Source organism: Schistocerca americana, chromosome 4 (genome assembly GCF_021461395.2).
Source record: "Schistocerca americana isolate TAMUIC-IGC-003095 chromosome 4, iqSchAmer2.1, whole genome shotgun sequence".
NCBI lineage: Eukaryota > Metazoa > Arthropoda > Insecta > Orthoptera > Acrididae > Schistocerca > Schistocerca americana.
The window spans coordinates 720,148,372-720,292,550 of NC_060122.1; positions in this window are offsets into that span (position 1 = coordinate 720,148,372).

Consider the following 144,179-nt stretch of genomic DNA (forward strand, 5'->3'; position numbering starts at 1 on the left):
AATCACTATGTCTCGAGACCGCAACGAGAGCCAAGTTACAATGGATTTCAAACTGTTGTAAAGAAACTTATTGGAATTGCTAAGGTATGAGGAGCGACAGTATGCAAATCTCTGAGTTCACGCAGGCCAGTATCGCTAAGCAACAGGGCAGTGCGCGACCCATTTTGTACGCATAGGTAAGCTTTGCTCCTCATAGTTTAAGGGAGAGCTCAGTCTGCACCACATGTATTTTGTTTTTTAGTGGTTAACGTTAAGTAGTAAGTTATTAGCGTAAAATGTAGAAAGTGATACGAAAAGCGTCAGATAAAACCAAATCGGCTCGTAGTCGTACGAAGCCATCCTGTTACCTGTTCGCTTTCATGTAGTGGAACCAAAAGCTGCTCACTAATGAAAAATCGATTGACGAAGTGAATCATGGACAAAGACCTCTGTGTGGAGCCAAGTTCTAGTGAAGTCAGAAAGAAAATCTAACTAGTGCAAAGGGCCAAGTGACATCATGTGTGAAGGTGGAAATGTGAAATGTAAATGTAAATTAACTAGTATCTGCGTTTCGGCAAAATCTGGGAAGGGGAGATGAAGGGTGACCTTGAATATAACTCGTGCAATTGTCTTATCTGTAACCTGACACAAGTGACCTTCAACATAACAAGCACAATTGCAGCAACTGTTGCCTGATACAGGACGTGCCGTCTCTGCCATTTGGGCACTTATGGCCATTGCCGTCGTACTACCCTGTATAGATCAGTCGGTAGCGCACTCGCTAGCCAAAACTCTCGTTTCTTCAAACTGTATTTTATGCCCGTTTTGTAGGCAGTGTTCAACCACGACCGAATTCCCAAGTTCCTTTTGTTTGATACGTCGAGAATGCTTCACACAACGATCGGTAACAGTGCGAATGGTTTGACCTATGAGAAAACAACAGTTTTGGCTCAAACACCATTATACCGGGATTCTGTTATCAAAGAAGCGGTCGAAATGACAATGGACAGGAAGAATTTTAGCAGAGACCAGGGGTACAGACTTAGTAGGGGATGGGAGCGGGCTTTGGACATTGAGCGAAAGCAAAGACGTAGGTACGCGGGAGTGGCAGTTTCAAAGGTGGCCCCACCGGTTCGCGCCATATGACGTCACTCTGTCCCATGGCGGAATAGAGCCGCTAGGAGCTGTCCAACTTGCCTTCGGTGCATGAGCCTCTCCGGCACTCTCTGAAAGGTTCCAGACGCCTACATTGCATCTATATAAGCAGAAAACCATGTCAGCCTCGGCATCAGTGATTTCAACTCCTGATGACGATGGTAAACAGAGAAAATTTTATTGAAGGATGATATATAATGTAAATTCACTGAGGCATTGTTCTTTGGAGTAAGGACGCTGGACAAAAAACTTGGTCATGCTCGAGTAACATCACGCTACTACCGCGTAACACCAAGCTTGACAATGGCCTCAGTTGGGCTGGGAAAAAATGCCGTAAGTTTCTTCCTGTATGCCATGTCTAGATGGAGCCACCCACCGATTTTTAGGTCCCGTAAAACTAATAGAATGAGGGGATTTGACTGGTGTGTTTCATGTGTTTCATCCGCTTCCATGTAGTTCCAGACAGTTTATATGGGACTAACGAAACTCGGTAGACGTAGTCCTGCCTGTGTAAATTTATTTATCTCTGCATATTTAAAAAAAAAGATCTGTATGTAACTAGAATCCATAATTCGTTATATAAAAATGAAAAATAGTTCATACTTATGAGATTCCATTATTTTTATAGGTATAAATTCATGATGAAATATGTACAGTGAGGTGACAAAGTCATCGGGTAGCGATATGCACATGTTGAATCGCGGTAGCATTGCGTGCACAAGGTATAAAAGAACAGCTCATTGGCGTGTCTATAATTTGTACTCAGGTGATTCACGCGAAAAGCTTCTGATGTGATTGTGGCTGCACGACGGAAATTAACAGCCTTTGAACGAGGAATGGTAGTTGTAGCTAAACGCAGGGGAGATTCCATTTCGGAAATCGTTAGCGAATTCAATATACCGAGACTCACATTGTCAAGAATGTGCCGAGAATACCAAATTTCAGTCATTAGCTCTCACCAGAGGCAACACAGTGGCCGACGGCCTTCACTTAACGACCGAGAGCAGCGACGTTTACGTAGACTTGTCAGTGCTAAGACACAAGTACTACTGCGTGAAATAGCCACAGAAATCAATGTGAAAAGTGCAACAAATGTATCCATTAGGACAGTGCGGTGAAATCTGGCTATGATAGCATACGACTGACTCGAGTGCGTATGTTAACAGCACGACATCGCCTGCAGCGCTTGTCCTGAGCTCATGACCATATCCTAGACGGACTGGAAAACGATGTCCTGGCCAGACGAGTCTCTGTTTCAGTTGGTAAGAGCTGAAGGCAGGATTCGAGTGTGGCGCAGGCCCCACCAAGCGATGGACCCAAGTTGTCAACAAGGAGCTGTGCAAGCTGGGCGTGGCTCCATAATGGTGTGTGCGGTGTTAACATGAAACGGACTGGGTCGTCTGTTCCGAATGAACCGATCATTGACTGGAAATGGTTGTGTTCGGGAACTTGGAGACCCTTTGCAACTATTCATGGACTTCATGTTCCCAAAAAAAGCGATGGATTATTTATGGATGACAATGCGCGAAGTCAATGAGTCACAATTGTTCGCGATTGGTTTGAAGAACATTCTGGACAGTTGGAGCCAATTGTTTGGTCACCCAGATCGCCCGACATGAATGCCGTCGAGTATTTATCGAACATAATCAAGAGCTTAGTTGGTGCACGAAGTCCTGCATTTTCGCAATTGTGGACGGCTATAAGGGCAGCTTCACTGAATAAAGCAATGTTAGCGTTTATTATAGCATGATAGGCTACAACTATATTTTTGGTTTTCTGATTTGGTGTATGGATGTAGAGTTTTTGGGCGGCATTTTAGATAATTTCTAGTGCTTAATGTTTAATGACAGATGAGACGTCCAAAAATAGTTTAATCGTGTGTGACACAAATTTCTTTCGCCTGTAAAGAAAAATCAAAAGAAGAATGGGGCGTTGTTTGGCTACAGACAAAAGTAGAGTAGTTGATCGTATATACACTCCTGGAAATGGAAAAAAGAACACATTGACACCGGTGTGTCAGACCCACCATACTTGCTCCGGACACTGCGAGAGGGCTGTACAAGCAATGATCACACGCACGGCACAGCGGACACACCAGGAACCGCGGTGTTGGCCGTCGAATGGCGCTAGCTGCGCAGCATTTGTGCACCGCCGCCGTCAGTGTCAGCCAGTTTGCCGTGGCATACGGAGCTCCATCGCAGTCTTTAACACTGGTAGCATGCCGCGATAGCGTGGACGTGAACCGTATGTGCAGTTGACGGACTTTGAGCGAGGGCGTATAGTGGGCATGCGGGAGGCCGGGTGGACGTACCGCCGAATTGCTCAACACGTGGGGCGTGAGGTCTCCACAGTACATCGATGTTGTCGCCAGTGGTCGGCGGAAGGTGCACGTGCCCGTCGACCTGGGACCGGACCGCAGCGACGCACGGATGCACGCCAAGACCGTAGGATCCTACGCAGTGCCGTAGGGGACCGCACCGCCACTTCCCAGCAAATTAGGGACACTGTTGCTCCTGGGGTATCGGCGAGGACCATTCGCAACCGTCTCCATGAAGCTGGGCTACGGTCCCGCACACCGTTAGGCCGTCTTCCGCTCACGCCCCAACATCGTGCAGCCCGCCTCCAGTGGTGTCGCGACAGGCGTGAATGGAGGGACGAATGGAGACGTGTCGTCTTCAGCGATGAGAGTCGCTTCTACCTTGGTGCCAATGATGGTCGTATGCGTGTTTGGCGCCGTGCAGGTGAGCGCCACTATCAGGACTGCATACGACCGAGGCACACAGGGCCAACACCCGGCATCATGGTGTGGGGAGCGATCTCCTACACTGGCCGTACACCACTGGTGATCGTCGAGGGGACACTGAATAGTGCACGGTACATCCAAACCGTCATCGAACCCATCGTTCTACCATTCCTAGACCGGCAAGGGAACTTGCTGTTCCAACAGGACAATGCACGTCCGCATGTATCCCGTGCCACCCAACGTGCTCTAGAAGGTGTAAGTCAACTACCCTGGCCAGCAAGATCTCCGGATCTGTCCCCCATTGAGCAGGTTCGGGACTGGATGAAGCGTCGTCTCACGCGGTCTGCACGTCCAGCACGAACGCTGGTCCAACTGAGGCGCCAGGTGGAAATGGCATGGCAAGCCGTTCCACAGGACTACATCCGGCATCTCTACGATCGTCTCCATGGGAGAATAGCAGCCTGCATTGCTGCGAAAGGTGGATATACACTGTACTAGTGCCGACACTGTGCATGCTCTGTTGCCTGTGTCTATGTGCCTGTGGTTCTGTCAGTGTGATCATGTGATGTATCTGACCCCAGGAATGTGTCAATAAAGTTTCCCCTTCCTGGGACAATGAATTCACGGTGTTCTTATTTCAATTTCCAGGAGTGTACGTCCAGCTCTCACCAAAATAAAAATGGTATTTCATTTCACACTCATTCACATATTAGCAATCATAGTCACAATCACTATTTGTTACTATTGAGGACTGAAGCGTCGATATGATTTTGCAGTCGACAGAACGTTATAGAAGTCGATAGGTTGCAGCGCCATCAAGTGGGTATCGTGAAAATATTTTGCATGAAAAAATAATTTAACGTGCCAAGTTTCGCACAGATTGGTCGAACGGCGTCGAACTCTTAATCTCAAACAGATATTAATCTCAAACAGATATGCCAACAAGTATTTTTTTATAAGTAGATTAAGATCGGCTGATATGCCGGGCAAGTCTGGGTGCGATAGGTACATCAAGTGATCATCAAACGAGAAATCTATTCGGGTAGACCTGTGACCACAGTAGTTGTCCCCTTGAAAGACGATAGAATCCACAGTACACTCATCATGAAGATGCAGAAGGAAGGGTAACAATCGGCCACTCAGAATGTTCGAATGTGGGGGCCCAAGTCATGATACGAAAAACACCCCAAAAGAACAGCCTCCAGCCAGAAATACACCCTACACTGCTGGGTAAACTTGTAATGACTCTTCGGTTCACTTGACGTTTTGCAACATTTGAAGAGAAGCCAAATCGTGATTCGTTGGGGGTCACTACATACCTGCACACAGCAACCGTTCAGCTTCTGTATTGTTCGACCTATTGAAGACTTACAGCTTTGTGTGTTGCTGTGATCGATGGTCTTTTCCGAGGTACCCGACTCCAAACGCCAATTGCATGCCGTTCCTTTCTAAATGCTCGTTCGGAAACTGATTGAGATGAGTTGTGTCACCTGATAGTCGTTTGCACCGCACACCAGCTAGGCATTGCGGACAGCCTAACTGCCAGGAGGACATACTTAAACGGCTTTCACAAACACGAGGAAATTTTTCTCGTTTGGCCTGGGCAATTTGCCTCAGAGTTACACGTCGTCTCCACAGCATTTGCGGGAGTCAACCTCGTCACAGCAGAGAGCGCTAACAGCAGGCCACTATTTTGCTATGCCAGATCACGTGCCGTCGTAGCTCCACGAGAATATCCATCCGCTACCGACTATTTAGGCCACCGCCGGACAGTAAGAAGTCAGTTACGCCCTGCGCCTCAAGTCGGCTGTACCAGGAGTTCCGTCCAGGCGCATCAACAGCTCAGCCCCTGCGCTACCCTACGCTACAAGTTGGCAGTACCAACAGCTCCATCTCAGCGCTCCGTGGCAGCAGACCCTGCCCAGGTCGTAGTGGTCTTCACCAGCAGTACCTCAGCTCTCACACGCCGGCAACAACGGCTCAGCAATGTCCCAGGTCTTCACGCCGCCGCCTATCATTAGTCTATAGTTCGTCGATGTAGGCAGATTACAAACAACGTCACAGGAGAGTTATTTTTGTTGTATGTAGTTGTGTAGATATGCATCCAAGGATACTATAATCTAGTTTTGCTTTTGTTAATAAAAAGTTATTTTTTCAAAATGTCTTCGATCACTCCTCAGTACGAGGATAAATAAAGCAGTTGCTATCGGCTGACGGTCGAGTGTGTCCCCTGTCGGTTAGGTTCTTTTTACGACCGCAGTTCTTACACAATGTTACAGGCTGTGTGTGGTGCAGTATCCACTGTACACATATTGGATACCCCGTGTTGATATGCCAACAGCTCGGGGAACTTCATTCACTTTGTGGACGTGGGACCGTCCAAACACAATAGCTTCTTTCTGCCATTCTACCATGCCTCCACGTCGACCCTGTTACGGCATCGATTCCATAAATCGATTTTAACATACTCATTTGCCTGGCAGAGGGTTTATCGAACCACCTTCACAATTCTCTATTATTCCAATCCCGTATAGCGAGCGGAAAGAATGAACACTTATATCTTTCCGTACGAGTTCTGATTTCCCTTATTTTATCGTGGTGATGGTTCCTCCCTATGTAGGTCGGTGTCAACAAAATATTTTTGCATTCGGAGGAGAAAGATGGTGATTGGAATTTCGTGAGAAGACTCCGTCGCAACGAAAAACGCCTTTTTTTTAGTGATTCCCAGCCCAGATCTTGTATCATTTCTGTGAAATTCTCTCCCATATTTCGCGATACTACAAAAAGTGTTTTCTGGGATGTCTACTTTATTGCAGTGTTCATTCCAAGTTCGCCAGAAACTCCGTTATCGAGCTACAAGGCGATTTGTGAAAAACATGTCTCAGAAAACTATTCAGAGCAAAAAAAAAAAAAAAAAAGTCGCTATCCGCGGCAGTGTGGCAGCATGTAATTTCAACGACGACCTAAAGGGCATTGTGGAAATTATGAACGTGCTCCAACTTGAGATAGGACCCGCCTGGTACTTCTACACAAAAGCGGAGGAAAGACTTATGAGCAACCAGAGTAGCGGACGACAGAAGCTGCCAAAGAACACCCTAGGACTACCATGACCACGAAGAAGATGGAGGAAGGCGTCTCTCTCGATCTGGAAGGATTGCTTTATGGCACGGGGATCGATGAAAAAAGGTATGTTTAACTTAAATTTAAAAAAAATTAGCCCCAAAGTTTAAACGCATTTTTATCGAAACCGTATTTTTCAAATTGGCGTGAAACATAACCTGAGAACGGTACGATTTTGATCGTAATTTGATGCCGGCATTCTAAATTGAATTCTCCGTCAGCGTACGTAGCCGTTTAGTGATATCTTCAAAAGTATGTTTTCGGTGCCTACTTTCGTCTCGATGTTTTTGGCGAAGAAAATGACATTTGTTTCAACACGTCGCCTTTTTTAAAAACTTAATATCTTTCTATAATCCTATGCATGGTGACAGAAAACACATTGAAATTGATTCATACAATTTATTTCCCTACCGGGCCAATAGGGGCGATTCGTGAATTCCCACCCATGTCCAATGTTCCGGCCGAAAGAGGTCCTTCCACCTGGTGCAACCTCGATGATTCCTTTCGTTTTGCTTGTCGACTGTAGATCGGAACATAGCGCATCATCTACAGTCAACGTCAGTCTACAGGGTGGTCCATCGTGGCCGGGTCAAATATCTCACGAAATAAGCGCCAAACGAAAAACTTACAAAGAACGAAACTTGTCTAGCTTGAAGGGGGACACCAGATGGCGCTATGGTTGGCCCGCTAGATGGCGCTGCCATAGGTCAAACGGATATGAACTGTATTTTTTAAAATAGGAGTCCCCATTTTTTATTACATAATCGTGTAGTACGTAAAGAAATATGAATGTTTTAGTCGGACCACTTTTTTCGCTTTGTGATAGATGGCACTGTAATAGTCACAAACATATGGCTCACAATTTTAGACAACAGTTGGTAACAGGTAGGTTCAAAATGGTTCAAATGGCTCTGAGCACTATGGGACTTAACAGCTGTGGTCATCAGTCCCCTAGAACTTAGAACTACTTAAACCTAACTAACCTAAGGACATCACACACATCCATGCCCGAGGCAGGATTCGAACCTGCGACCGTGGTAACAGGTAGGATTTTTGAATTAAAATACAGAACGTAGGTACGTTTGAACATTTTATTTTGGTTGTTCCAATGTGATATATGTACCTTTGTGAACTTATCATTTCTGAGAAAGCATGCTGTTACGGCGTGATTACCTGTAAATACCACATTAATGCAATAAATGCTCGAAATGATGTCCGTCATCCTCAAAGCATTTGGCAATACGTGTAACGACATTCCTCTCAACAGCGAGTAGTTCGCCTTCCGTAATGTTCGCACATGCATTGACAATGCGCTGACGAATGTTGTCAGGCGTTGTCGGTGGATCACTATGGCAAATATCCTTCAACTTTCCCCACAGAAAGAAATCCGGGGACGTCAGATCCTGTGCTATCGCGCAGAGAAGGTATTGATCGTTTATTGCCGCTAACATACTTCACATACGACCAGAATCTCTTTGGATTTTCTGCCACTTTCGTTGTGGACACTGTTATAAGCATCTCGCATTGAAGTCCGCACTAAATTTCGAGCTTCTGAAAAAGATCGCCAATCTTGGGGATTTTGCGTCTGTTTAAATGTGACATGTTTGTTTCGTTGTTTCTGCAACAGTGTTCTAACCCGTTTTCTGTACCAAGGAGGATCAGCTCCGTCATATGTTAATTTATTTGGTACAAATCTCTCAATTGCTGTCGATACTATTTCTTTGAATTGAAGCCACATCTGGTCTACACTTATATTATTAATTTGGAATGAGTGGAGATTGACCCTCAGGAAGGCGTCAAGTGAATTTTTATCTGCATTTTTGAATAGGCATATGTTTCGCTTATTTTTCGAGGATTTGGGGACTACAATATTCAATCTTGCTACGACAGCCCTGTGTTCACTAATTCCTGAATCGGTTTTGATGCTCGTTATTAACTCAGGATTATTTGTTGCTAAGAGGTCAAGAACTCGCTTCTGTTGCAAACAATGTGATAAGAATCGAGTCGTTGCGGCAATGGCGTAGGTTGTAAACAGAAATGACCCCACGTCGAGAGTCGCACACGCGTTGGTCGCTTGTGATAACGGCTGGTGCACGGGGAAACAACTGGCGCCGTTACACGCTGGGGAACAAGGTCTGACCGGAATATAAGCTAACTCAGCATCACGGGCCACGGCTGTAACCTACTGCAGCAGTGAGGGGCCAGTGTGGCGCGGCGGAATACGGCGCTCGCAAGACCAAATTCCAATTCCGGGCGGAAATTTATGGTTTACTACCCAGCGGGCTTACGGCCCTAATCCGATTATGAGCTCCGTTAAGTCAATAAAGCGGCTGGTGCAGAGCGTCTGCAGCAAGGCTTGTCTGGATCGCCACCGCGCGGTTCTGTAGCCAACCCGACTGCGGCAGGCGCTGGGCAAAGTCTGCCTGTCAGCGGCCGAGTCTTGCCTGCCCGATACGCGTTCGCCGGCTCTTGTAATTGCTGACACAGACAAAAATGACAAAAAAAGGTCAGCTTTAAGCTTTATTGAACTAGTTACTGATCGGCTGAGTGTGGAGTTTACATGCCTTAACCATTATGGATACCTACACTACTGGCCATTAAAATTGCTACACCACGAAGATGACGTGCTACAGACGTGAAATTTAACCGACAGGAAGAAGATGCTGTATATGCAATTTATTAGCTTTTCAGAGCATTCACACCTACAACCTGCTGACATGAGGAAAGTTTCCAACCGAGTTCTCATACACAAACAGCAGTTGACCGGCGTTGCCTGGTGAAACGTTGTTGTGATGCCTCGTGTAAGGAGGAGAAATGCGTACCATCACGTTCCGACTTTGATTGTAGCCTATCGCGATTTCGGTTTATCGTATCGCGACACTGCTGCTCGCGGTGGTCGAGATCCAATGACTGTTAGTAGAGTATGGAGTCGGTGGGTTCAGGAGGGTATTACGGAACGCCGTGCTGGATCCCAATAGCCTCGTATCACTAGCAGTCGAGATGACAGGCATCTTATCCGCATGGCTGTAACGGATTGTGCAGCTACGTCTCGATCCCTGAGTCAACAGATGGGGACGTTTCCAAGACAACAACCATCTGCACGAACAGTTCGACAATGTTTGCAGCAGAATGGACTATCAGCTCGGAGACCGTGGCTGCGGTTACCCTTGACGCTGCATCACAGACATGAGCGCCTGCGATGGTGTACTCAACGACGAACCTGGGTGCACGAATGGCAAAACGTCATTTTTTCGGATGAATCCAGGTTCTGTTTACAGCATCATGATGGTCGCATCCGTGTTTGGCGACATCGCTGTGAACGCACATTGGAAGCGTGTATTCGTCATCCCCATACTGGCGTATCACACGGCGTGATGGTATGGGGTGCCATTGGTTACACGTCTCGGTCGCCTGTTGTTCGCATTGACGCACTTTGAACAGTGGACGTTACATTTCAGATGTGTTACGACCCGTGGCTCTACACTTCATTTGATCCCTGCGAAACCCTACATTTCAGCAGGATAATGCACGACCGCATGTTGCAGATCCCGTACGGGCCTCTCTTGATACAGAAAATGTTCGACTGCTGCCCTGGCCAGCACATTCTCCAGATCGCTCACCAATTGAAAACGTCTGGTCAATGGTGGCCGAGCAACTGGCTCGTCACAATAGGCCAGTCTCTACTCTTGATGAACTGTGGTATCGTGTTGAAGCTGCATGGGCAGCTGTACCTGTACACGCCATCCAAGATCTGTTTGACTCAATGCCCAGGCGTATCAAGGCCGTTATTACGGCCAGAGGTGGTTGTTGTGGGTACCGATTTCTCAGGATGTATGCACCCAAATTGCGTGAAAATGTAATCACATGTCAGTTATAGTATAATATATTTGTCCAATGAATACCCGTTTATCTTCTTCATATCTTCTTGGTGTAGAAATTTTAATGGGCAGTAGTGTATATAGCCTTAATCCAAACCATCTTCACCCACGGTACAGTGTAACGGATCGCCTATGACGACTGTCAGAACGAAATTTTAATCCCAGTGTACATAATGAAGACAGGAGAGTTTCGATTAATATTGCTGAGCGACTAAGTGAAATTACAAGTGCGCCTGTCCTGCCAATTTTCACTGCGAATTTACTATCAATGTATACGGGCTATGCTGCCAATTTGCCAGTTTTTCCTGCCAATTTAATAGCCTATCCTACCAATTTATGGCCACGTTTTATGACATATCGCACCAGTTTGCCAATGTTATAGTCTATTCTGCCAATCGGCCAATTTTACGGTCTACTAATTTCCTGATTTGTGGTCATCCGACGTTAGTATACTATGTTAAGACCCAGTAACAACTAACTGCTAACGGAGAACGACATCATAGTTCTCGCGAAACTCTGCTGGATATTTTGTTATGGAACATACGTTTGAGGTAGCTTCTGCTATAATTATATCCACTTCTACGATAATACAACCTGCTACTGATTTCAGGCTGGCGACCAATTACTGTAGCGTCATCTGTTTTTAGGTAACTTACCACGAAAAACGCATATGAAAATGCGAATCATTTCCAAATACGTGTTTTGCAACTGATAGATACATGTAGATTAGATCGATCAGGACGGGTAATGTTAGGTACTCTCACGACGGAATACTGACTTTGGCGTAGTGTGGTGGAACTGCAACACATTTCCACATGTACTGTTATCTGTGCTTAGCGCTGGAGCGCCGGCCGAGTGGCCGAGCGGTTAAAGGCGCTACAGTCTGGAACCGCACGAGCGCTACGGTCGCAGGTTCGAATCCTGCCTCGGGCATGGATGTGTGTGATGTCCTTAGGTTAGTTAGGTTTAAGTAGTTCTAAGTTCTAGGGGACTTATGACCACAGCAGTTGAGTCCCATAGTGCTCAGAGCCATTTGAACCATTTTTTAGCGCTGGAGCAATAGGCTAGCAGCACCTACTACACACGTCGAAAACATCACAAACCAGCCAATCAGGTAACGCGATTTTTATCAGCAGTGTCAACACACCTCCCAAAACCCCATTAAATGAACTTAATTTTACAGTAGGCAGATGCACATTGTACCTCGTGTGAACTATACACGACATGTGTTTGTCTTTTAGCATTGTACTGAAGTGATGGTATGTAACTCCTATTGTTGTTATACTGACATAATGCCTTACACTGTGTGACTGAACTGTACCTGAGCAATTGAGCTGCATCATCAAGTGATTGTTTATTGCTTTCAGCCTATTAGTCAATATGTAATAGTGATACTTGCGGATACTGTGCAGCAGTGTAACCCATGTTCCAACTAAGGATGGACATATATCATATTAATGCTTTTGATCGGGTAGAGTCTGTGCCATAATGTGATATTAAACATCAGCTGCTAAACCTTAAAACTGTATTGCACCCCCCCCCCCCCCCCCCGCCCCCTCGCAAATTTCCCCTGCTGATCTGTCTCGATTTCCACGTTAAGTAATTAGAACTATAGAAAGAAAGTTAACTGCCTGCTTTAGAGCCTATAAAATAAATAAAATAAATAAATTATTGTATATGTATGATAGTGATTGGTTGTAATTAATATTTGCTTATCTGGAACGTGGACGTTTAATTATTTGGTATCAGACGCTTGACAATGGCTTTTTCGTAAATGCAATGCTATTCGTAGTTGACCGTGAAATGTGATTCAGATAATCGGACTTCGTATTTAAATCGTTTCCAAAGACTGCTGCGGTAGGTGCGGACTGAAAATCTAAATCTCAATATCAGAATAATTTGCCAGCCATGTCAATACGTCGTACAGAGGTGACTGTCTACTGAACATAAAAAAGTTTACACAGTTAGTTAAATCAGATATATTCAACGAATAAGCCTACAGTTAAATAATTCTACTTACTTTCATAAATATAAATTCTCTACAGAATCGAGTGCCTAGTAAGATTGCAACTCGCAGTGTTCTTATATAACTTCAAATATGGCGGTGTGCCAGTTAATAAAATATACGTGCTTCCCGCACCAGTTGTTCTGCAAGACCTCCCCTTCTTAATGAAACATAAGAGTGTCCTAATTGTATTTTGTTTTATCAGCGACATAACGCTGCAGTTCTGTGCCATAGGCTTTATTTATTTGTCAGAGATTAATTATTTAATTAAGATTTCGCGTTTCCGAGGAAACTCACGCACGGCATGCAAATGTGCCTTTATAAGCCCTACTCGTCAAATACAACTTAGCCATATGTAATAACTGTATTTCAGCCCATGGAGCCCAAAATATTTCACCAACTTTCTTAATAATAGTAGTAACATAGTACTTGTGGGTAATCCATGTATCATCAATTCGAAGCTGTTACATTATTCCATTACAACACTCAATTCAATGTCGACTAGTTCGACTATTTGCAAGAGTGTATTTATTTATTTGAAAAAAAAAAAATGCATGACACCACAAGACGCAGACAAGCACTCACTGGGTACCAGGTGGATATAGTGCTGCTGGGTGAAGGCATCCGTGATCTTCCACGCAGCGACGCGATGTGAACGGTATTCGTGCAGTCCACAGCTTGTGATGTCTCTGACGAAGTGCTAATGCGAGCAAGAGAGTGTTTGTTGTTAAATAAAGCATCACGGAAATTGTTTAACAGAGGATATCAGTTAATTTTTGTCAACGTAATCAGGTACTGTAGTTGTTTAACATGGGATAATATATATATATATATATATATATATATATATATATATATATATATATATTGGAAACATAAAACAAAGACATTAATTTGAAGAATACTCCACGCCACATTGCATTAAAATACTTGCATTGGAAGACAGTATCAGCTCACAGGAGTGTCAAGTAGCATATATGATTTACTTCTGACAGTGTAACATGGTCACAAAATAATTTGAAAAAAAAAAACCATACTCCCGGCTCTGCAGTACGGCTAACAGACGTCCATACACCGAAAACACCTAGAAATTAACGTATACGGTAGTCAAAGGACGAGTTTTCTTTTCTGGTACCGGTACATTATGCAAAATGTTTACTGTGCGGGAGACCTTTTCTAGTACGCCGATTGTTAATAACACGTCATTACCGGAAATATAATCGCTATTTGGAGCGATGTGTAGTAAAAATATTTCTAGATCACATGCACACTGTGTACTCAGCTGGCTGCTCTGACAAGTTGAAACCCGATAGCATTAGGCTGCTTCCTGTCAGGTGGCACTTGCAAGGTGTGTGTGTGTGTGTGTGTGCGTGTGTGTGTGTATGTGTGTGTGTGTGAGAGAGAGAGAGAGAGCCTCTCTTTAATCTGTGGCGCGGATGCAAGTTTAACAGACAGACCTCGCTGACGTGGTGCCTACGTATTGGGCCCTGACTGCTACTGAGGTAGTTGTTCTAACTGCGACGAGGTAATGTCCACTCGGTCTGCGTGTCTTGAAGCCATTTATTTTTGGATTAATGATAGTATTTCCTATGTGAAAAGCAATAGGATGTGTTCATACATTGATTTGTTTAAGTTGTTGTTTTTAGTAACGCATGGCAAAATTATTCATAGCAGTAGTTTCAATTACTGTAGTGTGCTAGCTGTTCAGCCTGACTTTTGTACATGCATCTTTAGATATTATGTGGAAAACAAATAGGTCAAAATATCTTAAACATCGATGTGTTGTGGAAAGACATATTTGGATTATTAATCGTTTCTTATTATTTATGAGTATACTAGGGCACTTATAGCGACACGCACTAGTAATGCGGGGATAATGTGGACCTGATAAATCTTTGTTGTTAAATAATGCACTGCGAAATTTGTTAAACATTCAAACATCTCATGTTTCTGTAGAGTACTTGTTTTACAATAGTCGTGTTTATTCAGACAACACCATTGCGTAATTAAATTACAATAATTGTGTCAATAGAACAATGTGCCCATTTTGACACACATTATGGAATCAAAGAAACACACACACACACACACACACACACACACACACACACACACACACAACCACTAACAATAATATAATAATGTAGGGGCGACGTAGATAGGGACTTGACACAGTATTTCCGGTCATGACAACAGTCTCTCGTCCGACGTCCAAGATACCGGTAAAAAGTAATGGAGAGATGTGATCATTTGTCAGTGTCCCTGCAGAAGGTATAAACAGGGATGTATTTGTTGTTACATTTTTTCCGATATGCCTATTACTAGTAGAGTATTTTGACGTGTAGGGGAATATGGCATTTTTGTCTAGAATCGTATAGCATCACTCTTACCCACGTTCGAAGGAAACTGCTGGAGGTTTCCTCTAGGCTAACCTCACCAAAGTGCAACGTGAAACAACCCCAAAAAATTAAGGATACATGTTCCCCTGTAGCATTAGCTTATTTGTTGTGCAGTATCATACCTAGAGTGGCTGTTTGTGGAGTGCTTACAGGAAAAAATGATTAATACTTTGCTGTTGATAGTGTTAATTAAGATACAAAACATGAAGGTGGCCATTTTGGCCATTAATTACGATAATATTAGCTACCATTTTAAGTAGGAGAGCATCCGGTCATAAACGATTCGCCTTATGGACTAACATTTTCCGCCATGTTGTGGCAGCTCAAAAGCGAGCCAGCCACTGCAGTGGACATGTCGTGTGGTGCGCGTGCAATAACCTTACAGCAATTTTGCAGAATATGTTATGATTTCATCAGTTTATACACACACACACACACTGTAATGCCAAAGTATCTTACATCATAAATTATGGTAATATTTGCCGTCATTTTTAAGTGGGATAACTCTGCTTCTGATATTCTTACTACAACATATAGACTTCGAATTTGGAAACTCGCGTAATTGAAATAATAATAAATTCATTAATTCATTTCGTATAGGCCATCTTTGGACAACGTTAATTCTACGGTCTTGCTTTGCGTGTTCTGATGTCAGCCCATTGGTCCCGCATTCGTTCTCGGTGTTGCTCCTTCATCTCCTGGGTCCAAGCCTTTCCTGTTTTTAGTTTCGGCTTTTCTGGGGAACACTGCCAAGAAATTTCTCCTTGATTGGGACACGCTCCAAGATGTCATCCTAGGTGATCCCCACTTTTTTAAAGATCTTTCTCCATCTCTGTGAACCAGGCCCATTTTGTTTCCTTCTCCAGAAAGTAGGTGATCATACGATTGGTGAGTCTTCCAGGGCTCATTCGGGTCATATGTCCATAAAACTTAGTCCTTCCTTTCCGGATGGTATCGGTTATCTTCTCTATGTGGGAATACAGTTCATTAAACTTCCTGGCAGATTAAAACCGTGTGCCGGACCGAGACTCGAACTTGGGACCTTTGACTTCCGCGGGCAAGTGCTCTACCAACTGAGCTACCAGAGCACGACTCAGGCCCCGTTGTCACAGCTTTATTTCTGCCAGTACCTCTTCTCCTACCTACCTAACTTCACAGAAGCTCTCCCGCGAAAGGCAAAGGTCCCGAGTTCGAATCTCGGTCCGGCCCACTGTTTTACTCTGTCAGAAAGTTTCATATCAGTTCACACTCCACTGCAGAGTGAAAATTTCATTCTGAACACAGTTCATGATTATGACGGTTTCTATATTCCCCATACTCTTTGATGGGACCTAAGATCTTTCTCAAAATCTTCCTTTCCTTGGCCTCCAGATTTTCTATTAGCTCTTGTTGTTCATTACTAGGCATTCAGAAGCGTACCAGACCTCTGGACGTATAACACTGCAGTAATGCCTTAACTTTGCATTGAACGATACTGATCTTATGTTGTAGATGTTTTTGGTTACATGGAATGCCATTTCCATTTTGTTCATACGTGATATGAAGGCTTCTTTCTCTGATAAGGTGGCTGTTATCCATTCTCCAAGATATTTAAACTTTTGATCTCGCTTAATTTTGCCTTGACGCACTACAAGCTCCCTTGGTGGTGAATTTATGCTCGTTATAAACTCGGTTTTCTCAAATGAAATTTGGAGGCCAGTCTTCTGTCCTACTACGTTAAGCTCATTAATCTGTCTCTCAGATGTTTCCATGGAATCGGAAAAGAATTGCAAGATCATCTGCAAAAGCGAGACAATCGATTTCAAGATTTTGTTTCTTGTAACCCAGCCTGACATTTTCATTCCTTGGATTTCCAGTTCTTTGCGCCACTCACGAATCACCTTCTCGAGGGCACAGTTGAAGACCAGAGGTGAGAGCCCATCTTCTTGCCTCACTCAAGTCTTTATTTCAAAAGCTTCTGATGTTTCTCCTCTAAATTTCACGTCTGAGGTTCTGTTGGTTAGTGTTTGGTGAATTATAGCTTTGGGCTTCTTGTCTAGGCCAAGTTCTTCTAGAATTCTTATCAGGGATTTACGATCAATCGAGTCGTATGCCTTTTTGAACTCCACAAAGGTCACAACAAAATTTTTATTCCTGAGCTTCAGGTACGAAAGGATGGATCTGAGGTTCATTATCTGTTCGACGCATGATCGCCCCTTCCTGAAATCTCCTTCATACTCTTCCAGCTGTGGTTTTAGCTGTTCTTCTGTCCTAGTTTGCAGATCTTTCGACATAATGTTATAGGTTGTTGATATGAGTGAGATACCATGATAGTTATTTACATATGTTCTGTCGCCTTTATTATGAAGAGGATGAATTAGAGCAGAATTCCTTCTGTCGCCTTTCTTATGAAGAGGATGAATTAGAGCAGAATTCCAGCCATGTGTGAGTCTTTCAGTTTCCCAAATCTGGCTGTTAATTTCTGTTAGTTTATCTACTGCCTTATACCCTGCATACTTCCAAAGCTCAGCTGGTGCTTTGTTGTTTCTAAGCGAGTGAATAATTAGTTTGATTTCGTCTTTCGTGGGTGGTGATGAATTTGGGTGTACTTCTACATAGTCGATAAAGGAAAATGTGGAATTTGGAGCCGGTGAGTGTGGCCGAGTGGTTCTAGGCGCTTCAGTCTGGAACCGCGAGACCGCTACGGTCGCAGGTTCGAATCCTGCCTCGGGCATGGATGTGAGTAGTGTCCTTAGGTTAGTTAGGTTTAAGTAGTTCTAAGTTCTAGGGGACTGATGTTAAGTCCCATAGTGCTCAGAGCTATTTTGGAATTTGGAGGTTCACAGTTCAGAAAAGCTGTAAAGTAATTCGCCAATATCTGGCAGTTGTCTTTATCATTGTGAGCTAGCTTCCCATTTGGAGCTTTGAAGTGTAGGCTTGGAGGGTTTTACTTGGTGAGATTGGCCTTAAAAGTTCTACAGAAGTTTCGCGTATTTGTCTTCTGGAAGTCTTGTTCAATTTGTGACAACTGCATTTTCTCAAATGTTTGTTTCACTCCCCTTATGAACTTTGCAGTGTGTTTTCTAGCATCGAGGAAGATAGTTTTGTTAGCTTCATTTTTTTGGCATTCCATCTCTGCCACGCATGCTGTCTTTGCTTCACTGCTGCCTCACAATCACAGTTCCACCAAGCATGCTTCTTCGGTTTCAGAAGCGGAACAGTTCCCTTTGCTGTTCTGGCCAGGGCTTGTTGCAGTTCTTCCCAGCACTCTGGATATAAAGATTCAAGTTTACGAGTGAATTCTCGATTGGACATCAGCTTTTCCGTGTCAAATCTGTCTTTTATGTAAGGCAATTCGCCTATCCTCAAAGTACAATGGAAGGTCGAGTACTTACAGAAAAATGCTAATAATTTGCTGCTAGTTGTATTGACATGGTACTTGAAAGGCACCAGTTTGCACGATTCATTATGATAATATTAGATATCATTTTAAAGTGTGATACCACCAGTCTCATGCAGTTCACACAGAAGACTAACATTTTCCGCCATTTTGTAGAATTTGAAATGAATAACATCTAATACCTCGCAAGAAGCAAGATTAGAAACAGTTTCATGCTTTATTTACAGAGCAAACTGATCCATTCACCATAGAGTACAAATGACTAGACTGATACAACTGCTCAAAAGCGAGCTATAAAGCATTTAAATGGTAGGATAGGGATGGATGAAACAAGCACAATTTTGTAGGAAATATTTTTGCTTGTATAATACACTGTCACAAAGTTCTACACTGATTGTGTTGTGCAATATTTTGTGAACATTTATCTTCTACATTCCTTAAAATCGGCCTGTATAGCATTCAAACCTATCGGTACAACTACATATATTGGCATATCATCCATGAATTCTGCTTCTACGAACTTTACGATTATAGGTCCTACACTTGTACACTTTGGTACGGGATAAATACAAGCCTGTTCTAAATGCTTCATACTTACACTATTCTCGCAAAAATACTCTATAAAGTCATAGAACGCCCCGCTAACATATGGACGCAAGCAGTTTTTGGAAAGTTGGAAATTTGTGGTAAGGTCTTATGGGGCCAAACTGCTGAGGTCGTCGGTCGCTAAGCCTACACACTACTTAATCTAACTTTAACTTACGCTACGGATAACACACACTCCCATGCCCGAGGCAGGACTCGAACCTCCGACGTGGGGAGCCGCACGGACCGTGACAAGGCGCGAAAGACCGCGCGGCTACCCTGCGTGGCACAAATAATTCAGTCTGACTCTAGTATCATTAACACACAGTATCGATCATTCAGATTCACAACACTCGAATGTTTTATGTTAATATGCGTGGCCCCTGAAGTTAACTGAAGCACCGCTTCTCCATATATATCAACTACTGAAATCTCCCTCCTAAACATACTGTGGTCATCGGTCGCTAAGCCTACACACATGTGCATGGAATGGGTAGTACTCTCTTCATTTTTCTATGTGCTCCTTCAAGCTGCACAGGTAGACCCATTCATATCAGAAATACTGCACTCTAACCCAACATGATGAACGTTTTCTACTTCGTTAACTACATCAAAGGTGCTGTCTGGTGCTAGACCTACATTCATGCGTTTAGGCCCACTTGCAGTCAAATTATATGTAGTGACAAACTGTAGAACACTTGGTTCACTTAACTGTGGCTTGATGATAGGCAATGGAGCTGGAAACATCTGTGTGTCCTGACCTGAAATATCTGGTGACTCATACGCACGTTGTTGCAGCTGTGGTGGTGTTGAGAAGTAGAATGATAGAGCCAATAAATCCGGAAAACCGTCTGGGGCCTGCTGCTGTTGTGGTGGTGTAGACAATAGTATGTTCTGGTCCTGCAGTTCTGCCAGTAATGGAGCTGGGGCATGTTGTACTGCTGGAATAAAACCTAAGTATGAATAAATATATCAGTAATGAATAAATAACAATATTAATAATAATAATATTATTAAAAATTGCTGGGTAGATACTTACTTTCAAATCTAACAGTTTCCATCTCCATTTTATTCTGTCCTGAGGTGGTGGCTACTCTCTGCTGATAGCCAACTTCACTGTGATCCTTTAACTATGACGTGCAAATTTTGAATCGGAGGCAACTGGATTTTTATGGTAAAAAAAGGGGGTGGAGAACTAGATTTCCAATGGCTGAGAGCAAATTGCCTGAGAGCTGTGCCTACCCCCCCCCCCCCCCCCCTCTCACCAGCGATTGTCTGAGAGTAACATGATGTCGATGTAAGATTGGCTGAGAGCGAAGTGGGGGAAGTCGTGGAGGAGGATGGGTGGGTGGGTGGGGGGGTTGAGAATATGTGGGGGGTAGAAACGAAGAGGAGAAAGGAAGGGTATCTTGAATATAACACATCTAACCTTATCCATTCAGTTAACATAGAGGAAGGCATCAGTGATCATAAAGCTGTGAAAGCAACTATGGATATGGGTATTATAACGAATATTAAGAAAAGTAGATAAATGTTTTTGCTTAGCAAGTGTGGCAGGATGAAAGTTGCAGAGCAAGTAGTCAACATCAAATATTCAGTGCAGAGGACGAAGGTGTCGAGCACAAATGGACAAAAATTCAAAAGTATCGTTCAGTATGACTTAGACAAGTACAACCTGACCAAGGACTTACTTGATTGGAAAGACCCGGTAGCCATGTTACAAGAATGTTATATAAACATAGAAAGCATCACAGATTCAAGAGAAATCAAAACCTAGCTAACAAACAAAAGATGAACGAAGCGAAAATGATTGTAAGGAGAGCAATGAGAGAGGTGATTTTGACAGTAAAATTTTTACAACCAATCTGGACAAAAACCCTAAGTGGTTTTGGTCCTATGAAAAATCACTAAACGGTTCTAAATCAGCTGTTCAGTCACTCAGTGACAATACTGACAACGAAACGGAAAATAACAGAGAGGTCAAAATACTGAATTTGGTCTTCGAAATTCCAGCATAGGGATCAGACAACCAACCGGTTGCAAATAACTGTTTGGTACATTGTCTTCATCAGAATGAAATTTTAAGAAAGCCTATAAAATGATACATAGAAAATTAAGTTACACGCAAACATTAACCGACACGACAATAGTCATGACATACAAAGTTTTCTAACGTAAAGTTGCATTGCGAGAAGGCAATGGTCAAAGTTTAGAGCAGATACGCTCAAGTAAAAAATTAAAATTAAACACTTTCCAACCTTTGGCACATATGGCTTGCTAGAAACATCAGCCTAATCGGCCCAGTGGCTTACATCGCTGACACGAAAACAATACAAGTTGCGCCGCCTATCGGGCGCGGAAAGTGACATGTGCCCATTGTAACAGAAATAAGTGAATCAAACAACAGTTCAATTTTTTGGTCCTGTCCTCCTCAGTTGCGCGTAATACTACGGTATGTTGATGATTTTCACTTATGGACCGTCTGACAGCAACTGAATAAAACACAATTTTAGTGCCATATTGGCGCTCATAGGAAGAAGAACAAGACCAAAAATGCAACAGGAGCGTAATATGTAAGAAACTGTCTACGCAACCTGTAAGTACAGTTCAAAATATTACTGCTTAATAGGGAATACCAACCACCAGAACTGTTTATAACCTATAGGCACAGTGACAAAAAATGTAAATAAAATAGCTAACATATGTACATATTACAGGCCACTGATGATGCCTTGCAGAAAATAAAGGCGAAACGCGTATGGCACTAAAATTGTGTTTTATTCAGTTGCTGTCAGACGGTCCATAAGTGAAAATCATCAACATACCGTAGTATTACGCGCAACTGAGGAGGACAGGACCAAAAAATTGAAGATGTCAATACAGCTATGTCAAGCATTCCCTGTCAACGTGTACAACAGGTTCAAGAAAATACATCTGAGACTCCATAAGACGATACAGCATATAAAATTCAACAGAACATGCAAAAAGAACGATTTAATTCCAAGCTACATTAATGTAAAGGTTAAAAACAGTTCTACAGTGGCACAAAAGTCGAAATCATTTGCAGAACGATATTGGTTACTACATGAAATTAAGATGCTCTATTCGAAAAAACAGCACCTAAACATGATGCTCTATGAGACTCATCTAGAATTGGCAAAAAACGTAGGAAACGCCGCAGTTTTCATGGCACTAGTAGAAAAAACTGAGCACAACACATACATAGCAATGAAACATTTACAAAACAAACATAAACACAAGATAATGAAACTAACAGTAAAAAAGACGCAAAAATACATTTACAGTTTAAATGTGAAACCACATGAACACCAACACTCATTCCATCCACGCTTAGTTAACCTAACAGAGACAGAACTACACGAAAACGAAAAAATGCTCTTGGAAAAAGGTTTGAAACACTGCACCAATAGCAAGGTGAACAATCAATACATAGAAAATCTCATAGTAGAAACCGAACACATCCTTACACGTGAAGAACAACAAAATAATTGCGAAATAAACATAGGACTGACAAGAGAACTAGTAAAAGAAGAAATAAAAGGCATAATAAAACAAACACAGCAGACACACAATAAGAGCAACCAAACAGAAGCAGCTACTATGAAAAGGTTAAAACAAAAGTTAACAAACAACAACGTATTAATAACAAGAGCAGACAAGGGCAATGTAACAGTACTCATGGATAAAGAGCAATACATCACAAAAACCAAGGAATACATAAACACCAACGCAATACAAAAACTGAAGTCAGATCCAACTACACGATTCCAGGCAAATGTGAAACGAACACTGAAAAACATTGAACACACACTCACAGACAAACAAAAATACTACTTAACACAGAAAAACCCACAAGCACCAACACTCCGCAGTCAACCGAAAGTACATAAAGACGGAATGCCAATGAGACCTGTTATCAACTTCAAGAAAGCCCCAACATACCGCATAGCCAAACACCTCCAAAAGTTAGTTACAAAACACTATAAAGTAGAAAACAACAGAACAGTGATAAACACAGGAAACCTAATAGAAAATATACAGAACATACAGGTACCACACACAGCATCACTGATTTCATTCGATATAGAAAATATGTATACCTCCATCCCTATCACAGAAACAATAGAAATCATAGAACAAAATCTCTCATCCCACAGCAACCTCACCACAGACGCAATAAAAGAAATAACAGATATGCTCAGACTGACAACTGAACAAAACTACTTTCAGTTTGAGGAAGAATATTATCTACAAACTGATGGACTGCCCATGGGATCCCCAATATCAGGAACACTAGCAAACATTTTCATCAGTCACCTTGAAAATCTGATATTTGATAAGATAACCACAAATGAAAGTTTCAAAATCATATATTGGTACAGATACGTGGATGACATTATTTGTTTGGTAGACGAGCCAAGTGAAAAAATAGATGAACTCCATTCAGAAATAAACAAAGCTCATAAGAACATAAAATTCACACTTGAAAAAGAAAAAGAAAATCAAATAAATTTTCTTGACATTACAATTAAAAAAGAAAATGGAAAACATACATTTAACATCTTTAGAAAACCAACAGCCACGGACACAATAATACATTCCACATCCAACCACCCCCAAAGCCAGAAATTTGCAGCACTAAGGCACATGTTACATAGATTAAACAGAATCCCACTCAGTAAGAGAAACTATGAACAAGAAATGAACATGATCATACAAATAGCTAGGAACAACGGGTATGACACACATGTGGTACACAGGCTCAATAAAAAAATAAAAACACAAATAAAAAACAAACACAACATTTCCACAATACAAAAGAACTCACAAGCTGAAAACTTACAAACACACTCAACAAACACACACAATGACAACACCACACAGAAAAGAACCAGATGGTACACCATGACCTACACACATAAACTAACACACAGAGTTGCAAACAACCTAAAGAGACAGGGCTTCAAAATAGCATATAAGCCTGGGCAAACCCTTCAATCACACCTAAGCCAGCCAGCTACCAAGAGGGACAAATTCCAACAATCAGGAATATATAAACTTGAATGTCAAAGTTGTGATGCAGTATACATAGGCATGACATGCAGGAATTTTGAAACAAGATACAAAGAACATATCAGATGTTGGAAGTATGAAACAAACCATTCCACATTTGCAGAGCATTTAAAACACTACAACCATCATCCTACAAACATGGAACAAGAAATGAAAATAATGAGAATAAGCAACCATGACAAACATCTTATACAAATGCAAGAGAACTTCCACATCCAGAAAGCCATAGCAGAAAACAAACATGTGATAAATGAACAAACACACATCAGCACAGGCTCCTTACTATACTTAATAAAGGAAATGATAACATAAAAAAAGTATATAACACCAAAATACACACACACACACACACACACACACACACACACACACACACACCCTCCCAAAAAAAAAAAAAAAAAAAAATTGCATAACACCAAAATACAGACAGACACACATACACAGCACAAATATATATATATATATATATATATATATATATATATATATATATATATCACACCAAAACACACACACACATACACAGGACATAAACAAAAATAAATAATTAAATACAATAAAATAAAATAAAATAATATGACACCAAAACACACACACACACACACACACACACACACACACACACACACACACACACACAAGCGCACACACAAATGCATACACGAACAGACCACTGATACTTCGATAGTTACACTCATAAGTTTGGCAGTAATATTCGATCTTTGGCAAAAACATTTGACAGTCGGCAACAGAAACCAAAACATTGCATTAAAAAAAGCGTTCAGTGCATAGTGCTGTGGAATGCAGAAAAAACAGCAAATTGGCGCTCATAGGAAGAAGAACAAGACCAAAAATGCAACAGGAGCGTAATATGTAAGAAACTGTCTACGCAACCTGTAAGTACAGTTCAAAACATTACTACTTAATAGGAAATACCAACCACCAGAACTGTTTATAACCTATAGGCACAGTGACAAAAAATGTAAATAAAATAGTTAACATATGTACATATTACAGGCCACTGATGATGCCTTGCAGAAAATAAAGGCGAAACGCGTATGGCACTAAAATTGTGTTTTATTCAGTTGCTGTCAGACGGTCCATAAGTGAAAATCATCAACATACCGTAGCAAACAACAGTTAATTATAAAAAAATACAAAGGAATAGAGCTTACTGTACTTCTGAAAATACAAAGAAGTCCAGTAAATGAAGTATAACAGACCTATCTATTTGACTATACAGAAATTACCATTACGTAAAACACAGGATATTAAAGAATATTTATACAAACAGCTGTCCAATCCAAAAAGTATCGCGTCTACGAGATTCGAAGAAAGAGATGTTTCGGAACTAGAAGCAGGAAAACATAGTAAAACATAAAGGAATGAAAATTCCACGAGTAGTGGATTGAAGCCATTGAAAATATTTTTGTTACGTAATTGTAACTGTTCATTGAGGATGAAGCCATCGTTCCTAGAAATGTGCATGAAAATCTCCAGCTCATCGAGTACGTCAAGGCTATGACTCTTCTTTTCCTTACGCAAAATGGAAATTTCTTCAACACTTTTCGATTTATGAGCGGAAATTAATAGATGATCAGTGGAATTGTATACATTAAAGCTTCTTATACTCGGGTACTGAGAGACAGCCATGTTTAAAACTCTAAGTCTTCGAAACTGTTTGATCGCAGACGATCATAATAGAGCCCCTCCTTTCAATCGTTGTACGAATGTCTAAGTCGGAAACACTGAAATAACTGCTTGCAAAACAGAAAGCTGCTACAATTGCTTAGTGGTGGAAAGGCGTCAGCAGCAGATGAGATACCTGTAAGATTCTACAAAGATTATGCAAAAGAACTTGTTCACCATATAACGGTAGTTTATCATAATTTTCTGAAGCAACAAAGGGAACCTAGCGACTAGAAAAAAGCGCAGGCCATTCTAGTTTTCAAGAAGGGTCGTAGGACAGATGAATCTAGCTATAAGCCTACTAGCTCTTTCCTTCGGCTTCGCCCTCATTTGCATTCAACGCATTTACTGAACACACCATCCCCTCACCCTCTCTTGCTCCCACCTCTGTCTATCTTCTCCCCACTCCCTATGTCTTTTCATCTCCTCCTCCCACTCTTTCTCCATTTCCTCTCTCTCTGATCATATCCTCCTCCGCTCTCCCTCTGAACATATCCTCTTCCACCTCTCTGTTTCCAACTCTACCTCCTTCTATTCCTGTTCTACCTGCCCAATACTACTCAGAACCCTCTATCTGCCTCATACATTTCCCCCTGTTCCCCTCTCTCCATTCACTTCCTCCTCTCCTTCGTTCTGTCCATCCCCTCCTCCATTTATCTTAACCTATTCCCAGCCATGCTCAATGGCACACGTAACCCTGCAATATAGTTCAATAAAGCAGGCCGATACTACTCGCACATCACGCCTGTTATGCAAGGCAGGCTACATATTGGGGCCTGGAAAATCATTTCTTTCCCCTGACATGTAAACTGCCCTGCAAAGCAGGTTGATTTGGCTTGATTGTCATGCAGGGCAGCCTACACATTGTGGACTGTAAAAACACGTCTTCGCCCGTACCTCCACTTCTACTGGAGCTGGGACGTTATAAATACCTCACGCTGATACCTAAAACACCTGCTGTTTCTGTGCAAAAATTTGGTTGAAATCGATTCAGAGTTTGAGAAGAGATCCAGGACATACACACATTCATACACCCTGCTTTATATACAGGAAGTGTGATATGGCCTTTGCTATTTACGTTGTGTATAAATTATCAAGTAGAAAGCGTTAGAGGCTCTTTAAGACTGTTCAGGATGATGTGGCTGTCTATAACAAAGTGGTGACGCCAGAAGACAGTATCGATTTACAGAATGACCTACACAGGTTTGATGAATGATGCAGGCTCTGGTAGTTGATTCTAGATGTCAGTAAATGTAACATATCATACATACATAGAACAATCAATCCACTACTGTACAACTACACTATGGACAACAAATTGTTCGAAACAGAATCCACTGTAAAATACCTTGGAGTAAATGTCCAGATACAACCTTAAGTGGAATGACCGTATAAAGCAGAGAGTAGGGAAAATAAATGCCAGACTGAGATTCGTAGGAAGAATCTTAAGGAAATGCAACTCACCCATGAAAGAAGTGGCTTAAGAGGGACTTGTTCGATTGATTCTTCAGCACTGTTCATAAATCTGGGATTCTTATCTGTTAGAGCTGATGGTTAAAGAAGATTCAGCAAAGAACGCCGCATTTTGTCAGAGATTGTGCTATCGGCTCGAGAGAGAGTTACAGAGATGCTTAACAAATTCCAATGTCAGACTCTGCAAGAGAGGTGTTAAGGATCATGGAGAGGTTTACTATTGAAATGTAGAGAGAATACTTTTCGGGTAGTGTTGAATAACATATTAATTACTCCCACACACATCTTGTGAAATGACCGTGATAAGAAAATTCGAAAAATTAGAGCTAATACAGAGGCTTATCGACAATCATTCTTCCCACGCAGCATTCGCGAGTGGAACAGGGAAGGGAGGATCGGTTAGTGGTACCGGAAGTAACCTTCGCTACACACCGTCAGGGGCTTGAAGAGTACTGATGTTGACGTAGATAACTCTTACAATTGCATAAGCTGTAAACTGACATCGGATGTGCTGACTCAGCGATTTGGGCTCGAAAGTCCGCTGCCCTCCTGCAGTGGGTGTCCTGGGAAGAACATTCAATATTCTGGGATACGACAGGAATGATCATTCGAAGCAAAGAAGTATAGAATGACATGGGCTCTAAACGGCGTACATTAAGAGCTATGAGCACTTCTTCATTTTCAAAACTGTGAAGCAAATCTCTTCTGCGGAAAGCTCTTTAATTTCCTTATTTTGAGAGGTGGCAGTACGGACCAAAGAGCACTGTGGAACACCTGTCTTCTACTGAACAATGTTTTCCTGTTTTGGTCCATAGAACCTTTTCACAAAATATTGAAAACAAAGAGCTTTCAGCAGAAGGGGTTTGTTCGACAGTATCGAAGATGAAGAGGTGCTTATAGCTTTTTAGATATGCGTTTTAGAGCCATGCTTACTAGGCTCTTTTGCTTCATTCCTGTCATATCACTAAATTTGACCATTCCTCGTTGGACACCATGTAGAGCTGTGAGGGCGGGTCGTTTGTCGTGCTTGGATGCAACGTCATTGAAAATCAAACGTCCAACGAGAGCCTGGCAGCATATCTGGCCAGTAGTGCATACGCCACTACTGTCAACGGCAGCGCAATTGACGTGATTTACCCTCATTAACAGTAAAATTGTCAGACGGAACCGGTTGAACGCCATTCATATTGTTGATTCTTCCCTTTGCGTAACCTGTGGATTGTTGGACACGGAAGAACATGACTTGGTATGCGTTTGCATGCAAATATTGGCCTTTCTTCGGAGCTCAACCGATACAGAGATCACATCAGACACACTTTTTTTGCCGGACACGACGATCTTCCCAAACATAAGACGTATGCGGTCAACTGGGTCGCTGGACACGTATTGTCTGTGGTGGATTGTTGGATATACGTATAAGAACAACATGAGCCCATACATTGTAATACGAAATGCACAACTTACTATTCCAACTTTAAAGATGATAATATACACGGTTTATGCATTTTGGCATATTGCGCATTGAGAGGCCGAATGGCCCCCCTCCTGTTGACGCCAGATGTGACTGGATTCAAAAATGGCTCTGAGCACTATGGGACTTAACATCTGTGGTCATCAGTCCCCTAGAATTTAGAACTACTTAAACCTAACTAAACTAAGGACATCACACACATCCACGCCTGAGGCAGGATTCGAACCTGCGACCGTAGCAGTCGCGCGGTTCCGGACCGCGCGCCTAGAACCGCTAGACCACCGCGGCCGGCTGTGACTGGATTACCTACTAACTGTGGTAAACGGCTACAACGTCTCACATAATGTTCTGAAAAATGATCATCACTTATAACGGGGACACCGCCCCAATGGCGGTGATTATTAAATTTATCCGGCTGGACGCAAGATTTGTGATGCAATACCACGTGCTGTTTGGAATGTGATGCAGACGATTGCTTTCTTTTGGTTCCCGCCCGCGACAAGGGTTGTTACTTGTCTTTCCTTTTCCTTTGAAAAATTAAAATAAAAGAAACAATGTATATATGAACAGAAACAACCACTTAATCTTCCTTCCTTTTTATTGATATTGAAATATTTGAATTTATTCTTTTTTCATGAATGTGTGATGTTTTAAAAGAAATTCTTTATTATGTATGAGCATTTTCATTATTCTAAATCTGAAAAAAGTAGACTGCTGGAAATAAAAATCGGTAGAGCTCTTGATACGAAAGGCTAAGGTCCCAAATTCGAGTCCCGGTCCGGCAGACAGTTTTAATCTGCCAGGAAGTTTCTAGTCTCCGCACTCTCCGCTGCAATTTGAAGATTTATTCTGAAAACGATCCCCCATGCTGTGGCTAAGCAATGTCTCGGCAATATCTTTTGTTCTATGAGTACTAGTCTAACAAGTTATGCAAGAGAACTGGGAGGTTGGAGATGTACTGGCAGAAATAGAGCTGTGAGGGATGGTTTTGCATCGTGCTTAGATAGCACAGTCGTAGTGTCTCAAGACCTGCAGACTTGCACACGGGGAGCGCGTGGAGGATGTGAGTTGAATGAAATAACATTGCGCAATCAGCATCGGTTGAAAACTGCCGGTAGAACACTTGCACGCGAAAGACAAAGATCACAGGCTGAAGTCTCAATACGGCACACATTATTAATCTGCCAGTGAGGATTAGCTACGGCATGCTTCAGATGATATCTTTGCTTCTTACCCAATTACGTGTGACTTCGTTTCTTGAGAAGTATTCGAAAATAGCGTGTAAAAGGTACTTTGCATTGTGTATTGCACTGTTTTTACTGCTTCATTCACGGACAGAGAAGAAATTTTGCTTATATACTTCTATGGGAACTCTTATCAGTGTAATTTTAACTTCACGGTCTGCATGTCGGAGAATAAACACGGACTGTTGTCTATAAAGATATGCAAAGGCCATTCGAAGGTCGTGCTACGAAATTCAGTTAATAGGAAGTACTAACTATGTTTTAGCCCCGTGTTAAGTGTCTTTCATTTAGTGTCTGCAGGTCGATATGTTTCAACAGTCTCTTAGATCCTTTCATAAGTAAACAAGCTTGTGAAAATACGCGTTGCGCTTATTTGTCTACGCTCGTTATCCTCTTTTAGTTCGCTCTGTTGTGTCTCCCAGTTATTTCAGTATGGACGGGAGAATTGTATCGTGAGGAATTTGTAGTCTAACTGAAATTTGCCATTCTTGTTGCTGTTGTGGACTTCGGGCCAAAGACTGGTTTCATACAACTCTCCATGCTGGTGTTTCCTGGGACACTTCATCTCTGCATTACTATGGCAGCCTACATCCACTGAACCTTTATGATTTTTCTTCCTCCACAATTTTTCCCGCAAAATTTCACTCCCTTCCTTGATGCTTTCTTTTAGTCAGATTGGGTCATAATTTATTGTTCCCTAATTAGATTCAGTACCTCCTCACTAGTTATTCGATCTGTTCATCTTATCTTCAACATCGTTCTGCAGACCACATTTCAAAAGCTTCTGTTCTCTTCTTGTCTTTATCGTCGACGTTCCACCTCCATACAAGGCTACACTGCAGACAAATACCTTCCAAAAAGAGTCCCTAACATTTAAATTTACATTAAATATTAACTTTTTTTTTTTCAGGGATTATTTATTTGTCAACCTGCCTTTTATATCCTCTCTTTCTCGAGCATCATCAGTTATTTCGAAGCCACGTATTAAAACTTATTTACTTCTTCCATTCTTAAGCGAGTTTTTTTTGTGTGCTAATGACTCACGAAGAGAAACGTTGCGTAATGTTTATTACCATTCACCAAAAAAATTGGTAACTACAAAAAGGTGTAATCAGTGTTGCCATCATACTGTTTGTCGCAACCGAACCATCTGAGACAGTTGCTGCCGTCATTCTGCTGCCAGCTGGCCTAACTCACTGGACACTCTCCACAAATCCCTACAACTGCCCAACTGAGGCTGGGGCAGCTCCTTTTACTAATGTGGCTTGTGACTTCATTCTTATTGTGACCAAGCCTTTCGTCGGAATTACAAACTGTCGTACGAATCAAATGATCCTTAGTACAACTGAAGAGTGTAACCCAAACCTGTTACGTGCCATTTTTTAAATAAAATAGTTTTTTCATCACAACCCATATTGTAAAATTGCCAATGCACCCAAGACTTGGTTTTGTTCCACAGTGGCTTGTCTAGTTCATACGTTCGTCACAAGATGGAAGCTTACTATGTTGTTCACCTGTTTACCCAGAAGTCTGTTAAATGAAAACAGCTGATTTGAAAAATGGAGGACAACGATTCGGATGCTTTGCATGCAGATAATGTTGAAATTGGGAAGAAAAGAAGTAATAAAAGTACTGGATGTAAGCAGGATGCGCAGAAGAAACTGAGAATTAATGGCAAAGCATACAATGCATCTACGAATGAGCACAAACCAGATAAAAGCCGCCGCGTCCAGAAGTAAGGTACATAACTCGAAATCCGAACGCAACTGTGTCAAACAAATGTGATTTTCATACTATCTTACACTTTTGAAGATCTGTAGAAGCTCTGTTCTTTTTTACGTATCGGTTGTCTGCAAATGTCGAAACAAATACAGTAATTTGTCACCTCGAGATAATGAAAATTTATTTATTATGTTTTATACATGTGATTATACTAGCCTGAACAACTACCTGGTGGGGTTTATGGAAATTGTACCAGTCCAGCGGCGAAGACGTGGTATGTACATGATGCAAATGGTTCAAATAGCTCTGAGCACTATGGGACTAAACATCTGAGGTTATCGGTCCCCTAGAAAATAGAACTACTTAAACCTAACTAACCTAAGGACATCACACACATCCATGACCGAGGCAGGATTCGATCCTGCGACCGTAGCGGTCGCGCGGTTCCAGTCTGATTCGCCTAGAAGAGAGGGTCGAGGGTGGGGTTAAAATTCAAGGTGAAAGGATGTCAATGAAATTCGCTGATGACATTGTTATCCTCAGCAAAACTGAAGAAGATCTAAGTGATCTGCTGGACCACTGTTGCTGACCTAACTAACGAACTCCTTCTCGATCGCGTGGTTACGTGGTATGCATTTAGCGGGCTTCTGAGCACACAAACCAGCCTGATTTAATCGCCGCAACATGGTTCTGGCTGAGGCATGTGTACCAGTGGCGGTTGCAAGGTCTGCAGCGATATGTCTTGGAGTGAGAAGCCTGTTGCTTTTCGCCACTAGGGTTATCCATCCTCTTGCGGTGTGGTGGTCCATCTACGACAGCCTCCGCTTTCACATAGAATTTCCACCTTCACTGGCCTAGTTTAATCGCGAGATGACAGTATTGACACACCAATTACTGTGCGACAGTAGTGATGCTTTGACGAGCTTCGAGCCGTCCAACAGCTCGTCTGCGATCGTAAACATTTCAATGATACCTTGCAGTCATGTTGCCATACCACACAGAGTGTCACTCTAATTGGTTCCGAAACAACCTTCGTCAAATACCATACTGCGTGAACTACCGATTGCATCCTTTTTCATGTGAAAAGGGTCACAGGTGAACCGACTCTTGTAATGTTCAGGAATGATGTTCAACCTGCTGTATGATGACTGCTGTTGATGAAAATGTCGTCCATATACATTACTGTACAACTAGAATCTTTGTGCTAATAATTGTGTAGCACGCTCAGAACTATCAGCTGTTTTACGGATAATGGCTTTAGCTTCAGCAAATGTGCAGCCAGCTCTTCTGGAGTGTCTTTTGGTGTCTCGCACACCAAACTCTTCATCTTCCGTCACAAAGAAAACCATGACAGTGAAGTCTGGAAAACTGTCATGTAAGCACAACGTAACATAAACGATAATAATGTAATTGTTTATCCAAGGATGTGGACCCTGGTAGCAGCAAAGAAAATTTTCCCTTCCTAGCAGCAGGACGCGTTGCAAATCTGATTCCAATGTCACCGTGTTGCATACGAAGCAGTTGGAAGGAAGGCCTAAGGGACGTGCAGCAGCAAACCCTTCAAGGACTCCTAGATCTCTCGCAACGTGCGACCTATTAACCCTAAAGAAAAAAAATGAACAGGACCTATTTGTATTAAATTGAAGGTAGTTAAATTTTGCACTGGGATGTGTTTCCGCTGGAGGCCACGGTTTTCGAGTTATTCGAGAAAAATACATTAGAAGGTCATTTTTATACGTTTTTCTTGAATAATTCAAAAACTACGGCTTCTAGCGAAACGCTCCCCTGTAGAAAATTTAACTACATTAAGTTTCCTACAAAAAGGCGCCGTTCACTTTTTATGTACGACTAATAGTTTGTCTAAAATCAGGGAGAGGGTATGAAAGTCTGGCCGGCCGGAGTGGCCGAGCGCTTCTAGGCGCTTCAGTCTGGAACCACACGACCGCTACGGTCGCAGGTTCGAATCCTGCCTCGGGCATGGATGTGTGTGATGACCTTAGGTTAGTTAGGTTTAAGTAGTTCTAAGTTCTAGGGGACTGATGACCTAAGCTGTTAAGTCCTATAGTGCTCAGAGCCATTTGAACCATTTTGAATATGAGTCTTGGACGTGGTATTTGAAGGCATTGTGGGCTGAACAAAACTCAGCGGTAGAGGCAGCTGGGTCACCCTGTATATGAATTGATCGTAGATTAGAAATCTGGATTTGTATTATCTAGGGCAAAGAATCTCGTAAATTTATCGACGTTTTAATTAATTGAAACATCGCATTTACGACGAAACAAATTACTTTTAGCGAGGTATATAGAAATTGTGCATCGACTATGACACTTAAATTGCTTCAAAATGCTTCTCGAAGACAATGTCAAGAAGCAGGTAATGCAGAGCTCCAATACCAGGATTCGCAGGATAACCTCATGGAAACTGTCGACCAGAAAACCTGTGAACAGGAAGTGATGATGATGATGATTATGTGTTTAAAGGAACTAAACTACTGGATCATCAGTTCCATGAACAAAAGGGGGTTCCAAATTACAATATACAGAATATTGCACGAGTCATGTAAAACACTTCTCAAGGTTGTAGAGATGACTTAGTAGATCAAGCTTTACATAGGAAACATGCCCGGAGACTTCATCCAACGACGTTACAGAGCGTCAAAGTTATAGGTGCTGGCGCGAGTAAATGTATGTGTATATACAGGATGATTGCGTCATGGAGTTACAATTCTAAGATGATGGAAAAGGATAATTGTATGTACACTGAAGTGCCAAAGAAACTATAGGCATGCATATTCAAATACAGAGATATGTAAACAGATAGAATATGGAGCTGCAATCGGCAACGCCTATATAAGACAACAAGTGTCTGGTGCAGTTGTTAGAGCGGTTACTGCTGCCACAATGGCAGGTTATCAAGGTTTAAATGAGTTTGGATGTGGTGTAGCCGGCGCACGAGCGATGGGCTACAGCAGTCCGAGGTAGCGATGAAGTGGGGATTTTCCGGTACGACCATTTCGCGAGTGTACCGGGAATATCAGGAATCTGGCAAAGCATCAAATCACTGACATCTCTGTGCCTAGAAAAATATCCTGTAAGAACTGGGCCAACGACGACTGAAGAGAATCGTTCAGCGTGACGGAAGTGTAACCCTTCCGCAGATTTCTGTAGATTTCAATGCTGGCCCATCAACAAGTGTCAGCCTGCAAACCATTCAACGAAACATCATCGATATGGGCTTTCGTAGCCGAGGGCCTACTCGTGTGCCCTTGATGACTACACGACACAAAGCTTAACGCCTCCCCTGGACCCGTCAGCACCGACATTGGACTGCTGAAGACTGGAAACAAGTTGCGTGGTTGGACGAGTCTCGTTTCAAATTGCATCGAGCGGATGGACGTGTACGGTTAGGGGGACAATCTCATGAATCCATGTACATTGCATTTCAGCAGGGGACTGTTGAAAATGGTGGAGGATCTGCAGTGGTGTGGGGCGTTTGCAGTTGGAATGATATGGGACCCCTGATACGTCTAGATACAACTGTGAGAGGTGACACGCACATAAGCATCCAGTCTGATCACCTGCATCCGTTCATAGCCATTGTGCATTCCGACTGACTTGGGCAATTCCAGCAGGACAATGCTACACCCTACTCATCCAGAATCACTACAGAGTGGCTCCAGGAACACTCTTCTGCATTTAAACACTTCCGTGGCCACCAAGCCCGCCAAACATGAACATTATCTGGGATGCTGTTCAGAAGAGATCTCCAACCCCTTGTACTCTTACCTACAGGATTTATGGTGTCAGTTCCCACCAGCACTACTTCAGAGAGTAGTTGAGTCCATGTCACATCGTGTTGCGACACTTTTGCGTGCTCGCAGGGGCCCTCTACGATCTTAGGCAGGTGTACCAGTTTCATTGGCTTTTCAGCGTATTTGAGGTGAGGGTCCATGTACCAGTAACGAACAAGTGTGAAGTTATAAGCGAAAACAGGTTTGACACCTCTGACAAGGACGTAGCTAGGATTTTGCCAAAGAGTGGGGGGGGGGGGGGGATCTCATTTTTAAAGACTTTAATGTTTTAATTTTATTATGAAATGTATTGCCTTTTTCCTAACAAAACACAGCTCAGTTTTCTAATTTAAGGATCACCATCTCAGAGCAGAAGAATCTTAACGTCTGGTTGAATAACTTAAGTGTATTAGAATCCCTTTCGACAACAGCAGTCTTTCTCCACCACGGTCTTATATTAAAATTTATGAGTTATCTGAAATCAAGTCAGAATTCCTTCAGCGCAGCAAAGCATCTCAAATTCCTCAATACAGTCTCAAACTTTATTGAATTATCTTTCATTTCATTAAAATCCTTCAATTTCCTAAGTGATCAACAACTTCTTTTTAAAAATTATTATTTAAACAGTAAGCTTAAAACTACAGCAACCAAACTAATTTATAAAACAAACCGAAATACCCACGTACTATGAGCTACAGTTTTGGGATCTTAACATTGATTCATGCATTAATTTCAGCTAGACTTCTACTATATTCGATCTCATTATGTTAATCCATCATAATATGCTTTGGTGCTAGTATACTTTGATGGTACCGAACTCCCCTGCTATGTACGTCATACGTTGTCGTTTATACGACGTTTATTTACGAATACATTAGTGTAGTGACAACTGAACTCAGTGTTACAAGGATGTTACGAATAAGAGATTCCACAGTAGAACATCGTTCTTATAGTAAAACTTGAAGAGACGATATGTCCCCGTTTTACAAGTGAGCCATTCTTATGCACAGATACATGGTAAAAAATGACGATCTTTAGCCACCTTCCAATGTAGATACGGCTTTTAGTGCCGGGAGTCTCCGAACACGTGTTCGGCTCGCCTTCGATGCATCTCTTTTCATTTGAGCAGAGAGGCCGATTCTTAAGCGAATTGAAATATGTCAGGAAAGAAACGCATTTGGAAGAAACTGGCTGTGGCCTGTGGTAAGGGAACAGCCTCGGCATTTGCCGAAACTGGAAACAGGAAATCACAGAAAACCATTTTCAAGGTTGTCGCGGCGGATGGATTCAAACTACCTCGTCTCCCGAATCCACGTATTGCTAGTTCAGTGCCTCGTGGCGCAGAGTTATACCAGTCTGTGGAGAATTTGAAAAACTGGTTGTTGTACATTTTTTCAAATAAAATAAAATGCTTCACGACAACCGATGGAATTCTGACGGTTACATGTTTTTGCTTTTGTTGTGCATGCTTCGTCATGTGTTAGCGCTTGAACGCACACATATTTTGAGGTTTAATTTTGCAAGAAATTCGTGGCTTCAAGTTGTTATAGTACTGCAAGAGCGTAAACAGGTTTGGGACGAAAGGAGGTGAAGTACGTAGGGAGCAGCTCGGAAGAACTGAAGCAGCCCGCTAAAAAACTTTTTGACATGAACAGACTATAGAATGCGCTGTCATCACAAATCCCTTCCTCTCTCCACAAACCTCTCTCCTTTGTTCCGTATGGGAACCGGTTTTCGTAATGAGGTTCACCTGGGTAACCTGTCTGGGCGATATTACGTCACTTGGGTAATATCGCTACAATTTTGAGCAATTTTTTTTATATAAATGCTACTATCGCCGATTGGGTGATACTTTTGTGGATCAACGCGATTTTTGGGAAACACAGGCATATCCAAGAGTACTTTTATGCGTTTATTTTAATTAAGTGTTATTTGCGATTTTGTTTACCGCTCCACTGCCTTGTGAAATCCTGACATATTGCAACCCCGATGTTCTGCCAGTCGCCAAACAATAGCTCCAGTGCTAACATTAAAACTGCTATAAGTGTGTAATTAGGCTATTGTGTGTACATATTTTTTGCTTATCATAACACTAGTGGATCGATTTTCCTCTTCTTTTTCGTTACAATATATCCATAATTAGAAACTATCCGAACAACTAACAGCACAAAAATAATAAACGGCAGCACTCACATAAAATTCATCTGCAAGCAAGAACAGCACTGATTAACAAAACAGCAACAGAACTTAGGTAAGATAAACAATGTGCAATAGCTGAATTGGCTAAAATAGGCATAGGCGATAGCTAATAGTGCTATCGATGTATCGACAGTTGAAACTATGGCCAAGTTGACTATCGAAAGTGCGAATCCCTCTTTGGTCGTACGATTGAAAATCAAAATATAATGGGAGATCAAAAAGTTTCTGTTCGAAGGCTGTACGGTACAGAATTCGTATGCCCCTCAGGCAAAATCGTTGTGGGCTTTGAGGCAATCATCCCACCGACGCACCAAGTTGAAGACATTAGTTTGATGAAACGCCGTGTCCTGCTGCGTGAAGAAGTCCTTAACTGCGTGCTGCACATCCACATTAGAAAGGAGTCCTAGATGCTTCAAGGCCCTTTTTAATGGGTCGAAGGCGTGATAATCGGATGGGGAGAGATCATGACCATAGAGCGGCGCTAGAGTGTTTCCCACATGAGTTGGCGTAACTTCTGCGGTACATACTGAAAGGTGGCTACACTGAGCCACAGCGCCAGAGATTGCTCCAAAGAGTTTTATTCCGCCGCCTCCACTGGCAGTTCTTGTCGAGAAGTCGTGGTGGAGAGTGCTTATTGAGAAGTAGCAGTAGGCAGTGCTTGTTGAGATGTTGCAGTAGCGAGTCGTAGTTGAGAAGTTGCGGTAGTGAGTGCTTGTTCAGAACTTGTAGTATTGTTTTGATGGGCTACGCTCCAGATGTTGTTGGATTGGGGTTGCTGTAATAATCAGAGTGTGCTTTTCGTCAATATATATGAAGGTAAAAAAATTCCCTTTTTTTTCATTATTTCAATGTCTTAAACAATAATGCCTCTTGGTCACAGGTTCAGTCAACAAAGCATCTGGCTCGTGTTCTTGTATTAGACTGTATTTCTGGTTTCTATGTGCAATTATAGTATTTCTGTTTATTTTTTTAAATTACTTCAGTATAAATGGTATTTAAAATATCTTGTCGTATTGAGGAAGAACCGTGCCAGATGTGTACGTTGAATCACACTTCCACACACAGAACAGCGACACTTGTGCCTTGTTGTTTCGGAGCTTTCATAGTTGCTGGGGACTTAATTAATTAATTGTGTTAACGGAAATTTCGTTTCATTCTTTGTTGTTGTTCTATGCAGTCAGATTGCGTACAAATACTAGTCAGGGCCAACCAGTTACGAGACTGCGTAATCCTACATACAGCTACTAAATCAAAAAGTTAAAAATATTTGCATTCTAAAATAATTAAGCCCCCATGCACGTGGCGACCGCTGCTTCAGATCATCCCTTGGAATTCTTCTGATTGTAAAAATAGCAGACAGTAGTATTGTTGTAGTAATTTGTAGTTTAGTAATTGTAGTCTATATTGCATGTGTGATTTGGTAATTGTCATTATTCTAATGGTATTTTTTTTGCAGAATTTAATTTTTGTTTTCTTGTATACGCGTTTGACAATTTTGTGCAATTATGAAGATTTCAATTGTTCGTTAATCGTGTTTGAGGGAAGCATTTCGTGTGAATGATATTGTTGGTGATAATGTGTCATTGTGTGTAATTTTCATATAGTGACGAGTTTTGTATGTTTTGTAAATGATTACACGATCGATGAAAAAGGCAAAAATGATGGATAGTCCGAATGACGATATTGTTGACATGGCGAACTCGCCAACACAGGAGAACAGTATGATGAATAATGAAGTAGAAAAAAAATTAATAAGTCTTGAAAGTAGTCCGGAACCAGTTCAAAATTCTTCACAATCAAAAAATTTTCAGAATTCGAGATTAACGACAGAAGATTCTGGAATAGTATCGAACACAGATAGCTTACGACTATGTCGAAGGAAATTAGTTTTATGGGAAATGTTAGGGGCGAAAAGAATTTCGAACCAGTTAATATGAAGCAATTGATGAGTGCAATATTAAATTTGGGATCACAAATAGGAACAATTAAAACCGATATGGAAGCAATGGCAACACGATTGGGCTCACAAATAAGAACATGTTTCAAAAACATGAAAGATGAATCAAAGAAAGAAATTAGAGAAGTACAACCGATTTTGAATGCTCACAATAATAGTTTAATTTCAATAGAAATTAGACAAGAGGAACAGGACAGAGAACAGGAAGAAAGAGATCGCGTGATAGTACAGAAATTTTCAGAGTTAAATTTACAACGTGCACACGATAAGGAAGAAATATTTGAAAGAATCGAGGAATCCGTACCAAATGACAGAATAAATAACTTAACACAACGGTATGAACAATTAACTACTAAATGTGTCAATACTGAATCCCGAGTCGCGACACTTACGGAAGACGTAAATAAACAGAAAGAAAAAATAGGTGACTTATCGGAAAGAGTTGAGGAGATTTTAGATAAATTGACAAGTCTTAGTTTAAATGGGGACAGAGATTCAGATGATACAGCACCATTGCCATTTGCAGAAACCGAGGAGTACCAGAACATTAATAAACATGTCGAAAATCAAGGAAAATTTAATGAACGCGTTAAATAGGAATTTGAGGCATTACAAAAGCAAGTCAAACAAATTGAAGGCGAAATCGTAGGAAAAGACACCAGAAGAAATTTAGAATCACAGACAGCAGAGGGGTTTGAAGAAAATAGTTTGTTTCATTTACGGGATGCAATAAGAGAGCGCCAGGCGCGCGAACTTGACAATAGTCGACATTCGGACTGGGACAGACGCGGTAGGTCTTTGTCGAAACGAGGAGAAAACTTTGACTATAAACACTTCTTAACTGTTCGGAAATTTAAGATCTTTCGCAATTCTAAGAATGACATACATCTAAGTTCATGGTTAGATCAATTTACGTACGCACTTCCACCAAATTGGCCACTAAGTCACAAACTGGAATTTATGTGCGGCTATTAAGGTCCTCAGAGGATTCGCTACACTAAGTGAATATGTGCTGTAGCCTGCACAGGGCCCCGAGCTGTAGTGGTGCTATTTCCCTTTTAGTTTTCTCCACTGCTGCCTACTCTTTTATTATTCTTTGCATCTATCAAAACAACTCTTCGACTATCAATCTATCTAGAGAATCGGTAAAGACTAACCGGTGAAAGGTGGCTACACTGAGCCACAGCGCCAGAGAGTTTTGTTTCGTCGCCTCCACTGGCAGTGATTATTGAGAAGTGGCGGAGTGCAGTGCTTGTTGAGAACTCATAGTAGTCAGTGCTTGCTCAGATGTCGTAGTGAAGAGTGCTTGTCGAGATGTGGCAGTAGTCAGTTCTTGTTGAGATGTGGTAGTAGCGAGTCGGCGTGGAGATATTGTAATTATTAGAGTGCTTTTCATCAGTATAAATGAAGGTAAAAAAAAAATTTCTTTTCTCTCTCATTATTTCAGTGTCCTGAATAATGCATCTTTACAGGTTCAGTCAACAAAGCATATGGCGTGTGTTCTTGTATTAGAGTGTAATTCTGGTTTTCTTGCGCAATTATAGTATTTCTATTTTTTTTAATTATTTCAGTATAAATGGTATTTAAAATTTCTTGTCTTGTTGAAGAAGAACCGTGCCAGATGTGTACGTTGAATCACACTCCCACACACAGAACAATTACACTTGTGTTTTGGTTTCGTAGGTTTTATAGTTGCTGGGGACTTAATTAATTAATTGCGTTAACGAAAATTTTCATTTCATTCTTTGTTGTTGTTCTATGCAGTCAGATTGCGTACAAAAACTAGTCAGGGCCAACCGTTTACGAAACAGCGTAATCGGACATACAGCTACGAAAAATAAAAAAATTATTTTCATTTATTCAATTAGCCCCCATGCACGTGGCGACTGCTGCTTCACATTGTCCCTTGGAATTCTTCTGATTGTAAAAATAGTAGACAGTAGTATTGTTGTAGTAATTTGTAGATTAGTAATTGTAGTCTATTTTGCATGTGTAGATTTGGTAATTGTCATTCTTCTAATGGTATTTTTTTTGTAGAATTTAATTTTGTTGTCTTGTATACGCGTTTGACAATTTAGTGCAATTATTTCAATTGTTCGTTAATCGTGTTTGAGGGAAACATTTCGTGTGAATGGTATTGTTGGAGATGAGGAGTCATTGTGTGTAATTTTCGTACAGTGACGAGTTTTGTATGATTTGTAAATGATTACGCGATCAATGAAAAAGGAAAAAATGATGAATAGCCAGAATAACGAAATTGTTGACATGGCGAACTCGCCAACACAGGAGAACAGGATGATGAATAATGAAGTGGAAAACAATTTAATAAGTCGGGAAAATAGTCCGGAACCATTTCAAAATTTTTCTCAATCAAAAAATCTTCAGAATCTGAGATTAACGACAGAAGATTCTGGAATAGTATCGAACACAAATAGCTTTACAGCTTTGACGGAAGACGTTGGTTTTGCGGGAAATGTTAGAGGCGAAAAACGTTTCGAGCCAGTTAACATGGAGCAGTTGATGAGTGCAATATTAAATTTGGGATCTCGGTTAGACTCACAAATGGGAACAATGAAGCAGTTTCGATCTGAATTTAAAACAGAGATAGGATCAATTAAAACAGAGATGGGAACTTTGGGATCTAAATTAAAAACTGATATGGGAACAATGGAAACACGGTTGGACTCACAAATAGGAACAATCAGAGCTGAGATGGGAACACTGGAAACACGGTTAGACTCACGAATAGGGACATGTTTCAAAAATATGAAAGATGAGTTAAAGAAAGAAATCAGAGAAGAAGTACAACCGATTTTGAATTCTCACAATAATAGATTAATTGCAGTAGAGATTAGACAAAGGGAACAGGATAGAGAACAGGAAGAAAGAGATCGCGTGATAGTACAAAAATTTTCAGAGTTAAATTTACAATGTGCACACGATAAGGAAGAAATATTTGAGAGAATCGAGGAATCCGTCCCAAATGACAGAATAAATAATCTAACACAACAATATGAACAGTTAACTACCAAATGTGTCAATACTGAAACCCGAGTCGCGACACTTACGGAAGACGTAAATAAACAGAAAGAAAAAATAGGTGACTTATCGGAAAGAGTTGAGGAGATTTCAGATAAATTGACAAGTCTTAGTTTAAATGGGGACAGAGATTCAGATGATACAGCACCATTGCCATTTGCAGAAACCGAAGAGTACCAGAACATAAATAAGCATGTTGAAAATCAGGGAAAATTTAATGAACGCGTGAAAAGGGAATTTGAGGCATTAAAAAGCAAGTCAAACATATTGAAGGCGAAATCGTAGGAAAAGACAGCAAAAGAAATTTAGAATCACAGATACCAGAGGGGTTTGAAGAAAATAATTTGTTTCATTTACGGGATGCAACAAGAGAGCGCCAGGCGCGCGACCTTGACAATAATCAACATTGGGACTGGGACAGACGCGGTAGGTCTTTGTCGCCACGAGGCGAAAACTTTGACTATAAACACTTCTTAACTGTTCGGAAATTTAAGATCTTTCGCAATTCTAAGAATGATATACATCCATGTGCATGGTTAGATCAATTTATGTACGCACTTCCACCAAATTGGCCACTAAGTCACAAACTAGAAATTATGTGCGGCTATTAAAGTCCTCATGGGATTCCCTACACTAAGTGAATATGTGCCGTAGCGTGCATAGGGCCCCGAGCTGTAGTGGTGCTATTTCCCTTTTAGTTTTCTGCACCGCTGCCTACTCTTTTACTATTCTTTGCATCTGTCAAAACAACTCTTCTACTATCAATCTATCTACAGAGTCGTTAAACAATAACCGGATATGACTATTTTACCCAAAAGTGATTTCGGAAATTACCATTTGGACTTACTGTATCTTCATCAGAATTCATTCGTAGTTTAAACGAAATTTTACCTGTTTATCTTCGTGACAATATTACTTCATATGTTGACGATATTCTTATTGCTAAACATTCTTGGAGTGAACACAACAATATTTTGGATTTATTATTACGTATTTTTGCAAAAGTTGGCATTACAGTGAACTTGGAAAAATCTGAATTTGGTCGTTCTCAGGTGAAATTTCTCGGTCACATTATTTCTACGGAAGGTATTCTTCGTGATCCAGAAAAACTTGACGCTATTCGTAATTATGCTGTTCCTACTACAAAACGTGATGTTCGTAGTTTTCTTGGTGTCTGTAATTTTCTTAGACGCTTTGTTAGATTGGACAATTTGGCCACACGTCGTTTTTGCGAACTATCTGGAAAGTTCTTTTTAAATGAAAATCGCTCGACAACTCTGTTTGGTTAGTTTGTATTCCTGATGAGTTGGTTAAAAAGCTGATTTGGTATACGCATTTCAGTTATGCACACTTTGGCCCCAGAAAATGGTTTCATAAATTACGGGAAAATTGCTACTTTAGTAATATGGAAAAACGTATTCGATCTGTTCTGGCCAAATGCAAATTATGTCAAAAGGCTAAGCCGCTAACAATTTCTCACAGAGCACCGTTGTTTCCTATCATTCCAGCGAAATTAAAAGACGTGGCTGCAGTCGATTTGTTTGGTCCAGTGGTTCGTTCTACTAATGGTTTTGCGTACAATTTCGTAGCAGTGGAGTTGACATCAAAATATGCGTGTTTTACACCGTTACGCAAAGCAACAGCTCGTTCAGTATCTAATGCTTTCATTAACCACTTTCTTAAAGAAGTTGGTCATGTTGATAAGGTTATATCAGATAATGGATCACAGTTTCGTTCTAAAATTTGGCTTCGTACTCTACGGCGTCGTAAAATTAAACCAATTTTTATTTCACTTTTTCACCCTCATTCTAACGCTTCAGAGAGATGGATGAAGGAAATCAATAAATTGTGTCGTCTTTATTGTCATCAGAATCACAGAACGTGGGATCAGTATCTTCATATTTTTCAAAACATTCTGAATGAACTTCCTAATGACTCAACTTCTTTACCGCCAATACTGATATTAAAAAACAAAGCACCGACAAATCGCATATCTGAAATCGTTCCCTTTCCGGCTTCACGGAAACTGCGGCATTCTGAAGTTGTGAACAAGGCTCTGTAAAATATTGCATCTGGGGCTGCTAGAAGAGAGAAATCAGCTAAGCGTCCTGGTCGTTTAAAAATCTTGTCAGTTGGTCAAAAGGGTTTAATTAAGTCTCATCGTTTGTCTCACAAAGGAAAAGGCTTGTGTCGCAAATTTTTTCTGCTTTATAATGGTCCATATAGAATTCGCAAAATTATTCATGATAACACTGTTGAAGTAGAAACTCTTAAATCACGACGCTCTAAGGGAATACATCATATATCAAACGTTAAAATTTTTGTGGAATGACATACTTTCGAGAAACCAACAGTTTACGTAAACATGCAGAGAATACAAGGATACCGCGCTGTGTTTTGGCGGCGGCATATACTCAAAGCAACAGTCAAGTCTGTGCGCCGCACAATGCAGTCGTTGACCGCAAACAATTGCTTCCTACGTCACGCGCCTACAGCTGATCGAGCGCTCAGTGCGAATGCACTGACAGTCGTAAACAAATACACAGTCTAATTTCTCCGACTAAATTCAGTATAAAGCTATAGTGACTTGATGAATTATGTTATTAACGTTCAGTATTTTTCAGGATACGGTTGTATAAAATATTTAAGAACTTCAGGTAAATTCTGTGTGTCTCCGACGTTAAAAGGACTTGCTATCGAGAAAATTTCAGAAAGAATGTAATTTCCAAGAAGAAACTAATAAACTAAAAAGGTAACTATTAATTGAGTTTATTTTTTCAGGTAACATATTTCCACTTAGGTACGTACTTTAGACGTAATTTGCTGCTCGCAATTACGTGATTCATACTTTGTGCTAATTTCATGTTCTATGAATTTACTTGTGAAGCGACGTGCTTGCGTACATTTGCTGATTTTTGTCAATGTTTTATTAATGAACAGGGTTGTTATTTGTATATATTATGCATCGCTTGGCTGCTATGCTTTTTCACTGATGTCATATTTTTTTATTATGTGTCTGCTGTGCTTATTTATTTAAATTATAATTGTCACCTGATTAGTTGTGCTGATATGTATGTAAGTTGTACTTTGTGATTTATCTGCTTGCGCATTCATGTTTACTTATTAAGATGACATATGAACATTTATTTGCTTATGCTGATATGATGCTAATGACCTGTTTATTACGTAAGATATATGTTTGCTGCTATGCGTATGGTTTGCATATGTATACATTTCTGTTTGTTGTCATAACTACTCTTTAATTTGGTATATAGAAACGCTGATATACTGTGTATGAACATAGAGTTTAGGTCACATTATGGTATTAATTATAGATTGTTCGCTTGGCAGAGCCTTGTTATAAGAATTGTGCTGCATCCACTTGTTGACATTCTGTTCTCTACTGGTATATTTACTCGCTATTGCATGTTTTGCTTACACTCAGTGCCTTATATTTTTAAGATAGGAAAATGAACTGCTATAATTCGACATAAACGACATTAGTACAATAAACTTCATAGAAGTCACATGAGCTGGAGGTTTTATGGAAGCTGTATAAATTTATGCTAATAGGAAGACAGCTAACGACGTGACATACCAAAACTAGGTTTAGACCATTGACAGTTATAACACTGCATTTTTCGTGAGCAATTGAAACAGGAAGTGACACTTGACACAAGAAATACTCCACATGTTTGCTTCTGTTTGCCATAATTCTTGAAGTGGTGTACACACTGCGAAATATTATGATCATTCACACTCCGTAATAGTACTTAATTACTGAGAGTTATTCGAACTAAGTCTGTTAGAGGTCATGTATGCATTTCTTTTATTTAATGATGGACAAGGTAACCAAAATCCACCTTATAATTTATAATTAGTAGAAGATTTGGGTCAGATGGATTACACAGAGGTTGTGTGTTGACAGTGTGTCTTCGGATTGTATGGGATGATGAGGTTTGCATTAGGATTTTATCTGTACTTGTTCGAGGAGACTGACTAGAGGAAAGAGTTGTTATGGAAGTGAAATGATATTGGCGATAAGGTTTATATGTGTCGACGTATTGAAGAGGTATTATTGAGGTATTGAGATTATATGAAGTTGATGATTATTGGAGTTTTTGTGGACAAGAGGTAAGGTAAATGATATTGATGATAAGATTTATATGTATCGACGTAAGAGGTATTATTGAAGTATTGAGATTTGGTGATGCTGATGATTATTGGAGTTTTGGTGGATAAGAGGTAGAGTAAGTGAGGTGCATTTTTTTGTTGTTGGTCTATATGGAACAAGGAGAATGAAGATAGCAGACTAGAACACTCAAGTAGAAGGAAGATTGTCTACACACTCTTTGTTAAATCAATAAGCAGTACATATTTATATTTTTTTGGGAGAGAGGAAGTAATTGCATATCTTGGCTCCCTGACAGTTGTTCAGCAACCGTACATTTTGATCTGGCTTGGCAAATATTGGTCTTGACGTGATGACTATGACATTGACTTAACTATTATTGACTGTTATACATTGCTGCCACTACTACTTGATACACATGATGAACATCAAATTTTGACAGAATTGCATTTACACAGTTAACACTATTCAATTACACAGTAGTACTTAATGTGGATGAAAGATGAGTGAGTGTGTTTTGTGTGTTTTCCTTTCCTAATCCTACCCACCTATCTCCTAAATATTGTTTTATTTGTTTGTAGTGGCTTGCACTGACACCCATAAATATTATAGGTTTACTGATATTTGAGTATTTGTAATAGTTAATATGACAATTATCTGATATCATTTGTGTGTTTATTAGAATTTGTATGTTTAGTGTAAGAGCATTGAGAATAATTTTGTAAAAGCATTTGTATGTGCATTCAAACTATTGTTCATGCCTGAACTGTCTGATTAGTGATGGTGAATGTTATGAACTGTTACCTGCACTTGTTCAACATTGATGTGTGACACTTAGAAATGTTTAATTTCTGCTGATGAACTGTGTGATTAGTGATAGTGAATATTATGGACTGTTACCTGCACTTTTTCAACATAATGGGTGCCACTTAGAAATGATTAATTTCTGCTGATGAACTGTGTGATTTGTGATAGTGAATATTATGGACTGTTACCTGCACTTTTTCAACATAATGGGTGCCACTTAGAAATGATTAATTCTGCTGATGAACTGTGTGATTAGGATAGTGAATATTATGGACTGTTACTTGTACTTTTTCTACATGATTGGTGCCACTAGGACATGTTTAATTTCTGCTTATAAACTCTGATGAACAGTGTCATCAGTGATAGTGAATATTATGGACTGCTCTCTGGACCTGCTCATCATTGCTAGGTGCAACTGATGGACTGCTTCTACTGAAATGAAGTCACTTGTTGGTGTCTGCACCTGTTCAACATTGCTGGGTGTCACTAATGGAACTGCTTCTGCTGAGAAATGTGACTTGTTGCTGTGTGTACCTGCTCAACATTGCTGGGTGCCACTGATGGACTGCTTCTACTGAAATGAAGTCACTTGTTGGTGTCTGCACCTGTTCAACAATGCTGGGTGCCACTAATGGAACTGTTTCTGCTGAGTGATGCCACTTGTTGCTGTGTGTACCTGTTCAACATTGCTGGGTGCCACAGATGGAACTACTTCTACTGAAATAATGTCACTTGTTCCTGTCTGCACCTGCTCAACATTACTGGGTGCCACTGATGAACTGCTTCTACTGAAATAATGTCACTTGTTGCTGTCTGCACCTGCTCAACATTGCTGGGTGCCACTAATGGACTGCTTGTACTGAAATAATGTCACTTGTTGGTTTCTGCACCTGTTCAACATTGCTGGGTGCCACTGATGGACTGCTTCTACTGAAATGATGTTACTTGTTGGTGTCTGCACCTGTTCAACAATGCTGGGTGCCACTAATGGAACTGTTTCTGCTGAGTGATGTCACTTGTTGCTGTCTGCACCTGTTCAACATTACTGGGTGCCACAGATGGAACCACTTTTATTAAAATGATGTCACTTGTTGGTGTTTGCACCTGTTGACCATTGCTGGGTGCTGCTGCTGGAACTATCAACTATTTGTTTTTTTTGAATAATTAAAAGTATTTTATGTGAACTTTTGTATAAACTGATTTTTTGTGTATTGTGTAAGCTATTATGTAAAGCCACATGTATGAAAGAGTTTGTATTGCCTACTGTATTTTATATATTAGGTTATTGAAAGGTCAGTGCAAAGCCAAAATTTTATCTAATTATGTGATATTTACGTATTAATATTATCTTTAATTTTTGTCTGTATTTTTTTTTGACGAATTTGGTGGTATTTTCACCACCAATGCTGGCAAAAATACCGTCAAATTCTAGCCCGTAAAGGAAGGGTATATGACAGGTGGCTACACTGAGCCACAGCGCCAGAGAGTTTTGTTTCGCCGCCTCCACTGGCAGTGATTATTTAGAAGTGGCGGAGTGCAGTGCTTGTTGAGAACTCGTAGTAGTCAGTGCTTGCTGAGATGTCGTAGTGAAGAGTGCTTGTCGAGATGTGGCAGTAGTCAGTTGTTGTTGAGATGTGGTAGTAGCAAGTCGGCGTGGAGATATTGTAATGATTAGAGTGCTTTTCATCAGTATAAATGAAGGTAAAAAAAAAATTTTCTTTTCTCTCTCATTATTTCAGTGTCCTGAATAATGCATCTTTACAGGTTCAGTCAACAAAGCATATGGCGTGTGTTCTTGTATTAGAGTGTAATTCTGGTTTTCTTGCGCAATTATAGTATTTCTATTTTTTTTAATTATTTCAGTATAAACGGTATTTAAAATTTCTTGTCTTGTTGAAGAAGAACCGTGTCAGATGTGTACGTTGAGTCACACTCCCACACACAGAACAATTACACTTGTGTTTTGGTTTCGTAGGGTTTATAGTTGCTGGGAACTTAATTAATTAATTGCGTTAACGAAAATTTTCATTTCATTCCTTGTTGTTGTTCTATGCAGTCAGATTGCGTACAAAAACTAGTCAGGGCCAACCGTTTACAAAACAGCGTAATCGGACACACAGCTACGAAAAATAAAAAAATTATTTTCATTTATTCAATTAAGCCCCCATGCACCGGATATGACTATTTTACCCAAAAGTGATTTCGGAAATTACCATTTGGACTTACTGTATCTTCATCAGAATTCATTCGTAGTTTAAACGAAATTTTACCTGTTTATCTTCATGACAATATTACTTCATATGTTGACGATATTCTTATTGCTAAACGTTCTTGGAGTGAGCATAACAAAATTTTGGATTCATTATTACGTATTTTTGCAAGAGTTGGCATTACAGTGAACTTGGAAAAATCTGAATTTAGTCGTTCTCAGGTTAAATTTCTTGGTCATATTATTTCTACAGAAGGTATTCTTCCTGATCCAGAGAAACTAGACGCTATTCGTAATTATGCTGTTCGTACTACAAAACGTGATGTTCGTAGTTTCCTTGGTGTCTGTAATTTTCTTAGACGCTTTGTTAGATTGGACGATTTGGCCACTCCTCGTTTATGTGAACTGTCTGGAAAGAAATCTAATTGGTGTTGGGATGAGGAAGCTCAATCAGAATTTGAACAACTTCGTGATGTCTTGCCAAATGCAAATTATGTCAAAAGGCTAAGCCGCCAACTACTTCTCACAGAGCACTGTTGTTTCCTATCATTCCAGCGAAATTAAAAGACGTGGCTGCAGTCGATTTGTTCGGTCCGGTGGTTCCTTCTACTAATGGTTTTGCGTACATTTTGGTAGCTGTGGAATTGACATCAAAATATGTGTGTTTTACACCTATACGCAAAGCAACAGCTCGTTCAATATCTAATACTTTCATCAAACATTTTCTTAAAGAAGTGGGTCATGTTGATAAGGTTATATCAGATAATGGATCACAGTTTCGCTCTAAAATTTGGCTTCGTACTCTACGGCGTCGTAAGATTAAACCAATTTTCATTTCACTTTTTCACCCTCAATCTAACGCTTTAGAGAGATGGATGAAGGAAATCAATAAATTGTGTCGTCTTTATTGTCAACAGAATCACAGAACTTAGGATCAGTATATTCATATTTTTCAAAACATTCTGAATGAACTCCCTAATGATTCAACTTCTTTACCGCCTGTATTGATATTAAAAAATAAAGCACCGACAAATCGTTCCTTTTCCGCCCTCACGGAAACTGCGGCATTCTGAAGTTGTGAACATGGCTCTGCAAAATATTGCATCTGCGGCTGCTAGAAGAGAGAAATCAGCTAAACGTCCTGGTCGTTTAAAAACCTTGTCAGTTGGTCAAAAGGTGTTAATTAAGTCTCATCGTTTGTCTCACAAAGGAAAAGGCTTGTGTCGCAAATTTTTTCTGCTTTATAACGGTCCATATAGAGTTCGCAAAATTATTCATGATAACACTGTTGAAGTAGAAACTCTTTAAGTCTCGGCGCTCTAAGGGAATACATCATATATCGAACGTTAAAATTTTCGTGGAATGACATACTTTAGAGAAACTACCAGTTATACGTAAACATGCAGAGAGTACAAGGATATCGCGCCGTATTCCGGCGGCGGCACATACTCAAAGCAACAGTCAAGTCTGCGCGCCGCACAAGGCAGTCGTTGACCGCAAACAATTACTTCCTACGTCACGCGTACCTACAGCTGATCGAGCGCTCAGTGCGAATGCACTGACAGCCGTAAACAAATACACAGTCTAATTTCTCCGATTAAATTCAGTATAAAGCTATAGTGACTTGATGAATTATGTTATTAACGTTCAGTATTTTTCAGGAACTTCATGTAAATTCGGTGTGAGTCCGACGTTAGGAGGACTTGCTATCGAGAAAATTTCAGAAAGAATGTAATTTCGAAGAAGAAACTAATAAACTAAAAAGGTAACTATTAATTGAGTTTATTTTTCAGGTAACATATTTCCCCTTAGGTACGTACTTTAGACGTAATTTGCTGCTCGCGATTTATACTTTGTGTTAACTGATTTTGACAATGATTGATTAATGAACAGGGTTGTTAATTATGTATATTATGCATCGCTTGGCTGCACTGCTTTTTCACTGATGTCACATTTTTTTTATTATGTGCCTGCTGTGCTTATTTATTTAAATTTTAATTGTCACCTGATTAGTTGTGCTGATATGGTTATGTATGTACGTTACACTTTGTGATTTATCTGCTTGCGCCTTCATGTTTACTTATTAAGATTACATATGAACATTTATTTGCTTATGCTGATACGATGCTAATGACCTGTTTATTATGTAAGTTACATATTTGCTGCTTTGCGTATGGATTGCATATTTATACATTTCTGTTTGTTGTCATAACTACTCTTTAATTTGGTATATAGAAATGCTGATATGCGGTGTACGAACATGGAGTTTAGGTCACACTATGGTATTAATTATAGATTGTTCGCTTAGCAGAGCCTCGTTGTAGGAATTGTGCTGCATCCACTTGTTGACATTCTGTTCTCTACTGGTACATTTACTCGCTGTTGCATGTTTTGCTTACGCTCAGTGCCTTATATTTTAAGATAAGAAATTGAACTGCTATAATTCTACGAACGACATTGGTACAAGAAACTTCATTGAAGTCACATGAGCTGGAGGTTTTATGGAAGCTATATAAATTTATGCTAATAGAAAGGAAGCTAACGACATGAAATACCAACACTAGGTTTAGACCATTGACAGTTATAACACTGCATTCTTCGTGAGCAACTGAAATAGTAAGTGACACTTGACACAAGAAATACTCCACATGTTTGCTTCTGTTTAGCCATGATTCTTCAAGTGGTGTACACACTGTGAAATATTACGATTTATTCACTCAAAGTCTTATGTGATCTTTCATACTACGTACTCGCACCTAATTACTGAAAGTTATTCGAACTAAAGGCTGTTAGAGGTCATGTATGCATTTCTTTTATTTTATGGTGGAAAAGGTAACCAAAATGTATTTTATAATTTTTAATGAGTAGAAGATTTGGCTCAGGTGGACTACACAGAGGTTGTGTGTGGACATTGTGTCTTCGGATTGCATGGGATGATGAACTGAAGTTTGCACTAGGATTTTATCTGTACTTGTTCGAGGAGACTGACTTGAGGAAAGAGTTGTTATGTAAGTGAAATGATATTGGTAATAAGGTTTATATGTATCGACGTATTGAAGAGGTATTATTGAGGTATTGAGATTGTGTGAAGTTGATGATTATTGGAGTTTTGGCGGACAAGAGGTACGGTAAATGATATTGATGATAAGGCTTATATGTATCGACGTAAGAGGTATTATTGAAGTATTAAGATTATGTGATGCTGATGTTTATTGGAGTTTTGGTGGATAAGAGGTAAAGTAAGTGAGGATCATATTTTTTTGTTGGTTTATATAGAACAAGGAGGATGAAGATGGCAGACTAGAACACTCAAGTGGAAGGAAGATTGTCTACACACACACTTTGTTAAATCAATAAGCAGTATATACTTTTTTTTTGGAGAGAGGAAGTATTTGCATATCTTGGCACACTGACAGTTGTTCAGCAACAGTACATTTGATTTGGCTTGGCAAACATTGGTCTTGACATGATGACTATGACGTTGACTAACTATTATTGACTGTTATACATTGCTGCCACTACTACTTGATACACATGTCGAACATCAAATTTTTGACAGAATTGCATTTACACAGTTAACACTATTCAATTACACAGCAGTAATTAATGTGGATGAAAGATGAGTGAGTGTGTTTTGTGTGTTTTCCTTTCCTAATCCCAGATAATTGGTACCGACCTATCTCCTAAATATTATTTTACTTGTTTGTTGTGGCTTGCACTGACACCGATAAATATTATAGGTTCACTGATATTTGTTTATTGTAATAGTTAATATGACAATTATCTGGTATCATTTGTGTGTTTATTATAATTTGTATGTTTTATTGTAAGAGCATTTAGAATAATTTTGTAAAAGCAATTGTGTGTGCATTCAAACTGTTGTTCATGCCTGCACCTGTTCAACATTAATGGGTGCCACTTGGAAATGTTTAATTTCTGCTAATGAACTCTGATGAACTGTCTGAGTAGTGATAGTGAATATTATGGACTGTTACCTGCACCTGTCAACATTGCTGGGTGCCACTGATGGAACTGTTTCTACTGACATAATGTCACTTGTTTTTGCACCTGTTCAACATTACTGGGTGCCACTGTTGGAACTGTTTCTACTGAAATGATGTTATTTCTTGCTATCTGCAACTGTTCAATATTGCTGGGTGCCACTGATGGAACTGTTTCTACTGAGATAATGTCACTTGTTGGTGTCTGCACCTGTTCAACATTGCTGGGTGCCACTGATGGAACTGCTTCTACTGACATAATGTCACTTGTTGGTGTCTGCACCTGTTCAACAATGCTGGGTGCCACTGATGGAACTGTTTCTACTGACATAATGTCACTTGTTGGTGTTTGCACCTGTTCAACATTACTGGGTGCCACTGTTGGAACTGTTTCTACTGAAATGATGTTACTTCTTGCTGTCTGCACCTGTTTAACATTGCTGGGTGCCACTGATGGAACTGTTTCTACTGAAATAATGTCACTCGTTGGTGTTTGCACCTGTTGACCATTGCTGGGTGCTACTGCTGGAACTGTGAACTACTTGTTTATTGATATATTGACAAGATTTTATGTGAATATTTGTATAAACTGATTTTTGTGTGTATTTACTGTTTATGAAATGTTATGAGACTCTTACCTGTACATATTCGTCATTGCTGACGCTATTGATTGAATTGTTTAACCACATGATACTTGTGTAAACTATTATGTAAAATCACAGGTATGAGAGCATTTGTATTCCTTACTGTATTTTGTATATTAGGTTACGGAATGGTCAGTGCAAAGCCAAAATTTATTTAGTGAAGTGATATTTACTTATTAATATTATCTTTTATTTTTGTCTGTATATTTTTTGGACGAATTTGGTGGTATTTTCACCACCAATGCTGGCAAAAATACCATCAAATTCTGCCCCGTGGAGGAGGGGCATATGAAAGGTGGCTACACTGAGCCACAGCGCCAGAGATTGCGCCAAAGAGTTTTATTCCGCCGCCTCCACTGGCAGTTCTTGTCGAGAAGTCGTGGTGGAGAGCGCTTATTGAGAAGTAGCAGTAGGTAGTGCTTGTTGAGATGTTGCAGTAGCGAGTCGTAGTTGAGAAGTTGCGGTAGTGAGTGCTTGTTCAGAACTTGTAGTATTGTTTTGATGGGCTAGACGCCAGATGTTGTTGGATTGGGGTTGCTGTAATGATCAGAGTGTGCTTTTCGTCAATATATATGAAGGTAAAAAAATTCCCTTTTTTTTCATTATGTCAATGTCTTAAACAATAATGCCTCTTGGTCACAGGTTCAGTCAACAAAGCATCTGGCTCGTGTTCTTGTATTAGACTGTATTTCTGGTTTCTATGTGCAATTATAGTATCTCTGTTTATTTTTTTTAATTACTTCAGTATAAATGATATTTAAAATATCTTGTCGTATTGAGGAAGAACCGTGCCAGATGTGTACGTTGAATCACACTTCCACACACAGAACAGCGATACTTGTGCCTTGTTGTTTCGGAGCTTTCATAGTTGCTGGGGACTTAATTAATTAATTGTGTTAACGGAAATTTCGTTTCATTCTTTGTTGTTGTTCTATGCAGTCAGATTGCGTACAAATACTAGTCAGGGCCAACCGGTTACGAGACTGCGTAATCGTACATACAGCTACTAAATCAAAAAATTAAAAATATTTGCATTCTAAAATAATTAAGCCCCCATGCAATACTTGCGGTATGGAGACGTACGTTACCACGAAGCAGCAGCACCACTTGTGGCACCATTCCACAACGACGCTTTTCGACAGACATGCTGCCCCTTACACACTCTTCATTCTCGGATGGATGTCTACCAATGCTTGTCCTACAACAGCCAAGAAAACAATAGCAGTGCGTTCGTCTTGTTTAGATACATTAGGTAATAACATCGCCATAGTTCACGTTTCCGAATTTACCACATGCAAGTCGGAATGACACCGAATGCCACACTAATCTTTTCCTACGTGTCGGTGCTTAAATACCCGATTCGGAATCGCGTATATGCTGCAGCAACGCCCTCAGACGGGAAATGTTTGATCGCCCCTTATATCTCTCAATGTCATACAGGGTAATTAGGTCGTGTGTCATTTGGGTGATATCCGGACCCCCTGGACACTGCCCCCACCCCCTTTGGTTACGTCCTTACCACCGACAGTAGAGCACACGTGCTGGTACTACTGTTCCTAAGATTGTCGGGTAGGTGATGGTTTGGAACGAAATGAGGAAAAAATGTCCAGTAAGCATGGGCTCTAAAGTACATATCAGAGGAGCTATGAGCACTTGTTCATCCTCGCTACTGCGAAACACAAGCTTTCGATTGAAAAAGCGCTTGCAGCTCTTAAGGTTTGCTTTTTTCTTGTTTCATTCTATGCTATCACCTCTGAAAATTGCTTACCCTGTAATAGTAGTAACAACAGTATCAGTACTCCCCTGTAGAGGTATCCGACCGGTTTTCACTTATAACCTTAGACTCCGTTTCCTCAAATTGATACATTTATGCTTTTCTGTAATTCTAGGAAGTTTATAACATCACGCAATCTGTTTTGGATTATCGACAAGAGCCGGCACGAAGATGAAGAACACAAGAGCAGAGAAGGCTGGCCAATAGCCCGCTGACTAGTACCGCACCACGACAGGAGATGCCTCTAGAAGAAGAGAGTATAAGCCCCGCTCCTGCCAGCCTCGGCCGCACAGTACTAGACCGGTACTACGATAGCAGTTATTTGTGATCCAATCCATTGCTTACATGGACATTATATATAGTGAAGGACTCTGACTTATTTGCATATTGCCCATCGCTTGCGACACGTCCTTGTAATACGAAGTTAAGTATTGTCAGTCATCATTATTATAATGAAAACTGTTAATGTGATTTGCTTGAATTGTTGTATAGCATTCCGAGAACGCAGCATCCTTTAGGCACCCTCTATAAGACGAGTGGGCAGGGCTCCACATAATCATACATTCATCTACAGACACAGACGCACGTAACTTTGAAGCTCTGTAACGTCGTTGAATGAAGTTTCCGGACATGGGATCCTGCGAAAACCTTGATCTACTAAGTCCCCTCTATAAACTCTAGAAGTGTGCAACATGAATTGTGAAACACCCTGTATGTGTTGCGCCATCAGCCTCAGGTAGACCATGTCATATGCGGGCCAGACTCGGAGGCAGTTCGGCAACTGAACACCACGCTGGTGCTGGATCAGCTGCGGTGGACTAGACTGCTACATCGAGTAGTACAGTGCAGCATTTCTATTGCCAGCTATATGAAGGGAGTCTAGCTCTTGCCACAGCGCACCCAAACAGAACCAGTATAAATAACCCTGGCTCAGACGGTAGCAGCTTTTTTTCAGCGCCATGCATTTCTGCGTAGCATTTCTTGCACCAGTCATCGTTCGAGCGTGCGGCCGAGCTATACAGCCTCGCCGGGCAGTATCACATACCAGGCGAAACTGCTGATCTATATGCCGTCAGCTAGTCCCGATGCTTTCAGACGTATAGTCAGACCCGCCGAGGCGAGTCCGCCCCGTGGGTGCCATCACTCGAGACTCTAGCCAGTCTCCGAGGGTCCTGGGTTCAACTCGAGGTGCCTGCACGGTACTGCCAGCCGTTTCGGGAAGTGTGCAGTGTACGCTACCTCAGCCGTCAAGCACCGCTGTACCGCGGTGTTGACCTCTGACTTCGTCGGGAAGGGCGCAATCGCCTCCAGCTGCTATTGTGCTACCGCAGCATTTCGCTGTCTAAAGCCCCTTTTACACGATCGACTTTCTTGTCTCAATCAACCACTCGAGGCAAGAGAGTCTATTGCAGCGTTCCTGGCGTTTCATTCCCGTGCTGTGTCTCGGGTGTAAGGAGTGGTGGTTTTCGTTTACGCATCAGCACCGAAATTGAGTTGAGTGAGGGCTCTCTGCTTTGCAGTTTGACACTTGAGCAGAGAAAGTGACGTTATGGGGCATTATCTTTTTTACAAAAATATCGAAATATAGTAACAGAATGTAGGAACAGGCAGTGATAGTAGAGTTTATTGATGATCAAAGAAGAATTCGTAGTGGAAGTTACTGTCGAAGTTCATGTGGTTAATTCTTTACGTCCCTGAGAATTCAGAGAGTACGAAAAGCGCACTCGGAATATTTCAGAACATATATATTTATTTTCTAGAAAAACACATGAAACAGCATCCAGAACGCAGCAAGCAGCGCCTTTCTTGCTTTATCCTTTGTATCAGATCGTTATAATTAAAGTGCAGCTACTCGTGGAGGTCCAGTGTGGGCTGTAATTACCGTATGGCAGCGAAACTTGGTTGATATGATAATCAATTACTGCATAACCAATGTACGCTGAGAAAAAGTAGGTCCAGTTTTGACCACCAGTTGCAAATCTGGCGCTGTCCAGCTTCTCGTCGACGTTCTCGGTGCTTATGCTGAACAAATTATTTAAGCAGCGGTCGATAATAAAATCTGCATTATGTCTCCGACACTTGTTTGATCTTTCCTGCCCATGAACCGTTCCTAATCCATTAAATATGGAAAAATTTCTATACCTCTTTTTAGCGTTCATAGTGTCAGATCTGCACCTGGGACCAAAAATAAAACTAATTTTTTTTTCCAACGTAAATCGGTGGCGCATTACCGAATTAGAATGTCTACCGAGTTTCGCAGTCACACAGAACATTTGTGAGAAACTGAACTTTAATTATAACTACACCATCATCTTGTTTCCTTGCTGAGTGACAGCATAGAAAATTACTTTGCCCTGAAATAGTTCTGAATTTTTCACTGTTGAAACGATTTTCGTATAAACACGTTTATCTATTTGCGTTTTTATTTACGCATAGTGTAGGCTTTTATTTTGTAGAGCGTATATACCTTTTTGCTTTCAGATATTTCGTCTCTCTTGTAGAAGAACACTAGTAGGAAAAAATATCAGGTCCTCGTGTAACGTAAAGCAAGTAAAACAATAAATGTTATGAAGACTCTGAAGCACAAAATTCATTTTTATAATAGCATATAATAGCGTGGCCGGAATAGGTTACCTTCCGATGTCAGCAGGCACCGCCGTAGACCCTGTTTCTGCGTATACGCAGTGTGTAGAATACTCGAAAATTTATAACTCCATATTTGGTATAATCCATAGATCATTGTCGTTATAGATATACTCGCGCCGTGGTTGGTTGCTGACTTACTCCCAGGCACAAAAGACGCACGCTCTTCGATTAGCAGATTTTGCCCAGAAAGTCATTCATGTAAAACAAGTTTCAGTACAAGTCACTCGCTGTCTGCTAGTCTTGTCCGACTATTAGGCGTCTACATTGCTGTATGAAAGGTAACTAATAAAAAAACAATCTGTCCAACAGCTTCGTGGAAATATACTGTCGTCACCAAAGGTAACTACTCGGAAACACTGATAAATAAATAAATGTCGTGTGGCTAGGGCCTCCCGTCGGGCAGACCGTCCGCCGGGTGCAAGTCTTTCGATTTGACGCCACTTCGGTGACTTGCGCGTCGATGGGTATGAAATGATGATGATTAGGACAACACAACACCCAGTCGCCGAGCGGAGAAAATCTGCGACCCAGCCGGGAACCGAACCCGGGCCCTTAGGGCTGACATTCTGGCGTGCTCACCACTTTTTTTTTTTTTTTCGTTGTGTTTGCTCGTTGCGGACGTCACAGGACATCCGTTTAATTTCGTTTGTTGATCCTTCTACTCAGTTTTTTTATTACAGAGCCCAACCAGCTCTCTGACCGAACACGCTGAGCTACCGTGCCGGCATCCACTCAGCTACCGGGGGCGGACGGGAACAGTGATGGCAGCCAGCTGTAAGAAACGTTGGTAATGCTGGGGATAATTTCTAAAAGGGAAGCCGAATACTAAGACTTAAATCACCTGGTGAATGCTGATACTGTAAACGTGCATAAAATATGGATGTGGAACGAGACGGGCGGTTTCAAGAAGTTTTAAGTAGCAATGGTAAGTGTCCCTCACGATAGATCAGAATCAAATTTTACTACACGAAAATATAGATTTAGAGTGTGATGAACAAAGGGGCTTCCTTCCTAAGCCATAAACTCGGTATGCAGTGAGTGCTGAAAATCGATTTACGATTTACAAAAAGTGAGGAGAATTCAATCGAATTATATCACATTGTAGAACAAGACTGCCATTCCTTACGAACACATAAAATAGTCTGTCTGATACTATGCCACAACGAGCAGAACACTTGCCGCAGCAGCGTGTTGCTTCACCAGTTTTAGCCTCGTAATACTAATCTCTGCACCTGTATTTTTTTTAATATCATCAGCATGCAGTTTGTAAGTGTGTAAAATTTAATTTCTTCATGATGCTGAAACTTTCGCTGCCGTTAATTGGCTAATCATTCATACTGTTGACTGCTCATGCTGTGGTTTCGGGATCGACTTTATCTGGCCACATTTGCTTTATCCGTGTTGGGGATACCTGGGTTGGCGTTCTCTCTGCCTTAGGAGGACAGATAATTTCAGTAAATCAGTGACAATGACAGGAAAACCACCAAAGTGGTATCAAACCACACGTCTTGTTCTTCGCGATGAACTACACAAGATAAATTTGTTCGGTAACTGCTGCAGCCTATTCCTCAGCTCAACGAAAGATAACATTTTTTTTATTCTCTCTAGTGCACCCTCCACTACAACAGTTCTCGTTTACGTTTGTCTGCTGCTAGACTTAAACTATAGGGAAAGCTGGTTAATATATAATATGTCCAAGAACCGCAAAAACCAAGAGAAAACGAAAAGACTGGAAGACAAAGAACGAAGTACGCGGATTAAAAGAAGTGTAAGATTGGGATACAGTCTTTCGGCCCTAGTGTTTTATCTGAAGAAGCAATGACACAAAAGAGAAATTCGAGAGTGGGATCCAGGGTGAAGTGACAAAGATTCGCTAAAGACATTGTTATCCTCAGAGAAAGTGAAGAAGACTTACAGGTTCTATTGAACGGAATGAAAAGTCTAATGAGTTCAGAATATGGACTGAGAGTAAATCGAAGAAAGGTGAAAGGAATGAGAAGTAGCGGAAACGAGAATACCGAGAAATTTAACGTCAGAATTAGTGATGACGAAGTAAAGGAAGTTAAGGAATTCTGCTACCTAGGCAGCAAAGTAACTCATGACGGATACAGTAAGGACATAAAAAGCAGACTAGCTCTGACAAAAGGGACATTTCTGCCCAGGGGGAGGGAGTCTACTAGTATCGAACACAGGCTTTAATTTAGGGAAGAAATTTATGAGAGTGTACGTTTGGAGCACATCATTGTATGATAGTGAAACATGGACGGTGTGAAAATCGGAACAGAAGATAATATAAGCATTTGGGATGTTAAAAATTAGGTGGACCGTTAACGTAAGGAGTTAGGTTCTCCTCAGAATCGGCGAGGAAAGGAATCTATGGAAACCACTGACAAGGAGCAGGGACAGGATGATAGGACATATTAAGACATCAGCGAATATTTTCCTTGATACTACAGAGAGCTGTAGAGGGTAAAAACTGTTGGGGAAGACAGAGTTTGGAATACATCCAGCATATAATTTAGAACGTAGTGCTTCTCTGAGATGAGAAGTTGGTACAGGAGAGGAAGTCGTAGAGGGCGGCATCAAACCAGTCAGAAGACTGATGACTGAAAAAAAACAACGTTTCAGTATAAAGAACAAGACGGAGGGTGCGTTTTGCGCAATATGTTTGTCTCTTTTATGCCTTTGCGGGAGCTGACAGTCCACGATTATCGTCAGCTTTTGTGTATGGTGCTGAAACACACAGTTGAATTCTGCCCTGAACGCAGGTTCTCGGTAGCTTCCTATTAGATTTTCTCGAGGTGTTAGGTGTATGTTTTCCGATTAAGCCCTTGCAGCTTGCCGGCGGGGTGGCCGAGCGGTTCTAGGCGCTACAGTCTGGAACCGCGCGACCGCTTGTCCTACTTTGTAGACACTCAACGTTCCTTGTTAGTGGTACTCGTACTTGTTACATATACTATACACTTGTGCAGCAGCCATTGAAGATCATGTAGGTATTTGGCACCCAGTGTCTTTTGTGCGTCATTTCTCAGTATCCTTCCGTAAAATCAATGCCTAGAATTTGTTCCACAAACAGCTGAAAGTATATGACATGTCCTCTGCTTAAATAAACATGATGTGACTCTCGAGGTTTTGTTTCCCCATGGCTGACTCCTCTTACACATATACGCAATAGTCAAAGACTACCACTGTTGTGCATTTACGTATATGACTTCATATTTCTCTACGTTAAAAGTTAGGAACCAGTCATTGCACCATATTGATATTTTGAAAAACTATGAGGGCTTATTACCACGATTTTCATTGTGTAACACTTGCTCACAGGAAACTGAGTCCTCTACATAATATTTAAGATTGCAGTTTGTAGCTGTATTGACATCTAAATCGTTAAAATAAGTCGTGAAGAATGATAACTGCCCTAGCCCACATTTTTGGGTCATGCCCAGAATTACGGCAATTCTTACGTATCTCCAACCAGGCAAACGCTGACGTACTGACTGTCCACATCCCCTCCCCCTCTTCCCTATTCTGTTAGCAGACTCCTCATTAAAGGCACGCTTTCGGAATTTCAATATCAAACTTACCCGCGATGCACAACATCTCTCTTTTAGCACCTGCCACTGGAGATGGTTGAGTGCTCGGCAACGATCTTCGAGTACTAAAAAAACCCGTGACGAAACGTGCCGCTGTTTATTTCGTCATCTGCATTTCTTCTTTCAATCTAACCTGGTGAGGATTCTAGACTGATGAAATCGGTTAAGCAAGTCTTTCAAAGGTCACTTCTTTCGTGAATGAAATACAGTTCCTTAAGTTTATTACAACGAATTTCAGCCTGAAATTTCTTTTCCTATATTTGTTTAACGTGGTCATTCTACTTCAGGCCACCCCGGGCCATTACTCCTAGGAAATTTACGGCTGTTACTGTTTCCAGTGCTTTTTGTCAATAGTGTAATCTAACAATAATGGATACCATCTTCTATTTGTGCTGAATACGCTACACTTATTTAGTTGCAGGGTCAGCTGCCAGTCTCTACATCAATGGTCAGACTTCTGTAGGTCTTCCCGCATTCCACTTTAATCTTACGGCGTTGTAACCTTCCAACAGCAGCGTCTGCGAACAGCCTCACGGAGTATACCTTGAGGTTTAGGGATTGCAGCTGGATGGCGTCGACATTTCACCCCGATATTTCTGCTGATGATGATTCATCCATCGTCGGATGAGTATTTTACGGTGTAAAAAAAATTGAACTGAAAATGGTTGAACAGTTGTCAGCCGAAATATTGTGGCAAGATGTGGACGTCATCCAGCTGCAATCCCAGAAACTCTGGGTATACTCGTAACGCCGAAAAAACTTCAAAACTCATAACTTTACAGAGCTTCCAACGTTATCCACTAGATCATTAATAGAAACTGTAAAGAGCAACGGACCTATGACACTCCACTACCCGCCACTGTAGTCGAAGTCGTTAAAGCCCGTCTGCGTGGTGGCGCTCGACTCGGAGGTGGAAAATTTTCACTGCCAATAGCCTGAAAAGGTAGGAGAGATGGTAGCGCTAAGTTCCCGATCGCTAGACTTCGCGCCAGTGTCCTTCTAAGTTCCAGACCTCTCCGTAGTGTCTCATGAAGTGAGGGCATGTCAGACTGCTGATGCTGATTCGTCTGACAGATGGAGACGTTAACCTTGGCGGCCTACTTTTTGCAATCTGAAAGAAATAGGCTGTGTGATGGAACAGGGTTTTACCCTTCCCCTTCTCTCGCAACCATCACACAATACAAACATAACACTACAGTTGCCGTCTCCCACACTCCACCGATACATATGCGGATCAGCTCTCACATATTCGCAAGGACAGGAACCAATGTGCTCGGAGGAAGAACATCCTTTCTAGGTGGTTGCCATACGACATTTAGGTTTTTAACAGTACTCCAGTACAGTACTCCAGATATCTGCCGACTAACTTCGATGGCAACGTCATCAGTGTCAAGAAAAGCTATGGACGCAGTAATCTGCGTGTATCTTACACAAACTTATTAATTAATCCAAATCCACTGTCCCGGATTTATTTTAGGATGCCAGGGTCTACCTGCCTCAAGCCAAGTCGAAAGTGGAAGAAAAAGAAATTCTCAGTGGTGTAGATATTGAAGGAGCCGATAGGAGTAAACACTGAAGGAAAAGCCTAACGCCAAACTTGTACAGCACTCGTGAAACAGCGAGTGCAAACTGAAATCGCTAACAAACTTCCAGCTAGCCTAGGAAACGGAAACGACATGAGGCAAAACGATCAGGCAAAGGTCCCGAGTTCGAGTCTCGGTCCGGCACACAGTTTTAATCTGTCAGGAAGTTTCATATCAGCGCACACTCCGCTGCAGAGTGAAAATCTCATTCTGGAAATATCGGAACATTTGAAAACAGCGCCTTGGAGCGAGAGAGAACTTGGCAAAAAAGAACCGGAAATTTGCAAAGAATTAGACATTACCTGTGTAGTCAAAACTAAAAGGAAATCAGGAGACAGCATATATTACAGAGTTTAGCCCTAGCAATACCAACGCATTTTCCATAATGCGTAGTACTCATGGGGAAGGTACTTTATGCCCACTCTTAAAATTTTGAAGAGTAAATTTCGTTAATTGTTGTTTACTTACGTTAACAACATACTCTTTTAAGGAGGTTCTGGTGTGTAAGTAGGCTCTAGACCTGAAAATGTCGTTTATAGCACACTCTTAAACAGTACCGAGGCATATTAAATTACATGTACTACACACTGTGCTATGAAAACCACCAGTGTTTTTAAAAGAGGTTTCGTTAATTGTTGTTAACTTTCACTCACAACATACTTTTTAAGGAGGTACTGATGTGAATCGAAGATGCTGAACCTGAAAATATTGAATGTTAGATATTACACGTATGCGTGACGTCTGTTCTTTCGGACGTGTCCGAAAGGACAAACACCAGTATAGATGCACAAATATGACCGAACTCGTGGGAATCTCAGAATAGCAAACAGGGAGTAAATGGACAGGGACTGCGGATAGGTGGGAGTGTGGATTGGCCCTGAGGCGTGCTGAGATAGTCCGCGCAGTTGCAGTGGTTAACACACCTGCCTAATAAGCAGCAGATCACAGGTTCGGATCCCGGTCCGGTACACATTTTCGCTCGTCGCCGCTGATTCCGCGCAATGTCCCCCTGTAGTTCACAGCAGAGATCCACTTCAATTTAAATACAGAATATGACGTACATTGGGAGAAGTGACATTTTTTACAAACCAGGAGAACACGGCAAGTACCAAAACCCGATTTCCCAGAAACGTCACTCAGTCAAAATAAGCGAACTCTTGTCTCGGCTCATCCGTAGATACACGACCATTTGTGAAAAGGCGATGGTCAAAGCTTTCGAGGTAGTTTATGTGGCTTTTACCGCGTGATATCCTCGGGACGAAACTGTGGCGTTGTGGTTAGCGTGACGGGTTATTAATTTTGCGGCTCATGTTGGAAACCCGATTATTACTTTTATTTTATTATTTCATTTATATGCCCATGTCTGTAGAAGATTACTACACGAATGTTTTCCAGTATATATTGATATAACATTGTCCTCATTTGTCACTAACACTAATTGCATGTCAGATGAATGACAACATTGTTAGAAACTGTTTTCGGTGAAATTCCTGTAGCGTATCCTTGTTTCGTAATCAATTGCAAGCCCCGGTTTTCGGAAACGTGATCAGTTACGCATGGTTTAGAGCGAAATTATTGCCAACACGCGATATCTTCAGCAGTGTTAACGACGTTTCTTTCTGGAGTGTGTTTCTTGTGCAGAAATGTCGCTGTGACAAACGCGCCTTCGTGCAGTGCTCGTCGTGTTCAGAGTAATCCGTGTTTCGAATCTTCCTACAATCGGTAGCATGCAAGGAAATGCAGCAAAAGTTCCTGAAGTATAAACAGATGAATAAAACATGAGAATTAATATAAGAATTGGTATGACAATGAAATATGAGAATACGAGTATTTAACAACATTGTAACCACTCAACACACCATACACACATAGGTATACTAAATGTATGACACTTAGAGCGAGAGCCAGTTGTAATTTTACAATTAATATAATGCCATTGTATCCCATTACCTGATAAGAAACATTAGTGTAGTAACCTTCTACAGACAAGGATAGCTAAATGAAAACACGGGACGCAAAATTACCAAGCCGCCACGCTAAACACTAAGTCATCAATCCGTCTAAGACAGTTGCATGCGAACAAGTACCTCAAAAGTACCTCAAGAACTCTCACCAACGTTTTTTCAGCAACGGTCGAATATCTATGGAAGAGCCGCATTCACTTATTTGGCTTCTCTTCCTCTGAGAGAAATTCCTGGGAAATCAGGTGATGACACTTGCTGTGTTCTCCTCGTAAGACTTAATTTTTCGGCTTAAGCTTAACTGAAAAATTTAAAACATTCAAATAAAAAAACTGAGTATACGAGGGCAGTTCAATAAGTAATGCAACACATTTTTTTTTTCTGAAACAGGGGTTGTTTTATTCAGCATTGAAATACACCAGGTTATTCCCCAATCTTTTAGCTACACAACACTATTTTTCAACGTAATCTCCATTCAATGCTACGGCCTTACGCCACCTTGAAATGAGGGCCTGTATGCCTGCACGGTACCAATCCACTGGTCGATGTCGGAGCCAACGTCGTACTGCATCAATAACTTCATCATCCGCGTAGTGCTTCCACGGATTGCGTCCTTCATTGGGCCAAACATATGGAAATCCGACGGTGCGAGATCGGGGCTGTAGGGTGCATGAGGAAGAACAGTCCTCTGAAGTTTTGTGAGCTCCTCTCGGGTGCGAAGACTTGTGTGAGGTCTTGCGTTGTCATGAAGAAGAAGTTCGTTCAGATGTTTGTGCCTACGAACACGCTGAAGTCGTTTCTTCAATTTCTGAAGAGTAGCACAATACACTTCAGAGTTGATCGCTTGACCATGGGGAAGGACATCGAACAGAATAACCCCTTCAGCGTCCCAGAAGACTGTAACCATGACTTTACCGGCTGAGGGTATGGCTTTAAACTTTTTCTTGGTAGGGGAGTGGGTGTGGCGCCACTCCATTGATTGCCGTTTTGTTTCAGGTTCGAAGTGATGAACCCATGTTTCATCGCCTGTAACAATCTTTGACAAGAAATTGTCACCCTCAGCCACATGACGAGCAAGCAATTCCGCACAGATGGTTCTCCTTTGCTCTTTATGGTGTTTGGTTAGACAACGAGGGACCCAGCGGGAACAAACCTTTGAATATCCCAACTGGTGAACAATTGTGACAGCACTACCAACAGAGATGTCAAGTTGAGCACTGAGTTGTTTGATGGTGATCCGTCGATCATCTCGAACGAGTGTGTTCGCACGCTCAGCCATTGCAGGAGTCACAGCTGCGCACGGCCGGCCCGCACGCGGGAGATCAGACAGTCTTGCTTGACCTTGCGGCGATGATGACACACGCTTTGCCCAACGACTCACCGTGCTTTTGTCCACTGCCAGATCACCGTAGACATTCTGCAAGCGCCTATGAATATCTGAGATGCCCTGGTTTTCTGCCAAAAGAAACTCTATCACTGCCCGTTGTTTGCAACGAACATCCGTTACAGACGCCATTTTAACAGCTCCGTACAGCGCTGCCACCTGTCGGAAGTCAATGAAACTATACGAGACGAAGCGGGAATGTTTGAAAATATTCCACAAGAAATTTACGGTTTTTTCAACCAAAATTGGCCGAGAAAAAAAATGTGTTGCATTACTTATTGAACTGCCCTCGTATTAAAAATGGGCGAAAAGGTAGCCCCCACCCCTTGGTATTGCGAGGGTTAATTAATTCAGGAGGTTCTCGCGCGTTTTATGACTGGTGGAGTTCTTGCACGGAGCCGCTGTAATGGAGCGTGATAGTGCTGCGGAAGTGTGCGTCGTCAGGGCGACTTAGAGCACGCAGCAGAGTGGCGCGCTACTGTGAGGGACAGGTGTGCAGGCGGCTCGGAATTGGAAGCGACGGCGCAGCGCAGAGAGCAGCTTCCACATCCTCCGAGTGGGGACACGCCATAAACCTGAGAGCTGCGGCACGCCTTCCCTGACAGCGGGGGAGAGTCACAGCTGTTGCGACTACAGCGGCGCCGGCTGTGCTACCTGTGTCCGCACTCGGGCTTCGCTGTTCTGTCGTGTAGCAGCACATCGCTCCTGACGTCGCCGGAAACCTTTCCGTTCAGTCTGTAAGCTCAGTGCACCGTTCTACTGTTATACTTAATATATACGCATCAGATTAGTGAGCAGGAATGGCTGTTATCGCTGAAACAACCGATTTTCGATAGTACTGGTTTTTTACGTCTCCAGTTTTATCTGACTTAAACCCACACAAAATAACCGGGTTGTGAAATAACCGAATTTCGGTCATTTATTTCTGTTATTTCCAATAATAAACGTAGACTTTAAAGACTGAAAAATTCTGTCGAAGATGGCGAAGGAGATCTCGATAGATAAGGGGATGAGGCTGTGGCAGCAATGGGTGTCATTGTCTCCAGCAAAGATTGCGAAGATGAAGGCGACGGCCCCAGCGATTGCAAGAGCGAGCGGTGACAAGCCCTTGACTTTTCCTGCATGGTCACTTTTCTATGGTACCAGTTTTTCAGCCTGAAGCAACTACAAAATTTATTAATTATCCCAAGTTCACAGCACGTCAGTAAAATCACACGCATATCAATCAAATGTACCTTCTCTTCTAAGAAACGTTGTGGATCTCCCCGTCTTACATGATGTCGCAAGTTTGTTGTACCTCCTCCAGTTTTTTAATTTTTTACAGCAGATGGAGCATTGTACTTCATTGCTACCGCACGTCGTAAAATACGTTCAAACTGCACTCTGCAATATAACCGATGTCCGAGGATGACAGCGAAAAACTACCAGACAGGGGGAAAGTCTGGCAGACTGCACGTACTCGCGTACCGCACAAATAAGTCACGCCACACTGCAGTTGGTACAGTACTGTCACAGTAATGCTGTACTGATTCTTATGTCATGTGTTTGTTGCTAGTTTCGAACATTCGGAGTTGGTATTAAAATAACACTGATCGGTTTCCCACTTTCTATAACCCAATATTTCAAAGCAAAGGGAGTTTTGCGAACAAACTTTATTCTTTAAAGACGTTTTATTTAGATACACCCCCCATCAACCATGGACCTTCCCGTTGGTGGGGAGGCTTGCGTGCCTCAACGATACAGATAGCCGTACCACAACGGAGGGGTATCTGTTGAGAGGCCAGACAAACGTGTGGTTCCTGAAAAGGGGCAGCAGCCTTTTCAGTAGTTGCAGAGTGCAGGGGCAACAGTCTGGATGATTAACTGATCTGGCCCTGTAACACTAACCAAATCGGCCTTGCTGTTTTGGTACTGCGAACGGCTGAAAGCAAGGGGAAACTACAGCCGTAATTTTTCCCGAGGGCATGCAGCTTTACTGTATGATTAAATGATGGCGTCCTCTTGGGTAAAATATTCCGGAGGTAAAATAGTCCCCCATTCGGATCTCCGGGCGGGTACTACTCAAGAGGACATCGTTATCATGAGAAAGAAAACTGGCGTTCTACGGATCGGAGCGTGGAATGTCAGATCCCTTAATCCAGCAGGTAGGTTAGAAAATTTTAAAAGGGAAATGGATAGGTTAAAGTTAGATTAGTGGGAATTAGTGAAGTTCAGTGGCAGGAGGAACAAGACTTTTGGTCAGGTGAATACAGGGTTATAAATACAAAATCAAATAGGGGTAATGCAGGAGTAGGTTTAATAATGAATAAAAATAGGAGTGCGGGTAAGCTACTACAAACAGCATAGAGAACGCATTATTGCGGCCAAGATAGACACGAAGCCCACGCCTACTACAGTAGTACAAGTTTATATGTCAACTAGCTCTGCAGATGATGAAGAAATTGATGAAATGTATGATGAGATAAAAGAAATTATTCAGGTAGTGAAAGGAGATGAAAATTTAATAGTCATGGGTGACTGGAATTCGACAGTAGGAAAAGGAAGAGAAGGAAACATAGTAGGTGAATATGGATTGGGGCTACGAAATGAAAGAGGAAGCCGCCTCGTAGAATTTTGCACAGAGCATAACTTAATCATAGCTAACACTTGGTTCAAGAAACATGAAAGAAGATTGTATACATGGAAGAATCCTGGAGATACTAAAAGGTTTCAGATAGATTATATAATGGTAAGACAGAGATTTATGAACCATATTTTAAATTGTAAGACATTTTGAGGGGCAGATGTGGACTCTGACCACAATATATTGGTTATGAACTGTAGATTAAAACTGAAGAAACTGCAAAAAGGTGCGAATTTAAGGAGATGGGACCTGGATAAACTGACTAGACCAGAGGTTGTACAGAGTTTCAGGGCGAAGCATAAGGGAACAATTGACAGGAATGGGGGAAAGAAATACAGAAGAAGAATGGATAGCTTTGAGGAATGAAATAGTGAAGGCAGCAGAGGATCAAGTAGGTAAAAAGACGTGGGTCAGTAGAAATCCTTGGGTAACAGAGGAGATACTGAAAATTAATTGATGAAAGGAGAAAATACAAAAATGCAGCAAGTGAAGCAGGCAAGAAGGAATACAAACTCTCAAAAATGAGATGGATAGGAAGTGCAAAATGGCTAAGCAGGGATGGCTAGAGGACAAATGTAAGGATGTAGAGGCTTATCTCATGAGGAGTAAGATAGATACTGCCTACAGGAAAATTAAAGAGACCTTTGGAGAAAAGAGAACCACTTGCATGAATATCAAGTGCTCATATGTAAACCCAGTTCTAAGCAAAGAAGGGAAAGCAGAAAGGTGAAAGGAGTATACAGAGGGTCCGTACAGGGACGACATACTTGAGGACAATATTATGGAAATGGAAGAGGAGGTAGATGAAGATGAAATGGGAGATATGATACTGCGTGAAGAGTTTGACAGAGTAATGAAAGACCTAAGTCGAAACAAGGCCCCGGGAGTAGACAACATTCCATTAGAACTACTGACAGCCTTGGGAGAGCCAGTCCTACTCTACCATCTGGTGAGCAGGTTCTATGAGACAGGCGAAATGCCCTCAGTCTTCAAGAAGAATATAATAATTCCAATCCCTAAGAAAGCAGGTGTTGACAGATGTGAAAATTACCAAACTACCAGTTGTCTTGTGACAGCCAGAGCGAGAGCACCAGCAGCACCGAGTACTGTTTGTATATAGCGTTTATTTTGCATTTTGTTTACGACCTTCCACTAAGGAAGGGATTCTATTTGTGTTTATCTGCTCTGCATAGTAACTAACAGTTCTTGATAAAACTTTACGTAGTTTTCGTGTTAGATTTCTTAGTGTTTTCTTGATCGTTTAGAACAGAAAGCGCCCTAAAACCGTCTTTTGTTTGTTTCGCGGCCGTTAGCCACTAGTCACTTGAATCAGCAGTTGTCTTGTGACAGCCAGAGCGAGAGCACCAGCAGCAGCGAGTACTGTTTGTATAAAGCGTTTTTGTACTTATTTGCTGCGCTTAGCTTTTAAATAGTTTTTCTGGGAAAACCTAGCGTAGTTTTCGCGTCTCGTATTTCAGTGAGTGTTTCTTGATTATCAGAGTAGCTCATCAGAAGATTATCTTGGGAATTTGTCACCGTATAGAGTAGGGTAAACATAGTCATGTGTAGGGACTGTGGTTGTTGTGAGCGGACGCAAGGAGAATTGGCCACTCTTCGGGGGCAGGTGGAGGCTTTGTCTGTTAGGCTCATCGAGCTCGAGGCGCAGGCGTCGGCTCGTAGTGGCGTTGGGGCAACTGTGGTGAGACCTATGCCTACTTCGGTGGCTTTGGAATCACATGGAACCCCTGATGTCGCTGCGTCTTCCGGCAGTGAGCATCTTACCGGTCAGCCATCACTCCAGGGTGAATGGCGGACAGTGGTGGGCTCGCGCGTGCCTGGCCGAAAGGCGAAGGTGGGATCTGGCCGCGTGGCAGCTGCCTTACCCCTTTCCAACAGGTACGGGGTGCTTCCTAGTGGTGATGACATCGTTTCCGAGCCACCACAGGATGCCTCGCCTGTTGGGCCAGTGGCCGATTCTCCGGCAAGGTCCCGACAGTCACAGAGGGCGGGCCTATTAGTTATAGGGAGCTCCAACGTTAGGCGGGTTATGGAGCCCCTCAGGAAAATAGCGGGTAGGTCGGGGAAGAATGCCAGTGTGCACTCGGTGTGCTTGCCGGGGGGTCTCGTCCGTAATGTGGAGGAGGCCCTTCCGGCAGCTATTGAACGCACTGGGTGTGACCGGCTGCAGATAGTAGCACATGTCGGAACGAATGACGCCTGCCGCTTGGGTTCTGAGGCCATCCTTGGTTCCTTCCGGCGGCTGGCTGATTTGGTGAAGACAACCAGCATCGCACGCGGAGTGCAAGCTGAGCTTAATATCTGCAGCATAGTGCCCAGAGTCGATCGCGGTCCTCTGGTTTGGAGCCGTGTAGAGGGTCTAAACCAGAGGCTCAGACGACTCTGCGACTATAATGGTTGCAAATTCATCGACCTCCGTTATTGGGTGGAGAACTGTAGGGCCCCCCTAGACAGGTCAGGCGTGCACTACACACCGGAAGCAGCTACTAGGGTAGCAGAGTACGTGTGGCGTGCACACGGGGGTTTTTTAGGTTAGAGGGACCCCCCCTTGGGCGAAACGATAAAATACCTGACGGCTTACCAGAGAGGACATTATCATCGTTGATAAAGAACGTCCGTCCTCAGAGACCAAAAACAGGAAAAGTTAACGTAATATTGGTAAACTGCAGGAGTATCCAGGGCAAGGTTCCTGAATTAGTATCTCTTATTGAAGGAAATAGTGCGCATATAGTATTAGGAACGGAAAGTTGGTTAAAACCGGAAGTGAACAGTAACGAAATCCTAGACACAGAATGGAATATATACCGCAAGGATAGGATAAACGCCAATGGTGGAGGAGTATTTATAGCAGTAAAGAATTCAATAATATCCAGTGAAGTTATTAGCGAATGCGAATGTGAAATAATCTGGGTTAAGTTAAGTATCAAAGGTGGGTCAGATATGATAGTCGGATGCTTCTATAGACCACCTGCATCAGCAACCGTAGTAGTTGAGCGCCTCAGAGAGAACCTGCAGAACGTCGTGAAGAAGTTTCGTGATCATACTATTGTAATAGGGGGAGACTTCAATCTACCAGGTATAGAATGGGATAGTCACACAATCAGAACTGGAGCCAGGGACAGAGACTCTTGTGACATTATCCTGACTGCCTTGTCCGAGAATTACTTCGAGCAGATAGTTAGAGAACTAACTCGTGAAGCTAACGTTTTAGACCTCATAGCAACAAATAGACCGGAACTTTTCGACTCCGTGAATGTAGAAGAGGGTATCAGTGATCATAAGTCAGTGGTTGCATCAATGACTACAAGTGTAATAAGAAATGCCAAGAAAGGAAGGAAAATATATTTGCTTAACAAGAGTGATAGGGCACAAATCGCAGAATATCTGAGTGACCACCATCAAACGTTCATTTCTGAGGAAGAGGATGTGGAACAAAAATGGAAAAAATTCAGAAACATCGTCCAGTACGCCTTAGATAAGTTCGTACCGACTAAGGTCCAAAGCGAGGGGAAAGATCCACCGTGGTATAACAATCATGTACGAAAGGTACTACGGAAACAAAGAAAGCTTCATCATAGGTTTAAGAGTAGTCGAATCATAGCTGATAAGGAAAAGCTGAACGAAGCGAAAAAGAGCGTAAAGAGAGCAATGAGAGAAGCATTCAACGAATTCGAACATAAAACATTGGCAAACAATCTAAACAAGAACCCAAAAAAGTTTTGGTCATATGTAAAATCGGTAAGCGGATCTAAATCCCCTATTCAGTCACTCGTTGACCACGATGGCACCGAAACAGAGGACGACCGAAGAAAGGCAGAAATACTGAATTCAGTGTTCCGAAACTGTTTCACTGCGGAAAATCGTAACACGGTCCCTGACTTCAGCCGTCGCACGGACGCCAAAATGGAAAATATTGAAATAAACGATATCGGAATTGAAAAACAACTGCTATCACTTAGTAGCGGAAAAGCATCCGGACCAGACGAGATACCCTTAAGATTCTACAGTGATTATGCTAAAGAACTTGCCCCCTTTCTATCAGCAATTTATCATAGATCGCTGGAAGAACGTAAAGTACCTAGCGACTGGAAGAAAGCGCAGGTCGTTCCCATTTTCAAGAAGGGTCATAAATCAGATGCGAATAATTATAGGCCTATTTCGCTTACGTCAATCTGTTGTAGAATAATGGAACATGTTTTGTGTTCTCGTATTATGACGTTCTTAGATAATACAAATCTCCTTCATCATAACCAACATGGATTCCGCAAACAGAGATCATGTGAAACTCAGCTCGCCCTATTTGCCCAAGAAATTCACAGTGCCGTAGACACTGGCGAGCAGATTGATGCCGTATTCCTGGACTTCAGGAAGGCATTTGATACGGTTCCGCACTTACGTTTAGTGAAAAAAATACGAGCTTACGGAATATCGGACCAGGTTTGTGATTGGATTCAGGATTTCCTAGAAGAAAGAACACAACATGTCATTCTTAACGGTTCAAAATCTGCAGATGTAGAGGTAATTTCGGGAGTACCGCAGGGAAGCGTGATAGGACCTTTATTGTTTACAATATACATAAATGACTTAGTTGACAACATCGGTAGCTCCGTGAGGCTATTTGCAGATGACACGGTTGTCTACAAGAAAGTAGCAACATCAGAAGACTCGTACGTACTCCAGGAGGACCTGCAGAGGATTAATGCATGGTGCGACAGCTGGCAGCTTTCCCTAAACGTAGATAAATGTAATATAATGCGCATACATAGGGGCAGAAATCCATTCCAGTACGATTATGCCATAGGTGGTAAATCATTGGAAGCGGTAACGACCGTAAAATACTTAGGAGTTACTATCCGGAGCGATCTGAAGTGGAATGATCACATAAAACAAATAGTGGGAAAAGCAGGCGCCAGGTTGAGATTCATAGGAAGAATTCTAAGAAAATGTGACTCATCGACGAAAGAAGTAGCTTACAAAACGCTTGTTCATCCGATTCTTGAGTATTGCTCATCAGTATGGGACTCTTACCAGGTTGGATTAATAGAAGAGATAGACATGATACAGCGAAAAGCAGCGCGATTCGTCATGGGGGCATTTAGTCAGCGCGAGAGCGTTACGGAGATGCTGAACAAGCTCCAGTGGCGGACACTTCAAGAAAGGCGTTACGCAATACGGAGAGGTTTATTATCGAAATTACGAGAGAGCACATTCCGGGAAGAGATGGGCAACATATTACTACCGCCCACATATATCTCGCGTAATGATCACAACGAAAATATCCGAGAAATTAGAGCAAATACGGAGACTTACAAGCAGTCGTTCTTCCCACGCACAATTCGTGAATGGAACAGGGAAGGGGGGATCAGATAGTGGTACAATAAGTACCCTCCGCCACACACCGTAAGGTGGCTCGCGGAGTATAGATGTAGATGTAGATGTAGAATAAATCAAAGCTGCAAAATACTAACGCAAATTCTTTACAGACGAATGGGAAAACTGGTAGAAGCCGACCTCGGGGAAGATCAGTTTGGATTCCGTAGAAATGCTGGAACACGTGAGGCAATACTGACCCTACGACTTATCTTAGAAGAAAGATTAAGGAAAAGCAAACCTACGTTTCTAGCATTTGTAGACTTAGAGAAAGCTTTTGACAATGTTGACTGGAATACTCTCTTTCAAAGTCTGAAGGTGGCAGGGGTAAAATACAGGGAGCGAAAGGCTATTTACAATTTGTACAGAAACGAGATGGCAGGTATAAGGATCGAGGGACATGAAAGGGAAGAAGTGGTTGGGAAGGGAGTGAGACAGGGTTGTAGCCTCTCCCCGATGCTATAATCTGTATATTGAGCAAGCAGTAAAGGAAAAGAAAGAGAAGTTCGGTGTAGGTATTAAAATCCATGGAGAAGAAATAAAAACTTTGAGGTTCGCCGATGACATTGTAATTCTGTCAGAGACAGCAAAGGACTTGGAAGAGCAGTTGAACGGAATGGACAGTGTCTTGAAAGGAGGGTATAAGGTGAACATCTACAAAATCAGAACGAGGATAATGGAATGTAGTCGAATTAAGTCAGGTAATGCTGCGGGAATTAAATTAGGAAATGAGACACTTAAAGTAGTAAAGGAGTTTTGCTATTTGGGGAACAAAATAACTGATGATGGTCGAAGTAGAGAGGATATAAAATGTAGACTGGCAAAGGCAAGGAAAGCATTTCTGAAGAAGAGAAATTTGTTAACATTGAGTATTGATTTAAGTGTCAGGAAGTCGTTTCTGAAAGTATTTGTATGGAGTGTAGTCATGTATGGAAGTGAATCATGGACGATAAATAGTTTAGACAAGAAGAGAATCGAAGCTTTCGAAATGTGGTGCTACAGAAGAATGCTGAAGATTAGATGGGTAGATCACATAACTAATGAGGAGGTATTGAATAGAATTGGAGAGAAAAAGAGTTTGTGGCGCAACTTGACTAGAAGAAGGGATCGGTTGGTAGGACATGTTCTGAGGCATCAAGGGATCGCCAGTTTAGTACTGGAGGGCAGCGTGTAGCGTAAAAATCGTAGAGGGAGACCAAGAGATGAATACACTAAGCAGATTCAGAAGGATGTAGGCTGCTGCAGGTAGTGGGAGATGAAGAGGCTTGCACAGGGTAGAGTAGCACGGAGTGCTGCATCAAACCAGTCTCAGGACTGAAGACCACAACAACAACAATTTAGAAACAAAAAATTTTAGCACTGCTACTACGGCAAAGTAGCCGGTTTTTTTAACCTGGTTATTAGTAAACAATGAAAAAACCTGTTATATCCGAGTCCGAATAAATACTGAAAAACACCGGTAATTCAGTAATAAAATATTGGTATCAATTTTAACCAGTCAATTGTTCCCAGCTCTGCTGACTAGTAGCGGGCTTACATTCGTAGATCGCATTGTCGTCAACGTTAACTGTGTGCCTTCACAAATGTTATTATGCTGAATTTTCTTGTTCTAAATGATGTGTTACTGCTGAAAGGAAATCTTGAACTGTGAACAGTTTTAACACTAAATTTCGCTGTTATTTCAGTTTATTTTCAAATAGCCAATTTAATATACAGTCATTATTTTAAGCATGCTCAACAATTACCGTACGGCCTTTATAAGCCTGCAGCCATAGATAAGAGATTCCAATTAACCCACAGAAATTTGTCCTATTCTTAATTTGTATCTGTAAACCACTGTGGATAAGGGACAACCGCCGGGCAAATTTTTACCAAGGAAAATCGCCGATCAGTCGTAAGTTTAGAGAAATTATTTTATTTAGACAACCAGATTCCGCATCTCTTTGCATGGAGTGCAAAGGGGCCTGAAGACGGCACTTTTGAGATGCTGAAACTAGTTGCCTAAATAAAATAACTTCTCAAAACATACGGCTGTTTGGCGATTTACCTTGGTAATAATTATAAATTTATGGTAGAGCAAATTTTTATACATTTCAAGTCGTAAGATGTACTTTCACTCAAGATTAAATAATTACGAAAACACTTCCAACTCATTTTTTTCTCTCTTCTGCATCGATCATACTCCAAGAAGTTACGTGGCACACTTCCTGGTACAACGCTGCCAAGTGCCTCACACTCTGAACCCAGCGCCGACAATGCGCAACGCGCACCAGCAGTTCGGCAGCGCCAGGAGAAGGAACAACTTCCCCACTAAGCACGGGAGTACTTTGCTGAGGAATATCCGTTCGACCGCTCCCTCGCTCCGCAAACATTTTGGAACCGAAAGACGAGGCGCAAGAGCGCCGCCCAGCGATCAGAAGGAAAAAGAACCAGAGATACGACATACAGATGGCTATCGACACGAGTTAAATGTTTTAAAGTAGTGGAAAAATAATAGTTCGCAGTGCTGTACTTAGTCGTTTATTTTGCAGTGTAAATTATATGCCGTAGTGGATGCTGCCTTTTGTTTGAAATTACTGCACTGTTGTTGTTTGATCGCCGTTTGGCAAGTTTATCTAACTGCTGTATTTGGTAGGTTGTCTAAATGTTTTGCTTAAATGTTCTTTAAATTTAAACACTTGACAGTAATATACAGTTCAGTGTAACGTTGAAATATCTGCTTTTCCAAAGTTTCCAAGCATATTTTGTCATTCGACAGTGCGATGTCGACATACTTTGGCTACGCCATAACGCTAGGCTAAAGCATGTTCCTTGACAGCCGCATTATGTTGGTTTTCTACTATAGTTACTTTTCAGTTATGTCTGTGACTTTCGTTCAGGCCCACTTAATAACAGCAGAGACATCTGCTGAAAAATTCACATTCGTTTATTACGAGTGGAAGATGAAGGAGAATGAAAAATCATACGCCACTCAAGTAGAATAACTGAGGCACACAAACAACCTTCTTAGAAACAACTGAACAAAATATTTGAACGTAGATGTAGATGTAAGTCGCACGAATTCAGTCAACCTCCCTGCGTAGTCTACATTATAGTTGAATGTAGACTTTCACAGGCTACACTGCTGAAGAAATCTTCTCAGATTTCGATCGTAGTAGCTTTGTCAAAATTCCGTGATATTTCGATCAGTGTCACTTTCATCGAAACGTTGTGGAATTTCAACGTAGCCATATGGATGAAAGCTCGAGAAGATTTCTTCTACTTTATAAATTAATTTCCCTAATTAAGTACAGGAGATTTCAAAAGAATATATCCTCACAAGACTATAACTGAGGCGATTGAAAGCAAACGGTGTAAGTGACTAAATCATGATGCTGAAAAAATGACCTTCAAAGTTTGTATCAAGATTAAAATCTTATATTCATTTGTTATATTATCTACACTTTACAGTAACTAACATATACAGTGAAGTGACACGTAGGTTATCAAACAATTAAATTGAGAGTGTGGTGTTCAGTAATGTTTTTACCTATAATCTAGTTAGCACTTACATCCCTCTGACTCCAAGGATATCACTTAAATTCCTATCACTCATTAATATCATGTTCGGAATGACCCATTATGAAGTAACAGAATATTTTGTCCGTTTTCCACATGTTGCATTGGTCCATACACGTAAATTGTACGTATAACGGATTGGATATGGCAAATGAATAAACAATGTTACAAATAGAAACATAAATTTCCAAGCAAACTCTTAGCAAACACACATAAAAATATCCTACTTGTTTTTATTGCGGGAAATGTCTATTCCGAGTCCTATAGCATCATGAGATGGCGCCACATCATCAGAAGATTGCGTGTTTGGCACACCACTTTGATAAAGACATGTATATGCACTTGCATTTCTTTGCATCCAAAGAGAAAACTCTTATTGTTCAGTAGTTCTTCAAAGATCCGCTGGGAAGCAGTTGAAATCACTCAAAACATCTATATTCATTTTCCATCAAATAAATTAGTTCTTCCACTACGGAAATGGAAATGAGCGTTTGGCGTCATTGGCCGGGAGGCCCCTTGCGGAGCAGGTCCGGCCGCCTTGGTGCAGGTCTTATTACATTCGACGCCACATTGGACGACCTGCGACCCTGACGGGGATGAAATGATGATGAAGACAGCCCAACATCCAGTCCCCGAGCGGAGAAAAATCCCCGATCTAGCCAGGAATCGAGCCTGTGCCCGTAGGACGGCAATCCGCCACGCTGACCACTCAGCTATCAGGGCGGACGTTCTTCCACTATCATACGGTGTAAATATATCTAAATATTCGCTTGTGTCGCTCACACCCCTTTGCTTCTAACTGTCTCAGTTACCTTGTACTTGAATGAAAATGGAAATTTGGCTCAAGTTTTAACTTGACCATATGACTATAAAGCCTTTATATTGAAATATACTATTTGATTTTACTATTTCGTATTAAATCAAAGATTTCACTTCCATTTTGCATCTTGCTGCAAATATTTTCTCCCGAGGCCATTTCAGTGGCAAACGTGTTAGTTTCATTTAATGCTGTCACCAGTATTGGAACCCAGGTTAACAGAGTCAAAAGCGTGAACGCTGTCACTCAACTACTGAGGGGAATTATTGCGTTGGTACGAGAAAAATGCTTCTGATTGTACAACATGAAACTCAGGGTATTTTAACTAATGAACTGCAACTGCACATCACAGCAAAATACTGAGCGTTTCGCGAATGCACAGTGGCGTTTAATTAACGGTTCAAACGCTCTAGCCAGCTGTGGTTCCTCCCTTCTCTCCTTTCCCACTACAGAGCCGACAATGGCGTCCACTGTGGTAGCTAGTACTGCCTGACTGAACTCGAGGCAATATAGGAGGCCAACCGACGGGCCACGGACATTTATGTACTTGAGTACAGAATGTCTAGACAGAGTCTGACGCTGTGGCCGAGCGGTTCTAGGCGCTTCAGTCCGGAACTGCGCTGCTGCTGCGGTCGCAGGTTCGTATCCTGCCTCGGGCATGGCTGTGTCCTCAGGTTAGTTAGGTTTAAGTAGTTCTAAGTCTAGGGGACTGGTGACCTCAGATTTTAAGTCCCATAGTGCTTAGAGCCATTTGAACCAGTTGTTCAGACAGATTCGTTGTGGTATTACGAAATGGCTCTGAGCACTAAGGAACTCAACATCTGAGGTCATCAGTCCCCTAGAACTTAGAACTACTTAAACCTAACTAACCTTAGGACATCACACACATCCATGCCCGAGACAGGATTCGAACCTGCGACCGTAGCAGTCGTGCAGTTCCGGACTGAAGCGCCTAGAACCGCTCGGCCACCGCGGCCGGCGTGCTATTACTGCCACAACTTTTATTAACATAATAAAGTTAACTATTACTACTGCTGCTACTACTACTACTACTACTACTACTACTACGATTACTAAACACCTACTAATACTGACATTACCACTAACCGAACCTACACATAACCAAATAAAAATAATAGTAGTAAAAGTTATTGTTATAAAAGCGTTCCTTATTATTCATATTTTGTTGCGGATTTCGCTGCAGTCAGAAGAGGCCTGTTTTTAAGAACCAAGATGTAGAAATCTTCACTGGTTAGTTTCAAATTCATCTGGACACAAATCTCGGTTTTCACAAGTTCAACGGATTTTCTGTTTCTAGCATCCGACCATAGCGCACTCATTCACACTACGTACGGGAATTGCGAGGACGTGCTGCATTAGTTTTTTTGAACAGATTTGGTGCATGTGCTTTTTCGAAAAAACTCACTCCAAACTTTACAACGATCATTATCCTTCCTATCAAGATTTGATAATACCAATTTCAAAACAGAAAACTCATGATACGGTGCATTCTATTGAAACTAATTTTCAGATTCTCTCCCATTTCATCAAAGTCATTAATGAAAATAGTTTTGACTGACATAAATTTGTCATTCCTGCCGAAGTTGTACCATTTATTAAGAAAGTTTAATAGTGTGTCCTAAACAAGTGTGCGCTCTATTGCCTAGAATATTCTTTTCTTCTTCTGTAGTGCGTTCCAAATACATGTCAACATGAAATCTTTCAAACTTATCCTCCTCTCGACCCTTTATTTGATTCTTCACTTGCAAAATAAACTTGTTAATGTCTGTGGAAGGTGTGTCCTCTTTTTGCAATAATCTAATTGCTTTAGAAAATACAGGTATAGTTGCCTTTAAAAATTCAGAAAACCCTCTGGTAGTATTAAGGAATAATAGTTTATTTAGTTTTATTTTAGTGAACTGAGAAACTTACAAATAAGGAGTTTATTTCTCCGTCCAGTGTTACGTAATACTGTATATCTTTAAAACTCGCCACATACTCACAAGACACTCCACAGGTGACTACAAAGATGACCATCGCACGACTGTGTGTCACAGTATTTCACTATAGTCGTGCTGAGTAAATTCGCAAAACGTTTTTAGTTCCTCGGAATATTTTGATGATGATGATGAAAAGTCTAAATTTATTTTAAAGACTACTCTTTCGACATCATAAGTAAATTTAGCACAATTGTGTAACATTAGACGATGCATATGTTCGTAGCGTTTTTATTTTGCATGTTGGTATTTCTTTAGCTATGGCTTTATTTGTTGTCATTTTTTATGTGTAGTTCACTGTTGCTACTTGAGTTAAAGTATTGTCATTGTGTCATTTAGAGATAGTGAGTGGCGCTGTGGACGCTAGGAAATGGAGTTTCAATAGGAGAAATTGTAACATTTCCGACATGTTCTTCTGTTTGAGTTCAATAGAGAGGTGACAGCAGCGGAGGCAGCTACAAACATTTGCGCTGCTTATGGAGATAATGCCACTGGACACAGCACGGAAAAAAATGGTTTCTTCGTTTTAAGGAGGATCCTTTTTCCATTAGTGACTCTACACGTTCAGGAAGACCTTTGGGATCATGAATATCGTTTACATCATGATCCACGTCAGTGTAATCGAGAAATGGAGAAAGTGATAAACTGTGATCATTTCACCGTAGTGCAATATTTGCATGCAATGGGGATGGTTCAAAATCGGGTGTATGAGTACCGGAAGCTCTAAACTAAAATAACAAAAATCAGCGGGTGGCGATATGTGGATCTCTGCTTGTTCGTCATCAACTGGATCGTGAACAAAACCGACCATTCCTTTCCTATATCGTTACTGGTGACGAGAAAGTGTGTCTTAATGCTAACGCAAGGAAAAGAAAGGAGTGGTTGAGCCCAAACAAAGCAGAAGCTCTCCGTACAAAGAACTGCGCGCATAATGTTATGCACGTCCTGGAACAGTGGCGGTGTGGTGTACTACGAATTCTTCCTTCTCCGAGGTGTAACCATCATTTATTATCAAAAAATGAGACATCATGCAAATGCAATCCAAGAACAACCATGAAGGCTGCGTGAAGCGATGCTACGCCACGATAACACCAGCTCGCATTCTGCTAGATTGGCAAAAGAACATTATACAGATGGGTTAGGAAGTCATTCCGTGTCTACCTTATTCACCTGCTCTTGCGTTCTCAGATTTTCCCGTTTTCCGTTCCCTGTCGAACAGCCTTCAACGAACTGTCTTTCCGGATGAAAATTCGCTCCGAACATGGCTCGACGATTATTCGCCTCAAACCCAGTAATTTCTACAGTCGCGGAATCGAAAAGGTATCCCAGCGTTGGCAGACTCTTTCTTCGTACAACTGTTAAATATAGAAAGGTCTTTATACTACATTTTTTTATACAGTATTACATGTTGCAGAATTTCATCATCAGACTGACGCTATGCAAAAAGTGTACAAGGAAATTAACGATCACAAATATGTAGATAACAACGTAAGTATGTGTCTTAGTAGTCCATGAACAGAAATTTCAATTAATATCATACTTACATTTACATCAAACATTAGTAAAAAGGTCACGAAAGTGAGCACATAGACTGAATACAATACAGAACTCATATAGGCATTTTTGACAGTACCGTTGTCTATTCGAGAACCATTGCGAAGCTGACTGTGACAATTAAGCTATGTAACATAACAAGTAAACGAATGCCGGTGGGTGGCGCTAGCATTAATGCTAGCATAGAAATGAAGTCAATGAGAAACGTTACAAACAACTATACGGTTTAATATAATCCATTATGGAGTCGAGGTAGCAGTTGCCGTTATACTGGTTATCACTGTTAGCATTCAACCGCGATTCTTATACATATATTTTAACAACGTGTTTCAAGAGACAATGCTCTCATCATCAGGTTGTAAAGTCTATGTCATGAAATTAAACGGACTAAAAAGACAAAATACCATCACAAATAGTTGGGAAGTCCATAGAGTAAAACAGAATCAGAAGTATATTGGACTGTGGGTCCTCGTCTTACATTGAAGTTGTTGACACAAGTCAATGGCCGTCCCATAGCTACCAGATATGCTGTTGCACTGCGCCGGCTCGGGAGCTGTTGTGGACTGACGTGCCTAGGTGTTGTGGCGTGGTTACAGCCGTGTGCTTGGCGGTAACGCTATGCTATTGGGCGCCTGATTTCCTTATTGCATTGGTCTCCCATCGTTAGCCTCTCGCAACTCCGTCAGTGACATGCTACAAGTTTAAAGTCGCATACTTGGCCTAAAATAATTCTAAAAACCCGCTAAAAATTTAATTTCTTTAAAATTATCTTGTGCATTTAGAATATTGCTTTGTTTCTTTTCATGGATAGCTATCTCGAATTCCTCTAGTAAATCGAGTTTCCTCCCTTTCTTTTCTACATGCAATATTTCTACGTTGTCTTCTATGCTATTAAGAGGATGGCCTGTTTCATATATATGGTTCGCAACAGCTGATTTGTCATAATTGTGGTTACAGCCGTGTGCTTGGCGGTAACGCTATGCTATTGGGCGCCTGATTTCCTTATTGCATTGGTCTCCCATCGTTAGCCTCTCGCAACTCCGTCAGTGACATGCTACAAGTTTAAAGTCGCATACTTGGCCTAAAATAATTCTAAAAACCCGCTAAAAATTTAATTTCTTTAAAATTATCTTGTGCATTTAGAATATTGCTTTGTTTCTTTTCATGGATAGCTATCTCGAATTCCTCTAGTAAATCGAGTTTCCTCCCTTTCTTTTCTACATGCAATATTTCTACGTTGTCTTCTATGCTATTAAGAGGATGGCCTGTTTCATATATATGGTTCGCAACAGCTGATTTGTCATAATTCCCTAACCTGAACGCATCTTTATGTTCTTTATACCGGATCGCGAATGATATTCCTGTCTGCCCTATATATTTTGCATCACAAGTTCTGCACTGAATCTTATAAACTCCCGATCTTTAAATCTTATTTCTCTTCTCGCCAATATCGTGCTTAAGGCTATACCTCACTAGATTATTAGTCTGAAAAGCTATTTTGACATCGTATGGCTTAAAAATATTTGCTATCTTTTGTGAGACTTTTCCGTAGTATGGCATCGTGATAATTTTCACTTTCTCTCCATCAGGTTTATTCTTTTTGCGCTTATTACTTTTCCGTAACAGTTTTTAACCATATCTATTCTGTAACCGTTATTCATCGCTATACTCTTAACGGTATTAATTTCAGTCTCCCTATCTTTTTCACTCATAGGTATATTGACTGTCCTATGCATGAGACTACGGAAAGCAGCTTCTTTATAAGCCTGCGGATGGCATGAATCATTCGGGATCACGGCATCAGTCGTAGTTTGTTTTCTATAAACGGAGAACGCATGTTTGTTGCCCTGCTTTTTTATATTCAGGCCCAGGAACTGTAAACAATTGTCAGTTTCATACTCCACGGTAAATTCTATTTTATTATGTGCGTCGTTGAACTTTTTTACTATTTCCTCAATGTCCTCACGGGAACCATCGACAAGTAACAGAGTGTCGTCTACATAACGTTTGTAATAAACAATTTTATCCATAATGTTATCGTCAGAATTTAGAACTTTATCTTCAAGGTGATTGATAAAAACTATGGCAGACATTTTTATCACTAAATAAAATGTTGCATAAGTATCATCAAATGTAGTCATATTACAAAAGTCAAACATATAATGGAGGACAAGCAATGGAACCATTTAGGTAAGCCTAGATACGTGGCAAAAAGCTTGAAATAAAAAGAAAGCTTTATTCCAAAAACTATTTTTTAATTCTTTTAAAAACTTAATGATGTAGTATTCGATCGTATCGGTCGTACTAACATCCAAGGTATCATCAGTGTACAATCATCACAAAATGAAGTGTTACAAGAGTGTGGTCAACTATATTCGCATTACAACAGTCGAACATATGATGGATGACATACATTTTGGTAAGCCTAGATGAATGATTATTTGAAAAAACTAGAAGTTGATATTTCAGTTTTCTTTTCTCTCTCTCTCTTCCTCTCTCTGTCTCTTCTTTTTGTATTAAAAAGCGAAAAACAATAATACCAGAATGTATAAGAGCGTAGCTTGAAGTAGATGCGTGAGGACAGCCAAAAAGCATCTTAGCATTTGCGGTTGAGGATGTGTGCGTGTCATCCATTATATGTTCGACTATTTTAATATGACTACATTTGGTGATACTGAAACGTCCCTTTAGAAAAATTATATACGAGACTGTGCTTAAACTGACACACAATATTTTTTAGCGCAACGCAATCTGACTTTCAAAAATCCCTACAAAAGAATGGCCCTGACTAACATTAACCTGTACCTTTCACAAATCACTTACCTCACCAAAAATCTTCGTTACTCGAACTACTGCAATACAGCGAGCGCCACTACTGCCAGCTAAATAAAAGATTCAAACTACTGAAGGCACTAACTACTAATAGGCATGTTAGCAAATGAAAGATTTTAATAGAGAACAAACAATGTATTTACCTTAATAGTGTTGAAAAATCATAATATATATAGCAGTTCATGACATCCAGTCTTACAAATTTCAAAACTCCGCCATCTCTCTCCCCACATCCACCACTGCTGGCGGCTCACCTCCAACTGCGCAACGCTACGCGCTGTTCACATCCAGCTGCCCAACACTACAATGGCAGACAACAATGCAAACTAGCCACAGACTGCACACAGCACAGCCAGTGATTTTCATACAGAGCGCTACATAACGTTGCTAATAAGAAAACATAAACAGCCTACTTACATAGCCCCCATGCTCCTCACAAAAAATTTTACAAGTTGTTTTGGGCACTGGCCAGTACATATTTGTTAAAATTTTTTCACAATTACAATAACAAAGAAATCAAATCCACACTCTTATTGATACAATGTTGGTCAAAAGCTAAAATTTTCTCACAGTCCATAGGGACAGTCCTGATCGTTCATCACAGAAAAATTGCAGTGTTTTCTCAAAGTCTGAGCAGCAAAAGAAAATGCACACAGAAGTAGTGGATTTCCATGCAGTCTTGAAGAATTAGTGTTGTCCTTCCAACTGAAAGACAGTGCTGACTCTCGATAAGCAGACAGGTAATGGGCCACAACAGAGCAAACCCACCGCAGAGTCAGTCGAAGTTTTGAAGAATATTGGTAGGTAGGTCATCACATAGTAGACCCACTGTAGTCCTGGTAGAGATTACGGTATTGGTGGGCCATCAAAAATGCAGACCCACTATAGTCCTTGTAGAGATAATGATATTGGTGGGCCATCAAAGATGCAGACCTACTGTAGTCCTTGTAAAGATGGCCAACAGCCATCTGTTGCAACTGTGCAGGTGCACAATCACCATCGAAGAGTCTTGCGGAAAATATAGCAAGTCCATAAACCACCACTTGTGCACTCACAAAGTTTTTGGAATTGTCCTTAGAACCAGCAATGCTGTTATCCAGTCCCTTGCTGAATTATTAACACACGTGCAAACACTAACAGTCCCTACTTCTCACATATTGTCCATATACTATGACCAACAGAAACGTGTGCAGTGAAATGGAACTTACAAGTCAATAATATGATGAACTGGTGTCAATTACAATTTTATAACATAAGAATACAATTACAAAGGTACAAAATACATCATTAAAGAACATAACAGTACAGATAACATTTGTAGTATAGGCTTTACAAAAGAATCGAAATAACATATACATCAGTGTTACAGGAATTATGACATGAGTACATACATAAAAGATCAGAATAACTTTCAAAACATCAACTTCACACATGAGCATTGAAACAGAACAGAATAAATAATGTATAAACATCTTTACAAAGAAAATAACACATTATTAGAAAAATTCTACAACATATCTCTTATCAGATAAACACACAAAGACAGGAAGAACGCAAATACACAAGGGTACACAAACACATAGTGGGATAACACAAGGAAAGGACAGGGTTTGTTTTACTGCAGTATTTTACAAACAAAACTTTCTTTACTTCTTGGAGATCTCCCTTCATTCATCATTATTCCCAAAAAATCCTATCTATACCTCATTTCTGTATTCTATTCATATTTCCTTCAAAATAATTATTTCTCAGTGTACAATACTCATTTTGGGCCAAATCTTTTTCATATGACTTCTCAATGCATTTCTTTCCCTATTCTCCATAGTTAGGTTCTTATATAGTCTACCCTCTCTTAAGCTAACTTAAATCTACTGAGCTCAGATATATATACTAAGGGATGAGGCAATGCAGCAGCACAAACAATTAACACAAACAGCAATGACAAAAAAATGGAAATTGGCAAACAAGCTACAGTAAATCTAAATTACCAAGCAAATGCAACATTACAACTAATATGAGCCAATGTGCAGCAATAAGAAAAATAAATCAGTAGTAAAACTAGCTTAACAGAGCTAGTGAAATTTAGTAGCACTATGCCTGGCACACAGCAGCAGCAAATGCAATAACTTATATCTAAACATGACAAAGCTCAAGCAGGAAAAATATTACAGTGAAAATGGCCATGTTTAATACCTATGTCACATCTTAACACTAGAGTGATGCATCACGATTACTTACTCTACCAAAAATATTACCAAGTAGTTGAAAAGATAATTATGTATGTAGTTGCTGTTATTAATCTCTTCTTATTGTTCTTTCCATTCCAAGTGCTCCTTTTTCGAAGAATGTGGATCATAAAATTATTATTTAATAGATCTGTTGGTAGAAAGTGTTCACATTAGCAAATGCACTTAATTTTATTTTACAAAACCAATGCTGCAACACAGCTCGAAACCAGATATTAAACAAAATGAGCAATCTCTCAACTAAAAAGACAATAGATGTAAAATGTTTCTCATCATTTCATTAGGCATTTTAGTAAACATCATAAATTAAGAGCTCTACAGTGTAATCATGTTTCAAGTTTGAGCGTGTCGTATTTGCAATGCTTTCTACAAAGGAATGTCAATAGCGAGGATAATGGCCTCTTTTTCTTTTCTTCACCTGTGCCTCTAAAAGGCACACACTAATGGTTTTTTTCCAGGCGATTGTCGCGCAGCTGGGTGCCCACGACTCATTACATGAAGGTGGTCACTTAACTTTCTTACTGAAATATATACGACACCAGTTTGCATTACAGTGACAGTCTCATATAAAAAATTTCACAGGTCGATAATTTGCGTTGCAAATGTGTAGAAACAAAACCCTATGAATATAACAGTGTTCAAAAAGTTTTCGTCGGCATTGTGATACATTCACGCATTTACACACATTTCATAACTCTTAAAGTACGATTCTTGGTTTCCAACATCCTTTTCCACAAATCAGAGTCCCTAAACACTACTCATTATTCATATACGTATTCGTCGACACTTCTTCAATATTTCATCATAACAAATACGTAGCATAGTCAAATTCCTCATATATGGTAGCATCATCTTATCGATCATAAACATACCTCAAGAGCTTGATACACATCGTCATCGTAAAAATAACATCATAACACCTCAGTCAAATCTCAAAAACGTCGTAGCTTCCTCCAACAATTTCAAACCCTAAAAAGTATTCTCTGCTCATTTCAATAGTGTCATCTAACTCAAACGTACTTTAAAATCATGATCCCTTACCAAATACATCATTCAACACTCTCATAGTATCACAATGGTTCCGAAAAAATATGAACAGTTCACAAAGTACAGACAAAATACAATTTCGTAAGTGTGAAGTAATCCAACTCTGTAATTGCGAAAACATGTGTCACTGACGTAGTAAAAAAAAAATGTTTATCTCTCAGTTAAATGATCAGATAGCTGTATAATTTGTGCGTTAGAGAAATATGGTACCAATGTGTAAAGTTGTAAAAGCAAATACCATATTAGCTAGGGTTCCTTGTGCTTGCCAGACACATGGTACACAAAGTAAGCGTGTACCCCCCTGAGGATTAATGTAATTATACCCTCAGGTGTTACAGATTACAGCAATGGAATGAAATGTATCACGGAAAACCTTTGTATCATTGTACTTCAAATATCTTTAAAAATAAATGTTTTAAGTACAAAATTAATCACTAAAATACGTATACTGTAGTGCTAAGCTGTGCGTCATGTTGTAAGATAATCTCTGTGGAAGTCTCGTAGTTATCGTCCTCCGAAAGCTAAGTTCTGCAGAAGTCAATGTACTTACCTCATGATAAACAAAAGTGAAATGCTTTGCGTATAGATATCTTAGTTATTACGCTTATTGTTGTGATGAAGAAAGTACTGTGCTGTAACGTATTGTTGTGCTACGGAAAAGGCTGTCTCCTTGTAGCTATACCACAAAAGTTACTACTAAAACATGTTTTACTTTCCAGAATAATTCAGAAAAACTGTGCAGATATAAAACAGATACACCGCAAAAGCAACATTGTAAATTGTCACTCATTGGTAACATCATGCTATAATTGTGTATCTGTCACATAAATTAACCACTGTGTCATCTAGTATCTCACAGAAAGTACTTTAAATCCAGAAAGTATTTTCAAGTAAACCAAAATGTTGCATTAAAATCTCATTAGCAGTACTGGTAAATGTTCTACGTATGTGAGCCTTATAGACATTACGTAATCGTGCAACTAACAAGCAAGAATGTACACACACAATAACACTGTGTCGTCTGTTCACAATAACAATCCATTCGTAATTTCTGTTTAAATAAGTTCTCTTGGTTTTTGACTGGATATTTAACATCAAACATTGTTGCATGTTAACAGATTCTAAGTCTGACAAAGCATACTAGTAATGTAAAGTGAAAAGTTATATGGCAAAGACAAAGTTAAAAAGCAGATTATCTTTCAATAAACGGTTTTACATGTGAAATGTGGTGTAAACCTTTACCCTTCCTAGTACACAGAGTTTCAACTTGAAAGCAATTATCATACGGTATACGTTGGTAAAGAATACTGGAATTTTTCTCAATGTTAGCGTCTATGTTATTTTTCTCTGAGCCAGCCGGCGCACGTGGCTGCCTGCGGTGCGAGTCATTGTCTGCTATCTCTTTGTTGGCGTGCGTCGTTATTGGGATTAGGAGACCTAACTTCTACAAATTCACCTTGACGAGAAGGCCCTGCCCTGTTTGAAGCTCGCCAGTTCTGATGCAATTCAGATCTGTCGTTACGATTATATTGTCTGTCGTCATGTCGGTAGATTCCATAGTTTCTTTCTTGCCGGTCACGTGGTGGGGAATTTCTTCCTGAATTGTAACTGCGCGCTGAACTGTTGCGTCTGAAGTTATTCTGTCTCCCTTGATAATAATTGTTTTTGTTCCCATATTGTCTGTTTCTATGGTAATCTCTGTCATATTCATTACTACAGAAGTGCGATCTTTCTCTGTAACTATTATTACTCTGCCAGTGGTTGTCATATGGGTGGTGTCTGTTTTGGTCACGATTTGCGTTGTAAGAATAGACTTGTCGTGTCCAGTTATTGTTTCTGTCGTCACGGAATTGTGACGGATGTGGCCTGTAGTGATTGTTTTCCTGTTTTCGCATCCCATGACTGTCTGTGTCAATTTCTAATTCTTGTAAGAGTCCCTGAAAAGCTTCAATATCGTCTTAGCAACCCCCTGCCAAAATAATATTTCTTAAATGTTCAGGCAATTTCATTAAGCAAATCCGGATGAGTTCTGAAGGGCTGTATGGGTTTGATAGATATTGATTCTTGTGCAACATGTCTTCAAAATATTTCACAAGACTGGAAAATTCAGATTGTTCGAAATGTTTCATCATTATGATGCCATGTTTTACTCGGTCTTGTGTGGCTTGAGACCAATATGCTGAGAGGAAGCCATGGTAAAACTCTCCTTCACTGTGGCAATCGCGAATGACTGATCGCATTCTTACAGCTGGTTCATTCTCTAAGTAGCCACACATAAATTCTAATCTGTGTTCTAATGACCAGTTGGGAGGAAAACAATGAGAGAATTGATGAAGCCACACTTGTGGATGAATGTCGTTGCCGGAATTCTTAAATGTTTTGAATTTACGTGTAGTAATGAACAGCTTATAGTCAAAATCATCATGTCGGCGAGTCGCATGTTGGTCATTGTTACGTCGTTTCGGCGGTTCCATCTCAAAATTCGGTGTACGTTGCCAATTTCTTTCATAATTTCTGAAGTGCCCTGTGTTATTATTTTGTCGCTGTTCCGTATTTCTATGTCCCTCTTCCCGTATTGGAGCGCGAATGTCCTCTGAAATACGTAATTCTTGTATTACCTGTGTCAGCTGATCTTGTACTTCCCGGATTTCTCTTTGGTGTTGCGTATTAATTTGATTCTGATTTTGTTTGAATTTCCTAATTTGTTCGCACTCTTCTGTGTCATTAAAGACTACCGGTTTTGTGTCATTCAGATTATCATCTACCTTCGTAGATAAATTATTTAGCAGATCCGAAAGTTCAACTACTTTCTGTGATAATGAACTAATTTCCTCCATGTGTCTTTCTGAACCAATTTTCAGAATATCTACTGTGTCCTTTAAGTTTTCTTGAGTTTTTGCAACTGAGTCATTTTAGCTTGCAAGGTCTCATGATTTTCATGAACAATAATTTGCAGTTCTTTTATGGCTGCTTCGTGATTCTGTAATGCATTTTCACGCCGTGAAAAAATAGGTTGAAAATGCTCACAAATCTGTGTTTTTACGTCATTACAGACTTTTTGACATTTCGATTGAATGTTATGTAACTCAGTAGTTAAATCTTCACGTGTTTGTTCAAGTGTGGTGTCTAACTTTTGAAGCTTTTGCTGTGTTTGTCTCTGATTTTGTTCCATTGTGTCTAACTTTTGAAGCTTTTGCTGTGTTTGTCTCTGATTTTGTTCCATTGTGTCTAACTTTTGAAGATTTTGTTCCATTGTGTCTAACTTTTGAAGATTTTGTTGCATTATGTCTAACTTTTGAAGCTTTTGTCCCATTTGTTGCATTAATTGTAATAACAGTGCACTGGTGTCTGAAACATGTTCCTCAGTGCTATTCGGCAATGCATTTGAACCGGCAATATTCGCAGTTTGAAAAGCAGAAAATGTGTCTTGACTTATTTGAGAAAACGGTGAGGACGCAAAACCTGACTCTACAGTATTTGCAAGATTATGTCCTGTCATTTCGGATCCCTGAGGCAAGCTGTTGCCGACTGATCGATCGATAATGCTTCCCTGTTCACTAATTGTTTCACTGTCTACACCATTGTTTGCAGCCCGCTCCATTTCCCTATGCACAAATACCAAATTACCACTTTGAACATTAGTTAATTCATTACTCGGTGGCGCTAGCACACTGCTTTCGTCTTCACTGTCATTTCTCAGTTTACTTTGGAGCGTAGTATTACGTTTTTCACACGCCATTATTGTCACAATATTTCACACGATAACACAGAAAAGTACAATTTGAAGATCAAAAATAAGATAACACATTAACGTAGCACTGAAAATAATATCTCGTTAATTGCAAGCGCAGCTGCAAAATACTTGCTGCAAACTACATGCATGCCATAACTGTTTTACTGTACAACAATGAAAAACTACAACTACAAAGGAAATTCTCTCTACAATTACGCGCTAGCAGTAAACAGAAGCTACACTAAATACACAAACTACAAGAAAAAATCAGAAGATTCCAGTGAGGTATCCTCGGCTAAGGGTTGACATATGAAACTTCCCCTTAGAATAATTATATACGTGACTGGGCTTAAACTGACACACAATATTTTTTAGCGCAACGCAATCTGACTTTCAAAAATCCCTACAAAAGAATGGCCCTGACTAACATTAACCTATACCTTTCACAAATCACTTACCTCACCAAAAATCTTCGTTACTCGAACTACTGCAATACAGCGAGCGCCACTACTGCCAGCTAAATAAAAGATTCAAACTACTGAAGGCACTAACTACTAATAGGCATAGTTAGCAAATGAAAGATTTTAATAGAGAACAAACAATGTATATACCTTAATAGTGTTGAAAAATCATAATATATATAGCAGTTCATGACATCCAGTCTTACAAATTTCAAAACTCCGCCATCTCTCTCCCCACATCCACCACTGCTGGCGGCTCACCTCCAACTGCGCAACGCTACGCGCTGTTCACATCCAGCTGCCCAACACTACAATGGCAGACAATAATTCAAACTAGCCACAGACTGCACACAGCACAGCCAGTGATTTTCATACAGAGCGCTACATAACGTTGCCAATAAGAAAACATAAACAGGCCTACTTACAATACTTATGCAACGTTTTATTTAGTGATAGTTGTTAACTCATTCTTTCACAATTTATATTTTATTTCTGATCTATATCGGTTTTATGTTCGTACTCTATCACCCCAATTAATGATTGCAAATATGTCTTCTGTTTTGATCATTGACTAACGACTGTTTCTGCAATGTTATTCACGATGCTACCTAACGAAGCACATTTCATACTCTCAGTATAAATGTTTCTCCTCCATAAAAGTAGCATAAATGTATCAAGTTGTTCACGATGTTCTGACTTGTAGTTCATAGCAGTGTATGGCTATTTGTAAAGTTTTTGATTGAGTTCATTTCGATGATTAATGCTAGCGCCACCCACCGGCTTCATTTACTTGTTAAGACAGCTTAATCACCGCAATCAATTTGGCACTGATTCTCCTCGAATAGACAACGGTACTGCAAAATATGCCTATATGAGATGAGATCTGTATTATATTCAATCCATGGGCTCACTTTCGTGAGGTTTTTATTAAAATTTGATCCAAATGTATGTACGATGTTACTTTAAATTTCTGTTAATGGATTACTAAGACGCATAGTTACGTTATAATGTGCATATTTATAATCGTTAATTTCTTTGTACACTTTATTCGACAGCTTCAGTCTGAGACGAAATTATTAAACGAGTAATGCTTAACAAAAAATTGTGCGATCAGGACTTTTCCATATTTTAAAATTGTGCCAAATCTGAATTGTCACTGCCTGTACCGTGAATGTATTTCTCCATCAAATAATTTAAAATATATTATTCATGACTAATGTCTCTGTTATGAGTATCTATTGAGTTTACCTAACTTACGAAGAAACACTACGTACTTGTGCACCAACCTAATATGTAACAACGACTATTAGCTTTGATTAAGTTTGCGTTTTCTTCTCTTAATCTAATTAAGACTGAATTTACATTTAAATAACTTGAAATTAAATAAATATTCCTACGGCTGGACCATAAAGAAGTTCTAACACACATCATTAAATACATACACAAATTAAATAAACATATATTAAAGGAATAGAAGTAAGCCAGTAGCCTAATGTCTCTGTGCTTTCTAAAACACAGTAAATAACTGACCAATTTTTTCATGAATAGTATATATCGGATATAAACAAAAACATAGATGAATAAATATATTTATAAGCATGCTGCTACCGTTTTTTCGTGTAACTGTTGAGTACTTATGGCCTCACGCGATCGGTAGTAATTGGCCACTTTGGAAACCAGTAACTCATGTACCATTTAAGTTACATGGCTATAACTTATAACAAATTAGGTTTATTCTAATAACTTTCTAATGACACATCGATCGACAAAATCGGATGAACCGTTTAGATTTTATAAATTCGTTGCTGGGTGTTACTTCTATAATTTAGTCAGATACTAAACTTTAAACTAATAAAGATATTGAAAATCTGATTACACCATCAGAATCGTCGTGCAAATAATGGTAATGTACATGTTTATTTTTAAGGTATCATGATTGTCGGCCGTGTGGCCGTGCGGTTCTAGTCGCTTCAGTCTGGAACCGCGTGACCGCTAAGGTCGCAGATTCGAATCCTGCCTCGGACATGGATGTGTGTGATGTCCTTAGGTTAATTAGGTTTAAGTAGTTCTAAGTTCTAGGGGACTGATGACCTCAGATGCTAAGTCCCATAGTGCTCAGAGCCATTTGAACCATTTTTTGTATCATGATACCTCTTCCTATTATTGATTTCTACATGAGATTTACACAGCTCATGTAGAAATTAATAATGGAAAGAGGAATCATGATATCTTAAAAATAAACATGTACATTACCATTATTTGCACGACGATTCTGATGGGTAATCAGAGTTTCTGCCGTGATGGTTTCACAAAGTCCGCCATCTTTGGCACTCTGCGGCATACAAATCTCCTTTATCGACACAGAGCCCGTTCCACGACACAGCGTCAACATGGAATTCCCAGCCACGTGGTCGGCCTGGACGACGCGCTGGGGCTACCCCCTCTTGCTCCGGCTAACGTAGAGCACCACGTGGTCGCTGATGAAGCCCGAGTTGCGGCTTGCCGAGCAGCCCGTGCGGCCACGCCAACTGCGAAGTTAGAATATTTTCAGGGAGCCACAACTCGCCCCGCTACCTCACCACCTGTGAGACGACCTTGTCAACATAAACTTGTTGACATAAATGAAACTAACTGAGGCTGCATTTACATGTTGCGCTAGCGGGTGTCGTTACATCAGTACTTGAGCCAAGCTCATAACAGCGATTTGCAAAATCGGGACAAAATTGGGCCTTATCAGGATGTCGGTACAAGAAGGTCCACAACGGTGACGGTCCTGATGTATCGGGACGGATAAACCCACCTGCAGCCACTCTTCACGGAACGAACTTGGATATCGTCTCTTCGTTGCAGTGTTATTACTCACTATTCTGAACCGCGAAAGCTAGTCTATTCACGCCCGATTATAGCGTTTCAAAAATTTCCGGTAAATTGAAAACTGACAATGAATGAAGAAACACAAACAATAGACGATGCCAACTGTCACTCTGCCGCAACTTATCAGCGATTATTTAATAATGTGCTAGCCGAATATTACAGACGCAGCAATGAAAAGTTTTCAGAATAAGAAGAGAAACGTAGTGTTTTGCTATGATAAGAAATGGACATTAGAACGAAATTATTCCAAATAATTAAACAGAAATGTCACCTTTAAGTCCTTAGATTAAAACCATCGGCCCGTATACCCGGAGAATCAGGTTTGTAATCAAATAAAAATAACACGGTACATAAAAGATAACAAAAGTAGTATGGACTCCTCCACTATTTGGCTTGCGACTATGCCGCACTCCATATTATACAGTCTCAACAAAACGCAGATTTGTGACTGCATTACAAGTGAGCGTCTGCCTTCACCTCATTAAGTACCGTGTGCAAATCTGCGTTGCATCATGAAAGATCTGGATTTCCTTCTGTATCATGTCCATCATTTCATGTTTCTTGTAACTAACTTAAACATTACAACATTTCGCAAGGTGCGACATAGTCGAGAATCAAATTGTAATTCTTAAAGTGCAGAATAAATTTATTTCCGTCTATGATCACAAACTTGTTAGGTCGTCAGCCTACTGGTTTCGATCAGCAGTGACCATCTTCACATTTTTTTTTTAAGTGCCCTAATATAATGGAGCCACAATGGCAAAAGATAAACAAATGGAGCCAGCCCGGTGGCCGAGCGGTTCTAGGCGCTTCAGTCCGGAACCGCGCGACTGCTACGGTCGCAGGTTCGAATCCTGCCTCGGGCATGGATGTGTGCGATGTCCTTAGGTTAATTAGGTATAAGTAGCTCTAAGTTCTAGGGGACTGGTTGTCTCTGATATTAAGTCCCATAGTGCTCAGAGCCATTTGAACCACAAACAAATGCAGCTCAGTACCTTTTGACGAAGTCACTATGGTTCCAGTATATTAGGACATGTTGTTAAAAGAAATCCAAAGATAGCCATTGCTGCCCGAACTCGGTAGTTGAGAACCAAACAGGTTTGTGATTACAGACAGAAATAAAGAAGTTTATTGTAAATTGGTCTTGCCAACAGGCGAGTGGTGGTGGCGGGACGGGGGAAGGATGGAGGAGGGTAGCAAATGATATATCGCTTTTGTGAAAATAAATCTCTTGTGAGCGTGGTTACAAGCACTTAGAAACGAAGTTTAAACACTGAAAGTAGTTACAGGGCGACTGGTAGTGAGTGCGACATATCATTAGATAACTGCTTTGTTTATAGAGTCGTAGTGAAGAGCTGTGGCGGATTTACATATAGGCCCACTAGGCACGGGCCCAGGGGCGGCATTTTTTGCTCCGTACTCATTTTAACCTTCCACGTTTTAAAATAACTGCGCTTACAAACGACAAAAATATTCAATATTGTTAAACCACTTGCTAGTTTAAATAAGCCTTAAGATCGAAATTGGACGATACAGGCTTTGAAATATACATGGTTTAGTTGGTGACTGAATGGAAATTTAACATTGGGTTTCCGTCTGGTATCATCTTCACGATTGTTCAAAATATTTTGAAGTAAGCTTTCAGGACGGCATCTGCATTACACTGTTTGAAACGATATTGTTCAAAAATGTTGTCGGCTTCTACTTAACCCTACCACGTTTTCCCCGTGAAAATACCGGGGCCCTGAAAAACTGTGATAAACTAATCAGCAGTTTATTAAATACTGTAACATGCGTGGGACTCAGTATTTAAATCCGACTCTACTTAAATTACCGGGAAGTATCAAGTCAGCCCTCCATTACTGTAATTAATGTGAAAGTTCTGTGGTCTTCAATATCTGAGCTTTGATTTAATGACATCCTTTTAACGAAACATGTTGATACTGGGAATGTTTTACATTTTTAAGCACATGTTTATACGAAAAGAACATAAGCAGAATATCTAATAATGTGTGAAATAACTTCACAATAGTTTAAAAATTTTATTTATTTATTTACTTAGTTACTTTTTTTTTGGCGAAAAAAGAATAAGCAACCAACTTTCGTTGTCTCATTTATTGTGCTACAGCCTGCACGATATCAAAGTTCCCACTCTGTGCAATTGAATAGTACGTGGCATTGAAAATTTAGAAGGAAGATCAGCGTTGGCCGTAATTTTGATTGTTTATTGACAGTAAAATCGATTTTCAATCACATAGTGATCATCTTCAGTGCTGTAGTGTACAAATTAAACTCATAGGCACTGGTGTCAAGTTATTATCAGTAACCAAAGCTGTGTAAAGATCACAATAACTAAAGCTGCTGTTTACATTCACCTATACAGCATATCTCGGTGTCACCGAGGTCTGCTATGATGATATATTTACGTTTTTAAACGGAGCTTCGTTACTACGGTATTCAATTTATCAACTGGGAAGAAATTATAATGCGTGGTATGTTCCCAATATTGCTGTGGCAAAAGAGTTAGTCTTCTTCAAAAGATGTAACAGATCGGTTCTTCAAAGACAGCATCGATTCATGGGGATACTGCCTCTATTTATGCTTTCCGAAACTACAGATAAAATTCCACATTGTCACTGGCAAAATTTCACTCAATAGCTAAACCACAAAGAAAATCTGCCCAATCTACTTGTTAGGTTGTAGTACGGAAAACTGAATGTAATAACTATTCTCTCTCCACACTCTGTTAGAATTCAGGGCAGACGCATGTTACCGTAGAACACGACTTAAGCTTGAAGTTTCTCGACCACTTACTGGTGATAGAATCGAAAAATATAAAACAAAAGTGAACAGGAGCGGCTGAGTTCTGCTCCTGTGGATGGGAAACGGCACCCTCTCCCACGGGACCAACTGGAGTGATTAGCTTATGACGGACGGCTACGGACTGGGAGTGAAATATCTGTCCCGGGAAGACTGATGGTCGGTCTGCGTGGCGAGTTCCCATCCGTCTCTCATGGCGGCCGTCACGCCGTTCGCAATTACCACGAGATGAGTGGGTTGCGGTAGCGTTTCCTTATTTTCCTCTTTTCTAAAAAGGCTCTACGACGTTGAGTCCGGCAAGCGGGTACCATCCGACCAGCCATTTCACTTTTTTTCGTTGTACAGTACACTAGTTTCTTAGATGTCAAGGTAATTATATATGCTCCGAATAAATGCGTTCAATAAGAAATTGTAACGTAGTCCTACACGAACGCTATCATCTACTCTGTAATTATGTATTTTCGGTAAATGATGAAGATCTGTAGATTATCCTAAGCTACTGTTTATCCAATATATCTGAAATGAAAATTTACACTCCGTGTTTTGACACCTCTACTCCCTTTAGCGTCATAAAATGTACACACACAATACGACTTCTGTTTATCCATACATTAAATCAATAACAACATGAAGCAGGAGCGTATTTTTTCTTCAACATTATTTTATTCCTTATTTTACAGTTTTCACAAATTAACACACTTCTTGACAAGAAGTACTAACTTCCAACTGTCTCCCGAAAAAACATAACACTCACACCAAGAGAGAGATACAATATTTCATCAGGTTACCTTCCATTCAGAAAGTTGTGCACTCAGCGACTGTTATATTGACTTGTAAATTAAAGATTACAGCGATCAGTCGTCCTTTTTAAATTTTATTGTGCAGATATAAATTTTGACTGCAAGCTAGCCATTCTCAATGCACTATTATTTTCGCTCAATGCATGTAATTTCCTGTTGGTCGGGGTGCATCCATAGTTCAGTATTCAATGAACTGTGGATGAACCCCGACCATCATGGAATTACACGCAGTGAGCGAAAATAATAGTGCATTCACGATGGCTAGCTTCTAGCCAAAATTTAAATCTGCACAATAAAATCTAAAAAGGGTGACTGATCGCTGCAATCTATAATTTACAAAATTCCAGTCAAAGATATGTTTACATAATCTATGTAATCGTATTCTGACACAGAATTAAAATTGATTATATTTCATGAAAGCGAAATGTAATACAGTTTTCTTTTGAAAACTTACGGAAAACAGTAAATATTATTATTATCTAAATAGTCTACACTTCAAAAACGAGCGAAACTGTGAAGCATGTTAGAAATACAAAAACAATTACATTTCTCAGAAACAGTTAATTTTATGTTAGTATTATGTTTTATGAATGTATATTCACCGATTATTCCAGAAAAAATACAAATAGTAGTTTCGATCTCTTTCGATCGTTCACTAAATATAGTGTATCGGTTTCTCCGATTATAATGAATTGTTCGAGTACTGTATGTATTACCAGTTTTTGTTTATGACAGTTACACGTGGATTATTAACGCAGAAACCATTCAAAATCTTAGGGTTTTGGAAATTACTGGGAGAGACAGAGAAACAAACAAATGACGAAGGGAATAGGCGGAAGAGATAAGTGAGACGCAAAGAAAACGAAATGTAGGTGGGCGGGATATGTGGCCAGGCGAAAGAGCGGCAGATGGACCAGACTAATTTCTTTGTAAGGTTGCAAGACATCAGAAAAGACAAAAGAGGGTAAATGGGTAGATGACTTTAGATAGTATGTAGGAACGACTTGGATGCAAACTGCTGAAAACCTTTATACTGCCGTGCATGTCGAATAGGTGTTGCTGATAGTATTAATGAATTATTAATTAATAACTCAAATCGCAGGTGGTTATTTGTAGATTTCAGATAATTTCAGTTTAATATCGAACAAGCAAGGATTAAATATAGGAAGCGAAAGCTTATCTGCATCTTATACAGATACCAGGGTGAATGGGACATGAAAGGTAGGCGGTACTTGAGAAGGGAGTGGGACAGAGTGCTAGCTGTCTCTCGTTATTCAGTCTGTACACTGAGCAATGAGGTGAAAGATCTTGTTCATAGAGTTAAGGAAGACTAGGTTAAGGGGTCTAGAATTGGTTGACAGGAAAAAAAGTAGGAGAACGTAGGCTGCAGAATGACGAATGAAAGGAGAAGCCCCGTGGTAGAATTTAGCACCGAATACGATTTAATGATTTATAATATTTGGTTTAAGATTCATGAAAGAGGGTTCAGTCCGAGATTCATGAAAGAGGATTCAGTCCGAGGTAGAGACTTGGAGGCGCCGGAAGAAACAGATTACATAGGGTAAGATAAGGATTTCGAACCAGATGTTAAACTGCAAAACATTTTCAGGAGCAGTTTTAGGCTCTACTCAAAATTTATTGATTACAGTCTGCAGATTAAAACTGATGAAATTACAGAAACGTAGGAATTTAATGAAATGGCATCTGGATAAACTGAAAGAACCAGAGGTTACAGACAGTTTCAAAAGGACCATCAGGAAAAGACTGAAACACGGGAAAGGAATACAACAGAAGAGATGGTCTAGTGAAGGGAGCAGATGATGAGATAGACGAAAGACAAGATTCAGTAAAAATCCGTGAGTAACACTCGAGACACTGAATTCAATTGACGAAAAGGGAAGGTATAGTAACGTAGCAACTGAAATAGGGAGAACGTAATACAAACGTCTAAAAAGTAGGATTGACAATAACAACTAAATTGGATGCTTAGAGAAGGAACACAAAAGTTGTAGAAATATGCATTAATAGGGGAAAGTTAGATGTAGCCTACAACAAAAATAAAAAGGTTGGCTGGTTGATCTGAGGAGCGGGACCAAACAGCGAGATCATCGGTCCCATCGGCTTAGGGAAGAATCGGTGAGGAAGTCGGCCGTGCCCTTTCACAGGATCCATCCCGGCATTTACCTGAAGCAATCTAGGGAATTCACGGAAGACCTAAATCAGGATGGCCGGACACGCCGTTGGAGGAAGAGAGAAGCAGCTGTGCGAATACCAAGATCTCAGGTGGTAAAACACTACTAATGAAGGGAGGGAAAACAGAAAGGTTGGAGGAATACATAGAAGATCAGTGCAAAGGAAAAGAACTTGAAGACATTAATATAGACCGGGAAGAGAAACAGATGAACATGAGATGCAAGAAACGACACTGCAAGGAGAATTTGTCAGAGCACTGGAAACCCTTATGCGCAACAAGGCCCCTGGAGGGAACGATATTCCCTCAGGATTATTTAGATCCTTTGCAGAGCCAACCATGGCAAAGCTATTCCACCAGTCCTGCAAAATATGGGAGAAATGAAATACTTTCGGAATGTAATAATTCCATCTGCAAAAAAGGCAGGTGCTGATATGTGCAGAAATTACCATGCTATCACTTTAGTAAATAATGGTTGTAAAATATAGACACAAATTATTTACAGAGGACTGGAAAAATTGATAGAAACCGACCTTGGGGAAGACCAGGAGAACTGTAGGGAACAGCGAGGCAATGCTGACCCTACGCCTTCCAAGATGTGTTAAGGAAAGTAAAACTTAAGTTTTATGGGGTTTTTATATTTAGAGAAAGTTTTTGACGATACAGACTCTATGAAACTCAAGAACTGCGATGCTGCTTGCAGGATTTTGGAGTTGATTTCTGTGTAGCAGCCGTAGTACTTTGAAAAAAAAAAAAAATGTTCAGTGCTGATTGAATATTCTCTATCAGTGTTTGTAGGCTAGACTGATTGTTTGTATGTGTTCTATGATATGGGTTCAGCCATGTCTTCAGTTATGAGCAGAATGAAATAGGCGAGTGGAAATTATTAAATGTATGTGTACTGGGTTATTATTTTGTGATGGCACTTTCTACGTGATTTGTAAAATGTGATGAAATGTTATCTGAACCCAGCAATCTAACCGGTAATTTGTTTTAACTTTAGACAGCTACCCTGGTTTTTTTTTTTTTTTAGTACGAGCGTTGAGTACAATGATAAATACAGAGACACATTTGTAGATATTTGTTGTGACTGACGGTGGTTATAAATAGGTATTAGTGAAATCACTAACTATATAGAAGAATTGTTGGAACTACAGTTGAAGAAGGTGCTAAGCCCTCACATAAATCTTGTTAGATGTTACTGTGACGTCAGGCTCTTTTAGTTCATATTTGTCGAGAAACTCACAGACAGTAAAGCATAGGATACTGTTGTTTATAAGGGGGTGGGGCACTAAAACGGATGCGAAGAATTGCAGACCAGTGGTCATGCCTATCTTCAGCAGAATCCGAAGGGGTTTTCTAAGTTTCAAAAATATTGGTTCCTCTAGGGGATGGAATGGGGGAGGAAATGATTAATATTGGTATGAAATTCCTTCGTCATTGGCTTGTGTGGGTATACACAGCTGGAAAAATATACAGCACGCTGAAGGACTGTGTTCAGCGGCACCAAGGTATAACACGTGCATACTGAGTAGTTATACTGTTAGTGATTCATTTATCACTGTCATCGGCGATCAGATGGCGTTTAGGAGGCCTGTCTGGGCAGCCTCTGTTTTGACCTGCAGGCAGTAACTGTGCTGAGTGTAGAGGTGAACAGTGGCTGCAACAGTAATTCTAGTGAGCCATCATACCACACCGACGATACGTAATACTGTTGAACAGCGTCAGCTATTTGAACGGCGTCACTTTTTGGGCCTGCAGGTTGATGGATGGATGCATCGATGGATTGCTGTACATGCTTGATAAAGTGTACTAGTGTGTGTAGCTTCTTTCAACTGTCGTCAGTGAAAGATTTGAACAGCTGTAGACCAGGTTCTGGACGTCTGCAAAACCCCGACGCACTTAGAGATCGATACATTGTTCGAACAGAGGTGGCCGACAGAACACCATCCAGAGACCAAATCTGGTTACGTGTTACACCTCCCGTACCATCAGGGACAACTAGGAAACATCTTCTTGAAGCAGGAATGGGAACACGCGTGAATCTGGACAGACTACCATTGACGCTAAGACACCGCCGATGATGGATACTCTGGAGTCGTGAAAGTGTTGACTGGCGAGCGGAATGACGCTGCTGTCTTTGGTGATGAGAGTCGGTTCTGCCTGTATGCTAGTGACGATAGTACACAAGTACACGTGTATAACGTAGACCCGGTGAGCTGGATATCCCAGAGTATATATATATATATACACTCCTGGAAATTGAAATAAGAACACCGTGAATTCATTGTCCCAGGAAGGGGAACCTTTATTGACACATTCCTGGGGTCAGATACATCACATGATCACACTGATAGAACCACAGGCACATAGACACAGGCAACAGAGCATGCACAATGTCGGCACTAGTACAGTGTATATCCACCTTTCGCAGCAATGCAGGCTGCTATTCTCCCATGGAGACGATCGTAGAGATGCTGGATGTAGTCCTGTGGTACGGCTTGCCATGCCATTTCCACCTGGCGCCTCAGTTGGACCAGCGTTCGTGCTGGACGTGCAGACCGCGTGATCCGACGCTTCATCCAGTCCCAAACATGCTCAATGGGGGCAGATCCGGAGATCTTGCTGGCCAGGGTAGTTGACTTACACCTTCTAGAGCACGTTGGGTGGCACGGGATACATGCGGACGTGCATTGTCCTGTTGGAACAGCAAGTTCCCTTGCTGGTCTAGGAATGGTAGAACGATGGGTTCGATGACGGTTTGGATGTACTGTGCACTATTCAGTGTCCCCTCGACGATCACCAGTGGTGTACGGCCAGTGTAGGAGATCACTCCCCACGCCATGATGCCGGGTGTTGGCCCTGTGTGCCTCGGTCGTATGCAGTCCTGATTGTGGCGCTCACCTGCACGGCGCCAAACACGCATACGACCATCATTGGCACCAAGGCAGAAGCGACACTCAACGCTGAAGACGACACGTCTCCATTCGTCCCTCCATTCACGCCTGTCGCGACACCACTGGAGGCGGGCTGCACGATGTTGGGGCGTGAGCGGAAGACGGCCTAACGGTGTGCGGGACCGTAGCCCAGCTTCATGGAGACGGTTGCGAATAGTCCTCGCCGATACCCCAGGAGCAACAGTGTCCCTAATTTGCTGGGAAGTGGCGGTGCGGTCCCCTACGGCACTGCGTAGGATCCTACGGTCTTGGCGTCCATCCGTGCGTCGCTGCGGTCCGGTCCCAGGTCGACAGGCACGTGCACCTTCCGCCGACCACTGGCGACAACATCGATGTACTGTGGAGACCTCACGCCCCACGTGTTGAGCAATTCGGCGGTACGTCCACCCGGCTTCCCGCATGCCCACTATACGCCCTCGCTCAAAGTCCGTCAACTGCACATACGGTTCACGTCCACGCTGTCGCGGCATGCTACCAATGTTAAAGACTGCGATGGAGCTCCGTATGCCACGGCAAACTGGCTGACACTGACGGCGGCGGTGCACAAATGCTGCGCAGCTAGCGCCATTCGACGGCCAACACCGCGGTTCCTGGTGTGTCCGCTGTGCCGTGCGTGTGATCATTCCTTGTACAGCCCTCTCGCAGTGTCCGGAGCAAGTATGGTGGGCCTGACACACTGGTGTCAATGTGTTCTTTTTTCCATTTCCAAGAGTATATATATATATATATATATATATATATATATATATATATATATATATATATATATATGTGTGTGTGTGTGTGTGTGTGTGTGAGGGGGGGGGGGGGAAGACTTCAGTTACAACTTGCGGTCACACCTGATGTTTCTACTGCAGAGTAAAACAACCCAACGTCTGGTTCTCATCGAAGATACCAGAAGACACTTAACCGCCCCAAATAAACGACTGAAAATTGGTACACTCAATATACTCGCTCTCACCAACAAATGTAAAGAATTAGTATATATTACGGACAGACGTAAGCTCAAAATATTGGGGTTGATTGAGACGAAGTGGAAAAACTGTGAGAAGAAAACACTGAGAAATGGATATGTGCTATACTGGATTGGTAATAACAGTGAATCCAAAAAAAATGGAGTTGGCCTCGTCCTCCATAAAGAGAGATGTCAGATACGTGAGTGACAGGATCATCCACATCAGACTAAGGGCTGGTAGTACACAGCATCCTGTTTTGCAATTACATGCACCACTGACAGGATGCACCAAGGAAGAGAAAGAGCATTTCCTTAATGAACTTGAAGAACAAGTAACAGAAGAGAACATCATCATTATGAGCGACTTGAATGCTCAGGTTGGTAAAGAAAGACTAGGGTGTGAGAACGTCATCGGTCCTCATGGTTATGGGAACAGAAACCCGGAAGGAGAGCTTAATTGATTTCCATGTGCAAAATAACTTAGCCCTACAGAACACATGGTATCAGAAGAGGGAAATTCATAAAATAACGAGAGACAGCTGGGATGGAAAGCTCAAGACTATGATAGACTTCATCGTCACTGATGAAAAATCTGTTCAGTATGTTACAGATGTGAAAGTCATGCACAGTGAGTGGCTAGATAGCGATCGCAGGCTATTAACCGATGACCTAAAACGTGTTAAAGTCTCAAAATTTAAACAAATGAGAATGCCAAAGATTAAGACTTGGTTGTTGAAAGACTTGGAAAGGAATAGAAAGTATAAAGCACGAATAGCACCCAAATTACCCGAAACTGAGAAAGGGGGGAATAGAAGAAGAACGGTCCTTATTCAAATAAATCATTGTTCCCCGGACATCTGCGGAAAAACAAGTGCCACAACAAAAGAGAAGGAAACGCCTTGGTGGAATGATAGGGAAAAGACAGCAGTAAAAGATAGGAACGTACTGAAAACAAAATTAGACCATGAAAAACAAAAAACAGATTGCAGAGGAAATGAATTAGCAATTGAACGTCTAGCACGGGAATTCCAGACAAAGAATCTAGCCGTAAAAGGACTGATCCAGGAAGAAAAGGAAAAGTGCTGGGAATAATTCACTACAAGGATAGCGGAAGACTGTCAGGGAAGTAGGAAATTACTATATAAAGTCCTAAAGAGTAAACGAAATGATTACGTAAATATCTTTGCCCTGGAAAGATGACAGGAACTTAATATGAACAGAGGAAGGGATCACGGATTAAATGATAAAGTTCTTCAACATGCTGCTAAATGGAGATGGGGACAACACAACCATCAAAGACTGTAGAATAATTAAAGAAGCCCAAACCAATGGATACCCATTAACATGGCGTGAGGTACAAGCAACATTAAAGAGCATGCGGAATGGAAAGTCGACAGGATTTGATGATCTCAGCTCAGACATGAAAAAAGCAGCTGGAATATTAGGCTTGAATCGGCTATATAAAGTATTGTCAATGGTTTGGGAAGGAAACAAAATCCCAGAAGATTGGAGTAAAGGAGTCAACGTCCCTCTGTTCAAGAAGGGCAGTCGACGAAACTGGAAACTAGAGAGGCATCACGCTTCTGTCACACACGCTGAAATTGTTAGAAAAGATCATAGAAATGAGAATTAGAAAGATACTAGAACCTTCGCTTCAGGCAGAACAACATGAATTCAGGAAAGACCGACGTACTATGGATCTTATTTTTGCAATAAGAACGATGATAGAAGAGAACTGGGAATATGGAAGAAATCTTGTAATTGTATTTGTGGACATTTAAAAAGCGTATAACAGTGTTACTGGAAACAAGACATGTGAATGTTTGGAAGACCTGAAGATGCCAAAGTGCCTAACTGATAAAGTGAAGATGCTATACCAAAAGTGCTACAGCTGCGTCCAGATAGGCAACGGGGAATCAGAATGGTTTGGAACAAAGAGAGGTGTTCCACAAGGAAGTGCCCTTTTACCACTCCTGTTTGTAATAGTAATTGACGAAATCATAAAATCTGTCAAGAAAAGAGACAGTGAACCAAATGTCCTGGTTTTTGCTGATGATTTGATAGTACGGGAAGAGACAGAAACTGAAGCGCAAAATAAATATGATTATAGTAACAACTCATTCAAAAATTTCGGACTAAAAATTAGTAAAACAAATACAGTAGATATGACCATCAACAGGCAAGGAACAATCTCAAATATATTTCTAGGAGTCAAAGTAGAATCTGTTTCACATTTCAAGTACCTAGGAAGCATGATCTTGGAAGACAACACTATTAAGCAGGAAATACTCAGCAGGACACAGAAAACATACAATTTTTACAGTCAAATCAGAAATCTTCTCTCGGATGATAAAATTGCACGAAAAGCAAAAGCGACCTTGTACCACCCCTATTTTGTACCAACCCTAACACAAGAATTAGAAAGATGTACCCTACTAAATAAAGACCTCAGCAGAATTCAGGCAACATAAATGAGCCGACCGCTGTGGCCGAGCGGTTCTTGGCGCTTCAGTCTGGAACCACGTAGCTGCTACGGTCGCAGGTTCGAATCCTGCCTCGGGCATGGATGTGTGTGATGTCCTTAGGTTAGTTAGGTTTAAGTAGTTCTAAGTCTAGGGGACTGATGACCTTAAATCCCATAGTGCTTAGAGCCATTTGAACCAATATAAATGAGATTCATTAGAACTGTGAACCAGACAACTAGAAAGATTGTAGGACCTTCCCTTGAGGAAGAACAACATGGAATCAGAAAAACGAAGTACTATGGATCTTATTTTTGCTGTAAAAAAGGTGACAGAAAAGTACTGGGAACATGGAAGAAATCTTGTGCTGTATTTGTGGGCATCGAAAAAGCATATGACAGCGTCCCATCAGGAATGAGGTGAATAGAAAAGTAAATGGTACTAAGGTTCCTGTTGTCAGCGTCATAAGGAAACGCAGGCTTCAGTGGCTTTATGGCACATAATGAGAATGAACAGCCAAAGACCTGCTAAAATGTATTTCAACCTGAAACTCGTAAGAAGAAAACCACGGGTATGACCAAAAAACGCTGGATAGGGACTGTAAGATCGGATATGGAGGAGAAAGAGCACAAAGCTCTCCTGGAACAGAAGATCTATGAGATGGCGAAAGTTTGTACACGAAACCCGGGAAATTGGAGTTGGGAAACGATGATGATGATAAAAGCAACCTGTGCCCACTACATTTCACAGGCTTTTTATCCCCTTAATGCTGCCATTTTTTTTAAGGGAGGCGATAAACTTCTTCAACAGGACAATGCATATCCACATACGGTTTCTGCGTCGTGACGTGCACTTCGTGGTCCACGACAACTGCCTGGCCAGCAATATCACCAGACCTCTCGCCAAATGAACATGCATGGGGCATGAAGCGGGAACTTACTCGTTGTGCAGGACCAGCAAGAACCATTGCCGAACTGCAACAAAGTGCGCAAGATGCTTGGGACCAACACATGGCTGGATGCCAGCGGCACGTTTATGGTTGTTTCCATGCGAGGATACTTACCTACGTTCCCGCAAGAGAGGAATATACTGTGTTATGATGAGACTGCTGGGCATCGTTCACTGTGGTACGTGTGTTTCCTTTGGCGTGAATTTGTTTTGATATACTCCTGCAATGATGAACTACCCGCCACCTCACTTGTCAGTAAATTGAAGGTGTTGCATTTTGTCCCAGAATGTATGTGTAAATGTTTACTCTGTTCGTATTTCTTTTATGCGAATAACACTCGAGCTGTTCCACGTTAACTGATTCGTATAGAGGTAATCAAAACGTCCTTGGCCACGGGTTCTAAACCCGCTACTGCTTATATTTTGATTAATAATCAGCATTGGCGGACGAACACTCCCGCCATAAGAAGTCACCCTCATTCTGCCAATGGCCTGGTTAAAGAGGGTGGAGAGGCGGACAGAGGTTCAGGGCACTCTCTTGTCCTAGGGATGGGAAACTGCCCCTAAAGGCGGAAGAATCAGCAGTAATCAAGGCCATGAGGATGCAGAAGGCAATGGAAACCACTGCTTTAAAGACATGCAGCGTATATCCACATGATATGTGGCCTGTAATTGAAAGTGTCATGATGATCTCTCCATTGGCGAAAGAATCTGAATAGTCTCCCTTTCGATCTCCGAGAGGGGACTGCCAATGGGGACGTGATCATGAGTACAAGACCGAATAATTAACAAAAGCAAATCGGGGCGTGGAATGCCAGAAGCTCGAACGTGGTAGGGAAACTAGAAAATCTGAGAAGGGAAATGAAAAGGGTCAATCTAGATATAGTGGAGGTCAGTGAAGTCAAATGGAAAGAAGAAAAGGATATCTGGTCAGATGAGTATAGAGTAATATCAACAGCAGCAGGATCCGTCATGATTAGGAAGGTAGGGCAGAGAGTGTGTTACTGTGAACAGTCCAGTGATAGAGTTATTCTTATCGGAATTGGCAGCAAACCAACACCGACAACGATCGTTCAGGTATACGTGCCGACGTCGCAAGCATAAGATGAAAAGATAGAGAAAGTATATGAGGGTACAGAACGGATAATACAGTACGTAAAGTGAGATGAAAATCTAATAGTCATGGAGGACTGGAATGCAGTTGTAGGGGAAGGAGTAGAAGAAAAGGTTACAAGAGAATGTGGGCTTGGGATAAGGAATGAGAGAGAAGGAAGACTAATTGAGTTCTGTACACGCTACACAAAAAATGTGAAGAAACCGAAAAAGAAATGATTGTCGAAAGGACAGACTCAGCACACAGGAAAGTCAAAACAACTTTCGGTGACATTAAAAGCAGGGGTGCTAACATTAAGCGTGCAACAGGAATTCCACTGTTAAATGCAGAGGAGGGAGCGGTTGAGTGGAAACAATATGAAAGACTCTGTAAGGGGAAGACTTGACTAATGTGACAGAAGAAGAAACAGGAGTCTACTTAGAAGAGACAGGGGATCCAGTATTTCAATCAGAATTTAAAAGAGCTTTGGAGGACTTAATATCAAATAGGGCATAAGGGATAGATAACATTCCATCAGAATTTCTAAAATCATTGGGGGAAGTGGCAACAAAACGACTATTCACGTTGGTGTGTAGAATGTATGAGTCTGGGGACATACCATCTGACTTTCGAAAAAATATCATCCACTTAATACCGAAGAATGCAAGAGCTGACAAGTTCGAGAATTATCGCACAATCAGCTTAATTGCTCATTGCTGACAAGAATAATATACAGAAATATGAAAAACAAAATTGAGGATATGCAAGTTGACGGTTAGTTTGACGAGAGAGGCAATTCTGACGTTGCATTTGACAATGGAAGCAAGGCTAAAGAAAAGTCGAGACACATTTGTCGTCCTGGAAAAAGCTTTCGACAATGTAAAATGGTGCAAGTTGTTGTATAGGTACATAAGGAAAAGCCCCACCAAGCTACGACAAAAATTTAAAACCAATGATAATAATCATCAGCGCGGTCGCTGTAAGCGTCGATAAAGATATACACTCCTGGAAATTGAAATAAGAACACCGTGAATTCATTGTCCCAGGAAGGGGAAACTTTATTGACACATTCCTGGGATCAGATACATCACATGATCACACTGACAGAACCACAGCCACATAGACACAGGCAACATAGCATGCACAATGTCGGCACTAGTACAGTGTATATCCACCTTTCGCAGCAATGCAGGCTGCTTTTCTCCCATGGAGACGATCGTAGAGATGCTGGATATAGTCCTGTGGAACGGCTTGCCATGCCATTTCCGCCTGGCGCCTCAGTTGGACCAGCGTTCGTGCTGGACGTGCAGACCGCGTGAGACGACGCTTCATCCAGTCCCAAACATGCTCAATGGGGGACAGATCCGGAGATCTTGCTGGCCAGGGTAGTTGACTTACACCTTCTAGAGCACGTTGGGTGGCACGGGATACATGCGGACGTGCATTGTCCTGTTGGAACAGCAAGTTCCCTTGCCGGTCTAGGAATGGTAGAACGATGGGTTAGATGACGGTTTGGATGTACCGTGCACTATTCAGTGTCCCCTCGACGATCACCAGTGGTGTAAGGCCAGTGTAGGAGATCGCTCCCCACACCATGATGCCGGGTGTTGGCCCTGTGTGCCTCGGTCGTATGCAGTCCTGATTGTGGCGCTCACCTGCACGGCGCCAAACACGCATACGACCATCATTGGCACCAAGGCAGAAGCGACTCTCATCGCTGAAGACGACACGTCTCCATTCGTCCCTCCATTCACGCCTGTCGCGACATCACTGGAGGCGGGCTGCACGATGTTGGGGCGTGAGCGGAAGACGGCCTAACGGTGTGCGGAACCGTAGCCCAGCTTCATGGAGACGGTTGCGAATGGTCCTCGCCGATACCCCAGGAGCAACAGTGTCCCTAATTTGCTGGGAAGTGGCGGTGCGGTCCCCTACGGCACTGCGTAGGATCCTACGGTCTTGGCGTGCATCCGTGCGTCGCTGCGGTCCGGTCCCAGGTCGACGGGCACGTGCACCTTCCGCCGACCACTGGCGACAACATCGATGTACTGTGGAGACCTCACGCCCCACGTGTTGAGCAATTCGGCGGTACGTCCACCCGGCCTCCCGCATGCCCACTATACGCCCTCGCTCAAAGTCCGTCAACTGCACATACGGTTCACGTGCACGCTGTCGCGGCATGCTACCAGTGTTAAAGACTGCGATGGAGCTCCGTATGCCACGGAAAACTGGCTGACACTGACGGCGGCGGTGCACAAATGCTGCGCAGCTAGCGCCATTCGACGGCCAACACCGCGGTTCCTGGTGTGTCCGCTGTGCCGTGCGTGTGATCATTGCTTGTACAGCCCTCTCGCAGTGTCCGGAGCAAGTATGGTGGGTCTGACACACCGGTGTCAATGTGTTCTTTTTTCCATTTCCAGGAGTGTATTTTGCTACGTCGGAAGGCGAATAACAAATGACAAAATTCCATTCAATTTTTTTGTCAGTCATTAGAGAGAGACAGTCTTTAGTTCTCGTGACGAGAAGACGTTTTTCTTGTAATACAATGTGTTGTCTGAATAATAAACCTATGAAAATGTGCAAAACTACGAAAGTTTTCTTTTCTTCCGCTCATTATCCCAATGTCATGTCAACAAGCCGCCTGCATCCGAAGAGGAAGTCCTATTAAGAATTAATGTCATACACAGGTCAAGAAAGAGAAAAACTTATGACGGAAGAAGACGAATATAACCAAGGATACCAGAATCGACGTAAGTTCACGACACCACTGGCTCACAATTTACGAAATTTGTGAATTAAATGAAAAGACTATTTATTTGCTGCAAAATCCAATAGTATAATTAATTTGTTTAATTATATTTGCACAATGTTCGACATGCTGAGAAAAATAGGGGTAAGCTATAGGAAGAGACGGGTGATATACAAAAAAAAATGGCTCTGAGCACTATGGGACTTAACTACTGTGGTTATCAGTCCCCTAGAACTTAGACCTACTTAAACCTAACTAACCTAAGGACATCACACACATCCATGCCCGAGGCAGGATTCGAACCTGCGACCGTAGCAGTCGCGCGGTTCCGGACTGCGCGCCTAGAACCGCTAGACCACCGCGGCCGGCAGGTGATATACAATACGTACAAAAGCCAAGAGGTAATAATAAGAGCGGACGACCAAGAACGAAGTGCTCGGATTAAAAAGGATGTAAGACAGGGATGTAGTCTTTCGCCCCTACTGTTCAGTCTGTACACCGAAGAAACAATGATGGAAATAAAAGAAAGGTTCAGGAATGGAATTAAAATTCATGGTGAAAGGATGTCAGTGATACGATTCGCTGAAGACACTGGTATCGTCAGTGATAGTGAAGAAGAATTACATGATTTGCTGAATGAAATTTTTAATCTAATGAGTACAGAATAGGGATTGAGAGTAAATCGAAGAAAGACGAAAGCAATGAGAAGTAGCAGAAATGAGAACAGCGAGAAACTTAACATCAGGATTGATGGTCACGAAGAAGATAAAATTAAGGAATTCTACTACCTAGCCAATGGCGGACGGAACAAGGAAGGCATCAAAAGCAGACTATGAGTGACGAAAAGGGCATTCCTGGCCAAGAGAAGTTTACTAGTATCAAACATAGGCCTTAATTTGAGGAAGAAATTTCTGAGGATTTACGTCTGGAGTACAGCATTGTATGGTAGTGAAACATGGACTGTGAAAAAACCGAAACAGAAGAAAATCGAAGCATTTGAGATGTGGTACTACAGATGAATGTTGAAAATTAGGTAGACTAATAAGTTAAGGAATGAGGTGGTTCTGCACAGAATCTGAGAGGAAAGGAATATGTGGATAACACTTTTAAGGAGAAGGGACAGGATGGTACTAGAGGGAGCTGTAGAGGGCAAAAACTGTAGAGCAGGACAGAGACTGGAATACATCCAGCAAATAATTGAGGACGTAGGTTGCAAGTGCTACTCCGAGATGAAGAGGTTGACAGAAGAGAGGAATTCGTGGCGGGCCACATCAGACCAGTCAGAAGACTGATGACACCATAAAAAATAAAAAATAGAGAAGAACAGTTTACAGCTGGAGAGTGGCATGATGCGATTTAGCGGTCTCAAATTTGCTGACGTTAGCTACGCACGTCATCTGCTTTCTGCTGTCTTGTGAAGCGTGCAGCCTGTTGTCTGGTATGAGTTTCAACTTGCTTAAGGACTGGTTCTAGCACAGCATATACAAATCGGTTATTTTATGTGACCGCTATCTCTTTCCAGAGAAAGACAATATGCTGCCTCAATCTGTGTTAGCGTCAGTGGACATTCTACACGTTACTATGAATTGAGTAATTATTACCTTTTGAACTACCATGACAGACAAAAAAAAAATGGTTCAAATGGCTCTGAGCACTATGGGACTCAACTGCTGAGGTCATTAGTCCCCTAGAACTTAGAACTAGTTAAACCTAACTAACCTAAGGACATCACAAACATCCATGCCCGAGGCAGGATTCGAACCTGCGACCGTAGCGGTCTTGCGGTTCCAGACTGCAACGCCTTTAACCGCACGGCCACTTCGGCCGGCCATGACAGACATTTTTATTTTATAAACTGAAGTATTTGCTTACAGTAAATTAGGATGATAACCGAGCTGTGGTTGTTAGCAATAGCTTCTCGCTTCGCAATTACTTTTGACGAAAGATTAACATTTGTCTTCAAAATAGGGTGTTGAAATCTCGACGAAACATTCAAGACACTCTCGTGGTTGCAAGACAGGGAGTCTGAAGCTGAGTCCGTACTAGAAAAAGCATTTACTTTTTTCTCAACCGTTACACAGATCGATTCAAGAAGGGCAGTTGTTCTAAAAGGAGAAAAAGAATGAGAAGGCGAAGAAGACGACGATATTGAAGCTAAAGATAACTGTGCATTTATGATAGTAGAAGGCAGAGAAGGAGGTACAGACATTGGAGGAGAAGAATAATAATACGATGAGCAAGATGATGGCGAAAATTATAGCAGGGACAGGAAACAGACTGACAGCATTAGTTTTCATAAACCAATAGACAAAAGTGGGTGATAGTGTATAAAGCAGCAGATCCGATCCGGTAGTAAAGAGTGTGGGTGACTGATGATTTGTCGGTGGAAATTGATGGTGATGGTTTAATAATTCACAGTGTAAGATACGCTAGAAACGAGAGGATTATATAATGTGTTGTTTACAATTAAACCCAATAAAAAGAGTTATACAACACGAGATCGTCAATATTACGCTACAATGTTCAGGTTTACCAACGTTTATTAACAAAACTCTTCCCTACAGACCAGTAAATTCCAATATCGTTAAGCGTGCAATAGACAAAAGTGTCGTATCATTACTGAGAGATAATGACATAAATATGGGCATGGGAATTTACGGACATCCATAGAAAGAAAGAAAGCTTGACATTCACGATTGGAAGGTACTCTCTAATAAACTGGCAACACATATCGACTATGTCCACTGGAAAACACGAATGAACTGATAGAAAGATAAGTTGCCTTGCTAGCTTTGAAAGCGGAATGCACTAATTCACTCGACAATGAAATAGTGTCTACCGAAAAGTAACTTCGGGATGCAGCGACTTTTGCTTGAAATTTACGATGGCTGCTGACAGACTCAGTTGCAGAATGCGGAGGCGCAATAACAATATTCTGTTAGTTGAAGGAAAGCTATAAAAGCCGTGTGATTCGCAAGTTCATAAGATTTGGAAAGTGTTCACGTAATTATTGTGTGGGATTTCAATATTTAACAGCATGATTTGGATTTTAGATGATTTTATTTTGGCAGTTACAGGTATTAATACTTGGATAGTTGCTGGAGACGTTTCAAATACTGGCCAAACTGTAATAACCTAGTGTTCACAATTGATGATAATGTAAAAAGTGTTGAAGGCGAATAATATGTTTAACTGTGCGAAGAAAAAAGAAAAAAAATGTAATGTTTTATAATAAATACCTGGGGTACTTTTTGTTTTTGTTTGGTATGACACTTCCCTCCAGAAAAAATTATTCCTTTCCTCCATGAAAAACTTTACAAACAAAGAAACATCTTGTTGTTGATCGTCAGATTATTGGGGGAATAAGAGGCACCTTTTGTTTTCTAGGGCTTTTCCAGATCGGACGTGTTTTGGCACACCGCCGTTAATACTACATTATTTTATTAATACATTCACGAGCTGCAACCAAACTGCACTCGTAATTGCATAATGCAAGTTTCAGTGTACGTGTCGTAATTTAATTGTGTTGTATTTCAGAGTGTACTGTTATTACTAACCTATGTATGTTTTATTTTGTATCTTTAGTCATTGTAAGATTATTGGGTGACTTGGCATGGCAAAAGATACCATACTTCTAAGCAAAAAGTCATCCAGCTCGATCCACCGTCGTCTTCAGGTGCTGTCTTATTACGAAGTCCGATTTTAGTGAAAACACAGAGAGGAGAAACACGGTTAAAAATACACGAACGGACCTTTAACAAAAAAAAAAAAAAAAAAAAAAAAAAAAAAAAAAAAAAAAAAAAAAGCTATGCTCAAGCGCCGACAGTTTGTATAACATTTAATATTCATTACTATAATTCATTGTATTGTCTCGATACAGAAACGAATGAGCGAAAAAAATAATTAAAAAAGTTAGGTAGAGATCATTTCGAGAAGCTAATGGAAAATCACTATGTATCATTTTCTGCTTTGAAAGTTTCAGCCATGGAGTGATTCAATAGAGAACTGTTAGGGGTAAGATATTTAAATATTTCCCTGCACAAGCTTTTCCGAACGTATTGATGTGGTGCAAGATCTACTGAGTCATTACAATCACACGAAACGTGGAACAGTCACACTGACGTGATAAAAACTCATGGGATAGCGATATGCACATATATAGATGGCGGTAGTAAATGAGCTCTACATTGGGGGATCTGTCGTTTGTATTAAGGTGATTCGAGTGAAAAGGTTTCTCACGTGATTATGACCGCACGACGGGAATTAACAGACTCTGAACGCGGAATGGAAGCTGCAGTTTGTCACACAGGATATTCCATTTCGGAAATCGTTAGGGAATTCAATATTCCGAGATACATTGTGTCAAGAGTGTGCCGAGAATACCGAATTTCAGGCGTTACCTCTCACCACGGACAACGCAGTGGCCGACGGCCTTCGCTTAACGACCGAGAGCAGCGGCTTTTGCGTAGAATTGTCAGTATTAACAAGAAAGCAGCACTGCGTGAAATAACAGTGAAAATCAATGTGGGACATACGACGCACGTATCTGTTACGACAGTGCGGCAAAATGCGTTAATGGTCTGTGACAGCAGACGACCAACGCGAGTGCCTTTGCTAACAGCACGACATCGAGGTGGTTTACCACCATTTCTTGGATTCCTACAAAAATGAATTGTAACACAATCACTAATAGAAAACAACATAACAACCATTATAACAATTATAGTTGTACTAACTAAAATTACACTTTATTATGACATACGTATTAGATTATCGGCCCTAATTATATGATATACCGAAAATTCATCATCTATAAAGATAGTCTCAAAAATCAAGAATTATTCTTCCAATAACCACAATAATTTCAACAATAGGATTGATTTCAACATCAACCTTAATCTCATTATACTAAGGACTTAAGTCAATTAGGCTAATAACCTTCAAAGTTATAATTAAAAGAATAATCTTTTAGGCCTTAGTAAAAATTTGCACCTCTAGAATTGCAGTCTAGAGTCATAATTGAATATAAGACCAAAATATGGTAAGAGAGGAAATATCTTATAAGTATATTTACAGTCTACCACCTAAAATTCAGCCATCTTACCGCAAAAAGGATCATTCTCAACAAACCATAAGGACATCGGTACTTTATACTTTCTATTTGGAGCAAGAGCAGGAATAGTGGAAACATCAATAAGAATACTTATTTGTGCTGAATTAGGTCAACCAGGATCTCGCTCTTTACCTAATTGGATAGTGCCTGACTATCTCTAGGTTATGCAAGTTAAGTGCTTTGCACAATTCCTGCGCTTTCTAATGTGGCTTTTGGGTGGTCCTATTGTTTGTGTTGGTCCTTGTGTGTCGAGCATTTTATGGTGGCTAATATACATCGCTGTGCTGTTTTTTACTGCCTTAGCAGGTCTGGCCATCTCGTTGTGACCCTTCTATGTAGTTTATTCCCGAGGTTCGAGACAAGCCTGTTATCTGACTGCTGTGACTTCTCGTAGAAAAGTCGAGCGGGCTGTCTAATTCTATCCTTTATAGTCTGCACTACTGTGATATTATGTAACTCACTAGTGGGGAAGTGACGTGGGAGTTTCATGATTATCCTAAGGATTCTACCCTGGAGGCCCTGCAATCTTTGGATGTGGCAGTCTGCCGCATTTGCCCAACACGACTGCCGCATACTCCATTACCGGACTTATAAGGGCGAGAGACCGCGTAATACTGCAGCGTGTGGGTACAGTGCTGTCAATCTTCCGTAGGCTTTACCCCTAATATCCCTTATGTGTGGCCCCCACGTGAGGCGCCTGTCCAGGGTCACCCCGAGGTACTTCGCAGTGCGAGTCCATGGGATGGGGTCTCCCATGTTCCGCACCGGCTGTAGCTCGATGGGGATCTTTTTCCTCGTGAAGATGATTGCCTGACTTTTGCTGGCATTGTATTTGAGGCGCCACTTCGTGGCCCATGTGCCTAGAGCATCACATGCCGTCTGAAGGCGGCGGCGCATGAAGTTCGCTTTCGTGCTTATGGTATACAGCGCGGTGTCGTCCACGTGTAATGCGAGTGAGACTCTGTTGGCCTTTGGCGTGTCCGAGGTATATAGAGAGTACAGCAGGGGTCCGAGAACAGAACCCTGCGGTACTCCCGCCTGTATGGGCCTTGCTGCAGATATGCAGTCGAAAGCCCTACAGACATCAAGCAGCACGGCCCCTGCGTACTGTGGATTCCCTGCAGCGCCTCTCCTCAGCATCTGGCCAAATCTGTTGGACCTTATACAACTGGCAAACTGTGCCCTGGTCAGACGAGTCCCGATTTCAATTGGAAAGAGCTAATGGTAGGGTTCGAGTGTGGCGCTGGCTCCATAATGTTGTGGGCTTTCTTTACACGGAATACATGGAATGGGCAGGGTCTTCTGGTCCAACTGATCCGATAAATGAAATGGTTATGTACGGCTACGTGGAGACCATTTGCAGTCAAGCAACGATGGAATTTTTGTGAATGATAATGTGCTGTTACCTGGCCACAATAGGTCAGGATTAGTTTCTAGAACATTCTGGACAATTCGAGCGAATGGTTTGGCCACCCAATCGCCCGACATGAATCCCAGCGAAAAGTATGGGATATAATCGAGAGTTCAGTTCGTGCATAAAATCCTGAAGTTTCACCTGACTTCAACTACCGCTGACTTAACAAGGTCTTCACAGACGTATGCGATATATACTCGTAGTTTTGAGCCTGCCAGCGTATTCCCAGACACTTCTCTCTCATGTATCCAGCCACCAGCTGCAACAAGTATGGAGATATGCGTGTTACTAATGAAACCTACTTATTTTTGATAAACAGTATGTACAAGTTAAATGTGGAAATATTTAATTAGAGCATTCAATGAAGCTTACACCAAGTGTGGTACAGTAATCTACACTGAAGAGCCAAAGAAAATCGTACATCTGCCTAATATCGTGTAAGGCCCCCGCGAGCAAGCAGAAGTGCCGAAACACGATGTGCATGGATTCGACTAATGTATGAAGTAGTGCTGGGGGGGAACTGACATCATGAATCCCGCAGGGCTGTCCATAAATCCGAAAGAGTACGAGCTGGTGGTGATCTCTTCTAAACAGCACTTTGCAAGGCATCCCAGGCATGCTCAATAATGTTTATGTTTGGGGAGTCTGGTGGCCAGCGGAAGTGTTTAAACTCAGAAGAGCGTTTCTGGAGCCACTCTGTAGCATTCTGGACGTGTGGGGTGTCGCACTGTCCCGCTAGAGTCGCCCAAGTCCGCCGGAATGCGCAATAGGCATGAATGGATGCAGGTGATCAGACAGGATGATTATGTCAGAGGTTTCACATCACTCCAACTCCAGAAGCCCCACACCTTTACAGAGCCTCCACCAGCTTTAACAGTCCGCTGCTAACAAGCAGGGTCCATGGAATCATGAGGCTGTCTCCAAATCTGTACACGTCCATCGCTCGATACAATTTGAAACGAGACTTATCTGACCGGCCAACATGTTTCCAGTCGTCAACAGTCCAATGTCGGTGTTGACGGGCCCATGCGAGGAGTAAAGCTTTGTGTCATGCAGTCATCAAAGGTACAAGACTGGACCTTCGGCTGCGAAAGCTCATATCGACGATGTTTCGTTGAATGGTTCGCACGTTGACACTTGTTGATGGCCCAGCATTGAAATCTGCAGCAATCTGTGGAAGGGTTTCACTTGTGTCACGTTGAACGATTCTCCTCAGTCGTCGTTGGTCCCGTTCTTGCAGGATGTTTTTCCGTTTGATGTTTTACCGGATTCCTGATATTCACGGTACACTCGTGAAATGGTCGTACGGGAAAACATGCACTTCTTCGCGATCTTTGAGATGCTGCGTCCCACCGCTCGTGCGCCGACTATAACACCACGTTCAAACTCACTTAAATCTTGATAACCTGTCACTGTAGCTGCGGTACCCATCTAACAACTGCGCCAGACACTTGTCTTATATGGGCGTTGCCGACCGCAGCGCCGTATTCTGTCTGTTTACGTATCTTTGTATTTGAATACGCATGCCTATACCAGTTTCTTTCGGGCTTCAGTGTATTTATGCGTGTTGAGAAGTACAGCTTAACCTGTAAGTTCGAACACCAGTAGCGTTACGTATATTTTGCTGAATAATGACGGTATTGTAGATGCGAAATATTTAATTGTGCCTTACACCAATTATTACACAAAGATGAAAATGGTTATAAACATTGTGTGTTGCTGACGTATTTTTTGGCATACATTTTAGATATTGTAAGTTACGCCCTTTATGTAATTTTTTTGTAATAATCGAATACTTCTTGGTGCGAATGTATGCAGAATTCTTGTCATTCAGGTACTTTTGAACATGGCCAAGATGGCGGCTTTTGGGCGCTGCATTCTGATGGGATGTTTCCTTTCATGGCTGGAAAAGTACTGGTCTGTGATTGGCTGTTTTATTTTAATAGCTGGCAAAATTCTCAGATGCGATTGGGAGAGCAGATTTTTTTTATTCTGTTTGTTTGTTTGTTTGTATGTGGGCGCTTTCTTATTTTTGATATCTTACATCTTTACATATTTTTGAGAAAAAATTCAGATCGTTGAGATACCTCTGAATATGGCACCACCTTGTATCGTACGATTGGCGGACTTGCAAACTGTAACTGAGCTAATTCCACCAACTTAGATTTTTTAAAATTTAGTGCTAACACCATCTTGCATTATTTTAAATTTTCCACACTGCCACATGGATATTTGAATTTCCTGCCACCGCCATCTTGTATTTTACGGCAACTGCGTTGACAATTAGTGGCGCTCGCTTGAAATGTGTGCTGGGTAGCAGGCAGCTATAGTATTCATGGGCTGCTTTACACTCATTTGACATAAGATGAGATGGAAACACGCAGCATATTGTGAGGCCACCGAAAAGGGACAATCCTCACAGTTATAAATCCCTAGCATTTCTCCCGTCGAGTACAGGGCCTGCTTTTTCAAGATTTGGCACACTGCATTTCATCATTTAAAATTGTTTCTTCCCGGATGCCGTTCCCGACACCACTGTCATCAACTTAACCGATGGGAGGGAAGTCGTGTGCTCTATCTGTTAGCGGATCGTATAACTTTGTTCTGCGAGTTATCATATATTAACTGTTTGTCTATTTTATTCTCTGAAGCGGAAATGAGAGACCACCCCAGCATTTACGTAAACAAGCGTGAGAAACCGCCTGGAAACCACACTAAGGTGCGGCTGGCATATGAGCGAACTGTCATCAATCATCTGTGTAGATTCGATCCGGGTCTAGTGCACTCTCAGGCTAGTACACTGCGCATTACGCTGTACGAACAAGTCCTGCACTATACACCATAAATTATGGTACTGGTGCTGAAACTTCTCTACCGACTTAAAATATTACTACATGCAGACGATAAATGTACTCACCAGCCACGTCTCTCCAGGATACCTGACGTATGCTAGATCGTGATACCGTATTACTTCACGGTTTGCTGTTAAAAGGTTGTGGTAGTAAACTCTACTCTCTTGAAATTAAAATGAGGTGGTCCCACGCTGGGCGCCAAAAATTGTTGTCGTGAGCTCCAGATAAATTGTTTTGTCTGCTGTCGCACGTGCCACGACGAGCAGATGACTGATAAGATTGCCTCACGTTAGAAGCCGCTCTCTGCGTTGTCTGCCCATTGTTGATTGCATGGCCGAAGATATGCTGTCACGACGTTGGAAGGTGAATGTTGGAGATGGGTTGAAGAGCGCCCACGTCCTCTCACTTCCGCGGTGTCTCCACGACTCTCCTTTTTCTTCCCCTTCCCCTCTCTTAGCTCAACTCCTCTTCCAAAACATTATTGCTTTCGGCGTTGTCATTGGCGGACGAAATTTTTCATGTAGCCCAATGACAGATCGCCGTTTCATCGCCACGTCTCTCCGTGGAGGGTGGAAATTTTCTATCCGGCGTGAGCAGACGTGCAACTTGTGAATTGGCAACTTTCTCACGGTTTCACATTCCGAAGAATGCTGGCCTGTTTCATTTGCCTCCCTGCGCCAATTCCCCGCGCTTTGGTACGCTCCTTCCTGAGTCCGTGGGGTGCTGGAAATTGTTGGCACATCCCTGCTTTCTAAGGCAGGTAGAATGGCTGCCACCCGGCCATAAGAACCTCAGATGTTTCCGCGCATAAGTTCTGGGCGTTCCGTCTTAATGGCTGCAGGTGTCCATCGGCTCCCCGTTGTCAGACGGGTCGTCCGCAACCTCTCTCTCCATCGAGCGAGGCGGGGGCATTCGTCCCGGCTTCCCGCTGAGTCCTCGCAGAACGTCCGCTGCCGGGAGCTCGACCCAGGACGTCCGGCTCGGCCGCTGGCGGCACTCTATGGGAAAGTCGCCGCGGTCGTACTTACTACAAGGTGGGCACCAGTATTATATCGTGAACCACAAGGAGTCATATTTATACGCAAAAAATGTACAGAAATTGCTCTGTAGGTAAAAATACCACGTCTCAGAGGACAAACGATAACAATATCGTCGAGTACGCGATTCCTCGGACTTATATTAAGAATTGCACCTTACATGATTTGCCCGCATCCGAGTTCTTGCCAGACTAGAACAAGCGATAACATTTTCCGTGCATTGGGGAAGGGTGGGTAAGGGGGGGGAGGGAGGATCCACACGTGCAGCAGCAATGCACATTGCATGTGTCGACTGCTGGTGCGACTTCTGCTAAAATACTATCTTCTACCACTGTGGTATCAAGTTATCATTGAACTAGAGTGAAGCGATAAGTATTAACATCACAGACAAGGTAACCATTCAAATGTAGTGGCTATGTGTGATTAAAATATTCCCTGACGGACCGAAAATAACTGAGCAACCACACGTGGGAAACTGCCTTCTTCGGTCCTAATTTCCAGACAGAAACGTCGTAGTCTGTCCCTCAGACGCTTCAGTGGAATCAATGGAAGCTCTCGAGTTCGTCTGTCCGCTTGGAGTGAATGAGACTGATCATGAAGTCGACAATCGGCTTTCAACAGTTCAATACTAAGAAGAGACAATAACTTGTAACTCAGCTTGCTTGTGCCACCTGTCATCACTTAGGTGTTTTAAATTCCAGATTTTTTTTTTTTTTTACATGTTAGAGATAAGGCGACAAGTAAATAACTTTGTGTACTCGTACGTTACTAAGCGAATTGAGGCACAAATGTACAGGATGGTTAGCAACAGTCTGAAAAGCTTGCAAACGTGTTCCAGTGTAGCCTGTGCTGGGAAATCATTGTTAAAAACAATTCGATGTGTTGCGCCGTTTCCGAGTTAATTAACATTGAAATTAGCCCATCAGGCTGTTGTTCGCTCAAATTCAATCGGCATGCCAAACAAAATTAGTGTCATTTATTCTCATAGCGTTGATGATAGCGCTCGAGACTGTTCAGCCTTTAGCTCTGGTTGTATCCTTACTACCGACCAATGTCCAATTTTTTTGTATCGCGCTCTTGTTCGGTTTCAGGAAACCAAACGAAGAATACGTTTGGCAATACCATCTCTGGCGGGCAGCTTGAAATTGCACGCGCAAAGACCTGATTGAGACTTCAGTGCTAATTAACTCGGAAACGGCACAAGGCATCTAATTTTTTCTTAACAATTATTACTCAGACAATCTACCCTGCAACAGCCTAACGAGCTTCTCTGATTGTTTCTAACGACCCTCTATATTAATAACAGTCTATCCCAGGGCTCGACTACACATGCATATAGCCTATCTTATTGCTACCAGTGACAACAAAAATTTGATTTTCTCTATTTCTTACAGTTATTGATGAAATTTAAAAAATCTACTTATTAATAGCCATAATCGTATGTTATAGGTTCAACACAGTAAGTCAAAAATTACAGTGAGAAACAGTGTATATGTCTTGAGATTCGCAAGTTACCATGATTGTGTTCAGACAATATTTGAGAATAAGAGCTCGTAACGACTTACAACAAACTGCATACGTAATTTGAAACCTTTACGACTCTTTTCTCTCTGAGATCGCCCACAAAATTATAAAAGAAAAATAATCATCGCTTGCAACATTTTCGCTGTTCATGTTGTAAAACTGCAGTATCAAGCATGACATTTTAAATTATTACTTCTTTACTACCAACTCCATTCGCAACACATTTTGTAGACAGAATCCATATATACCACAGAATGTACTTGCATTACTATATGACTGTACAACAGATAGTTGGGGAGATATGACGCTTTATACAGGACAGTTCGATTCTTTATAGGGGGGGGGGGGGGGTTTACTCGTTTCCTACTAATGTTATCGCTATCCTCCCAACACAAAATGCAGAAACTTACAAAAATAAGAACTGTCTTTTAAAGTGCTTGTAAACCTTACATACAATTATTAGCTACTTTGTGGTCTATGAGTACTAACATAAATTCGTTATAATCATCAGATGTTCTGCTAATGTAATTATGCTGGATGCATTTTATGCACATCCCAATTGCAATTCAGTTAAATGTTACAAAACCCCAAAATGAGCTTAATAGAATTCTCTTCGTAAACCTGCTTTCCGGACGTGAGGCTAACTAATTGTTCTTATAATGTTGATTAATAATTTGAGCATGTTCGAGACATTGTGAAAGCAGTTCGTATTCTGACATCTCCTGTAACAAAGTTCAAGTGCTCTTTAACACAACAGAGGAGCCATTGTATCGTAGTTAAGAGTTATGGTGCAAAGAAGCTAATACTACATCACACATCAGTAAACAATTGAAGTGTGCTGCAATAAAGGGAATAATTAATAATTCCCTTTTTAGTGGGCATCAGGCTTGGTCGTCATTAATCAAAACCAGCGACCTCCCATTGCTGAAACGTCTGTTCCCGCATTCGAGTAATACATTAGAATAACTAAGAAGTCAACAAGGATAATGATTTCAGGCCTCAGTGTATTAAAACAAGGAACTGAATATAAAAGGGTCTTCGATCTCAGGGTACACTGACTGGGGTGACATCACAATGACTGGTTTTGTATGACGTTGTATCTCTCTGGATCCCGGCGGTATTATGTTATGGTATCGGCTGTCGATGGATGATCTAGCAGGTGGTTTAATCTGAACAATGTATTGTAAGAGCTGTCGGCGGCGAAGGAATGTCGGTCGGTGGGCGATGATGTGCGAAGGTGTGTGTGGTCGGCTGCCATCTGCATGAGCGGTCGGCGCGTGGCGACCAGCAGTTACCATTTGTACGAATAAAGGAGATTATAGACCTTATCCACTGCCTGAGTTTAGTCCTCAGTACTACTCGCCGTTCAGGTAGTGAAATGCGGTAGGGAGCTGGTGTTGAGAGGAAAGGTACTGAGCCATAATGAATTTATTAACGTTTATTTCTAAAAAGCAAAAATCCAAGAATAACATTAACAAATTGCCTCCAGAACTGAGAAGACTAAATTTCAATAACACAACAGTAGGAAACAGCTCAAAACGGCCACAGTATAAAATCACGTCCTTTTAGTAAAGAATATCAAATGAAATGAAAATACATTTACATTACAAACAACAAAACGTCTGATCAGATGAATATGTCACAAATATCAAACATAGGCTGTTGCCAGTTATCAAAACGCCATTGCATTCGAAGTAGCCAACATGACTGACAAATTACGGTCAAATTTATGATGGTAGAGGCAGTGGCAGAGGCAACGCAAGTAGCAATAATTCCTCTTCCTCTACTAACATAGGACGGCGGTTGCCACTATCACGGTACTAGAAACCTTTTGAGACCTGGTGGTCAAGCAAGACAGGGTTCGGTTACGATTGTGGACGAGACCGTAATCAGTTACTATTGGTTGGCGTTTCTTTTAATCACCCACAATTTACTTAAAATCAACAACAAATTAAAATAATGGTAATAATTTAAGAATTGTTTCACGGCTGAAGGCCTTAATAGCATTAAATTAAGAATTGATTAAACTTGCGCCAACTTACAATTACAGTTAATAAAATCTAAAAGACAAGTGACCAAGGTCTCAAAGCTCGCTGCAAAAATACAACTGCCAAATCAAAAATTTAAGACAAGTAGCGACAATCACGGTTGAATGTCTTTAACGCTAAGAACGGCAAATACTAAAAAAATTTAACAAACACACTGTCAAACAGCAAGGCAATAGCAAAAGTTAATTTAAAAGACAGGCAACTGATCACCAAATAGGTGAGACAAATGATAGTAAACTTGATAGCACAACCGTTTTAAACTACCTGTAACACCAAGAATGGCAATTACATTAAAAAAATTAGAAATATACAATAAAACAGCAAATATAACAACAAGGTTAATTCAAAAGGACAAGCAACTGATCACCAAACAGATGACACAAATGATGTAACTTGGTAATACAATAATAAAATAATAACATAATAATAAAACACAGCCGACCGGTGTGGCCATGCGGTTCTAGGCGCTTCAGTCTGGAACCGCGCGGCCGCTACGGTCGCAGGTTCGAATCCTGCCTCGGGAATGGATGTGTGTGATGTCCTTAGGTTAGTTAGGTTTAAGTAGTTCTAAGTTCTAGGGGACTGATGACCTCAAATGTGAAGTTCCATAGTGCTCAGAGCCATTTGAATCAATGAAACACAAGGGCTAGTCACAGACGGTGCTCCAGGAATCGACCTCTGAGTAGGTCAGGTCAAAAACACTTTCACGAGCGATGAGAAAGGCAGCCAAGAGTTGCATTCATTTCAAAAGATGGTAACTCAGACTAGTGGCAGTCTAACGAATGACTAATAATAGTCAGCTGAAGCTACCTGACGTCCGATAACCAGTTAAACGATGGAACACCACGCCAAAGCCGGAACCGGTGGTCAGCACTACGTCCTCAGAATGCTCTGTTTAGAGTGTCCAAAAGGAGAAAGGAAACACTACTACACGAGTAGAAGAAACGCCAACCGACCTACAAACCAAGGAAACTCTCAACCACACGCCTTACCGGACAGCAGCGGCAAGGCGAGGAAACGTACACTGCCGTTACATACACTAACCTCCAGGGCAGGTAACTGGGGCGTTAGCGGCCACTACACAGGAAAAATACCGCTGGTTAAACTTAAATAGTAACACCAAAAATGCTCAATTAGTAACAAGAAGTCGAGGAAAGCTAATTAGATCCGCCTTCTCCAAGCACTCCACTCGCTGCTCTTCGTCACGGCGACACTGCGAACAGCAACACGAACCCAAGTCACTGGAGAATCGCGAGATCTCACAATGGTGGTGGTGTCACTGCTAGGATTAAAATCCTAGCGACTTAAAGCTTGTTGGATCCGGTTGAAGACTAGGTCGTGTACCCTCGTGACCACAGACCTCCCATCCGGTAGTACACGCGTGCCGTCAGTGGTCCCGGCGTGTTCTTGCACAGCCCTCTTGGCTCCTCCGAAGTCCCCAATCGAAGTGATGACTCACACGACCCGGAAGAACGACTTCACCCTAAAGATAAGGCCACAGTTATTACGTATCGATAACGCCGCTGCTGCCACTAGCAGACAGGCAACGCTTGCGAATCCAAGTGGCGCCAGTCAACACAAGAATACAAACAAGCGCAACCATGTCAACTAAACGATACAGTCTGACCCCCAACAGAGGACGGAAACCCACAACAGCACCAAAGCGCCGGCCCAAGTGGCTGTGCGGTTCTAGGCGGTGCAGTCTGGAAGCGCGAGACCGCTACGGTCGCAGGTTCCAATCCTGCCTCGGGCATGGATCTGTGTGATGTCCTTAGGTTAGTTAGGTTTAACTAGTTCTAAGTTCTAGGGGAATAATGACCTCAGGAGTTGAGTCCCATAGTGCTCAGAGCCATTTGAACCATTTTTTGAAGCACCAAAGCGAGCTGCAGCACGGCTCACCTTCATTAAACATTGTACACAGACATCTTTAACTAGACCACAGTTAACAAGAGATACAATCACCTATGCTGTAAGACAGAGACAACTCGTTAATTATTTAGTAATAATTAAACCTACTACACATGCAGGAAAGTACGAACGTTATGCAGGAAACTGACTTGACTACTGAGGCATAAAATTTTCCTTTCGTTTGTTTTGGTAGATGCAAACAATTTAGTAAACATCTCGAGCTCGTGTTAGTAGTCAGCAGGTAACTATAGACACGCCTGAGAAAAAAGGTAGATGGATTACACAGTTTTCACTGATTCGTGAATCTGCATTCTATACCCTTAGATTCTATGTTTGGAGTAGTGACAGCCAAGGCCACACACATTGGAAGAACCGAACTCAAGTAGTACCAGGAAAAATCTTCATAATTTAAACATTTATATACATGACAACGGGCAAAAAAAAAAAAAAAAAAAAAAAAAAATAAAAAATAAAAAAAACATGGTTCAAATGGCTCTGAGCACTATGGGACTTAACATCTGAGGTCATGAGTCCCCTAGAACTTAGAACTACTTAAACTTAACTACCTAAGGACATCACACACATTCATGCCCGAGGCAGGATTCGAACCTGCGACCGTAGTGGTCGCCCGGTTCCAGACTGAAGCGCCCAGAAGCGCTCGACCACACCGGCCAGGATACAGACTCAAAATAGCCACCACGTGACAGTAAGTGACGTGCACACTATTCGTATGCTCGTCGTGATTTCTCGTAAAATCCAGCGCCCATTGACAAACGCTTGCTTAGAGAGCGCCGAGAGAAGGCTGTAACGAAGATTACTCGTAATTAGAAACCGACGGGTATCATCCAGCAGACGCTAGCGCGTCCTGTACTTTCAAAGGTCAGACTGGACTCCAACCTGGCACCACAATGGACACAAACTGCTTGCAACTTAATAGAAGAGGAGACGCCGAATACTGTGCGTGCTGCCGAAGTAGCTTTTAACAGGCGATGTTCACCGCTGCAACCCACACTCGGCCCCGCCAAACCCGCAGTGAGCGGAGGCTCCGCTCTTGCCAACGAGACACGGCAGACGCTTGGCCACATCAACACGCCACCTCATCTACATCTACATGGTTACTCTGCAATTCACACTTAAGTGCCTGGCAGAGGGTTCATCGATCCATTTTCGTACTACTTCTCTACCATTCCACTCTCGAATGGCGCGTGGGAAAAAGGAACACATAAATCTTTCTGTTCGAGCTCTGATTTCTCTTATTTTATTATGATGTTCATTTCTCCCTACGTAGATGGGTGTCAACAAAGTATTTACGCATTCGGAAGACAAAGTTGGTGATTGAAATTTCGTAAATAGATCTCGCCGCAATGAAAACCGTCTTTATTTCAGTGACTGCCGCCCTAACTCGCGTATCACATCAGTGACACTCTCACCCCTATTGCACGATAACACGAAACGAGCTGCTCTTCTTTGCACTTCTTAGAAGTCCTCCGTCAATCCTACCTGGTAAGGATCCCACACAGCGCAGCAATATGCCAGCAGAGGACGGACAAGTGTAATGTAGGCTGTCTCTTTAGTGGGTTTGTCGTATCTTCTAAGTGTTCTGCCAACAAAGCGAAGTCTTTGTTTCGCCTTCCCCGCAATATTCTCAATGTGGTCTTTCCAATTCAAGTTGATCGTAATTGTAATTCCTAGGTATTTAGTCGAATTGACAGCCCTTAGATTTATGCTATTTATCGTATACCCAAAATTTATCGGATTTCTTTTAGTAACAATGTGGATGACCTCGCACTTTTCTTTGTTTAGTGCTAATTGCCACTTTTCGCACCGTACAGAAATTCTCTCTAGATCATTTTGCAACTGGAATCGATCGTCTGGTGATTTTACTAGACGGTAAATTACAGCGTCATCTGCAAACAATGTAAGGGGGCTGCTCAGATTATCACCTAGATCATTTATACAAATCAGGAAGAGCAGAGGGCCTATGACACTACCTTGCGGAACGCCAGATATCACTTCTGTTCTACTCGATGATTTACCGTCTGTCACTACGAACCTTGACCTCTCTGAAAGGAAATCTCGAATCCAGTTACACAACTGTGACGATACTCCATATGCACGCAATTTGATTAATAGTCGCTTGTGAGGAACGGTATCAAAAGCCTTCTGCAAATCTAGGAATATGGAATCGATCTGAGATCCCTTGTCGACAGCACTCATTAGTTCATGGGAATAAAGACCTAGCTGAATTGCACAAGAATGATATTTTCTGAATCCATGTTGGTTATGTATCAATAAGTCATTTTCTTCAAGATGATTCATAATGTTCGACTACAGTATATGCTCCAAAATCCTACTGCAAATTGAGGTCAGTGATATGGGTCTGTAATTCAATGGGTTGCTCCTATTTCCCTTCTTGATTATTGGTGTGACCTGTGCTACTTTCCAGTCTTTAGGAACAGACCTTTCGTCAAGTGAATGGTTGTATGTGATTGTTAAGAAAGGTCCTATTGTGTCTGCATACTCTGAGTGGAACCTGATTGGTGTACTATCTTGACCGGAAGACTTGCCTTTCTTAAGTGATTTGAGTTGTTTCGCAACATCTAAGATATCAACTTTTATGTCACTCATGTTAACAGCTGTTCTCGCCGCCTGTGTCATACCCCTCTATTCCCTAGGTCACCGCAGCCCTTAAATCCCTTCTCCTCCGACCTGACCACTACCGGCGACAGTAACGCTCCATGCGCTCTTGCGGCCAGACAGATTCCAAATCCGTGGGAATTGCGCGAAATTAAACGCGAGTGGACGGCTCAGGTAGGACGCTGGCAGACGTACCGACTCCAAGTTGGAACTTCTAATGACCTTCGGAATGTAGTCTTCGAATCAGAAGCGCGAAAAGCAAGCGTAGGATGGAAAGGAGTGGACTTATGGAAGGAGTGAAAGTTATTGAATACGAACAGAGTGTGCATATACGAATGACACACTGTCATCTCCTGGCGCCCGTAGCATAAGCCCTTGTTTGTGTGACAGATAACTCTAGCTCCGTAAGTATTCATCGCGCCTGAAGAATCGAAACATGTTTCTCTTTCATTATATTAGGACTTAGTGAAAAGATTTTGCCTGGCTTTAAGCGGTTTAGTAGTAGCAACAGGAGGTCCACAGGTTAATCACTGCATAGCTGGCGTCTTTGGAACGGACCGATTTGTTTGCGCGAAGACTTTGATTACATGTCACAGCTATCACTATGAAGACAAAATTGATGGAATCCGGTTCGATTAACCCAGTGTAGTTAAATGCTCAGTGCACCTAAATTAGTTTCCTAGTTTTCATGTGCGTTTTTTTACGATTAGCATATATTTCCTTTTAGTTAATTTTTTTAACTAATACATACCGATTCTTTTGAGAAAGGTCTGTAGGAACAAAAAAAAAAATAAAAAAATAAAATAAAAATAAAAAAAAAACCATTGCTACTAACCGAATCCCTATACCGAAAACAGAATAACAAATATCTCGAATTTCAAGCGATTTTTCTCTAATAATGACGGGATAGAATCAAACGAAGCGGCTTCACTTTCAAATGAGAACACGCTGTCGATGGAAAAGTAAGGCGCACAGTTTCCAAGGCTTTTATGTAAGATTACTCCTACCCTGGCCGGCGGTGCAGTTTTGCAAGGAAATCGGCCGGAACCCGAGAGGTCGAGCTGCGATCAATAGGCCAAGCAGAAAGGCTCGGAATACATAATATCCACTTTTCACAGCGCTTGCCCGTATCGACGCCTGCCGCAGACGTGCCTGGAATAAGCTCCCCAGGCGACCAGGCGCCGTCCGCGCACTCATCGCCGGCCCTCCTCCGTGCTGCACACTCTCCAGGTCAGCTCCCAGCAAAGCGCGCTCGCGGCCAGCTCCGTGATGCCCTCTGGTCACAGAACCTCGTTCCAGATTTTCGTTGTTCAGCGAACATTCAACACTGCCTTGTCTTCAAAATGTTTTACTCCTCACCGAAATGGCGATTGACATTATTCCTGTTCTCGTCTCCAATTTTAACTTACGCCTGCCTAGGCTGTGGCCTGGAAATACACTGTCCACTTACATTAATGTGGCCGCCTCCTGTGTTAGACGTCAACATGCAATAAAGACTGTCAGGCGGCGGATTGTAGCACTAGCAGTGGAAGATACAGTATACACTACTGGCCATTAAAATTGCTACACCACGAAGATGACGTGCTACAGACGTGAAATTTAACTGACAGGAAGAAGATGCTGTGATATGCAAATGATTAGCTTTTTCAGAGCATTCACACAAGGTTGGCGCCGATGGCGACACCTACAACGTGCTGACATGAGGAAAGTTTCCAACCGGTTTCTCATACACAAACTGCAGTTGACCGGCGTTGCCTGGTGAAACGTTGTTGTGATGCCTCGTGTAAGGAGGAGAAATGCGTACCATCATGTTTCCGACTTTAGTAAACTAGCCTATCGCGATTGCGGTTTATCGTATCGCGCCATTGCTGGTCGCGCTGATCGAGATCCAATGAATTTTAGCAGAATATGGAATCGGTGGGTTCAGGAAGGTAATACGGAACGCCGTGCTGGATCCCAACGGGCCTAGTATCACTAGCAGTCGAGATGACAGGCATCTTATCCCATTGGCTGTAACGGATCGTGCAGCCACGTCTCGATCCCTGAGTCAACAGATGGGGACGTTTGCAAGACAACAACCATCTGCACGATCAATTCGACGACGTTTGCAGCAGCACGGACTATCAGCTCGGAGACCATGGCTGCGGTTACCCTTGACGCTGCATCACAGAGCGCCTATGATAGTGTACTCAACGACGAACCTGGGTGCACGAATGGCAAAACGTCATTTATTCGGATGAATCCAGGTTCTGTTTACAGCATCACGATGGTCGCATCCGTGCTTGGCGACATAGCGGTAAACGCACATTGGAAGCGTGTATTCGTCATCGCCATACTGGCGTATCACCCGGAGTGATGGTATGGGGTGCCATTGGTTACACGTCTCTGTCACCTCTAGTTCGCATTGACGGCACTTTGAACAGTCGACGTTACATTTCTGATGTGTTACGACCCGCGGCTCTACCCTTCATTCGATCCTTGCGAAACCCTACATTTCAGCAGGATAATGCACGACCGCATGTTGCAGGTCCTGTACGGGCCTTTCTGGATACAGAAAATGTTCGACTGCTGCCCTGACCAGCACATTCTCCAGATCTCTCACCGATTGAAAACGTCTGGTCAATGGTGCCCGAGCAACTGGCTCGTCACAATACGCGAGTCACTACTCTTGATGAACTGTGGTATCGTGTTGAAGCTGCATGGGCAGCTGTACCTGTACAGGCCATCCAAGCTCTGTTTGACTCAATGCCCAGGCGTATCGAGGCAGCTATTAAGGCCACAGGTGGTTGTCCTGGGTACTGATTTCTCAGGATGTATGCACCCAAATTGCGTGAAATTGTAATCACATGACAGTTATAGTGTAATATATTTGTGCAATGAATACCCGTTTATCATCTGCATTTCTTCTTGGTGTAGCAATTTTAATGGACAGTAGTGTATAAAGCATGTCAGGGGCTGGGGAGGTGGTAGTAGGACGCGGAAAACAGTGTAATCGTTGTTGTATAGCGGAAACGGAGCGATTTATCTGACGCCATGATGACCATTGGCTTTCGGGTCAAGAATGGAAGCATTTCCGGAATGATTAAGTTAGTAAACTGTTCGTATACTGCCGTGGTTAAATTATACCCCGCATGGGAAAAAGGCGCAACGCAAAACCGTCGAGGCAACTCTGGTGCAACACGTGCCATAGAACCGGCAAAAGCGGAAAAAAGGATATCACGACAATGGTGTCTCACTTGCGATGACCGAAATGCTTCATTGACGAATGAGATCGGAGTCGCCCTAGGTAATATCCGACAGGAGAACACACCTGGTTCCACCCTTTACCTTCTCTCCCTACCATTGCCATCAAGGACAGAAACACAAGCTTAAAATCGCAGCCATGTTCACTCAACATATGCACGTTAGACACAACTCTCTCACTTCTTGAAAGAAACAAGACTTTTCGAATCAGGTGGCTGGACCTATCCTCTCGAAGCGTAAATGGTTGCGAAAGCATACATGACCTTTTAGCAACAAATATTCCTGGACACCTGGACAAATAGTGAGTATTGTGACAAATACAGCGATTAGCGACCACAAGGCAGTTGCTGCTAGGCTGAATACCGTTACACCTACAACCATCAAAAAGTAACACAAAGTTTATCTATTTAAAAAAGCTGATAAAAATGCTCTTAACGCCTTTTTAAGAGACTCTTCACTCCTTCCGTTCTGATCATGTAAGTGTAGACAAGTTGTGAAATGTTTTCAAAGCGATAGTATCGACAGTAATTGAGAGATATATACCCAGTCTGGTACTGCGCGACCGCTACGGTCGCAGGTTCGAATCCTGCCTCGGGCATGGATGTGTGTGATGTCCTTAGGTTAGTTAGGTTTAAGTAGTTCTAAGTTCTAGGGGACTGATGACCTCATAAGTTAAGTCCCATAGTGCTCAGAGCCATTTGACCCATTTTTTGAAGATATATACCACATAAATTAATAAGTGATGGTACTGATGCCCCATGGTAAGCAAAACGGGTCAGATCGTTGCTGCAGAAGCAAAAACATGCCAAATTTAAAAGAACGCAAAATCTCCAAGATTGGCAAAGTTTTACAGAAGTTCGAAATATACCGCGTACTTCAATGCGAGATGCTTTCAATAATTTCCACAATGACATTCTGTCTCAAAATCTGGCAGAAAATCCAAAGAGATTCTGGTCATACACAAAGCACACCACTGGCAAGACGCAATCAATACCTCCACTGCGCGATAACAACGGTTCAAATGTCTCTGAGCACTATGGGACTAAACTGCTGTGGTCATCAGTGCCCTAGAACTTAGAACTACTTAACCTAACTAACCTAAGGACATCACACACAGGATTCGAACCTGCGACCGTAGCGGTCGCGCGGTTCCAGACTGTAGCGCCCAGAACCGCCTGGCCACTCCAGCCGGCGATAACAACGGTGAAGTCACTGATGACAGTGCCACTAAAGCAGAGTTATTAAACACGGTTTTCCGAAACTCCTTCACCTAAGAAGATGAAGTTAATATTCCTGAATTCCAATCAAGAACAACCGCCAAGATGAGAAACATAGAAGTAGATATCCTTGGTGTAACAAAGCAGCTTAAATAACGCAATAAAGGCGAGGCCTCCGGTCCAGATTGTATACCAGTCAGGTTCCTCTCAGAGTGTGCTGATAAAATAGCTCCATATTTAGTAATTATATACAACCACTCGCTCACAGAAGGATCCGAACCTAAAGACTGGAAAATTCCTTAAATCACACCAATACCCAAAAAGGGAAGTAGGAGTAATCCGCTGAAATACAGGCCTATATCACTAACGTCGATTTGCAGTAGGGTTTTGGAACAGATACTGTTTTTGAAAATTATGAAGTACCTCGAATAAAACTATTTATTGACACATAGTCAGCACGGATTCAGAAATTATCGTTCTTGTGAAACGCAACTAGCTCTTTATACTCATGAAGTAATAAGTGCTATCGACAGGGGATGTCATATTGATTCCATATTTTTAGATTTCCAGAAGGCTTTCGATACCGTTCCTCACAAGCGTCTTCTCACCAAAATGTGTGCCTACGGAGTATCGCCTCAGTTGTGCGACTGGATTCGTGACTTCCTGTCAGAAAGGTCACAGTTCGTAGTAATAGACGGAAAGTCATCGAGTAAAACAGAAGTAATATCCAGCGTTCCCCAAGGAAGTGTTATAGGCCCTCTATTGTTCCTGATCTATATTAACGACATAGGAGACAATCCGAGTAGCCGTCTTAGATTGTTTGCAGATGATGCTGTCATTTACCGTCTTGTAAAGTCATCAGATGATCAAAAGAACTTGCAGATGATTTAGATAAGATATCTGTATGGTGCGAAAAGTGGCAATTGACCCTGAATAAGTAAAAGTGTGAAGTTATTCACAGGAGTACTAGAAGAAATCAGCTAAATTTCGATCACGCCATAAGTCACACAAATCTGAAGGCTGTAAATTCAGCTAAATACTTAGGGATTACAATTGCAAATAACCTAAATTGGAACGAACACATAGATAATACTGTGGGTAGAGCAAACCAAAGACTGCGTTTCATTGGCAGAACACTTAGAAAGAGCAACAGGTCTACTAAAGTAACTGCTTACACCACGCTTGTCCGCCGTATACTGGAGCACTGCTGTGCGGTGTGGGATCTGCATCAGGTGGGACTGACAGATGACATCGAGAAAGTACAAAGAAGGGCAGCTCGTTTTGTATTATCGCGAAACAGGGGAGATAGTGTCACAGACATGAAACGTGAATTGGAGTGGCAATCGTTAAAACAAAGGCGTTTTCGTTGCGCCGGGATCTTCTCATGAAATTTCAATCACCAGTTTTCCCCTCCGATTGCGAAAACTTTGTGTTGGCACCCATCTACATAGGGAGATATGATCATCACAATAAAATAAGAGAAATCAGGGCTCACACAGAAAAATTTAAGTGCTCGTTTTTCCCGCGTGACGTTCGAGAGTGGAACAGTAGAGAGACAGCTTGAAGGTGGTTCATTGAATCCTCTGCCAGGCACTTTATTGTGAATAGCAGAGTAATCACGTAGATGAAGATGTGTCTCCCAACTAACATTACCAGCTGCCTATCGGTTTCCGTCTCGGGATTTTCGGACGACGATTGTTTAATGATTTTTAAGACGTTTCTCCAGCATGAGTGACCGGAGTTGTCAATGATTCACTTTCCATTGCTGGTGGCAGACTCAACAATTTCGTAATACCATGCGCCTTCAGCTCGTAAACAACATGCTAGATGCTGCTTAATAAAATGAGGTCCACTGTGAGCGACCCTGTATATTAACTTTTGAAGGCTACGATGAATAATCTTTAAATAATTTCTGATAGTCGAATTTAAATTACTCAACTACTTGTCAAGGAACTCTTTACTGGAGACCTGTGTGTCTTGGGTGGAAATTATTGACAAATATGCCTGGTTCCCACAACTTTAGACATATTTGAGACTGCTATATGTGCACCCTATTTTTGTCTTGCATCTTTTTATCAAATGTAGGTCAGCCATCATGAACAATTACTGTACATATAAAAACTGGAGATCTCTAAGCAGTTTTGTTAACAGTACATATTTTTATATGTTAATGTTGTTCCTGAGGTTTTACCTAAATTCCATAGAGATATTGAAGGCAACTGATGTAGGGTGAGCACAAGGCATCTTGGGCTGTACCTGGGCAGACGGTGCTGTGGCGGAGGGGACAATGTTTGTGGTGGTTTCAAAACGGTTCGAATGGCTCTGAGCACTATGGGACTTAACTTCTGAGGTCATCAGTCCCCTAGAATTTAGAACTACTTAAACCTAACTAACCTAAGGACATCACACACATCCATGCCCGAGGCAGGATTCGAACCTGCGACCGTAGCGCTCGCGCGGCTCCGGAGTGAAGCGCCTAGAACCGCTCGGCCACACCGGCCGGCTTGTGGTGGGGGTACCTTTGCAGTCATCATACAGTAGGGGAGTTACTTGCGGCAAATGAGGCTTACGCACAAACGCGTATTTCGCATAGCTTGTAAGCTACAGCTGGTGAGTCTGTACGTTTCAGCCAGTGCAACCAATAATTCGGGAAATATAAATGTTCAAAGTCAATAGTTTTTCAACAGAGTACAGAAAAAGAAATAGCTGCGTAAACAGAGGGTCAACCAAATCAAAACAAGTCCGACCACATGTGGGGCCAGTTTAAGGCTCAAGTGACAAAAGCTGCTGCTTGGGGCACCAAGCTGAGAGATACGCCAGAGGCGTCACGATTGTAAGGTTTCTGTGCAGGACGTATCTCAAGTACTTGCAGCAAAAAAAGAAAAATAATGTAGCTGGCGGAGAACGATGCTTATTGGTGCAATGACAATGTAAAATAAAGAACATACGAGTTGTCCAGGAAGTTATGTATCAAGCCACTGAATACTTGATCGTTAATAATAAAACTGAAACGAAACTCCAAACAGGCCTCGCAAGACCCAACGGTACCGACCGACCGCCGCGTCCTCAGCCGATAGACGTCACTGAATGCGGATTTGGATGGGAATGTGGTTAGCACACCGCTCTCACAGCCTGGATCGTCAATAATGCCTAAATATAAATCTTCTCCTCCGTCCACGTCTTTTCTGAAGCAGTGAAAATGAAATGATGTATGACATTTATTGGGCGGGATATCCTCTTCGGGGTTCGGCCGCCGTATTTGCAAGTCTTTTTAGTTGACATCACTTCGGCGACTTGCGTTTCAATGATGATGAAAGACACGCAACACCCAGTCTCCTGCCTGGAATCGAACCCGGGCCCCCTTGCGTGTTACGCGGTAACTCTACCGCTGCGCTACGGAGGCGGACTACTGAGACAGTGAAGTCTTGTGAAGTACTTGCGTCTATGTTTTCCTCTAATTTGTTTATTCCCTTTATTGTGAGATAAGAATAGCGAGCGGTTCCCTAATTCTCAGCGGTTCTAGGCGCTTCAGTCCGGAACTGCCCGACTACTATGGTCGCAGGTTCGAATCCTGCCTCGGGCGTGGATGTGTGTGATGTCCTTAGGTTTAAGTAGTTCTACGTTCTAGGCGACTGTTGACCTCAGATGTTAAGTCCCATAGTCCTCAGAGCCATTTGAAACTAATTCTCTCAAGCACACTTAGTAATGAGACTTTTACTTCTCCTTTGGCTCTCCCGACATAAATTTAATGACACAGCTTTTAGTGCCTGATTATGAAGGGCTTTCCTTGGACCTACGGTGCGTGAGTGCTGTGGTGCCATGCTATGTAGTTTAGAGATAACAATGTGAATGCTTTGTTTAGTGCAAACGGCAATTGGTAGGGTGTTGGTGGAGTGACAAGCCTGTGGGTTCAGTGATACATTGGTGACCGAGAGTAATATTTTGTTCAACTCCAAATGCATATCGCGTTGTTAGCAATGTGAGGCAAAACGCCTCAATCTGGCGACCCTTGCCGGCGTTGTCTCACTGGTGGCTGGCTTCTGCCCTGGTGAGGAGTTGCATGCAAAGGTGCCCTGCATTACTGATGTCGGGCTCAGCAACAGCATGGGCCACGGGCTTCACGTCAGCGGCGTACACATACTTCTCACATCCGCTGCAAGGGCAGGTGGAGACTGCCATGCCATGGCAGCTGCCCTCTGGCAGAAATCTGGCGATGGCAAGCATGGACGGCTGGTCAGCGGCGCTGTGGCACCAAGTGGCAGCTGGTGGTCCCAGTCGTCTCATCATCTAGTGTGGTGGTGCTCCTGAACTCCGAATGAGTCTGCCACAGAATTCATACCTACCTATATGGGTCTGATAAGCATTTGTTCCACTATTGCCCAGTCCTCAGTCACGTAGCTCACAGTGAGCGTCTTGCCTAGGTATGATGAGATCGCCCTGACCGCTTTAGCTATTGCCGCTGTGTGGTGCAAGTCTTGCCAAGCAGTTACTGTAACCTACATGTCGCCCAGCTGATACCCTTCAAATATACCTGTATGTCCAGCACTGAGGAGTGCATAAATAGGATGGTCAGAAACAGTAAGGGTGTACCAAGATATGTTGTGCTGAGAAATAACTGTCAAGAAACAAAATCGAGGTCCCGGCGGAGGTTCGAGTCCTCCCTCGGGCATGGGTGTGTGTGTTTGTCCTTAGGATAATTTAGGTTATGTAGTGTGTAAGCTTAGGGACTGATGACCTTAGCAGTTAAGTCCCATAAGATTTCACACACATTTGAACATTTGAACAAATTCGATACGTTGCACCGTTTCCGAGTTAATTGGCATTACGAACAATCTATACTTGTCCAAATAAACTGGTTCTCTTCACCCTCATATCAATAAAATTTAAAAAATGACTTTTACGTTGATAAATTACTAGTTTTATTGAAATTTGTTGGTATTGCCATTTCAGTATAGAGTATAAATGTCTGCGTTTCCTATCACCTGATTTTTATAATTAATGTGCAGCTATTAACTGGAGTTCAATGTGGACGGTAGTTCTCGAATGGCAGCGAAATTCTGTAGATATGTTAATGCGTCTTGTTCCTCATCCAACATAAATGTCAGCATTTCTGTACGTCTTTTAGCACTCACAGCGCGAGATTTGCAACTGTCGGCAAAAATTGTAACTTTTTTTTTCACTGTAAATCGGTCCGCAATAACGCATGAGAATATCTACATAGTTTCGCTGTCATACGATAATCACAGACCGTACTGAACCTCTGTGAGTAGCTGCACTTCAATTATAACTACCCGGTAGTTTAGAGATCGCACTGCCACTTCACTAATGATTTTAGTGGACAAACCCCCAATTTTAGTACTGCAATATTCATTCCAAATAATGCTTGTACTGCTTCGAGTCTGTTGTTGTCGTGGTCTTTAGTCCGAAAACTGGTCTGATGCAGCTCTCCATGCTGCTCTATCCTTTCAAGCCTCTTCATCTCCAAGTAATCACAGAAACATTACATACTTTTGAATCTGCTTACTATATTCATTTCTTGGTCTTTCTCTATGGTTTTTACCCCCCCCCCCCCCCCCCCCCCACACACACACACAAACACTTCCCACCAGTAGTAAATTGGTGATCTCTTTATGTCTCAGAATAAGCATTACCGACCAATCCTTTCTTAAAGTCAGGTTGCGCCACAAATTTCTTTTCTCCCCAATTCTGTTCAGTACCTCCTCGTTGGCTACGTGATCTACCCGTCTAATCTTCAGCATTCTTTTGCAGAACCACATTTGAAAAGCTTCTATTCTCTTCTTGTCTAAACTGTTTGTCGCCCATGTTTCATTTCCATACATGGCTACCCTCCATACAAATACTTTTAGAAAAGATTTCCTGACACTTAATTCTATACTCGATATTAACAGAATTCTCTTCTTCAGAAACGCTTTTCTTTCTATTAGCAGTCTAAATTTTATATCCTCTCTACAGTAGAACCCTTCTATTCCGACCTTGGATGGTCCGTCACTCCTGTTAGCCCCACCATGCCCAGGCTCGCGAGTCTGTTCCGACATTTCACTGACTGGACACCTGTCGGGTCGTTGTTGCGGTGTCGATCGTTGTGCATATTGTTATTCTGTACGTTATTGTGCAGTTTTATCCTTTGTTGGGATTAAAAAACGTCATTGTTTGCTTAATTCCGTGTTCTCTACAGTAGTTATTTCTGTAGATTCATTGTGTGTACAGCTGTCTGTCTTAAACATGTCTGGATTCAAACGTAAACACGTAACTCTTCCACTAAATGAAAAATTAGCAGTGCTACAAGGACTGGACGAAGGAGTATCGCTCCAAAAAATTGCAAAGGAACTGAATGTAGGTGTTACGACAGTTAAGGATTGGAGGAAGAATCGGAAAGACATTGAATCCTACACAGTTACGATTGATGGTGAAACGACTCTGAAGAATCGCAAACCATTAAAAAAGCCTGAACTTGAATTGCTTGATAACGCATTGTGGATGTGGTTTTGTCAAAAAAGAAGGAAAGGAACGCCAATATCCGGGCCAATTCTCAAAGAAAAAGCGAAGTTTTGCACAAAAAAAAACCGGAAGCTGAAAGTAATTTGCTGCCAGTGAAGGCTAGGGGTTTCTATTTCCGGTGAAAAACTACCTGCCAATGCCGCAGCTGCTAAGGAGTTTTCTGTTAAGTTTCAATAAATTGTAGAAGAAAATGAACTGTTACCCTACCAAGTGTATAACATCGACGAGACAGGGCTGAACTTTAAAATGTTGCCAACTAAAACGCTCGCAGCCTCAAATGAATACGTGGTAGGAACGAAACTTATAAAAGAATAACAGTCATTCCTTGTAGCAACGCAGATGGTTCCCACAAGCTCCCCTTGTTCGTCATTGGCAAATCTAAGAAGCCAAAGGCATTCAAAAATATAAACTTATCTTCCTTGCCGGTTTATTAGCGCAATCAAAAATCTGCTTGGATGGACTGCAACCTTTTTAAATCCTGGTTTTTCGACGAGTTTGCGCCATCGGTCGAAAAAGACTTGAAGCAAAAAAATCCGCCTGTTTATGCTCTACTGCTGTTGGATAACGCACCATCACAACCATCTGAGGAAGATTTGGTGAAAGGGGACCTAAAAACTCTTTCTGCCTCCTAATGTGACCTCACTCATCCAACCAATGGATCATGACGTTATCGAATGCTTAAAACGGCGATATCGCAGAAAGGATATCAGCTCAATCTTGGACAAATCTGAAGGAGGTCATAACTTATTTGAGGCAATGAAATCCCTTAACATCAAAGATATATCTACACAATCGCTGCAGCATGGGATGAACTGAAAACTGAAACACTGCGGAAATTGTAGCGTAAGCTTTGGCCACAAATTATGGCTGAAAATGAGCATACCGAAGATGAGCAAAACAACGACGGAAT